General features: G+C 47.0%; 15 protein-coding genes, 1 long non-coding RNA gene, 2 other non-coding genes and 1 pseudogene across 26 annotated transcripts; 10 read left to right on the forward strand and 9 right to left on the reverse strand.

The window, feature by feature from the left end:
- The first annotated feature begins 2,287 nt into the window (after positions 1-2,287).
- Positions 2,288-5,598, forward strand: LOC112896689 (uncharacterized WD repeat-containing protein C2A9.03). Its single transcript, XM_025964767.1, has 9 exons — positions 2,288-2,610; positions 2,932-3,102; positions 3,189-3,275; positions 3,807-3,941; positions 4,034-4,144; positions 4,236-4,327; positions 4,425-4,530; positions 4,722-4,808; positions 4,893-5,598. Exons 1-9 carry the CDS (start codon positions 2,503-2,505, stop codon positions 5,304-5,306), a joined length of 1,311 nt encoding a protein of 436 aa, XP_025820552.1. The 5' UTR covers positions 2,288-2,502; the 3' UTR covers positions 5,307-5,598.
- A 163-nt stretch (positions 5,599-5,761) lies between these two features.
- On the reverse strand, positions 5,762-8,539 carry LOC112896688 (WPP domain-interacting protein 1). The gene is made up of 2 exons (XM_025964766.1): positions 7,329-8,539; positions 5,762-6,506 (listed from the first exon to the last, which is right to left on the reverse strand). The coding sequence occupies exons 1-2, from the start codon at positions 8,329-8,331 to the stop codon at positions 5,893-5,895; spliced, it is 1,617 nt and encodes a 538-aa protein (XP_025820551.1). The 5' UTR covers positions 8,332-8,539; the 3' UTR covers positions 5,762-5,892.
- A 7,291-nt stretch (positions 8,540-15,830) lies between these two features.
- Positions 15,831-17,150, reverse strand: LOC112897774 (tricin synthase 1-like). Its single transcript, XM_025966171.1, has 2 exons — positions 16,849-17,150; positions 15,831-16,729 (listed from the first exon to the last, which is right to left on the reverse strand). The coding sequence occupies exons 1-2, from the start codon at positions 16,936-16,938 to the stop codon at positions 16,079-16,081; spliced, it is 741 nt and encodes a 246-aa protein (XP_025821956.1). The 5' UTR covers positions 16,939-17,150; the 3' UTR covers positions 15,831-16,078.
- Positions 17,151-18,492: 1,342 nt separating this feature from the next.
- Positions 18,493-19,028, forward strand: LOC112896353. Its single transcript, XR_003229431.1, has 2 exons — positions 18,493-18,703; positions 18,776-19,028. It is a non-coding gene; the product is annotated as an uncharacterized LOC112896353 (long non-coding RNA).
- A 9,200-nt stretch (positions 19,029-28,228) lies between these two features.
- LOC112896214 (tricin synthase 1-like) lies at positions 28,229-30,284 on the reverse strand. Its single transcript, XM_025964137.1, has 3 exons — positions 29,235-30,284; positions 29,043-29,122; positions 28,229-28,977 (listed from the first exon to the last, which is right to left on the reverse strand). Exons 1-3 carry the CDS (start codon positions 29,319-29,321, stop codon positions 28,407-28,409), a joined length of 738 nt encoding a protein of 245 aa, XP_025819922.1. The 5' UTR covers positions 29,322-30,284; the 3' UTR covers positions 28,229-28,406.
- Positions 30,285-33,436: 3,152 nt separating this feature from the next.
- Positions 33,437-41,527, reverse strand: LOC112897852 (annotated as a pseudogene).
- LOC112898641 lies at positions 38,353-38,549 on the forward strand. Its single transcript, XR_003229902.1, has one exon. It is a non-coding gene; the product is annotated as a U2 spliceosomal RNA (small nuclear RNA).
- On the forward strand, positions 38,602-38,796 carry LOC112898653. The gene has a single exon (XR_003229913.1). It is a non-coding gene; the product is annotated as a U2 spliceosomal RNA (small nuclear RNA).
- Positions 41,528-49,397: 7,870 nt separating the features above from the next.
- Positions 49,398-52,962, forward strand: LOC112897312. Its single transcript, XM_025965592.1, has 2 exons — positions 49,398-49,584; positions 49,814-52,962. Exon 2 carries the CDS (start codon positions 49,882-49,884, stop codon positions 52,882-52,884), a length of 3,003 nt encoding a protein of 1,000 aa, XP_025821377.1. The 5' UTR covers positions 49,398-49,584; positions 49,814-49,881; the 3' UTR covers positions 52,885-52,962.
- A 1,056-nt stretch (positions 52,963-54,018) lies between these two features.
- LOC112897338 (chloride channel protein CLC-f) lies at positions 54,019-60,185 on the forward strand. Its single transcript, XM_025965615.1, has 9 exons — positions 54,019-54,543; positions 55,535-55,937; positions 56,189-56,383; positions 57,121-57,575; positions 57,648-57,752; positions 57,837-58,067; positions 58,175-58,393; positions 58,489-58,721; positions 59,785-60,185. Exons 1-9 carry the CDS (start codon positions 54,217-54,219, stop codon positions 59,855-59,857), a joined length of 2,241 nt encoding a protein of 746 aa, XP_025821400.1. The 5' UTR covers positions 54,019-54,216; the 3' UTR covers positions 59,858-60,185.
- A 2,372-nt stretch (positions 60,186-62,557) lies between these two features.
- LOC112898322 lies at positions 62,558-66,693 on the reverse strand. Its single transcript, XM_025966667.1, has 4 exons — positions 66,663-66,693; positions 65,710-66,362; positions 65,257-65,647; positions 62,558-62,622 (listed from the first exon to the last, which is right to left on the reverse strand). Exons 1-4 carry the CDS (start codon positions 66,691-66,693, stop codon positions 62,558-62,560), a joined length of 1,140 nt encoding a protein of 379 aa, XP_025822452.1.
- A 1,291-nt stretch (positions 66,694-67,984) lies between these two features.
- Positions 67,985-71,318, forward strand: LOC112897618. Of its 4 annotated transcripts, none has more exons than XR_003229691.1 (3): positions 67,985-69,035; positions 69,810-70,011; positions 70,469-70,602. XR_003229691.1 is itself a non-coding variant. In XM_025965964.1 (3 exons), the coding sequence occupies exons 1-2, from the start codon at positions 68,246-68,248 to the stop codon at positions 70,590-70,592; spliced, it is 912 nt and encodes a 303-aa protein (XP_025821749.1). In that variant the 5' UTR covers positions 67,985-68,245; the 3' UTR covers positions 70,593-70,630; positions 70,773-71,318. The 4 variants fall into 4 exon arrangements, 3 of the variants coding, with proteins under 3 accessions (XP_025821749.1, XP_025821750.1, XP_025821751.1); XM_025965964.1 differs by lacking the exon at positions 69,810-70,011 and adding an exon at positions 70,773-71,318 and having other exon boundaries at positions 70,471-70,630; XM_025965965.1 differs by lacking the exon at positions 69,810-70,011 and adding an exon at positions 70,773-71,318 and having other exon boundaries at positions 70,471-70,606.
- A 9,912-nt stretch (positions 71,319-81,230) lies between these two features.
- LOC112896690 (probable WRKY transcription factor 2) lies at positions 81,231-85,629 on the reverse strand. 4 transcript variants are annotated; one of them, XM_025964771.1, is made up of 6 exons: positions 85,074-85,629; positions 83,794-84,235; positions 83,348-83,518; positions 82,454-83,196; positions 82,187-82,372; positions 81,231-82,019 (listed from the first exon to the last, which is right to left on the reverse strand). In XM_025964771.1, the coding sequence occupies exons 2-6, from the start codon at positions 84,232-84,234 to the stop codon at positions 81,497-81,499; spliced, it is 2,064 nt and encodes a 687-aa protein (XP_025820556.1). In that variant the 5' UTR covers position 84,235; positions 85,074-85,629; the 3' UTR covers positions 81,231-81,496. The 4 variants fall into 4 exon arrangements, with proteins under 4 accessions (XP_025820556.1, XP_025820553.1, XP_025820555.1 ...); XM_025964768.1 differs by having other exon boundaries at positions 83,794-84,257; XM_025964770.1 differs by having other exon boundaries at positions 83,794-84,263.
- Positions 85,630-90,773: 5,144 nt separating this feature from the next.
- On the forward strand, positions 90,774-94,781 carry LOC112898522 (pentatricopeptide repeat-containing protein At1g80150, mitochondrial). 2 transcript variants are annotated; one of them, XM_025966864.1, is made up of 3 exons: positions 90,774-92,326; positions 93,967-94,122; positions 94,491-94,781. In XM_025966864.1, the coding sequence occupies exon 1, from the start codon at positions 90,922-90,924 to the stop codon at positions 92,275-92,277; it is 1,356 nt and encodes a 451-aa protein (XP_025822649.1). In that variant the 5' UTR covers positions 90,774-90,921; the 3' UTR covers positions 92,278-92,326; positions 93,967-94,122; positions 94,491-94,781. The 2 variants fall into 2 exon arrangements, with proteins under 2 accessions (XP_025822649.1, XP_025822648.1); XM_025966863.1 differs by having other exon boundaries at positions 90,774-94,122.
- A 694-nt stretch (positions 94,782-95,475) lies between these two features.
- On the forward strand, positions 95,476-98,252 carry LOC112898018 (F-box protein At-B). Its single transcript, XM_025966432.1, has 4 exons — positions 95,476-95,771; positions 95,874-96,076; positions 96,319-96,409; positions 96,645-98,252. Exons 1-4 carry the CDS (start codon positions 95,496-95,498, stop codon positions 97,962-97,964), a joined length of 1,890 nt encoding a protein of 629 aa, XP_025822217.1. The 5' UTR covers positions 95,476-95,495; the 3' UTR covers positions 97,965-98,252.
- A 5,738-nt stretch (positions 98,253-103,990) lies between these two features.
- On the reverse strand, positions 103,991-107,539 carry LOC112897007 (COP9 signalosome complex subunit 6a). Its single transcript, XM_025965168.1, has 9 exons — positions 107,073-107,539; positions 106,867-106,955; positions 106,047-106,140; positions 105,413-105,474; positions 105,257-105,335; positions 105,019-105,111; positions 104,753-104,853; positions 104,498-104,553; positions 103,991-104,378 (listed from the first exon to the last, which is right to left on the reverse strand). The coding sequence occupies exons 1-9, from the start codon at positions 107,413-107,415 to the stop codon at positions 104,294-104,296; spliced, it is 1,002 nt and encodes a 333-aa protein (XP_025820953.1). The 5' UTR covers positions 107,416-107,539; the 3' UTR covers positions 103,991-104,293.
- Positions 107,540-108,011: 472 nt separating this feature from the next.
- On the forward strand, positions 108,012-115,487 carry LOC112896450 (peroxisome biogenesis protein 5). 2 transcript variants are annotated; one of them, XM_025964417.1, is made up of 15 exons: positions 108,012-108,336; positions 109,026-109,151; positions 109,232-109,385; positions 109,949-110,142; positions 110,301-110,543; positions 110,806-110,925; positions 111,164-111,334; positions 111,716-111,888; positions 112,180-112,426; positions 112,832-112,916; positions 113,305-113,417; positions 113,608-113,832; positions 114,566-114,631; positions 114,912-115,006; positions 115,089-115,487. In XM_025964417.1, the coding sequence occupies exons 1-15, from the start codon at positions 108,220-108,222 to the stop codon at positions 115,165-115,167; spliced, it is 2,208 nt and encodes a 735-aa protein (XP_025820202.1). In that variant the 5' UTR covers positions 108,012-108,219; the 3' UTR covers positions 115,168-115,487. The 2 variants fall into 2 exon arrangements, with proteins under 2 accessions (XP_025820202.1, XP_025820203.1); XM_025964418.1 differs by lacking the exon at positions 111,164-111,334.
- Positions 115,488-115,801: 314 nt separating this feature from the next.
- Positions 115,802-118,890, reverse strand: LOC112896451 (pre-mRNA-splicing factor CWC25 homolog). Its single transcript, XM_025964419.1, has 4 exons — positions 118,526-118,890; positions 118,225-118,369; positions 117,449-117,610; positions 115,802-117,003 (listed from the first exon to the last, which is right to left on the reverse strand). The coding sequence occupies exons 1-4, from the start codon at positions 118,711-118,713 to the stop codon at positions 115,939-115,941; spliced, it is 1,560 nt and encodes a 519-aa protein (XP_025820204.1). The 5' UTR covers positions 118,714-118,890; the 3' UTR covers positions 115,802-115,938.
- A 377-nt stretch (positions 118,891-119,267) lies between these two features.
- Positions 119,268-123,661, reverse strand: LOC112896743 (probable protein phosphatase 2C 66). Its single transcript, XM_025964863.1, has 5 exons — positions 123,295-123,661; positions 121,037-121,417; positions 120,810-120,927; positions 120,419-120,642; positions 119,268-120,231 (listed from the first exon to the last, which is right to left on the reverse strand). The coding sequence occupies exons 1-5, from the start codon at positions 123,562-123,564 to the stop codon at positions 119,668-119,670; spliced, it is 1,557 nt and encodes a 518-aa protein (XP_025820648.1). The 5' UTR covers positions 123,565-123,661; the 3' UTR covers positions 119,268-119,667.
- Between the last annotated feature and the right edge of the window lie 12,490 nt (positions 123,662-136,151).

Below are 136,151 nucleotides of genomic sequence, written 5' to 3' on the forward strand. Positions count from 1 at the left end.
AGAAGAGACCCATGCTGCGGATCACGTGTTTTTCTTTTAAAGCCATGCCGCGATCGCAACTTGGTCCGCCCGCTCTGTGACCCGCGCCCGCTCTCGTCGATGTGTCGCCGTTGCATGAACGCAACTGGAAAGAAAGAAAATTAAAGGCGTCGATGTGACCACGTGGCGGGTTGCGGCCACAAATCCACGGTCCTGCGGGTAGTTGCCGCGAGTGCTCTGCAGTGAACACACGCGCCGCCCGTCCGCGCCTCTCGAAGCTTCCCTTTCTTTTTATTTGGCCTACTGGAGTACGGTAGCTTCTTCTCAGTCAAGTTTTTCTTTTCTTTTAAAACAACATAAAATCTGCAGTTACTAGGATTCTACAGACTGCCAGCCATAAAACCGTGAGCCCTCTCTCTGTCTCTCATGATAGCTCAGGAATCAGACGATACCAGATCATCATGGAAGAACAGAAAGAGCCTGCCATCGTCTCTCCTATGAGCAGCAGATCCAAGCAAAATTTGAGGCCAGGTTCCCCTTTCGAACCGCCGATCTGGGAATCTTCCGAGGCTGCCCCAAATGGCACAGGCAGCACATGCTGTGTCTGCGCAGGTTCAATGTAGTAAACTCCTCTGAACGGTGTAAGATTAGACGCACATGCCGTGTCGCGTCCGCGTGGCATCCCAGGAGTCGACGACACCTCCGCGGATGCCGCTGAGGAACCGACCGTTTGCTCTTTTTTCTCTTCGAGTGGCGTGGCGACCATTATTGTTAGAGAATAATAATAAAAGAAGTGGTAATAATAAAATAGGTGAGCAGAAGACCAACGGAAAAAAATACAAAAAGAAAAGGGAAAAAAGGAAACAGGATGCGGCGGATTCCGGGGGCTGGGCGGCTGGCATCATCCACCTGTCGCAAATCATGGGGCCGGCCGCGCAGACGTTTCGGCGACCCCCGTGTTTTTTTTTTGAGGATTATCGGAACGACGGCACCCCCTGTTAGCGCCAGCTTGTCCGTTGCGATGGGTGGATAAGCATCGGGAGGGTCAAACGTGACTGCTTTCTTGGGGAACCCCGTACATCAAGCTATCTGTGAAGAGGTCCCTGGGTGGCCGACATGCAACTTTCTTGTGATGGATTCCTTTTTTTTCACATGGAAAAGAAGAGCATCGCATGCCATTTGAGTATGGAAACAATATTTTAAACTTTGCAGTTTTAACTTCTTTATTATTTATTTTAAGGATAGATCTTTAGAAGTATTTATAAAAGAAGCACTATGATACAAACAGTCAATCCGCTGCGGTAGCAGCCAGACATCAAATAGTGCGGTGGTGTACTTGAAATAGCCTCCAAATATGCAATCAAGCTGCTGCAGTACAACCGCAACATCAAGTGTATCCAAATCTTCGATCATTTTTGTTCACTTCAAATTTCGTATATTCTTTTTCTATACGAGATTTCATATATACCACGCCATATTATTTTATAAGTGCTTTTGATGTAGGATATATATCAAAAGTTCTCTTTATTACTTTTATGAATCAAAGAGGAAGTAACTTCACAAAAAGAAAAATAATAATAAAAGAAGAAATAATAAGCTCTAACGATGAGCGGTGCTCCGACGATGGGCAGTGTTCCAGCGTATTAGGGCTCGGAATTCGGGGTTTGAGGTTACGTATATGCTTTCAAATTCTGAGGGAGCTTTGGGAAGTGGGCTGGCTAGGTGGAGGAGACGGACGGTGAGGCAAGACGGCGATGGCGCTATCACCCGGGATAGCGGAGGACATCGGATTGGCGGTGGGGGGTAGGGGTGTTAGGCGGATACGAAGAAGATACGCAAAGAGAATTACGAAAGGAAGGGGACGGCAAGGAGACGTAAGGTTGGGGTGGGAATGTGACGGTCCTTGCAGACGTTGGAGGTGACGCCGGCGAGGGGAGGCAAGTGGTGGGGGTATGGACGGAGGCATGATGGTTTGGAGGAAAGGAAAATAGAATAGGGGACGGAAGGGGTAAGAGAAGGCTGGTTCTGATACCGTGGCCGGTGGGATATGCATGTAAGGTGAGCTTTTTTGCAGAAAAGATGAGCAGATGGAAATAATTTTTTTTTTACCCCGAGCAAACGGATAAGGGGCGGAGGGGACGGGGCTCTCGATGAGCCGCAATACGCAGAGCTCTCTCCACCTAGCGCAGCGTATGCTTTTTTACAGGAAAAAGAAAATATCATCCGCATAGGGCTATATCTAACATATCACAAATAAATGCTTTTAGAGGGGTTAAAGTGCTAAATGCCATGGCTCTATTTTTAGCTGGCACCGTACTTCCAGTTGCAGGCACTCCTTTTCAGTTTTGCTTGCTCCAGCCTCCAGAAACCTCCCGACTGCTCGCCAGCAATCCGGCCCCGGTCCCTTCCCCAGACACTGAATCTCAAGGGGAGCGTTGTTGCAGCAGAAATCCCGAAGTTCTCGAGCCAAATTTGGTCTTGTTCCGCTCAAATTGCCTTCCTTTCGCTGTGTTCTTGTGGGCCATGTCTCTGTACGACGGGCTCGCCGGAGTTTATCCGGAAGAGGAGGAAGACCGCCACGCCGTCCAGATGGGTGACTCCGACTACGAGGAAGATGAGTCGGACCAATCTGTAAGTGAAGCTGCTCTCTGCTCAGTTCTTGAGACATAAGATTTTGCTCTCAAATGCTGTTGCTTTGGCTTTTATGCGGTTTATTTCTTCGCTCAATTCACGTATGGCATGCCTATGCCTTGGTTTTACACAAAATTATATGTGAAGTTAGTTTTGCTGATACGCACTTCAACACTTGTCTAGTTCAACGCATAAATTTTCTTTGTTTTTGGGAATTTTTTGTTTAGTTTAGTCCCTACATTAGCTCAGTTTCTAGATTTATTTGAATATGCAGCTAGGAGCATTGGTTTCAGGCTAACTTGGGTAATTTTGTGTTTGTAGACTTGTAAGGCGACAGAAGACACAACCCCTATGGATGTGAAGAAAGGGAAGGATATACAAGGGATCCCTTGGGACAGGATGAACACTACAAGAGACAGGTACAGGCAAGCAAGGTTGCAGCAGTATGCCAATTTTGAGAACATACCTAATTCCGGAAGAACCTCGGAGAAGGTATGGCATAGTTACACATTCAAATTAGCTGGTTCAGTTCTTTCCTAAATAAATTGCGTAATTTTTATGTGGTGATATTGGTTCAGGAATGCACACCTGCAGAGAAAGGCCAAGTGTACTACGAGTTTCAGCACAACACGAGATCGGTGAAATCGACCATTCTTCATTTCCAGGTGGATTTTTAAGTGTTTTTCATTGCAAATGTTAGTCACTTTGCTTGGTTCATGCTATCCACGAGGGTTATTAGACATGATAATCGAGATAGTATATCTGCTCTTTTTTTCTTGAACTTTTGTTGATCGGTGTAATGAATTACTATAGAAGTTTGCTAATTACAGCGCATGTTTGTCATGTCCAACTAAGAAAAGGAGACAACTTATCTTGATGAATAGTGGTAACTAGTGAACTACAAACACTCTACAGTAGTACCACCAAGAGTTTAGCCTTTTCTAATCCCCCTCAATATTTACTTGTCAAAATTGTGGCTGGTCAGTTAAATTGAATTGGTATCCTAGCGCACAAGAATTACCATTTTCGCTGCACCATTTTTAATAGTGAATGCAGATTTCTATATCCTATTGGGCGTCAGGTGTCCAATTTTTTGAAGGCCACCTCAATTTAGTTGCCTTGTATGTTTGTAGAACTAAAGTATCAATTGGCTGCTCAAATTCTTTTGTTAAGCTTGCTCCGTTGCTGTTTTGCAGTTGAGAAATTTAGTATGGGCAACGACAAGGCATGATGTGTATCTTATGTCATACTATTCTGTGCTTCATTGGTCAGCATTGACTCGTGAGAAGCAAGAAATCATTGATCTTCAAGGGCATGTCGCACCATGTGAGGTATAGGGTTTCACGCTTCCAGATATTTATTTCAGAGCCTTGTCTATTTGATGTATGGTAATACCAACCTTGTCTTTGTGCTTTGACTTCAGAAGCACCATGGAAATTTCTCTGAGGGATTTTATCATACTCAAGTCAGTACTTTGGCAGTGAAAAACAACTTGCTTGTTACTGGTGGATTTCATGGCGAAATAATATGCAAGGTATTTCTTTTCCATTCTCACCTCCTTCCCCATTTCTGCCAAGCAATTATAATCAGGGTCTGATGCCTATTTGTTGGCCTGGGGAACACAGTTTTTGGATCGTCGAGGAATAAGCTATTGTTGTAAGTCAACAAATGATGACAATGGTATTACCAATTCTTTGGAGATATACGAGAAACCTAGGTACTTTATTTTCTGCTGGCAAATCATTACTTTGATTCCAAGGAATTGTTAACTGTGAATGTCAACCTAATCATGTATCTTGCTTTCTTCTTTGTAGTGGTTCTCTACACTTCTTGGCCTCAAACAATGATTGCGGAGTTAGAGACTTTGACATGGAGAAGTTTCAAATCTGCAATAACTTCCGATTTGCTTGGCCTGTGAATGTAAAGCCTTCACCAAATTCTTTGATTGTCTATTTTAGTGTTGACTATGTTGCACATTTGTTGGATTTTCATTTTCCTAGTCAAATCTTGGTGTTCAAGTGGATGCTCTTTTTTTTTCTGTCAAAGAGTGCCTTCCATTTTCTGTGGTTGGAAAACTATTATCTTATTTTGCCCCCGTTTAATTTATGCAGCATACATCACTGAGTCCTGATGGCAAACTTGCTGTGATTGTGGGGGACAATCCTGATGGACTTCTGGTTGATCCTAATTCAGGAAAAGTAAGAAGAATGCAATCTCCAGTCACTGACTTCAAATATGGAATCCATAATACATACAAGCTTATGTTTGTTTGTTTCTCGCAGACGGTTCATGATCTCCGTGGCCATTTGGATTACTCCTTCGCATCAGCATGGAACCCAGATGGCCGAACATTCGCCACTGGAAACCAAGACAAGACATGCAGGGTATGGGACATCAGGAATCTCTCCAAATCAATTGCCGTACTGGGTGGCAATATCGGAGCCATCAGGTCAATTCGCTACACATCCGATGGGAAGTTCTTGGCGATGGCAGAGCCTGCAGATTTCATCCACATCTTTGATGTTGATAGTGGGTACAGCAGGAAGCAGGAACTGGATTTCTTTGGTGAGATCGCAGGCATATCATTCAGCCCTGATACTGAAGCTCTTTTTGTCGGTGTGCATGATCGCGCATACAGCAGCCTCCTCCAGTTCAGCCGCCGACGATTCTACTCGTACCTTGATTCAACACTGTGAAGTTGCTACTGGCAGGGATCTGTGAGTGAGATCCAGATCGCAGGTTGTAGAAACTAGAAATGGGTGTATATGTTTGTAGGTGTTGCTCTGAAGAAACCGATGTGCGGTGCGTTTACTTTTGCTGAACAAGGTGTAGATATTCAGCTAGCCATGTTTCTTTTGCTGAAAAAAGCTGTAGATATTCAGCGAGCCATCTTTTTGGAGATTTGTGCTGTTTCAGCTGCTGTAACGTTGTTGTACATAAAGGGCTACTTGATCAACAGTTTCACGCAAGTTGTCATCGATTCAAGCTGATTTTGGCGTCAGAACCTTCTCGTAATCTCTTCTAGACGAATTTGTCAAAACCAGCGGCTAATCTTACAGGTTCAGTGACAAACGAGGCACCAGCAGATTTGAAATGTATGTCAGTTGAGCAGGAAACCTTGACCTGAGAAGTGACAAAAGAATAGGAAGAATAAAGAGGTAGCAGAATATTGATCTTAAGGAAAGGTTTTATGAGCTAACTCATGCCTCAAACGGTAAATTACAAGAGAACAACTGTAAGCATGTTTACACAAGGGGTTTCCCGATATACTCTTCTACAAGCTCAGGTAGGTACAACCTCGGTAGACGAGGTAGAGAGTCGCATAAGATAGGTTCCTATAGCAAAACACAGCAGTAAAAACTGAACGAAACAAAAGATTGAAACCCTACTGGCCTGAGATTGCAGCTGCAGGACTTCAGAACTACTGGACAGCTCTTTGCACTGCACCTGTAGCTTCTCTGCCATCTCCTCTAACACCGTTGCTCTGTTTTCGGTGTGTCGGAGTTTAAGTCCAAGCTGCTTGTATTCTTCAGATAGAGACTTTTGCGCTTTGTATAGAGCCATTTGATCCTCGGCCAGAGTTACTGAGGCTTGATAAGCTCTTGTTAGGATGGTGCACTGAATCTCTGCTTCCATCTTCTCCTGGTACAGTTGATCTAGTTCAGATTGTGACATGAGATCTGTATTCTCGATTGTGGTAGCTTCGAGTTCATGTATTCTTGAAGCCTTCTCCTTAATCAGTGCTGATGCCTCTACCAACCTGGACTCGAGATGTTTTATCCTTTCATTTACCTCTTCAAAAGGTTCCTCAAGATGGACCGATCCACTCCATTCATCATCATGGACATCAAAATCAGCAGTTGGTTCTTTTCCAATTGCCATGATTTTTTCTATCTCTGCAATATGCATAAGGAGAAATGACTATATTAAATAGAGCAATATCAAGAGGATGGTACTATTTCAATCCACTACATGTGAAAATGTAACCATGCTGGTAGTGTTAACAAATGAAGAAAAGAATTTATTCAAGGGGGAAAACATATCAAGAAAATTTATGAATTGTTAGGAAATGCTTCTAGGAGAAGGCGATATAATTCTACTCGCAACGAGGAGCAAAATCCCCAGCAATCATTTATCCCCCTTTTTTTCTTCTGGAGCTCTGCCATTCATCCAAGCAGAACAGAGAATTACAGCAGGTTGTATTGTCGAGTTGAATCAGATGACAGTTTTATTGTTCAATTGCACTGTTCACTGCCAACAAGATGACCTAACATTATGCTAATCGTGAGATAGATACTAAATGCTAGTTGATGGATAAAACCACTTGAAGGCAACAGATGAATAGATTCATCAGACATTTAGTACACAACTTCTTTTAGGCAGCATATAGTTCAGCCATTTACTCAAATATCGACAGTATATAGTGCAGCCAAAGTTAATTTATTTCCAGAAAACTGAGCAAACAACTTTTTAGGTAGCTAAGTAAGCAGCAGCCAAATCCTGAATTCTCACTCTGAAGCATAGATAATTATATGGCAATGTGGACTTCAAATCCTAAGACAGATGCAGCCAGACAATAACTTTGATTAGACAGACAGATCATACAAAGTTAAGGTCGAATAGCAGGATTTGGGAAAGAATCATAATGTTCTGAATAACGTATGTCACATTTAAGCGATCCGATAGTGCATGGAAATAAACTGACAATTTGACCATACCGTTCTCAAGTGCTTCCTGTGTTCTCTGAAGTAGTAACAAAGTTGATTCATTGTAATGGTCAGCACCTGAATGCATCCTTCCATTCTGTCCCTTCCCAACACTCGCCTCATCAAATGTATCCTCGACACCATTGCCAGAATCAACATTTATCTGAACCGATCTACCCACCACACTACTGCCATTATCTTTGCAGTAACCAATCGATCGAACCTCCTCGCTTGGCCGCCCCTCGTCACTGAGCTCGCAGTAATCGGAGAAGACCTTATGAACACCATTGACGCCGGCACCAGATTGCCGGGCCTTCAACTTCAAGGCGTTCGAGCTGCGGAGGTCAGACTCGACGCTGGACCGCGAGTTATCAGCCTCGGTGGACACGGCGGCGCCGTAAACAACCCTCGGCCTGTCGGCGCGCGGGTTCCTGCCATGCAGAGAGGCGGCGGGGGCGCGGGAGCGCGACAGCCTGTCCCGCTCCCGCTGGAAGAGTAAGGCGTGCTCGTGGCGCGGGAGCACGCGCGGCGCGCTCGCGGCGGTGGAGGACTTGCTGCTCCGGTCCTCGCTGTTGTCGGACTCGGCGCCGCCCACGCCGACCGAGAACCCGGCGGGCGCGACGAGGAGGCCGAGGCCGGGGTCCAGCTTCCCCGGCGGGACGAAGCGGGACTCGACCGAGGCGGTGGAGCTCTCCGCCTCGGCTACGGGCGCCTCGTGCTTCCCCTTCGGCCCGCCGGCGGGCAGCGGGAGCCGGCGCTTGTGGAGCTGCGCGGAGTCCTCATCCCCGGCGCCGCCACCACCGACGGCAGCGGCTGCGGAGGCGTAGCCCTCTCGCCGCTGTTCCTGTCCCCGCCTGATACGCCGCCAGCGACGGAGCCCGCGGCCCTTGGTGGCGGCCGCTGCGGGAGAGCTCTTGGGAACAGCCTCCTCCTCGGCCGCCGCCTCCGCCGCCGGCGCCCGGGACTCGGCGGACGACTCGACGGGGCCGCTCGCCACGCTATCCATGCTGCGCATCAGTGGAGGAGCAGAGCAACCGCGACGCTGGGCAGGAGGAACGAGCTCCGCGGAGCGGATGCCATGGCTGGCTGGTTCTCGCCTCGTGGGCTTGGAATTCTCGGCCTCGTGGGCGTGGGTGGAGGGAGATCCGAGGGGCGGCGGCAGCGGAACTGCAAGAGCGAGACGAGGAAAAAGAAAAAAGAAAACAAAGGAGAAAAGTAGGAAAAAGTTTTCTAGCCTTTTCGATTTTCCAACACAATTGCAGAGCGCAGGACACAGATGCTGGGGCAACTCTTGCTAAGGGCCTGTTTACGTTCCCTCCAAATTTCAACTTTTTACACTCTCTCCATCACATCAATTTTGGAACACATGTATCGAGCAGTAAATATATGTAAAAAAATAACTAATTGCACAGTTTAATTGTACATCACGAGACGAATCTTTTGAGCCTAGTTAGTCCACGATTAGATAAAATTTGTCAAATACAAACGAAAGCGTTACAGTACTCCGGTTTATACATTTACAATTTGAAAAGTATCTAAACAAGGCCTAAACCAGGGTCCCGGCTCGTTTGGCCGGTCACCTTCTATTCTTCCAGAAGCCGGGTTTGCCTTGCCACTTTTTTAAAACGCAGCTGAATTCCGAATTTATTAGTTATATACTACGTGTAAATATCATAAACTTGTATCATTAGAGAAGTGATACGAATTCATCTGCATTTATAATGGCCAAACTGGAAGGAACTCGCTGCAAAGTACTACCACACTGGCTTTTGCTCTCGGAGTCGGAGCGCTGCTCTTCAGCTCCGGTGCGCCGCCGCTCCAAACCAGCGATGGCGCTCCGCATCCACGAGCATGCCCAGACCCAGCTGCGCCTGGTCGTGAACTCATGATCGGCCTCAATAATCTTGCCGGCCCCAAAAACAATTGGATCGCAGGTGTCCTCTCCGGCTCCTTGCGTCGTCGTCGATACCCAGCCCGGCAGCCACGTCAGTGAGATAGTCGCCTGCTGCTGTCAAGTTGCCCAACGTTGCCATCCTCGACTAGGTTAGCGTGCTCAGCTTGCTGGTCCTTACCCTGCCGGATCAGCTGCATAAAGGTAACTGGTTCCTCAATCAAATAATCCTTTCCCCACTTCAAATATTTATTGTGCTATACCGTACAGATTCAACTTTTATTTGTTAAATAGGTTCATTCTTCCTCATGTGGCCTTCTTGCATGTGATCTTTTAGTGGTTAGGACCATACCATTAGTCCATTACTACAAGATGGGACATTACTCTCTGGGCCCTGAGGTTGCTCCACGAAGCAGCCAGATCTTAACAGCACCAAAGTAAAAAAAATAATGATTCAAAGGTATGCGTAGATTTCTATTGGTGTTGCCTGAGCTTTTCTTTGAAACAATGGTTCATTATTATTTATCCAATCCTACACGAAAGCAGTACTTTTTATTAGAAGAAAACAGTACTTGAACTAATAGTAGAATGTCTTTATTTTCTCCATTATGGCCTCCTGGAGATCTGGAGTTATAAAATATAGATTGTTTTGATGGCTTTCTTCTAGATTTTTAATTGCCCTTTCAAATTATATGGTTGTCCTTTTATTATCTAAATCCCTTTATAGCTGAATTTTCCAAGTTTTTTTTACCAAAATTTTATTATGTGCATTTGCCAAGCAAAACTCTTTATTCGTTTTTTTCAGCTACATGCTTCCAGATGATTGGAAACTGGTGGCAGCTTTTACAGGAACCAGAACTTTGAAAACTGTCCAATGGATTACAGCACGGAGAATACTGGCTTTGCTCAAAGGAATGCAGTTGCTGGTGTAGGTATGGAGGATGCAAGAATGTACGATGGACTTAACAGGGACAATCATACCCTATCAGAGGTAGCTGCCACTGGTATTCGAGCACAGATAAGAATGTACGGTGGACACACAGGGAATGATCACCCCCAGGCACCCATGAACCCTTATTCGAGCACAGATAAGAATGTACGGACGACAGAACACACAGACAAGCGGACACCCAGGATCTGGAGACACACAGTCGACTTCAACTTCCTCGCATGGAGTTTCGTCTTTGGGTTCAACAGGGAGGTCCATGGTGGACATGTATACTCCCCGCCTTCATCATGAAACAAACTATCCAACAGGCCTGTACAGTGTTCCTGGCAATAGAAGCGATGTGACACCGGATCCTATCAACCTCACCTCTCGGCAGCAGTATCCATACCCACATCCCGGATCTTTCAGTGACTGGCATGGCTAGCGACTGAACTTTTAAAATTCCCATTGGATGCTCTAACTGGCATTTGTGGTTTGTATGTAATATAGCGTGAAGATGAAAGAGAACCCCTAGGATGTTAAAATTAAAAGGTTACTATGTATATAAATGGTGAAGTTGGTTAGTGGTTCCATTTTGCGCTTCGTTACAATCTTGAGCTTCATCTATTGAGTTGCTGATTGTACATGTTTTTTTTCCCTCCTACTATAATTTTGTCGTGAGCAGGTGCATGGGCTATTTTTTGACGCGTTCAAGTTGAAACATGCCCATTGAAGTCCTGCAGTAACTACTCAAGAATGCGTTGATGGTTTCACATCCCATTCCTGTCGAAGTTGTCAGGTCGTTTCTTGTAGTGTCTAAAGTGGGATTTGTACGTGTGCTCCGGTTGAAAGTTTGAATCATATCGAGTTAGTTTCTGTCAATCCTGGTGGAGTCAAAGTTGCTGAAGCAAGATTGTATAAAACTACCTAGATTCGATTCTATCTAAAAGAGGTACCAAGTAAATTTACAATCCTATGCACTGCTTAACAGAGGCTAATTCAACGGATAATATTTTTGGCATGCCGATCGAATACAGTTAACGTAGGATCATAATTCATACATAACCCCATGTTGTAAGGAACAGATCTGAATGTCCCTGCTCCTGTTAATGTAATAATCTATGCATGTCTTTCGGGCTAGCAGATCCACAATCGAACCAGAAGCTTTAGCTTTCTGATCCCGTGACCTCAACATTGTACTTTTATTTCTTACATGCATAATTCTCTCCTTCAGAATAACAATGCAGCATGGCAGCAGACATTTGTCTTCGTTCTTTCAAAAAAAAAACATTTATCTTCGCATTTAACAAGGATATCTATCTTACATTCCGTGTGAATCATATTTAGTTAAATGCTTACTTCTAGGCTTATTGTTGTTTATCATTCTATATTTCAATTTAGAATATCCTTTTGATTTTTTTCAGGCAGTCAGTTATTCCTTCGATTGACGACAGTGAGTTACTTAGTAGCACACATTCTACAAAATTGTTCCAATCTTCATAGGCTCATCACATAGTTGAACTGTCATTGATTACTACGTGTAGTTATATTTATTGTGACATCATACAACTCTACAAACCTCTGTATTAGACAATATTAAAAACTTCCATGCTGAATTCTGTATGAAAGTTGTTCATTGCTGATGTCAACAACGTGAAGGGTGTTTTTTACCCTGGGTTGTTCTCCGGCGCGCGCAGCGAAGCGCGTGGACCATCCTAGTAGAGAGTCATGAGAAAGGGAAACCCTGTGTCAACCAGGCGGACTGACGGAGACCCGCGCTGGCTGCACGGGTGAGACGGGGGGTGCCGAACCGCCGACACGTAGGGAGCGGGTGCGGCGGTGGGCGGACAGGTGGGCCGTCGAACGTGGCCGGCGAAACAGGTGAGCCCATCGCCTGCTTGACCACGAGCGATTATTCTTCAGTGACCGCTGCCAACGATGGTCCAGAGTTGTTTGAATTGATGGGCTAATTTTCAGTCGGATCACATCAATTGTTTAGATCAATTGTTTAGATGCTAATTAGAAAGTTTAGATATGAGCTAATTATAAAACCAATTATTGAAATGGAAACTAATTTACGAGACGAATCTACTAAATCTAATTAATTCATCATCAGTACATGTTCACTATAGCATAACATTATCAAATTATAGACTAATTAGATTTAATAAATTTATCTCGCGAATTAACCTTCATTTATATAATTAATTTTATAATTAGTTTATATTTAATATTTTTAATTAGTGTCAAACGTCATCTTATGTGACAATCCAAATTGGATGAGGCCGCGTGCCCGTCCGGCGTTCGGCGTGCCGCCAGGAGACCCCACGACTGCTGGCTGTCTGGCAGCGCTCGCGCTCATCCGCGGCGCACGCGTGCGCCCCCGGAGCCGCCGTGTTGGTGCCCTCGGTGGTATGTCCGGCGCGGCGCCCGCTGCTGCGTGCGTACGTGGACAATGGCGGCTCGTGGGCTGCTTTCCTTTCCAACGGCGGCGTGGGCTGGGCTGTAACGACGCGCGGAGGAGAGGAGAGGAACGCGCGTGGGCTGAGCTGTAACGGTGTGCGAACGCGGGCAAGCGCGGCCCGCGAGCATTGCCAACTCAGTCCGGTGGCCCGTGAAATCTCATCGAGCCCACGCCACGAAATGGACTCCACTCTACTACCACCAGGCCGGCGGCCTCGCGTTCGCGCACCTTATGACGACCGAGGAAACATGCGGGCGGCTGCGTCTGGACGGGCTCAGCGCGCGACGGACCGGGCGGCGCCGCCGACGCCATGGGCGGAAACGGCCACAGCCAGCGAAGCCATGCGCGCCGACGACCCGCCCATGCGACGCGCTCCCGCCTCTCGAGTCTCGACGCAGGCAGTAGGCAGCAGGCTGATGTCACGACCCCAAAGTTCATAAACATGATTAACAATTAAAACAACATCATCATGAGCATCATGCAAATATAATGAAGCATCATGTGTGTGCATGTGATTAGTTTGAGTTAATTAATTTTTTTGCATTGTGTAAGTGAGTGTTGTGAAGAAAAGTTTAAATTTTTCTAAGTAGCTGTGCTCCCAAAAATTTTATTCAAATACTAGATTTCAAATGGTGAATTTCAAATATTTTTTCGCAATTTTTTGATGATTATCTCGAGCCATAATATTCTTGGAGTCTTTGAAAACTGCACTTTTGTTTGAATTTTTATGAGTAATCCTTAATGGCTTTTTGAGTTTTTGTTGTTGCAATGTGGTCTCGGTGGTTTGATCTTGCTCCAGTAATTTTTTGGTAATTTTGGTGAGCATCCCGCCATGCCAAGCCCCTCATGCGCACCCCGCCCTCGCCCCGCTCGTGCTCTTGGCCGCGTCCCCTTACCGGCCGCCGCGACGCCGCGTCGCGCGCGCTCGTTCACGTGCGGGCCGCATCGTGGGCGTGCTCTGGCCGCACCCCCGCGGCGAGTCAAGGCTAGCGGCCGGCCTTGACTCGGCACGAGCCTGCCTGGCCTCCTGGGCCCACTTGTCGGCGCCAGGGAGTGCCGAATCCAGGTGCCCGTAGCGTTTTTCAGGGTTTTGGATTTGTTTCATTTGAGCTGTGAACTTGTAAATTCCATAGAAATTTGTGTAGGCCTCCAAAAATTATGAAATCTATTTTGTTTGGTTCCTATGTGATAGATCTGCATGGAAAAATTGTTTGGTTCCTGTACACTTAGATATGATTTATCTTTGCCAAAGTGATTTAATTGCTTGATAAATGGTAGGATGCTCTAAAAATGCCAAATTAGATCTTGTTGGAATCCTTGTGAAATGTGCTATCTACTGGTGCAATTGTGCAAATGAATCTATGCCGTTTGATAGGATTTTAGTGTGTTTAATTATTTTCTTCCTGCAAGTTGGTTTAATTCATAACTTTTGTTTGAAAGGTGATGAAATGTAAAAACCACTTCTGTTATCCTTGTTTTCATGTCTATTCTCCTGCAAGGGAGGAAGAAGGCCGGTGAGGGCTTGAATCGGGCAAGGGGGGCGGAAAGAGGTGCCGTGCTTGCGAGGAATTAGGCGGAGGCTCATCGGCGGTGGTGAATCATGCGCGGCCGGCGGAGAGGAGGAAGGAGGCGGTGGCGGGAGGCGAGAGCTAGGGTTTGTGGGAGGAAAAGAACGGCGCCCGAATGAAGTGAGGGGGGAGGGTGAGCGGCCGGGATGGTTTCCCCTCCGCGGCCACGCTGGCCCAGCCAGCGGCCGACGCGCGGTTGGCCAACGGGCGAAGCCGGAGGCGGGGGGAAGGCGAAGGTGGGAGGCTGACGGGTGGGCCCGGGCGAGTGGAAAAAAAAGAAAACGATGATTCAAATTCTAAATTCAAAAACTTGTACTTCCCGAGTTCCAAAATTACCAAAAATTTACTGGAGCAAGATCAACCACCAAGAACACAGTGCAATAATAAAAACTCAAAAAGCCATTAAGGATTGCTCACAAAAATTCAAACAAAACTGCAGTTTTGAAATATTCCAAGAATTTTATGGCTCGAGATAATCATCAAAAAATTGCGAAAAAATATTTTAAATTCACCATTTGAAATCTAGTATTTGAATAAAATTTTTGGGAGCACAGCTACTTAGCAAAATTTCAACTTTTCTTCACAACACTCACTTACACAATGCAAGAAAATTAATTAACTCAAGCCAATCACATGCACATGATGCTTCATATGTTTGGATAATGCTTATGATGATGTTGTTTTAATTATTAATCATGTTTATGAACTTTGGGGTCGTGACAGCTGACATGACAGGCTGCCACGCCCGCGCCATCACGAGCTGCGGTTCCCCAGCATCATTCTGATCCAGAGCACGTTATAGTATTATTAGTAAATGGTAGCACTGAGTATGGGGAGAAAAGGAAGGAAAGAAAGGAAGGCAAGAGCGTTGCAGAACAAAGAAATTCGCGGCGGGGAGTGTCACGTCCTGAATGAGGACAGACCACGCGGCCGACGGGGTCAGGTGGACGCCGCGGATTGGGGCCTACTTTCTTGGCAGAATTTCCGGCTGACGGACCACGTCGCGGACGAGCGCCCAATTTCGACGCTTTTTTGCGCCGCGATCCAGTGGGCTGGGACCGCGGGAACCTGGGACGGGTGCGCGGGGCGCCTCGCCTGTCGCTCCGCCTCGTCCTGCGCGGTTTGCCGCGAGGAGGCGCACGGCGCCACGGCGTCCGGCGCCGCTGTGCCGGAGATAACACGCGGCGCGACCGGTGCCCCCCTGACGGCCTGACCCTGATTCCCTGACGCTTCCGGGGGACACGGGCGCATGGCGATGACCGGCGGTAGCGTGCCCCCGCCGGAGCCACCGAGCCGTACCCAGCGTGCACCGCGCAAGCCCATGCACGCTCCCCCCCCCCCCCCCCACCCACCCACACCAACTCCCGAGGCTTATCCCGACGCAGGAGCACCCCATGCCGCCGGCGGCCGCTGCTCCATCCCCGGATGGGATTGCCCGCACGGTACGCACGTTTGCCGTCGCGATCCCCAACGGCTGGCGTCGCCGGCGCACGTACTGCTTGCCCCATCGATCGGGTGGCGTGCACGGGATGACCTGCTCGACGTTGCGTTCCTCCAAACCGCCTGCGATCGCGACCCGCGTGCGGGAAACAAGCTGTCGCGTCTCGGGACAAAACCAAGCCTAGGAGTAAGAGAGAAGCCTGCTTGCAACTCGCAATCAAGGGGATTTTGAAATTAATGCGCTGTATTTGCTCCAATTCCGGTAACACAAGTACAGTACAGTAGTAGTAAGTGTACACCGCACGATCTGACGCTGTCATCAACTTGCGAAAAAGAGAAAGAAATAGAAAGGAAAAAAAAGTCTTATTGAAAGCACCGGGACGCCGGGACGGCAGCAGCAGCGAGAGCGAGGGGGAGAGGGAGTAACAGATCAACACAGCCACATGCGGATCGTGACGCGAAAGAGGCTCATCAGAAGAGGCGGCGGCAGATGGTGACGCCGTCGGCGATGGCGAGCTGGCAGACCTCGACGCGCTCGTCGGCGGAGAGGCGGGCGTTGAGGTCCCTGATGGCGGCGGAGAACCGGCGGTCCAGGTCCGAGAGCGGCGTGTCGGGGGGCAGCGCCACGGTGCCTGCCCACAGCGTGTTGTCGTACACGATGGTGCCGCCCACGCGCACCAGGCGGAGCAGCTGCTCGTGGTACCGCACGTAGTTGGGCTTGTCGGCGTCGACGAAGGCGAAGTCGAACGCCCCGAGGTTGCGCTCGTCGGCGAGGAGCGCGTCCAGGTGGTCCAGCGCGGGGCCCTCGCGGAAGTCCACCTTGTGCGCGACGCCGGCCTTCTCGATGAAGGGGCGGCCGATCTCGTAGTACTCGCGGTCCACGTCGACGGCGATGACCCGGCCGTCCTCGGGGAGCGCGAGCGCGGTGGCGAGGAGCGAGTAGCCCGTGAACACGCCCACCTCCAGCGTGTTGCGCGCGCCCGTCAGCTTGATGAGCATCCGCAGCAGCTGCGCCTCGTCCGGGGACGACTGCATGAACCCCCACTCGTGCTTGTCCGTCACCAGCCGCAGCTCCCGCATGCACTCCGGCTCGTGCGGCAGCACCGACGTGTCCAGCACGTACTGCAACCAAGCCCCAAACAGATTTGGTTTGGTTTAGTCGCAAGCAATCACCAATCAGGTCAGGAAACGATCGATGCCGGCCGCGGCGTCGATCGATCGGCTGGTAGCTAGGTCGTTACCTTGTAGAGGGCCTCGCTCTTGAGCAGCGTCTTGTTGCTGCTGTCGATGCCGGTGTGGACCTGGGCCATGGTGTCGCCGCCGGCCGCCATGCCTCTCTTCCCTCTCTCTTCTCTCTCGCGCCGCCCTGCTTCCTGCCCGAGGTCTAGCACTCTAGCCGGCGGTTGCAGGTGGTGGTGATTGGTAGCTGAACAGGTCGCCCACTGCCCGGCCTCGCAGCGATACTCTATTTATGAGCTGGGAGTAAGCAGGGGTTGGTGTGATGGTGCCGGTGCCGCCCCTGTTGCCTGATTGCTCCCGCCACCATCGTTAACCTTTATATAAAAGCAAAGGCGAGTCCCTCGGTAGACTTTACACCTCCGGCGCTCACCTACTCGTTCCTTCCTGGAAGCCTAAGAAATTTCACTCCCCTTTAGCCGCTGGTTGACCCACCAAACATGGCGTCGTCTCATGAAACGTTTACCTCTTCAAAATTCTAACCTTTTTTTTCAAATTTTTTTGGAAGAGGAAATCCATGGATGAGGAAGGAACGGAGCACCCGTCGTTGTGGCAGTCCACGAACGCACGATCCGAGCTCATTCCTACCACCGCCGCGCGCGCCACCTGCCGCGACCTACCCCACTCCGCGCTCTCGTGGATGCTATAATTTTTTTTTTTTGAAACAAGTGGCCAATCGCTGCGCGTGCGGTCGGTCGTTCGAGGAAGCGCAGGAGTGGTTCAGCGAAGGCGCTGGGACGAATCCGCCTCGCCGAGACGACGATGGGGTCGATTCGGCACGATTTTGCTGTGACCAACTGACCATGGCCGATGCCCCGCCGGCAGGGATTAATTTTTGTTTAGTCCGTCGAGGGGGTGGGTGTAAAGTCAGTAGAGGACGATTTTTTTTTTTTGAAATAATAATAGGAGACGATTTCTTTACTGTTACGTTAACCATCGCGTTCACGAGGGGATTATGCTAATCGGAACACGAGAACAAGAATACGGGATGTCGGATGGGTCCGGGTGGCGTGGGGCGGCGGATCTCCGAGCGCACGTTGCGTACAAGGGGAGCGCGGACGGAGGAGCTGTCGGGCGGGGTGGCCGCGGCGCGCGCCTCCACTTGGGCGCGGCGCGCGTTCGGCGGCGCCAGGCCAGGCCAGGCCGGCCGAACCCCGCAAGCATCGCCACCCAGCCGCGCGTCGCTCACGCGTCGGTGTCGGAGCTCGGAACGGACTCTGGGAGAGGAACGGAAAAGGAGGAAGCGCCGCGCACGCTTCCATGTGCCGCCACCGCGACGAGCGAGGCGAGGGAATCCGGACGCCCTGGCCTGATCAGCGAAAAAAAAGGAGCGCCATGCGCGCACGACTGCTCCTCTCCTCGGCATCGCTAACGACTCGTCCGGGCAGGGCCGCCCGCGACGGCCGAGCGGGCTTCCCGTCGCCGCCTCCGCGGGGCCAAGGCGCGCACCGGCGGGTCACCCACCCGGCTGCCCACCAGACCCGACGACAGGGACGCGCACCAGCCACCAACCGTCCCACCCTCTCCCCGGCCATAAGCGACGCGACGCAGGTCAATCGCCATACAGCCAGCCAGCCACTCCCGTGCGCGCCTGCCTGCCTGCCCTGCTGTGCGGAACGCGCGGGCGCGTCAGCGTCGTGTGGGGGGGCGCCACGCCGCCGGCAGGCGCGCCAGCACATCGGCGGACGGCGGGGCCGGGGCCAGGTGGGGGTGGCCGCCATTTGGGGTGGTCGACACGGAAGGGGAACCTGGTTCCTCCGGGGGGTTGAGGCTGGGCGACAGGGACAGCCGCGCCACTCGTTTGGATACATGTCCTGTCCATTGCGTTATCGTGTATGCGTATGTGTTTACTCCTGACAGGTACATGTGGTGTTTGCCGACGGAGGAGCAAACCCAATGAGCAGATCTTAATTTTCCTCAAATTCATTGAAGTGCCTTCTGCTGCTGGATGATGGTCTTGCAAGTAAATGATGGGGTCAATGCTCATGCAATCATGCTACCACAACTTATGTACGCCTGCAAAATACCATTTAGGTAATTTGGTATCATCGCAACTAGAGACGCAAGTTATATTTATTTTGGGTCATTGGGTGGATCTAAAAACTTGATAAAATAAATTAGGATGATATTGTGTGTAATTGATTTATGAGGAGAAATGAACTAGGATGGCATGCGATCGTAATTATTTAGTTGACCCATAAAACATAACTGAGTACCCATTTGCACATCTAATTGCAACTTTCAGTTAATTTTTTTTCAAAACAAACTTTAGAATATTAGAACCATGCCACAATGGCATCTGATGCCTCTGATCCCATTTTTTTCTTAGCTCCCGTATTTTTATATGGACCGGAATGCCCCTGCGCTGGCCGGCCATTCTTGCTTGCACATGTGCGCCCGCCGTGGTAGGCGACATTGAAATGAACATGGCCACTAATCGAAAAAATATCTTACTTGTGCTATTAGTGAGCTGGATGGTGTTATAAGCAAAGAACTATATGTTTACCCTAACGAATGGTAATCCTCACACTCAATCATCATAAGTTCATAACACCGGGCGAACCTTTTTTCTCACTATCGGTCAAGTGAAAATCTAATTCATGTCATTAAAAATCCTTGCTTGCTGCCATATATTTTGTGCTGGTATTTGAATGTTTCTCCATATGGATACGAAAAGAAAAGAAAATGTAGTGACGACGACAATGACAATGAAACGGCTAGAGCCCAAAGGAATACTACTCCCTCTATTTCAAAATATATGACTTTGTTAGACTCAGCATGGTCTCCACAACTATACTTTGACACATAATTCACTATGCATTACAGTATTTTTAGCAGCAAAGGCATAATCATCAAAAAATTCTTTCAAGTGTAATCTGATAATACAACTTCTATAGAATAAAACTTATTATATCAACTAGAAATTCATCATGTTTGAATTTAAATTAGGTGCACGTCTTATATACGAAAAATATTGGGGAGACTACTGTACCAACGTCAACGCCTGCACAGCGCGATGGTTGGTTATGGGAGCACGTCCGGGCCAATGCGCTTGCTTGGACATGGGTTGGGTTGGCAGCACAGGAGCGCTGGACGACGGGTGAACCTGTCGACGTCGTGTGCAAGTGGAGGTTGTTGACCGATCCTGACCCTAAAATTTCAGAATGCAGGGCTGTTTCCAGTTATCCAAAAAAAAATGCAAGGCCGAGGCTTGGGCATGGACCAAAACCCACACAAATATCTAACCCGTTCGCCACGCTGGACGAGAAGAGATGCCAGCTGCCGACTCGGGCTCCATGCATATCTCATCTAGGCGTTCGTTGCCGTTTCAACTGGTACGGTCAGATGACCTACCAGCGACGAAGGTTTTGCGGCGACCGGCGACCAGCCGTCCGTCCTCCCACCAGACTCTCGCCGACGGTGACGCGCACCAACCATGTAGCACCGCCCGTCTGGCCGTCTCCCCGGCCGCGACCTAAACTGACTGAGCCCGCCGCGCCGGCGTCGGCGTCGCCGTCACGGACGCGGATAGGCACCGCCGGCTGGCGAGGCCGACACGGATCGGAAGAACGAACCCGGGGGTTATCGCTGGCCACTTGGCCAGTGTTCCCGGTCTGAAACGAGGACCAGTGCATAGATCCGTCTGGGTCTACCTCTCAATCTCTCATACGCACTCGCAGGTTGCAAACTTGCAATCATGCGGCATCCATTCCCGCGAGCGTGCGCGCGCGCGCATTTAATTGGGGCTGCTTGCATTTATTGCCAGCCCCTGTTCCAGCTCGGACCAGTCGGTCAGACAGCCGGAGGTTTGCAGCCCGGCCGGCACGCACGCGTCTGCCCCACCGGCCGGCCACCACCGCCAGACTCGCCGTCGTCGTTTTCGAGCACCAAACCCGCCACTGCCCCACCGGGGTCGGACGGAGGAGCCCAGCCAGGCAGCCACACCACACCCGAAAGGCACTGTGCCGACTGCCGAGGTACGACGCCGGCGTGACGGCGTCGGGTATGGCGGCGCGTGCCCGATCGGTTGGCCCCTGGTTGGGACCGCGCGCCGCCTGCTGGTAGGGGATGCGCCGAGTCGACACCTGACCGGAACGGTGGGTTGGAATAGGATTGGATGGAGAACAAACATAGCGCGTGACGTTGCGGGCCTGCAATCATGCGCGCTCATGCATTTATTTCACATCATTTGGGGAACGCCGGAAGAAGAGAGAAGGGGAGAACCGAGCCGGTGCCTTGTCGCAACTCTCCGGTTCTTTTGAATCGTCTTCGAGTGGTAGTAGTCAGTTGGATAGAATCGGAAGCAAGGGCTCCAAGGAATGAGTCTGTTCCACGCTCGGCTACGATTTTTTTTTAAAAAAGAAGATGCTCCAGACTCTTCCCAATGGAAGATTAATTCAGTTCAAGCTTAGTTTTTGACGTGCTATGGCAGAGACTACTGCACCGTATGGATAAGAAGAAAACCAATCAACGTCATTGAACGCTCGTACCTGTCTAAATTGGACTGTGGACTTCAATACCAACAACCCTTGACACTCGAAACTTGATTGCTCTATTGTCGCACCCGATTTTATAAATAAAATCGAATGCACATCACGTATTTGTTAGAATTTGTTTATTCATATATGTAACATTTACAAAAGTGAATATCATTGTAATGTTATTATCTACCAATAAACATCATTACAGAATGATCCGAGGTTTGAAAGAAAATTACATATATACCGAGTCTTTAGTGGAACGGGCCTCCATCTCCACAAGCAGCTGTCAGATCCGGAGTCACGGGACTGCGTACATAACGTAGTTTAAAGAGGTTTAAGAGATTAAGTCCGCTTTATCTCTTATTTATCTCATTTATCTCTTATTTATCCTGTTTAAATAGGAGACAGAGCTAACCGATACAGAAGGAATCTACCCGAAACGTGTTCTGGTATGATTTCTTAGCTTGTGTTGGTTAGTATCTTTGTAACCCTAACCTCTCGGATATATAAGGGAGGATAGGGACCCCTCTCAAAACACGATCTTTAGGTCATTCTACACCTAAGGCAATACAAACCACCATACAGGACGTAGGGTATTACGCGCTTTGCGGCCCGAACCTGTCTAAGCTTTGTGTTCCTTGCACCTTCGAGTTCCTGATCTTGGCGTCTCCTCACCCAAAACTTACCACCTTGGGTATATCCCTCGGTAGGCAGCCGGTTAAACACCGACAGCTGGCGCGCTAGGTAGGGGAGCGCGTTGAAGATCCACCGGCGAACTCGATAGCATCTTTCTAGTTCACCAGGTGGCGGATTGCTACCTTCACGCATGTGCATCGACGGATCGATTCATCGAGTTCGAGATCGGATCCTTCAGCGAACGGCTACATCGATCTCGACTACTCGGCTCGACTTCACCTCGCGCTGCAACGTCGATGCACCGCGGCCGTCGACCTCGACGACCCGGCTCAACTTCGGCTTGTGCCGCAATATCCGCGCGTGGCAGCAACGAGTTCGACTACTTCGACTTCGCGAGGACGATCGGCAGCTCGCCGACGACTACATCAACTACTCGTCTCGACTTGAAAACTAGTCGGAATCGGTTCCGACTAGTCGAGCTTCATTAACAAATCATTGCAGCTTCATCAACGAGCTCCACGGCTTCGTCGACATTCGTCCACGAATCAAGCTAAGTGATTTATACCTTTTCCGACTTGTTCTTCACAAGATCGGCTAACTTTTTGGGTACGCCTCTCGACGGGCATGAAACCCTCGGGGGCTACACCATGATCGATTATTTGTCCGTGTACGTCTCTCGGTGGGCATGAAACCCTCCAGAGCTACACTTCGCCGACTACTTATCCGTGTACGACTCTCGATGGGCATGAAACCCTCCAGAGCTAAACTTCGCCGACTATCTTTGGCGCACTGCGCATCCTCTTTGTCGCATGACGACTACTTTCTGCTCGTGTCTCCTCTTAACGATCGCTAATCTACTCGGGTAGCACATGCCTTAATCCGTGAAACATCGGCTCTTCTGTCACGCCTAACGCCTCTACGCGTACACGAGATAAAGATCTCATACACGTTATGAGCAACGGCTAAAACAGGACCAGGTGCTTAAACATAACAGGTGGACTGCTCGAGAGATTTAAATGGCCTAAAAAAGAGCTCGACATAGCAATTTTTACACCAAATAAATTTTGGTGTCTTCACATTATTACTGAGTACTACTCGATATCTTCGCATTATGCTACATAATGTGTGCATTGTCTTTTTTCAGGTCAAGCTTCGGCAACAACCCTCCAGGCAGCGCGGCGTGCCATCGTAGTTCCGCTAGTTCCCAGGCTCAGGGGCTGGGCGATGCGCACTACTCGACATGGCTCCTTTGGCTCTCCTGGCTCGTAAGCTCGGGGGCTGGACGCCGCAAAACTACTCGAAGACGATTCATATGAAGACTGAGAGTGCAGAAGAAATCTTAATTCACCGCGCGGTTAAATAAACTAGCGGGAGGCTTAATTTCACTATGCAGAAAACGAAGAGTTTTTCTCGGAATTTCAGAGTAACACCAATGCCACGATTCTTGGATCCTTTTTTCCAAATTTGAGAGATTTGGATTCAATGCTCAGGGGCTACGGGATACGTGACATCGACTACATATTTTTTCGAATTTATTTGAAGAGTAAGTAAGGAAGATTTAAGCTTAATTTGACCCTCAGCCTAATTCTCCGATTCAACCTAAGGCTCGGGGGCTACTCCATATGGAGTGGATTTTCCAATCGCACACCATATTATAAACAAAATTCGGGGCATGAGCACCTCATAGCTTCGATGCAGCCAAGTAAGTACTCGAAGAAGGACTTTAAGACGAACCTTTGAAAGAAGTCGAAAACTATTTCGAAAGTACTCGATAAGCCTGCAGTACTCAGCTACGAAGAGCTGGGGGGCTTGTCAGACCCGGGGCCACGGGACTGTATACATAATGTAGTTTAAAGAGGTTTAAGAGATTAAGTCCGCTTTATCTCTTATTTATCTCATTTATCTCTTATTTATCCTGTTTAAATAGGAGACAGAGCTAACCGATACAGAAGGAATCTACCCGAAACGTGTTCTGGTATGATTTCTTAGCTTGTGTTGGTTAGTATCTTTGTAACCCTAACCTCTCGGATATATAAGGGAGGATAGGGACCCCTCTCAAAACACGATCTTTAGGTCATTCTACACCTAAGGCAATACAAACCACCATACAGGACGTAGGGTATTACGCGCTTTGCGGCCCGAACCTATCTAAGCTTTGTGTTACTTGCACCTTCGAGGTCCTGATCTTGGTGTCTCCTCACCCAAAACTTACCACCTTGGGTATATCCCTCGGTGGGCAGCCGGTTAAACATCGACAGCAGCCGACCGGGGATACACCAGCCTAGATTCTTCTGGACCGAAACATTCATCTTTGGTGAACTTCACATCATCTCTGAGGGATAGCAGGGGGACAAAGAAAGGGTGAGTATAATGAATTCAGATTGCACTCCGCAAGTGTGGGAAAATTATGACATGAGGTTTAAATAGGAGGGTTTTTTAGGTTTAACATGTACTTAAGCAACATATACTAATATCTATCCTAAGTCCTTTGCACCTATTTACAATATGTGAAAGCACCAGAACCAACCGTCGGAAATCCATCTGAGTCCTTGGAAGTCCATCCGAGCAAAACCACCAGTAAGCCAACCAATCACCTCTAGCACCACTAATCACGAAGAAGTCCATCCTCTCTTGGGCGTGAGCATAACTATTATATCAATTTTCACTCTGTAAAGGTTGTACATCGTTACCCACGAGTCGTGCTTCTCGTTACGCTTCACACTTCCGAGGTGATCAATCAGGGTTACACAAGGCCTTTACAAAGCTAGTACTCCCATTCATTCAGCAAGCACTAAGGTTTCACCTCTAACACCTCTGTAGTGTGATAACATCACCACTGTAGCGGGCCCCTCTTGAGCCACACAAACCACCACCATGCATGAGAAATAGGTAGCTAATTAATTAGCCAGGTCCAGATCCATATAGACCTCGTGGCTGCGCGATTAAGCTTGGTTACTTGTCCACAAACCGGTCCTTAGAATCTGAGATAGGAATCCAGCACAAACCTGAAAACACCAAATAAATCCATCAAATCATCATGCCACTCTTTCCGCCCTGCTAAGATTCCCCAACCCAACATCATCACGAGGTTTCCAACCTCCTCACATTTGATCACCAGAATTATTAAGATTATCTTTTCAACCGAGCCTAACCAAGACTGCAAAGCTAAGCTTGATATACCAAACCAACCTAGGCTTCAAGGAATAATAAAGGAATTTCTAGTAAACCCTAGCATGTGATTCATATTAGATTTGACATGCAGCTGAAGGTCTATCTACTCTAAATAAAATAAAATAGATGCTGGGATATGATCAAGGATACTTGCCGTTAGTTTGGGGTTGATCTGAATTCTTGCTCCTTGTATGTTCGTCTTCTCATCTCGATAAGCATCCATCGCAACCAGACAAGCCAAACATACAATAAATAAAAGCAGTACACTATTCATGTAAAACCATTTATGAAAAGCCTACTAAAAGGAAGAATGTTGATGCTGCGATGTACTCACTTTGGTGGGCATCATATAGGGTGGTGACAGCGCGGCTCGAGCAGTGGACAACAAGAGACGACAAGGTCGGGTACTATCGGATGTGGATTTGTTTACCATCCTAGGACCGAGATAAATAGCTAAGAGAGAGTTTTTGGAACAAGCAAAACATGCATAAGAGAGATTGAGTTTGAGAAGGATTGAGTTAACACCGGTCTTTTATACTTACGGTGAGGGAGCTGAGAGGCCATCCGGAGTTAACACAGCTGATGGTGGAGCACATGTTAATGCCACTAGGGCAGCCGTTCCTACATTTGGTGATGGAAATTGATGTGGGGGGGGGGGGGGGGGGGGGGAGCAAGTGTCAATTCCATTTTGCTCAATAGTGGTCACGGTGGAGGTTTTATGGTGCACTTGCATAGCTCGAAAGGACGACACGAGAAGGGATTAAGAGAGAGAGAGAGAGAGATTAGAATCAATTTAGATGCTGACTTGTTGATGTGAATCAACGTGCAGGGTGCGGTTGCTTGTCTGGACTGGTTTTTACGTGGAGGTAAAGAAAGAGAAAAGAACATTGGATTGGCCAGGAAGATAAGAATGGAAAAGGAGAAAAATAAAAGGTGGATTGTATCTGAATTAAAATAAGATCTGAGATAAGAGAGGTTTAGAAATTCAATAAGAGCTTAAGAATTGGATTTGGATGGAACGAAAATCTAATCATATTTAAAATAAATTATCAATTTATTTTCATCAAAAATATTGTGCAGTCAAGATGAGTGCAACATCCGCAACATATTGATTTAAAAATTTTGAAAACAAATTTTCTTTTTCTATCTAAATTGATAACGAACTTAAACGTTGGATCAATTTTAGAAAAATAATAAAAACAGTTAATTTACTTCATTTTATTTATTCACAATCCAAAATAGGAATTTTGGGGCGTGACATCTACACAATTGCATGTAGCACTAAAAACAGCATGTTCATTGACTTGGTGACCCTACATGCAACCACCGAGTTCCCCAGAAATGCAAGTGACTAAATAATGGGCAAAAGGAGAAAAATTATAAAAACGTGATCCCGTAACCAAGCCAGAGAAAAGGAAAACATGGGGTTTGGCCGAAGTAGACTTTTTTCATTCTCGGAGAAGAAGAAAAAAACACAATTTAGTTGGGTGTGCGTGCCATTCTGATTGGCTGACTTGTGGAATAAGAAAAGTGATTAAATAGTAATAACTTTTAATAACTTTTCTACGGCACATTTAGTTACCTTTTGAGAAGGCAGCAGTGGAGGCAAGAGAACATAAGAACGCAAGGAGCTACCGTTGCTCCAGTCAGAGCCGGAAAACAGCGGAAAACGGAGAAGTACAAAAGGCTGTATCATGCTGCTACAAAGAGAGCACTAAGAGACTAAGGGTTGCTTGGATCGGACTATGGAGTGCTAATGTTCAAAAATACAAAACTTTAGCACTAGTTTCTCTAAATAGAAATGCTAATGGATAGGGTAAACTTTAGCCAAGATTTAAAAACTTTAGCAAGGTACAAGTGTGTCGAAGATAGATTCCAGTATCCGCAAAGAAGCTAAAAGGAAGAAGACGGACTCCTACTAGTATTTCTCTGTATTATACTAGGACTCTACCCTATAATTATACTAGCACTCCTACCTGGTAACCGTTATAACCGACTAGCAATCCGTCCCTGTGATATATAAAGGAGGGCTCAACAAGACAACAAAAGAAACCCAACGCCCAAGAGCAGAACACAATATACCGTACTCCTAAAATGATGTAGGATATAACGCTACTCTGCTGGCCGGTTTGAATCTGTATAAATCTGTGTCTTGTATCCTCGATTTTACCGTCAAGCTCCAGGTCCAGCGATCATCCACCGAACAATCTACTACCGAGGGATCTCAGGGTATCCCTCGGTAGGTTGACGGATAAAACACCGATAGAGTGTTAATATATGCTGAAAGCTTTTAGAGCAGTATGTGCTAAAGTTTGGCATCTTTAACACATCCAAACATACTCTAACAGTGCCTATAGCTTTTTGTCATCATTCGCCGTAAAAGGAATGCCTAACTTCACGTCGAAGCAGAAGGGAATTTCCAGTTTGCACTGCAACCGACACAAGGGTTGCATAGCTGCAGGTCAATCACGGGCAGTCGGAAATGTAATTGTAACTGAAATGGAACAGGCAACTTCGAACAGAGCCTGCAGTGACAGAATGATCCTAGACGGGAACTTTCAGAGTCCGCAGCAATCTGTTTTCTCTCTGGAAATTTTAGCCCCACACTGCGATTCGCATTCTGGACGCTATTTTACCCATTTTTTATAGGTTTCAGGATCGAATTATTTCACATGAAATGGATGATGCAGTAATTCGTTTGGCGAGATCAGACGTTCAGTGATTTAGTTGGCACTCGCGCTGTTATTCTCCACCCTGATTCCCAAAACTGACGCCACAACTAGCGTCTCCGCAATCTCCAAACCTTCCGGAGACGGGAGACCTTGTCCGAGCACTGCTCACCTACCGCCGTTTAACCGCCGGCCGCGGCATCCAGTAACCGGAGTAGCCAACCGCGCTGGCACGCCATTGCGGTAGACCACCGCGGCTGCCACGGTCTCCGTGATCCACCTATGCTCAGCTTCTCTGCTCCAACCCTGACGCTGCCTCACTCCGACAGCAGAGTGCTCGCCTTGCATTGTCAGTCCTCACCGCTTTGCCCATCCAAATTCAGACGGCCGATGGCCCTGGCAATTTGGCGCGCTAGATAGTAAAGTAGTAGTGTGCAACTGAACAACATGCTATTGCAAATGATCAAGGGGATGTTGTTATTCGAGTTCAGAGTTCAGGCACCACAGCTACGAGGGCCAACATCTGACGCCCGCGATTAGCAAGACCGACCGAAATCTTACTGAACCTGCCGCCCGCGCGCGGTCGCCGCCGGAGCCGGCCGGCCGTCACACGACGCGGCGGCAGATGGTGACGCCGTCGGCGACGGTGAGCTGGCACACCTCGACGCGCTCGTCGGCGGAGAGCCTGGCGTTTAGGTCCCGCATGGCGGCCGAGATCCGCCGATCGTGGTCCGACAGGGGCGCGTCGTGCGGCAGCGCCACCGTGCCGTCCCACAGCGTGTTGTCGTACACAACGGCGCCGCCGACGCGCACCAGGCGGAGCAGCCGCTCGTGGTACAGCGCGTAGCTGGGCTTGTCCGCGTCCACGAACGCGAAGTCGAACGCGCCCACGTTGCGCGCGTCGGCGAGGAGCGCGTCGAGGTGGTCCAGCGCGGGGCCCTCGCGGAAGTCCACCTTGTGCGCGACGCCGGCCTTCTCGAGGAAGGGCCGGCCGAGCTCGTAGTACTCGCGGTTCACGTCGATGGCGACGACCTTGCCGTCGTCGGGGAGCGCGAGGGCGGTGGCGAGGAGCGAGCAACCGGTGAACACGCCCACCTCGATGGTGTTCCTGGCGCCCATCAGCCTGATCAGCATCCCCAGCAGCTGCGCCTCGTCCGGGGGCGTCGCCATGTTCCTCCTGCACGGGCACACAGCGCACGGCTACTGAACAGAACTTACAGAAGAGCAGCTGCAGCAGCGTACCGCTCGTGCTTGTCGGTGAGGAGGCGCAGCTCGCGCAGGCACTCCGGCTCGTTCGGCAGCACCGTCGTGTCCAGGACGTACTGCACGGCGAGGTGGCCGGCCGCTGCCAGCGCGTCAGTGTTTTCATGATCGGCGAGAATTAACGGAGAATCAACACCGGCACCGTGCTGGTTCGCCGTGTGATCTAGTTACCTTGTACAGGGCTTGGCTCTTGAGCAGCGTCTTGTTGCTGCTGTCGGTGTTGCTGTGGACGTTCGGTACGCCGCCGCCGGTCGCCATGGCCGGATCGCCGCCTCGCCTAGGCGCAGCTGACGGCTTCTTCGCTCGTGGCGTGCTCTGCTAACCTAGTGCCGTGGTGTGCATGTATAAAATGAACCTTATCGTGACCGATAATGTAACTGTTGTGTTGCGATCCCAAGCACCCACCCACTCCGTGGTTAAATCTTAATCTATCTGGGTGCTCGATGGTTAGATTCTAGGCCTACTCCACTACCCACTGCCACTAGTCCTCTCTCTGGACAGATAACGATGCTTTCACCGTCAAAAAAGTTAATAAAGCTTTGAACATATTATTCATTTTAAACGGACACATCTACACAAGGACCCAATCGCCTGCCTCTTAACCTGACGATATCCACGGTCCCCTGCCCCGGCAAGGCCCATCTCTTATTCGGCGTTCTTCCTCCTCCGCTACGAGTCCAGATGCCGATGCCCATCCAACAGCTTTTGTGTCGGTGCGTCACTTGCTCACCTCCCACCGTGCCTTCCAGCCATCACTTGCAATGGGGTTTCATAAGTCATTAAATTTTGCTGACATGGCAGAATTACTATGGAGAATTACTATGAAAGAGAAAAGTGTTTAATGGAATAAGAGAGAGTTTCGTCCCCACGATGCTCCCTCGGTTTCATTACCAAATTTTTGCTGTTGGTAACTGTGCAAAGTTTTATACATTGAGACTGTCCTTAGTTTGTTAAAAAAGATAAATACGGAAAGTGAAGTGCAATATATGTCACACCCGGTTTAGAAAAGGTAACGGAATGCATTCTATATGTGCGCCAGGATCAAGTTCCGCATATACATTAGACGTCACAGGTGAGTACCCGAAATAATGTATTAACGAAATAGAGTATAATAGCACTTTATTACGTGTCTTAATCTTAAATGAATAAATAAACATCGATAACTAGCAACGGACTTCGACTTCATAGGCAGATGACCAGGAGATGTACGCCTAGTACTCTTCGAAATCTTCAGGAAACTCCGGAAAAATATCTTGTTCTGAGCAGCATTATTTTTAATAAAATAAGTGTGAATACACTTATGGTTGGTACTCAGCAAGTGGAGTAAATTATATGACATTCGAGGCTATAATCAAGGAAAAACTAACATGATTTGACTGCGATAAGTATTTTTAGTTGACCAAATTTTATTAAGCAAGCATTAACTACATGTAAGTATATACCAACCCTTAAACAAAATATCAGAGGTAAATAATCCACAACATAAATAAATAAATAAGGAACATCAATTTAGATCATCTTTAAGTTTAATTATCATGTAAGTGTCCAAGCCGCTCTTAACCGTGAGCACGGCTGATACATCAGTTTTCACTCTGCAGAGGTTGTACACTTTACCCACAATTCATATTTCCGTTGATGCCCGGATTTGCAAAGCGCTTAAACACTTCCAACGTGAGTAGTAGGGATTCACTACGAGGCCTTTACAAAAATTCTCTAACTTATGACAATCCGCTAAGGTTTCAATTCAAAACGGTCATAACTCTCGCTAACGAGGCAGACGCCTTACCCAGGACCATATCACACCCTCAAGAGAATCGAGCTATACCCTGACGATGCAACCCCTCTTGCCGGTAAGATCATCATAAGCTAAAGTTTCTAATTAATTATCCAAGACCAGAGCCATATAGTATTGTGGTTGCACGTTTTTCTAGGTGATTTTCCATGTTCCAATTAATGCAATGATCTTAATCATCATCAATAAAGTATTCCACAACATGTGTAAACTAGTGTAACATGATTTCTAGGTTATCCAACCAAAATCTAAGTGAAGGCAACTAACGTAGTTACAACATAAATATAATAACCCAGGTTTAATGAAGAAAGTTCAAAAGAAACTAGGCACATCCTTAATTTGGCATCCATCATATTCTAGGCACATGTATGCATATAAAGTAAATATGTGTATTTATAAAGTTACTAGGACTGAAGTATGATCAAGGATCACTTGCCTTCGTTAAAGCACTGCTGCTGCTCGGGAACGTCTTTAAAGCTTGGCTCTTGCGAACCCTCGAACTGCGTACCGTCTATCGTAACACACAAGTACATACAAACAAACAATATAATAAATAAGAAACAGTGCACCAATCAATATAAACAGAGCAAAATAATGTAATAAATCTACTGTATATGTCGTAAGGATAGCGTGAGCGCAAGAATCGATGAAAACGGAGTTAGAACGGAGAAGTTAGGGCTAAAATATGATTCCAGGGGCTTATTTGTAGAGGATTTGAATCTAAAAGGGCTCTGACCTAAGAAACCGAGTGCTAGATCATAATTAAACCTTAAACCTAGGGGTTAGATTGCAAAATAGAAGGATCTAGGACGGCGGGTTCTATTTTTGAAAAAGATAGGGGTCTAAACAGAAGAAAAAGGATCTATTCGTGAATACTTTTGAACTACCGTGGGCTGCGGGTTGGTTCCTACAAAACTCGAGGGCTTAAGCGCAAATTTGCCACAGGTTGATCGGTACTAGAACGCGGGGGACGGCGTGGGGCGGCAGCGGGTCAGTGCGGCGGCGCGCGGCGGTGAGCGGCGGAGCATCGCCTGGGAAACGCGTAAATGTGCTCCTGACCTCGGTTTCGAGCACGGCTTGCACTGGGAGATAGCGGGCTCAACGGGTAACTCATCTGAGGGCTTTGGGGGCTGTGGAATCGGCCGGAGCGGCGGCACAGCGGCGAGCGACGGCTCGGGATCGACGGCGAGGCCGTGCGGGCGCGGGGAAGCAAGGGAGAGGAAAAGAAGTGGCGGGCGAGTGTTCTCACCCCGATGCGAAGCCCCTGGAGCGTTTGTTCATCGGCGGGGAGCGGTGAAGCGGCGGCGCACGAGCTCCCGAAGCTTGACAATGGCGGCGGCGGTGGGGCTCGGGATGCTAGGGTTTTGCGAGCGGAGGCGGCGGTTGCGGCTTGGGGGCGAGGAGCTAGGGTACGGGCGCTTAAATAGGGGCGGCTGCGGCTCCTGGGCGTGCGGGCCCGAGGCAGCGCACAGTTGAGGCACCACCGGGACGGACTCGGCCTCGAGCCTGGCTCGAGGTCGGGGATGACCCTGGCGGGTGGACCCCGCCCGTCAGCGAGATGAGGAGGGGGAAGAAAGGAAGGCCGGCGCGCGGTGCCGCTGGGCCGGGGGCGTTGCTGGGCCGCGCGGAGGAAAGGAAGGAAAGGGGAGAAAGGCCGCCTGGGTTGGGCCGTGCGGGAGAGAAGAGAGAGCCGATTGGGCTGGGCCGCAAAGAGAAAAAGAAAAAGGGAAAAAGAAAAAGAAGGGTGGGCCGGTCCAACTAGGAAAAGAGAGGGAAAAAGAAATACTTTTCAAATGCATTTAAATTTGAATTTAAAATTTAAATTCAAATGGAAGAAAAGCAATAAAACAATACAACGGGGCATGAAATGCACAAATCCTATAGTTCCTTATATTTCTTTTTATAGTTTATTAAATTGCTTTTATTTTATGATAAATACTCTAAAATTCAAAATGAGGAGATAAAAACCTTAGGGTTCTAAGAGTACTCTAGCAAAATTTAATTAAACTTTATAATTTCAAAATTAGGATGTTACAATACAACATGAGGAAATTCCCAGCACAACGACTTTTAGTCGATCGATGTATCAGAAAGCCTGCCTGGAAGGCTGGGAATGGATTTCAGTTCGTCAGAAAAGAGAGAAATAAACTCACACTTTTAGCTTGCCTCTGGAATTGGTGGTTGGAAAGTAACCGTGTGAGGGAAGGAGATAGCCGTAGAGAGCCAGGTAACGTTGCATTCAATGTTATGATGATGCAGGTGGATGACTGGCTAAAATCCTAAAACTGTGCAGAAATTCCCCAAGCTGAGCAGAAATTCTCGTTGGCGCCGTCAGATTCTGAACAAACTGAAAATGAACTCGGATGGTGCGTTCGACAAAGAATCGTGCTCAGGAGGCCGGCGATTCATTAACAGAGACGAGAGTGAAGGAGCACTCCATGCTGGTGCAGGCAACACCAGGTATCTTCTTGATGCATTGAATGCCGAGCCACTTGCTTGACTGGCAGGAGTCCGAGCAGCCAGCGAGCGGGGAATGCTGAATGCAGCATGCGGAGTTGGAGACTGGAGATTGACTCTATGATGGACAAATCAGCCTTGGAGAGAGCAAATCCTAGCTTGGCACCAACGCGAGGAGGAGGAGGAGGAGGAGGAGGAGGAGGAGAAGAAGAAGAAGAAGAAGAAGCACTTGAGGTTTAAGCAAAGACAAGGACCGCAAGGTTTATTCTTTCGTAATACACTAATAGTAGTAATGTACTCTACTCGCTGAAGCGCGCATCTAGAACCCTACAATAATACAGGCTCGCTCAGACGACGCGGCGGCATAGCGTGATGCCGTCGGCGACGGGGAGTTGCACGGCCTCGACGCGCGCGTCGCCGGCGACCCTCGCGTTGAACGCCCTGACGGCCGCCCGCATCTCCCGGTCGCCCTCCGTCAGCGGCGCGTCATCCGGCAGCGCGACGGAGCCGCCCCAGAGCGTGTTGTCGTAGGCGAGCACGCCGCCGACGCGCACCAGCCGCAGCAGCTGCTCGTGGTAGTTGCCGTAGTTCTCCTTGTCCGCGTCCACGAACGCGAAGTCGAACGCGCCCTCGTTCCCCTCCTGCACGCACGCACGCAGGGTCGAGTTGATCAACGCACAGATCGATCGCGGATCAAGAGCAGAGAGAGGCTAGCGAAGCGGCGGTTGATGGCGTACGTCGGCGAGCAGGTCGGCGAGGATGTGCAGCGCGGGGCCCTCGCGGAAGTCGACCTTGTGCGCGACGCCGGCCTTCTCGATGACGGGCCGGCCGAGGTCGAAGTACTCGCGGCTGACGTCGATCGCCACGATCCTACCGTCGTCGGGGATGGCGAGCGCCGTGGCGAGCACGGAGCCGCCGGTGAAGACGCCGACCTCGATGGTGTTCCGGGCGCCCATCACCTTGAGCAGAAGCGACAGCAGCTGCTCCTCGTCCGGCGGCGACAGCATGAACCCGCTGAAAAAGCAACGAAACCCCCAATCCCACAGTGATCATCAAAGGATGTGTCAGACTTGAACAAATCAGGCCAGATTTTATCCTTTTCTTAGAGAGAGAGAGAGAGAGAGAGAGAGAGAGAGAGAGAGAGAGAGAGAGAGAGAGGATGTACTAGGTGTGCTGCTCGGTGATGAGGCGGAGCTCGCGCAGGTGCTCGTTCTCCCGCGGGTACACCATCGTGTTGAGCATGTACTGGATCCGATCGATGATCGATCACATGTTCACAACAGCATCAGATCATCAGGCGTCCAGGAGGATAAAATTCTCGACAGGTAAGCAACTGCGAGTACGGACGCACCTCGTAGAGGGCTTCGCTCTTGAGGAGCGTCTTGGTGCTCTCCTTGCTGTGGATGTCCTTCACCTCGCCGCCGGCAGCCATGGCGGCCGTGCTCCTCGCCGGCGAGCCGCCCTGCGCAAGCACCGTAGCCCGCGTCACGATCGAGGTGGCGGCGTGCTAGTGCGCTACTGCTACTCCATCAACGCCACTGGGAGCTCCGTTCCAATTTTTTATTCAAAAAAAAAGTTCCGTTCCAAACGGGTGGCGCTGGCATCACGCGCAGGTGCAGGCCAAGTGGTGGCTGATCCGCTCGCTGCTCGCTGCTCACGTCTCTGCTTGTTCCGTCGCGCCTCCTCCATCCGAAGGGCACGATGCCTCTTGTCGGGCTCGGCCGCCTTTGACGCTTGCGTGGCGTGGCCGCCGTGCGTGCTTCCCGGCGCACTCGCGCGGTGCGCGACGGGAATCAGCTGCGCTTTCGGTTTCCCCGGCGCATTTGTTTAAAGAGTTTCTTCGGAAAAAGAATCAAATTGATTCTCCATAAGTTTCTTTAAAAAAGCATCTCGAAAATTTAAAATGGAAGAGGGGCATAGCCCTCGCCGTAATAAGCTCTGCCCTGTCGCCCACACTGCCCCTCCGTCCACACCTACGAAGTTGCGGCCCTGGTACGCTTCACAGTGAAATACTCGCGAACATGTTTGAGTATGTATTTTATTAAAAAAAGCAATATGACTAACACAAATCTTAATAGGTAGAACCTATCGACGGATACACAGCACTACCAAACAAGTGGCAGACAATCTCAACACCAAAGAACACAGCATGAACAATAAAGGAGGAGACACACCCGAACCTACAAACCTTAACTATGACCATACAACTGAATCTGCTAAAGAATCAAATGGCTGAGAAATACCATTCGATGGTGGGATTCGTTTGGGGCATGACAAACATTCATTTGAGATAGTATAGACGGAAGGAGGTTAGGGTTGCAAACTACCGCAAGGTGTTCACAGTAATCGTTAAGTGTTTTTTTAGCTGTTCTAACTTGCTTAGACCGATTCTAGTGAGGAAACATGAGGGGTGTTTGCACCAATCCCATTTTACCTTTGTCCTCAACTGCAGGAATGCCATTTATGCATTTTTCTAGTGGCAGTTTTGCAATGACAAACAATCAGGTGTGTGTGATGTGCGCACTTTCATTCGGAGCAGAGTACCGACAAAATGGACCGCGGTCCTTATGGGCCTCCACCACCGCGTGGGCCGTATCAGATCCTTATGGGCCTCCACCATCGCGTGGGCCGTGTCAAAGGTTTCTCCCGCGCGCGGCGTCGAGTCGCCAAAATTCGCGCGGGTTTGTCGGTGGTGTCCGATTCCTCTACCGACAACAAACCCCTCTACTGGCTCAGGTCCGGCTACTGGACGGGAACAGAACATGGATGGCCCATTAGCATCCCGTGACTCTGGGCAGGTCAGCTGGCAGCTGCCTGCCAAGGCAATAATCGGCAAAAAAAAAAAGAATCCGAAGCCGGGAGCAAGACAGCAAGTGCATGGAGCCATGAACATTGCTAGGGATCCCTAGGCGTTACCCAATGGCCGGCATCGTGGAGCTAACTGTCTGTCAACGGTAGCCGTTCGCCCTGTCAGCGACTCCACGCATGCGGTATGCTAATTCTAGAGCGAGCGGCCAAGGATCGCCGAGCAGTAGGCGACTGACCGCACAAGCAATCAAAGCAAAGGGCAAAGTTCGAGGCGCTAACCTTGCGCGCGCCATGGACTTGGACGGGGCCTCGCGCCGGCGGCTCAGGCCACCAGCTGCTGCCGCGCCGCCGGCCGTCGGACCGCCTCGCCGCCGTCGCCGCGCGCGGGCCGGTCCTGAGGCGTCGGGCGTCCGCGCGCACCCAGCTGACCGGTGGTGCCGAGCAGACAGTGGCGCCGGCCGTGTACATGCTGCCCGGCGGCGGCGGCGGCTGATGACTGGTGTTGCCAACGGAAGGCGGCTAGCTCCCTACGCCGGCGGGCTTCCGGCACGCCGCGGAGCTGCTTCTACTTCTCCGCTCTCTCCCTCCTCTGGACTCTGGTCTCTCGGTCACACTCGCACCACCATCCTTTGAGTTGGGCCGAATCGAATGAACTCTGCCGCCGTCTGTAACGTTGAGAAAAGCTTGAGGAATTGGGACACTGGCCGGACAAGGAAGTCCCCCGTCCCCACCACGCCCACCACGAGAAAAACGAGCCACTGAGCCAGAGCTAAGGCTGCCAGCTACTAGGACTTGCTTTTCCTTTCGTCCTTTTTCCTAATCCTATTATACCTTTTTTATCTCGATCTATTATGATTTTCTTCTTGGGTCCGGTTGATTTTGTTTTAAATTATCAACCACTTTTTGACCAATTAGATAATGACACATCAAATAAAGAAGTAAAATAAAACCTGAGTGACAAAGACATCTTTTTCAACCAAAAAAGCAAGCAAAAAGACAACATTAAAAAACGAGTGATAGCAAGAAATAAATCACTCAAAATTTCTATTTACTTGGATGTCATCTGATTAGAAGTCATGTACAAACTCGACCGTGGAATGGCACGCCAGCAAAGGGGTTTTTTTTTCTTTTTTGCACGAAACAGGAGTCGAACTCCCGAGCGGTGGGTTCACAGCTAAACGTCCCACCACTGGGCTATCAGCCCCTTCGCGTCCTCGCAAAAACGAGCGAGCAAAGACAAACAGAATTACTGATTCTATTCACCTTTTTTTAAGTGTTAACGACAAGATCATAGGGATTGTGGTTGGTGAAATAAGGACGACAAACCGGATCACAGTGAGAAAAACAACCGCATCATAGCTCGGTTCCAGGGAAAGCATGACACCAAAAGGTATGCGGCAAGGAGCGAGCAAAGGAGTGACTATTGACAACACCAAACATCAGGCCATAATATTGGCGAGCAGTGATGGACTGACTAATGACAATCACGAAGGCAAGAGTAGCATGCATGCGCATGATCGGTCTGCGTGCGCATGCATCTGTGCCTGAAGTTCTGTTAGAATGACACTTGTTAGGCCCATAAATCCTTTCAGGTGCCCACCGTTGGGTGCATGCTTTTTGGGAAATTCTGGACCGACTGGACGCCTGTCGTGATCTGCCCATTTTGTCCAGCAAAGAAGATCGGCACTGGCGCACTGCAAACAAACAATAGAATGGATTTGACGGGCTAACGATCATAAACGGGCCAACAAATAGAACACTCAATGGGCCCACCTAAACAGAATCGCTTGCTCATCTCACACAAGTACACAACATGTCCATGAATCTTGATAAAATCACAGCCGCAGAAATCTGAGTGAAGAAGGAATAGAAAAAGCACCCAAGAGATGAATAGAAATTCTGTTCTTTTATACTGTGGAAACTAAAGAGTAATCGAGTGATCTGGAGAGGACAAGAACACATTAGGCCTAGGCCGCATAGAGAGAGGACGCCGGCCCGCAAAGTAGCTGGGCTCTCGCCGCGTACTTGCCGTTGTCAGGTATGTGGGCCGTATGTGGCCCACAACGGCCCGTGTTGGTTCCATCGGTACGGCAGAGCCCACCTGTTCGGCCATGTTCGAGGCGGTCAGGGACAGTACAAAATCCTGTTTAGTTTTGTACCATACTGCCGCGCAGAGAAGAGTCTTAACACAAAGGAGGCAATAAAACAAACGGGCAGCGCACAATGCAGCTCATACCTTTCTCGGCCTTTTGGCTAAGATCAAGTGTAGTATCTGTTCTTATCAGTTTAATATCTGATATGTGGGTCATGTGCCCACTTCGATATTAAATTTATTTTTTGTGGGGGAGGGTCCACCACAGTGGCTTGCCATTGGGGCCCTCGAGTGTCGCCCAGCCGTTGCACTGTTGGCAGGGCCTGGCGCACCCCAACCAAATTTGAATTGAAAATTTGTTTATGGTCAACCAGTTTGTTGAAATTTCCATGAGATTTTGAACTTTTGGCTAAAATCAAATATAGTATCTGTTCTTATCAATTTAATATCTGATATGTGGGTCTTGTGCCCACTTGGATATTAAATTTATTTTTTATGAGGGAGGATCTCCATAATAGCTTGCCATTAGGGTTCTCAATCGTCGCTCTAGTATTGCGCTACAGCCTGAGCTTGGCGTACCCCAACCAAATCTGTTCGCAAATATTTTGCCTTGCCAATCCTTTGGTACTCAATATTGCACTACAGGTTCATCCTCCTCTGATGCCAGCCAATTCATCTTCTTTGGTTCCCCATTCTTCCATCTCCTCCTGCTAACGTGGCTGGTCAAGCCTTGTTGATCAAAACCTTATGCAATATGCGTGCCAGCGCCGGTGGCGGGCGGCGGCTCCGCCGGCGCCGTGGAAGAGGACAAGACCTACATCGTCGGGCGCCCTCTGTTCAAGGTTCCGCCGCCGAGCAGCCCCTGCCGGGTCAAGGCCATGCGCTGCTGAGAAGACCTCCGAGCTCGACTGCTGTTACTCGCCTCCTTGCTGAATGCTGAGCTAGCTTCCAGCTGAGCACATCCATCTGCCCCGGTGAAAATTTGACCAATAAATAAATAGTACATAGTATGTGTGCAGATGCTGCCACTTTTATCAGTGAACCTTTTTTTATTGGGGTATACCCAGTGATGAGCAGCTTGCCTGAGTAGAGTGAGGGATTTGAGAGTTGAGACTTGGGCTCCGTTTAGATTGCAAGTTTTTATAACTTTTGGAACTTTTTGATACTGTAGCACTTTCGTTTGTATTTGACAAATTTTATCTAATTATGGACTAACTAGGCTTAAAAGATTCGTCTCGTGATGTACAATTAAACTGTGCAATTAGTTATTTTTTTTACATACATTTACTGCTCCATGCATATGTCCCAAAATTGATGTGATGGAGAGAGAGTGTAAAAATTTGGAATTTGGAAGCGATCTAAACAAGGCCTTGGTAATTGCTCAATAAGAACTAGAGCCTTGTTTAGATCGCTTCCAAATTCCAAATTTTTACACTCTCTCCATCACATCAATTTTGGGACACATGCATGGAGCAGTAAATGTATGTAAAAAAATAACTAATTGCACAGTTTAATTGTACATCACGAGACGAATCTTTTAAACCTAGTTAGTCCATAATTAGATAAAATTTGTCAAATACAAACGAAAGTGCTACAGTATCAAAAAGTTCCAAAAGTTATAAAAACTTGCAATCTAAACGGGGCCTAGTATTCTCCATGCAGGCCTGGCAGGTGGTATTTGATGAAATAAAGCATATGCTCACAAGTAAACGATTGAACGTCTGTGTCATCTTTTCCACACATTTGCCGCTGAACAAGACTCATGTTCACTACTTCCATATAACTCTACAAAGCATATGCTCACAAGTAAACAATTGAAGAAGCAGCCATTGCTGAACACCTCGTAATTACAGTTTTACAGTCGCATCCGAAGAACCCAAAAACCTCTGACAACAGCTAACTCTAGCCCACCCGTCACCGGCTAGACCTGCTGGGCTGCCACGGCGGCCGGCTGACCGTTGCCCGCCCTCCCGAACTCCAGTGCCGCCGTGCCGTCCTTCTCCCCGGCCTCCAGCTCCAGCGCCTCCAGAATCTCGTCGAGGACGCGGCCCTCGTCCTCGGACAGCTGCTCCATGGCGCGCTCGAACTGCGCGACCAGCTCCGGGTCGAACAGCGCGTGTTCCTGCGGCGGCGGCGGCTCGTTGCCGGCCTTCCCGCCTCCTCCGTGCTCGGCGGGCGCCGCCGGCGCCGCTCCGAACTTGGGCGTGACGTAGGAGCCCGGCGAGAAGGTCTGCCCGCTCTGGCGCAGCCAGTCCCGCAGGCTGCCGGACTTGGAGAAGTCGAACGCCGCCGGCACCTTCATCTCGCCTAGCTGCCGCGCCCTCGCCCGCCTCCTCGCGCCGGCGGCCTCGGCCTCCCCGCCCGCCCCCGCGGGGACGTCTCGCCGTGACCCGCCGCCGCCGCTCTTCGGGGCCTCGGCAGTAGCTGCCGCCGCGGTTCTCGGCTCCTCTCGCTCGGCCGCGCGCTCCGACGAGCCGCCCTGCGTCAGCAGCGCGTCGAAGTCTTCCACCGTGCGGAAGCTCCTCGCCCTCCCGGCGGCGCCGCCATCCCTAACGCACCGCGCCGGCGGCCTGTCGCCATCCTCGCGACCGCCCTGCTCCACAACGTTCTCCTCCTCCAGGCCAGCGAGCAGTTCGGACACGTTGATCGTCTCGATCTTGGCAGCCGGCTCGCTGATCGCCACCGCCGCCGCCTCCGCCGGGCTCTGGTCGGGCTCCTTGGCCTTCCTGGCCGTCGAGGTGGACGCGCAGAGGAGGGCCAGGAACTGGTCGCCGTTGCTCTTGGAGCTGGACAGGATGATCTCCTCGATCACGTTGCTCCTCTGGAAGCTGTGGCCCAGGGTCGCCTTCTCCTGGAAGCTCCCTGATTTCGCCAGGACCTTGGAAGAGACGCACCCCATCTCTGCTCTGAATCTCTGATTCTCTTCCTGTCAGCTCCCTCGCTCCAAAAGTATCTGAAACAGAGGACAAGCTTGTCAAAACTCAGGCCTCTACAAAATCACAATCTCTGCATCGTCTCGCTAAGAAGCAACTGAAATTCTGAAACCATCTGAACTAAACAAAAATAGGAGAGAAGAAAACTTTTTTCCGAAGCTTGCCTGATGATATGGCTGTCTGTCAGAACTGAGAACCTCGGCGCCTTCCTCCTCGGTTCTCGAACTGACACCGGGCAGTGTGCGATTCGTACAAGAAGCAGCACTTGGGGTGGCAATTAGACCATCGATTGGCAGCAAGACTAGCACAACAACACATGCAGAGATCCAGTCATGGGTGGCTGATGGCTAGAATACTCGAGGTGCCAATGGGACGGAGAGTCAACAAGTGATTTTCTATGGATCGGAAAGAATGGTGGCCTTCTTACCAGGTGCACCCACCAACCCCATGTTTGAACGCCTGGGCGTTGTTTAGTGGGCGCCGGGAGTAGCCTCGGCGTTGGATGGTTATTGCATCGCTGCCATGGAAATGTGGGGTTTCCGATCCTGTAGATTGTGATCGTATTTGCGTCCAATTTTGGAAGAATTAAGACGGTCCACAGAGCTCACGGTCCGTTTGTATGAAATTGAAACAGTCAATGGTCGTCGTTCTTGATTGTGAGCCTCCACGATGTTTCAGTTTTTGGGGCCAAGTTGGTGGATGACTTACCTGAAGTGACTTTCGCTTGGAATTCACTGCCAGCAAGCTTAGGGTTCCTTTGGAGCAAAGGAACGTTGAAGACAACAAACAGAGTAATAAAATCATATAATTGCCTTTTGGATGGCAGGATTGGTGCAAATGAATTCCATATGATAGAATTAGCTCTTATCTTATGTTTGGGTGAGTTATAACATGAGCTTCGACTCATGTTTTCAATTTCTTTGCATGTTGTTCGAACACATCTTCACTCTGATCCTCTCCTTTCTCTCCGCTGTTCATGAATGTATAAGACGCTAAAACTCATTTACCTATGAAACTTGCAAACACTTAACCTAAGTAACTCATGGGTTGGAGAATTCATGCAACTCCATTCCTTTTTTTGTTGACAACAACATTTCGAGAATCCTACGCTTGAAGGAAAACCTAAAATTTGTTCGTGGAAGCCCCGTAAAATCAAAAGTGGTTACTCAAAAGATTTCAGCCTATGGCAGTGGTTCCAGAGAAAAATTAGCTCCGCTGGATCTTTCATATGATAAAAAGCATCCACCTCACACATACATCTTCATTTTAACATAACACTTTTCTTGGTAAAACTGTGTTTGAAAAGGACAGTATCATACTAATTCTTCAGAAACAGCTAAGCAAAGGTACTCGATACAATATGCAGTGCGTCGCAACTCGGTAATCTCTATTTGACCGGATGGATTACCATGCAAGAAGATCTATCCGCGGTGTTTGACCGGGAGACATCACTCTCCTGCGTCAGTTATCAAAGCTGATCGCCAGTACAACCTGTGAGTGTCATTCTTGGGGTTTCTGCCTGAAACGTGGGTGGTGTGCATCCGTTGCACGTGCCGGCATTGCGGCCGGCGCCGAGTCACCCCGTGGGCTCCGCGAGAAGAAAAGCATGGCGGGCCGCGAGAGGACGGGAGGCCGCACTTGGGCCTTGTTGGCCCTGTCGACGGGGCCGGTACCCGCGCCCATCCACCGTGTCCGTGACCGCTCCAACGGCCAAGGATCTCCCGAGGTTGTTGGAAGCCGTCACCCTCCTACGTGGAAACCTTTGACTCTACTTTTATTCCGTCGCCGACGCAGCGCGTCAATTTTTTTACGTGTAGCATTTTCAACTCTCCTACGAATTTTTTTCCGGGTATCCTACGAAATTTCACGCGGAAGTTTAACAAGAAGCTACCAAAAATCGATCGAAGTTGGAGCTGGCAATGGAAAAACGAACTGTTCTGGCCTTCTTCTTTTTTTTGAAAAAAGGAACTGTTCTACGGTACATGGCCTCGAACCAATCACGAAAACTAGTGCAGGGAGCTTGGATTTGCTCGCGCGGAAGCTGACAAATCCCGCGGCCCACGAGACGCAGACACCGAGAAATTTCGAAAACGCGAGGATCGGAGAATGTTAAGCTAAGATTAATCATTGGCTTAGGCTAATGAACCACGGGCTAGCCACGTCTGGACGAGCAGAAGCAACCTCCCAGACGGAGCTGCGCCGAGCCGCCTCGAGCTCAGACGTGGCGACCCCTTTCCGCGCATTCCGAGGCGCGCGAGCCTGTTGTTCGAGGCGATTCCCAATCCACCTCGGGTTCCCTAATCTTGGCTCTCAAAGGTTCCAAATGTTTGTAGCGTGCGGTGTGGTGCTTTGTTCAAGGAGCATGCTCTGTTTTTCTTTTTGGGCGGGAGTTGATCGGATTATCTCTGGTCTGGTCTGGTAAAGCCCATCATCTACTCGTTTCCCATGGACTTTTCAGCCCATCTGTCTGTAAGGCCCAGCCAGCCGCTACGGCGGCGCTCGTTTGAGGCCCATGGACTGGATGTGCATGGCAAACGGCCACCGCCGTCAACGACGGGAGGAAGGGGAGCCGCGGCGACGTTGCGGAACCCTGTGCACCGATTGAATCCGCAACAGTGCCGGATTGATGATCGGATCCGTAAAAACCTGAGCGCGTTACGCGGCGGAGTTCGAACTTCAAATCCGTCGCCGCCGGCGCGCCGCATCAGGCAACGGATCCTCCTTGTACAGCTCGGCTCTTTAACTCGCGGCAACGGACTTACTGTACGATTTTTTTCTTTTTTACGGAGCAGGTTAAGGCAGTGGATCGCACGGTATCAAAGTGCTCGCGCGCCATGAGAAGATGCACGGGAGCTAGGTGGCACGGAGCGCTGCTGGCCTGGTGCTGCAGGTTGCAGCCGCCTGCCGCAGGGGCGCAGGGAAGGCACGGGCACCGGCAAGAGGACACCCGGCGCGCCCCGTCGTCGGCCATCCGCCCTGGTCCCCAGGCGACCACAGGCGGCCAGTGCTCGGCTGCTCGCCGGATCCCACCCGTCCGCTCCGCTCCCTCCCTGCCGCCGTCCGTGCGTTCCCAGCCTGAGCGGCGGCGGCATTGACGCGCAGAAAGCAGCGCGCGCGGCCGGTTCTTGTTCTCCGGCGCCGCCCCGTACAGCCCCGGGAACCTCAAAAAGAGGTCCATGCGGCCGGCGGTGTGCCCTGATCTACTGATCTGGTTGGTTGGTTTGGTTGGCATGTCGGCAGCTTGACCGGCAGGGTGCTGCTACTGCTGCAACGGTGCCGCTGGATCTCTCGTGAACTTGATTGAGATGGTGTCCAAAGCGATCGGCCGGGGAGTTGGAATTGGAACCAAACCCATCCGGCCGGCAACCGGCATCCGAGTGGAGTCGTTGGACTTGCAAAGGGCTGACCGCCCGTGGCCCTCTCCTCCTCCATGGGCTTACCCTTTCCCTTCTCGTCTACTGCTGCTTTTGGTTGCCTTGCCTTGCCTTGTTATGGGATGGGATGGGAGCAGTCCAGCTCTGGATTACTACGGTTATGCTTGGTTGGTTGCATTAGTTTCTGGCTAGTTCTAACCTAAGCTAATTTTAATCAGGCTAAATCAATACAATGTGCTCGTGTTTGGTCGTGTTTGGTTTGGTGGTTTAAGATAGGCAAGTATATCTTTTTAGCTTGTGCAACCTGCATAGTGCGGAACGGAATTCCAGGAAACCAGATTATAGGGCTACTTTTACATTTTTGGAGCTTTAGCTAAAGAGCAGATCAGACAATCAAACGTACCTAACCTGCACTCTACAAGCCTCGCTAGAGATTTATGCACCCAACCGATCACAAGCTAGGAGATTAGGAGGAGCTGCTGCGTTTTCGTTTTGATGGCCTACTCTAGCTGACTAGCTGGGACTTTGGGAGTAGCTGGTTGTGTCACCTGTGATGGACGATGCTGTGAGTGTGTGATGGGACTCCCTCCCCCCTGCATGTGCGATGGGACGCGCGCAGTTTCATTACTAGCATCAGAAGAGATTTCTAGATTTTCTTTGTCAGTTCAAAAAGAAAGGAAGAAGAAAAATACTAGATACTATTTCAGTTGCGTCCGGCTGATCGATCCGAATAATGCTAGATTCCCGTATGCTTCTGCCATCGGATGGCAGCGCGGCCATGCACACATGGTGTGCTCCCATGCCGGTCTGCCTCTATCGTCATGCACAGGAGCAACAAGCCATGTCAACCACAACTCCACAATTGGACAACAGCTAGTGCCCCCCTTCAGAGATGAAGGCATGGACGCGTTGTGTGATTGTGGAGCTGCAGGTTCCAATCAGTGATGCTGAAATTAGTGTTTCCGTCCTATAAAAAAGAAGAAATTAGTGTTTCCGTTAAGAGATGGGAGCTGATATGTTGTCAGGCGGTATTTACTTTTCAATAAACACATTACCTTTTGGCCCTTTCATTTAAACACGTCCACGAAGAGCCTTTTGCGGTGTGGTACGTTGCAGCTGTTCCGATTTACCAGTGCTCGGACAGTAATTTGAAATTGCTTTGCAAGATTTGACGGTTAATAATGTACTAGCATGCCCCCTGTCCTTGATTTGGATCCACTCCCTGTCAGTTTCTTCGGTGTTCCTACCCGGGGGTACCATCTTGTACCGGGAAGCAATTTATGTGGCAGGTAAATAATCATGCCGTATGTTCTTGAGCGGATAGGACAAGAATGCAGTAATTGTTTTTACTATTGAGTGACTGTAAATTTCCATGCGCACCCTTGCAGAGTTTTGGTCACCTGTTATACATTAAAAAAGAATAGCCACCAGCATACTCTAAAGGTTGGTCCAATGACCACACCGGATTCTCAAAAAAAATACAACGCATTCTGAAAAAGAAAATCATAGAAGGGGAAATGCAAGAATCAAATGCCATAGGTAGTCTATCTGCAAACAAATGAAGTATAGGCATTTCCCTAAGAGAGGTGGTTGATTATTATATGATGAAAACACAAGTGTAAAATTAGAAGTGAACCTATTTATTGAGTAAAAGCCAATTTGGCGTTGAAGGGTTTTTTTGCAATAAACTATGTATGACCTATGTAAACAAGAATACGCACTCATGAATGGCACGAGACCTATGCTTATGTACTTCTTGAAATGCAGAGCGGAGTATACGAACTTTATCCATGTTTGATTTACTCCCTGAGAGTGAACAAAAGAGAATTGTTCGCTAAGTGCTAAACAGTCCTGTCATGTGTTCAGAGTGTGTTTGGCTTAGCTGTGGGCTGTGAAAAAGCTGTTGTCAACTTTTTGCTGTACAAAAAGCTGCTGTGAGCTGATAGCTGTGAAAAAACCGAAAGTCGTTTGGTTCATCCTGCTTTGAGAAAGCTGTTGTAATACCTTTGAAACCCTGATATACTATATTTATACTCAAAATAATCACAGTACATAGGTTGTTCGATTTACATGACTTGTCAGTGACTAATTTAAAGTTCAAATAAAATAACTAAAATATGAGACATACCTCTATGCTACTTATTGACTGACCAAACCATCAGCTATCATCTCACGGATACTGTTCATGGTAACCTCATTATGTCCCTCTACCTCATCACCTTGTTGTGCTGCTGCTGCTGTTGCATGTGCCGCTCGAAGCATGTACTCCTCATTTGCATCACATCTATCAAACTTTTTATCGCTCAAATGGTTATCACGAATGAAATTGTGCAATGCAATACAAGCTATGATGATTTTTGCTTGTTTTTGAGTTGAGAAACGTGGCATAGCTTTTAATATAAGCTATTTTTGCTTTAGAACTCCAAATGATGCTCAATTACATTACGAAGGGACGAGTGCAAGTAGTTGAATATCTCGTACTTTCCTTGCGGTGGACGACCACGACGATGATGAAATTCCGGTAGATGGTACGTGCTCCCCTTGAACGGAGCAAGATATCCAATTTTGTTGGGATAGCCAGAGTCCACAAGATAATACTTATCTGTAAAAAAAATATAATTAGTATTAATATAGAAAGTGTTATGTATAGAAGAAAATTTTCTCATATTTGTACCTTTTGGTGGGACAGAAAAGGAATCAAAATTTGACAATGCATGATTAAGGATTCTTGTGTCATGTGCTGAACCCGACCATCCGGCAACTGCAAATGTGAATCTCATATCAAAGTCACATATTGCAAGTATGTTCTGTGATGTATATCCATGTCGACATGTGTGGTTAACCACCTCATCATTGGGAACTACGACCTGAACATGAGAACCATCTATAGCACCAATAACACCTTTGAAATGAGGCCAAAAACGATCTTCTCTGAGGCCAATAGCGCCGGGGGGGGGGCGCCGGGGGGTGCCGCGCGGGGGAGAGGGCGGCGCCTGGGGCGGAGCCGCGCCGGGGGGGGGGGAGGGCGGCGCCGGGGGCGGGGCAGCGCCGAGGGGGGGGCGCCGGGGGCGGGGCCGCGCGGGGGAGAGGACGGCGCCTGGGGCGGGGCCGCGGCCGTGGGGAGGGCGGCGCCGGGGGCGGGGCAGCGCGGGAGGGAGGGTGGCGCCGGGGCGGGACCACGCCGGGGGAGGGGGGCGCCGCCTGGGGAAGGGGCAGCACCGGGCAGTGGCGGCGTCGGGGTGGAGAAGGGGAAAAGAATGAAGGGATAAGGAAAAAGAAACAAATCGGTACGTTTGTAACGAGTGGCAATGGGTAATTTTAGCAGCTTCCGATCGTCCCCAACGCAGCAGAAGCAGGTCGGCGGCTGCTTCGCGATTTCCACCTGTGGAAGCAGGTTGCGGTGGGAAAAGCTGTTACAGAATCACGTTGTTTGGTCTGACTTCTACTTTTTCACAGCAGAAGCAGGGTACAGAAGCAGAATCAAACACACCCTCAGTGATCCACACAAACTTTTGTCTCAACTTCGAGCTTTGAAGCTCAGTTTAAATCCGAGTCCAGCCCGCTAGAGCCATGAAACCATTAACCATCATCTTTGTTTACTGGAGAAAAAGGAAAACCCTGAACTACCCCCCCCCCCCCCCCTCTCTCTCTCATCACTACTTGGTCAACATGTGAGTCATCCTCCCCAGGAAAGGCCACGAGAGAATCGAATCATCAATGTCTCCACCTAGTCGCCAGTCCCTGCCACGTCTGCTGCGCAACACGTGCTAGAGAGAGAGAGAGAATCAGTGTACACCCAGTCACCCACTAGTGTGTGAGGAGAGAGAGAGAGTATCACTTGTGTCTAGGGGGGGGGGGAGAGAGAGGTCTTGTTTCAGTGCTTGCCGAGAAGGTAGTACACACCAGCATTGGATTTGAATGCAAGCGCAGAGGCCAGTGGCCAGAGAGCAGCATGTAGCGCAGGCCGCTGTTGGACGGGTCTACTACCCCATCTGGTCATCTGCCCCGGGAGCACGGATTTCCAGGCAAAACAAGGCCATGCTCTGCCTCAGTGGCTCTGCCCCTCTCACCAGCATTATTATCTCGTGTCCTCTTCCGGTCTACCGCTGCCTGCCTGCAAGATCTCCTCTCGCCGTCGCTCGGTGTTTGCCCTAGAAAGACCTGCTCGGTGTCCCAATGGTTTTTAGGGTTCTACTTACCCAACGGCATGGCTTTGCAATATTGCATTGCAGATTTGCATCAGCAGTAGTAGTAGTAGTTTAGTACTGCTGCATTGGCTAAGCTTAGGGCGCCGTAAAGTAAACAGTGGGGAGGCACCACCCCAGAGCACATAAAACAAGGGCCTAATCGGTCAGATGACGGGCATTATTCAATGGCCCCAACCCGACCTTTCCACGCACTGTTCCAGATGAGAATCACAGCCGCATCAAGATTCGAAACACACAGGCTTGGTCCGATCCTGGCGAGGTTTGAGTTGCAAATTTTTGCAAACAGTTTTGATCTTCAGAATTGGACGGACAGGATGGTTCTTCCTGGGGCGTGAAGCCACTGCTTTGGCCTTGCTGCATTTGGGCTCTACTGTTGGTGGGTAGATTTTGGCCTTTCCCTGCTTGCTTGCCTGCTTGCCTCCGTCCATTGGGAATGGTGCTGGTCTTCTCGCAGTGGTGGTGTGTGACACTAGCCCTAGCAGCAGGAGTAGTAGCTTCACATTTCCTTTGCACCTTTTGATGCCACATATGGTTTCCAATTTTTTTCTGCTAATATTTTAAGGGGCTGGCTGGTGGTCATCTCAAGAGACCTTGAACTGAAGCTGTACTTTGCTTGACATGAATGGGCCTCCACCCTTCATTTGCTCCTAGGACAGGGGAGGGTCACAGTCGCCCGCAGGAGGATAGTTACGCCCATCCCATTCAATGGCTTGAGTGGGAAAGGCAGCGTGCCCGTTTTTAAATCCAAATCCAGCTCCAGCCTCCAAGCTCTCCTGCCATTTTTCTGTTCTTGAAGCATCAGGGGAAACACCATCGGCTCTGATGTGGCTGGATTCTTGAAGGCTGCATTTGTCTCGGTAAGTTTCCCCTTTTGACCTGTTTCTTGAAGGTTCAGTTTCCTTTGCGCATTTTTTGATTTCTTAGTCAAGAGCAGTATCTGCAGATTGCTGCGGATTATTGCTATGTTCTTTTGTGGTATCTTTCTGAATGAGATGCAGTATATTCTCTACTTTTCTTGATTTGATGTTTTTTTTGGTTCTAATATAACTCTGCTATTTTCTTCCCCTTCTGCTCGATCTTTGATAGGGAAATGAGGTGCGCCAGATCGTGCGGCTCTTTCCAGCAAGCTTCCAGAGCTTTGTGATTTGGTAGCCATGGAGGACGAGCAAAAAGCTGCGAGCTTCCTTGATGTGCCCAAGGATATCCCCATTGCCACCAAGTCCCTCACCATCCGGACCAGCGCCGCCGGATGCGGCAGCGGCTCCGACCGGTCCTGCCCCATCTCGCCGGCCATCTCCATCACGCCGCACCTCTACTCGCCGTCACCGCCGTCGTCCGCGTTCGTGTCCGCGCTGCAGTCCCCGTACATCTCGCCTCGAGTTCTTGAGCCGCCGCCGGCGCCGGCGCCTCAGCCGCGCCAAGAAACCAAGGCCGCCGGCGCCAGTGTTGTCACCACCTCGGCGCCGTCACCGGCGTCATGCTCCAACGGGTCCCACTCGGAGGATATCGACGCTCCCAGCGCGCCCAGTGCGCCGCGCACGCCACCGTCGGAGCGCTACGACTCCAGCGGCATCGACGCGGCCAAGATTTCCGACGGCGGCGGCGGGGCCCTTCCCCCGCGCGTATCGTTCTCGTTCCCCGTGCCGCGAGTGTCCTTCACCAGGGGCTCCGTGGCATCGCCGTCCTCCAACGCCAAGCTCCGGAGCTGCGACGTGTACATTGGCTACCACGGCAATGGCGGTCTCGGCAGGTTCTGCAAGTGGCTCAAATCAGAGCTTGAGCTGCAGGGCATTGCGTCTTTCATTGCTGACCGTGCAAAGTACTCGGACCCGCAGAACCATGAGGTTGCAGATCGGATTATTTGCTCGGTTGCATTCGGTGTTGTGGTTGTCACCATGTCAAGTTTCCTCAATCCATTTAGCCTTGAGGAGATCAGATTCTTTGCTCAGAAGAAGAATCTGGTACCTATATTGTTCGATACTGAGCCTTCAGAGATTGCGGGGCTTTTTGATGGTAAATTGGAGGATAAGGAGGGGAAGGAAGCATTTGAAGGACTGATGCGGTGCCATGAATTCAAACTTGAGGCAAATGAGAGCAATTCAAGAAGCTGCGTGTTGAGGACAGTTACTCTGCTGCGGTCCAAGCTTGGCCGGAAGAATATAGCTGAAAAGGAGAATGAAACATCTGAAGGCCTGCCTTTTCCACGCAACCGGCATTTTGTTGGAAGGGAGAAGGAGCTGAGCGAAATCGAAGGCATGCTCTTTGGGTCGACCGTGGATATCCAAGAAGATTGCCCAAGGGCTTCCAGTACAAATGAAAGATCAAGTGGTGTATCTGATGGATTTGCTGACGAGGATAGTGATACTGCGAGGAAATCTAATGCCAGGTACATCAGTCTGGAGATGCGCAAATGCAAAGAACCGACATTGGAGGCTTGGATTGACCCAGTGATTGAGTTGTCATCAGGTAAAAGCAGAAGCCTCCAAAAGCAAAGGTCAAAGCACAGGAGGTCAAGGTTTCGGTGCAACAGCAAGGGCTATAACAGTTCCAATGTAATCTGCATCAATGGTTCTTCAGGCATCGGCAAGACTGAACTGGCGTTGGAGTTTGCTTACAGGTACTCACAGCGGTACAAGATGGTACTGTGGATTGGAGGTGAAGCTCGGTATTTGAGGCAGAATATACTTAATTTATCCATGAATTTGGGATTGGATATCAGTGCTGAGGCTGAGAAGGATAGGGGTAGGATTAGGAGCTTTGAGGAGCAAGAATTTGATGCTTTCCAGCGGGTGAAGCGGGAGCTTTTCCGTGATGTGCCCTATTTGCTTGTAATCGACAACCTTGAGAGTGAGAGGGATTGGTGGGAAGGCAAAGATCTACATGATTTCATTCCAAGGAATACTGGAGCAACGCATGTGATTGTGACCACACATTTGCCACGTGTGATGAACCTTGAGCCAATGCAGCTACCACAGCTCTCGTACATTGATGCAATGGCCTTGATACAGGGGAAGAGGAAGAAGGACTACCCGCCTGAGGAAACTGAAGTTCTCAGGAAGTTTGATGAGCGTTTAGGCAGGCTGAGCTTTGGTCTGTGGGTTGTCGGTTCACTGCTCTCTGAGCTTATGATTGCTCCTTCCACTCTATTTGAGGCTGTTGAGAGAATATCGCTCAGCGAGAATTTGTTCCCCATTGGTGCCAATGACGATGGCTTCTGCCGTAATAATTCTTTCTTGATAAAGGTCTTGGTCTTCTGTTTCGCATTGATGGACCGAGCAAAAGGAGGAAGCCTTACCTCAAGGATGGTAATTGCTGGTTCTTGGTTAGCTCCTGCTCCTGTATCATCCACACTATTAGCTGCAACAGCGAGCAAGCTACCAATGAAAGGCAGTGGTATGCACCTGTTTGGGGAGTCCCTCAAGACTGCATTTCTATGTGGCACACATTGCTTCCTAGCTCCAAATGGGCGGAAGGCTGAGGTGGAGTCGGCGCTCTTGCTTGTTAATCTTGGGTTGGCAAGAAGGGCAAATCGACATCCTGGTTGTTGGATCCAATTCCATCCGATCACACAACTCTTTGGTAAGATCAGGGGAGGTTTGGCGCCTACAACTGCAGCAGTGAATGGAGTGATGAGAGCTGGAAACCCCTCAGTATACTCTGACCACCTGTGGGCTAGTGCATTCCTTGTGTTTGGTTTCAAGTCTGAACCACCTGCCGTTCAGCTCAAAGCAGTCGACATGGTCCTCTTCATCAAGAAGACGGCGCTGCCCCTGGCAATCGACTCCTTCATGTCGTTCTCAAGATGTGGTTCAGCTCTGGAGCTGCTCAAGGTGTGCACCAACGTCCTCGAGGAGGTGGAGAAGTCCTATGCGTCGCGGATGCAGGACTGGAACCGCGGGTCGCTGTGCTGGAGGAAGAAGCTGCAGCCGAACCACCGCATTGACGAGTTTGTCTGGCAGGAGGTGACGCTGCTCAAGGCAACACTGCTGGAGACGAGGGCCAAGCTGCTCCTCCGAGGCGGGCTGTTCGACACCGGCGAGGAGCTGTGCAGGACCTGCATCAGCATCCGGACCGTCATGCTCGGCCACGGCCATGCCCAGACGCTAGCTGCCCAGGAGACACTGGCGAAGCTGGTCAGATACAGGAGTAAGATATGAGATGATGTCCAAGACACATGTAAGCTCCTTGTAATGTGACATTCCTCTGTTGTATTATAAAGGGTTCAGAATTTTTCACGTCCCAGTACTTCTGAATCTGTGACACCAGCTACAGTTTTGTTAGCCATCATCAGTATAATAGCAAAGCTTCATGATGCCATGTGTAACTTATTTTAGCGCAGGTGCCATATGTAAGTGGAGGCGTTATGTACAGTACAGTCCATTTGCTATTTGGTAGGACTTCATTTTCATCTTACCATTGAGCTCGCCAGATGAAACTTTCAGAAATGGAGATGGCCTTCTTTCTGTCATCTTGAGTACAGTTTTGGTGAACAAAGAGCTTCGTCATACTATAAAGTTGCTGGAAAGTGAACACTTTCTCCTATGAACTAGCATTTATGGGCAAATCTGTATGTTAAACAGCCAAATCTTTCGTCTTTCTGCAAGATTTTCTTTGTAACTGCACCATCAGTGGCTAGTGGGTGAAACTGAACATTGAACCATCCTGTTGGCTTGTTGCTTGATGCTAGCTTTGTTGTGTTAACAAGCTCAGCTTTTGAGGCAAGGTTTGCCGGGGAAAATGGCGACGTCTGATCGCGCAACGCAGAGAAGACATTTCACCCAACGATTCTTTCGCCGAAAGGAATACGAAGGAGAAAGAAAAGGCGACGGCTTTGACTGAGAAAGCAGAAGCTATTTGCAACAGGCCATCCTCTTTTGTTCGTCGTCCAGTCCAAAGGATCTTTTCATGCCTACTGCTTTGTGAGCTTCGACTGTAGGTACCAGACGACATGCCTGCTCTTCACGCACCACGACAATGGCTTTGCTGCCGTATGCTACGTTGATTTGGCGATCCGCCACTGCGATTCTGACATGCCCTGATCCTGAGTTCCATTCTGAATCCCAATCGCATGTGCTGTGTGCTAGTGCGTGTCGCTGTATACTCCCAAATCCCAGTGGGCTGTGGTGGAGACCTGCCCAACTCGGGTCAACGGGCCGCGCGTCTTGTCGGCCCAACCCAATCGGCGACCAGAACCAGAAACCAGAACCGAGGAGGGGCATATATTTTGGAATACGAACATACACGGGGGCCAATCTGCAAAACACGCGCGCACCCAGCTTTGCTTTCCTCGTCCGCTTCCTACCGCCCGCCCACCTCCCCCGCCCCGCTCCGCGTCCCTCCCGCCCATCGCCAACCGCCGACGAGATCCGGCGCGGGAAACATCCCCCCCAGATCCGCCGCGAGATCACGGGCTCGGGAGGCCCCGAACCCAGTCTCATGCGATCCCGTTAGCCCGGCCTCCTCCTGCTCCACCTCCCGCTCCAGTCGCCATGGCGGGGAGCGACCTCGAGCCGCTGCGCGCCGGCGCGGCCGCGCTGCCGTCCTCGTCGGACCCGGACTCGCCCGCGACCCCGCGGCGGAGCCGCATGCGGGACCTCCTGCGGAACCTGGACCGCCGGCTCTCGAACCGGAGCCGAGGCGGCGAGGGCGCCGCGGCCGCGGGGCACAGCGGCGGGGAGGCGGGGGCTTCGCCGAGGAGGGGCGAGGAGGACAGCGACGAGCTCGGGGACGGCGCGCCGCCCGAGTGGGCGCTGCTGCTCGTCGGGTGCCTCCTCGGGCTCGCCACCGGCATCTGCGTCGCGGCGTTCAATCGCGGGGTGAGTACGAGATCCCCGTGGGGAATTGCCTAGTTTTTTTTTTACGAAATCATCTGGTGCTATACGTGAATTGCCTCCTTTTTTTTATGGTTATAGTATCATGTGGTGCCATTTTTCAGTGAGATGTATGTATATATAAGAAATCCTACTGGTATGCTGATGTCAGTTAGTTTTCCGGCTGGGTTCGTGAGAATTCGTTAGTTATGAGACGTCTATGTGCTGTTTAGGGTGCTTCATTAGAAACTTCAGTGTATTTTTGTGTCTCCTGAATGTGAAATTTGATGCTATGGGATGGTAGCATGCTTTTCAGAATTTTGATCGCTTGTTGAGTGGTGCATTGCTGCATGACCTCTGATGCTAAGAGTTTGCGGGCAGAGTTGCATTGTATTTTTGTCTGATGAGTGATTGTTTTGAGCTACTGACTACCTAGTGTCTTCTTGCTGCTGATTTTTGTGAACGTCTTGTGTTTCCTGTGTATTGTTTTTTGCTGTGATGGATCATATAGATCTTAGTTTTACTGGATTGATTAGGTGGATACCTGGTTGAAATTAAGCTAACTCTATGGAAAGGTGGCTCGTTCTGTTGTTTTTTTACTAGTGAGTGCTACCAGTGTCTTAGTTAACATGATTCTCATTTTTGGGTCACTTCTGTTATTTGGGGTGTTATCTTGGTGATAACATTCCATTTTGTGTTGCTTTATTATTATACAAAATCAAGGTCATTCTACTCAGTTGTTTACTCTCTTACTGTGATCTTTGATCCACTGACTGTCAGCAATCGATTTTCACATCAGTTGCGCCATGTGTTTTATTCAACTATATCCAAATGAAAAGGGAAATATTATATATTTGCTTTGCAAGAAGGCATAGTCATTATTGAGAGGAATTAAATCTAGTTTGCCTATGCATTTTTTAATTAATCCAAAGTTCTTATTTGAACCGTTCTGAATGTTTGCCACTCTGTCTCAGAAGTGCCTGCTTGACTTTTTCAGGTACATGTTATACATGAATGGGCATGGGCAGGCACACCCACAGAGGGTGCTGCTTGGCTCCGTCTTCAGAGGCTGGCCGATACTTGGCATAGGATTTTGTTGATTCCAGTGACTGGTGGAGTAGTTGTTGGGATGATGCATGGATTATTGGAGATCTTTGAGCAGATAAAGCAATCATTATCATCTCAAAGGGAAGGTATTGATCCTATGGCCGCGATCTTTCCCACAATCAAGGCCATCCAAGCCGCCATTACTTTAGGAACGGGGTGTTCACTGGGGCCAGAAGGACCTAGTGTTGATATTGGCAAATCTTGTGCAAATGGGTGTGCTGAAATGATGGAGAACAACAGGGAACGGAGGATTGCTCTTGTCGCAGCTGGATCGGCTGCTGGAATCGCTTCAGGTATTTTGATTAATTATCTATTCAATTCGCGATACAGATTTGTTGAATTAAAAATTGAATGGGTGCATTTTCAGTTTTCTTTCAGCTTGCCAAGATACTGCCCAATTTGTCTGACAAGAAACATGAAATATTTTTATGATATTAAAATCTTTTATTTAATCAGAATAGAACCATAATTTTTGTAACCGTCATGCTACTGAGTTTCCTGTCTTATATCCTCCCCTGACTTTCGTTACTATGTCTTCCTTTAGGTTTTAATGCAGCAGTTGCTGGATGCTTTTTTGCTATCGAAACAGTATTGAGGCCACTTCAAGCAGAGAACTCACCACCATTTACTACTGCCATGATTATATTGGCATCAGTTATATCATCAACTGTGTCCAATGTTTTGCTAGGGGAAAAGGCAGCGTTTATTGTCCCGACGTATGAACTAAAATCTGCTGCTGGTATTTTACCTTATTCTGACCATTTTTGGTGTTAATAAGGTAGTTGTTTTTTAGTTACTTCCAAAATTTAGGGAAGCATGCATTGCATTTTGGTTTCACCTGACTTTTGGTTACAATTTCCATCTTCTATATTTTTGTGATGCACAGCACATACATCTATGTGAGTGAATATCTGCAATCAATTTTTTTTTGTTCCGATTTTAAATCATCATATGACCTTTTATTGTTTGTTGGTATGGCATCTTATGTTTCCGTTGGCAGATTTATTATATTCTCCCATGTGTAGTCTGCAACTTTTATATTTTCCTCGAGTAGCCTGTCTAGAATTCAATATTCCCTCTTTTAAAACCTGGGAATCCAAATAAAGCTTTTACTTCCTCATCTAGGCCTTAGTGTCCCATCCAGCTTTATCTGAGCCTTTAATCTTCCTATATGCTTATGGTTTGAACTGGAACGGGTCTTCTTTCTCTTGTTGGTGTTAATTGCTTTCCCAGGAGAAAAACAGATAGATGCAATGCCCTTATGTAGTCTTTTAATAATAATCAAATGTGACAGGTTCATGGTAATGCAGCTCATCTCCTTGTTAGAACTATCTACAATTCTATTGTTAGGAGCTGTCATTATTTTTACCATTTAGGGCTCGGTATTTGCAGTACTTTGTGGCAATATTTCCAACATTTTTAACTGTTAATTTTCCTTTGTTTAAACATAAAGCTGACTAAGATTATATTCTGCAGAGTTGCCACTGTACCTTATTCTAGGCATGCTTTGTGGAGTTGTGAGTGTGGCATTCAGGCAGTTGGTTGTTTGGTTCACCAAGACTTTTGACTTGATAAGGAAAAAGTTTGGCCTCCCTGCTGTAGTATGTCCTGCTTTAGGTGGTCTTGGAGCAGGTTTAATAGCACTAAGGTACCCTGGAATTTTGTATTGGGGTTTCACTAATGTTGATGAGATTTTACATACTGGTAAAAGTGCTTCTGCCCCTGGAATCTGGCTCTTAGCTCAATTAGCTGCTGCAAAAGTTGTAGCAACTGCACTTTGCAAAGGTTCTGGTCTTGTTGGTGGCCTTTATGCTCCAAGTTTGATGATTGGCGCTGCTGTTGGTGCTGTGTTTGGAGGCTCAGCAGCAGAATTAATAAACTCTGCCATTCCGGGTAACACTGCTGTTGCACATCCTCAAGCTTATGCGCTAGTAAGTTTTCTATTTTAGTCACACTTTAAAGTTTGTGAATTCCAAGGGTGTACTAACTTCAACTCGATTTAGGTGGGAATGGCTGCTACGCTGGCTTCAGTTTGTTCCGTCCCATTGACATCTGTGCTACTGCTCTTTGAATTGACCAAGGATTACAGAATTCTACTTCCTCTGATGGTAGTATCAAATGCATTTTCTGTTTTGCTATATTTCATATAATTTAATTAACATGTCCAATGTAATTGTTGCATTGATTGACAGGGAGCTGTTGGTTTAGCAATATGGGTCCCCTCTGTTGTAAATCAATCTGGTAGCAAAGATAGTGAGGCAACATCTCCTCGACATGGTTATTCTTCACTATTACCTCCTGCTGATAGGAATGAGACAGATTGGAGGCGACAAGATAGGGATGATGTTGAACTCGCAATTCTTGATGTGGATCCGTACAACTATGGTAGTAACAATGAGGAGATGCTTCTAGATGACTTAAAGGTTGATGATAATTGAAGTTATTTTTTCATGAAAGTTGTTTGTAGAAAGTTAAATTTAATACATCTGCAATACTCACAATTTGTTTTTACTAACAATCACTCTTCCAGGTATCGCAAGCAATGTCAAAGCATTATGTGAAGGTCACGTCTGCATTCACCATCAAGGAGACAACAAGGCTTATGCAAGAGAAGCAGCAAAGTTGTGTTCTTGTTGTAGATAATGAAGATTTTCTCGAGGGAATTGTAACATTAGGTGATATTCGTCGTAAAGGATATGAACCAAGCGAAAATTCTCATAGTACTGGGGAAAATTCATCTACCTTGGATGTATGTGAACTGCCCATATCAAGTCCACAGTCTGAGTCCTAGCTGCTATTACTCTCTAAGTTGATAATATATGCATTTACTTGGCAACTTCGCAGGAAAATTCTTCTCCTGTCTCGTCATGTCTCACTCGAGGTTTTCAGTTCCATGGCAACGAAAGAGGACTAGTAACCTGCTTTCCTGATACAGACCTGAGCACTGCTAAGGTGCTAATGGAAGTTAAAGGAATTAAGCAACTTCCAGTGGTCAAACGGGGTGCTGGTCGAAGAAATGATGGAAGGCGTAAGGTCCTTGGTCTTCTTCATTATGATTCAATAGGATGGTGCTTGAGGTGATCCTTTTCCCCACTTATGTTTCTTCTTTGAGTATCTGAGTTACTCCTGTGATTGTATCTTCCTTTGAGATCTTATAAGATGTGATTGAGACTATACCTAATATGAGTAGCTTAACTGCTTTAGGACAAAATTCCCACAAAAGTACTGTATGAGTCCTTTTTCATCTTATACCATCCAGGAACCCACATAGCTCAGCTGCTGCCAATATGAGTGCAAATATTTACTTCTCTCAACACCTATTGCACAACATATTCTTATCCATAGAGAGATGATATGTGTCCTCGATACTGTTGCATCATGTTCTTTAGGACATTGTATTATAACCCTTTCTATTTTAAGCTTTGTGATAAAAAATTCCTTAGGAAATTGCATTTGCCCCTTGCTAGTTCTAAATGGAGTTTAGTCATAGAACCAGCAAACTGTAATCACATAAATTAAAATACTAACAGATTAATTTTTGGTCAAAGCTTTATTCTAACGAAACAAAATACACTTTGTAATTAAAAACGGAGGGAGTATATGTAATCTTGTCATATTTTTTATGCCTTGGGGTTTATGTTGTGTTTTTACAGAACCTGCGGTAAAAAAACACGTTTTGGGGGTATTTGGACATTTCCTGTTTGCTTTTATTACTGTGATATAACAATAATAATTGACATCGCTGAACCAGCGCTTGGAAAACTGCCAGCGACTGGATGAGAAACCGGAACCAGTCGGGTTTTGGTTTTCCCACACCCATTTTTCAAGGCCCCAATGTAACCCCTAGACCACATCACTTATCACTAGATGCACCAAAATTCTTAGAAATGCTTGCAGTTTGTTTTCTTCAATTAAAACTTGAGATGCAGAAGCTAGAGTTGCTCACGCTCAATTTTCTAGACCCAAAAGTTTCTAGAACTCTAGTGTGAACAGTCATCTCGAGCTCTCAAGAGCCTAATTGTAGAAACATTTTACCATAACTGGTGGCTTCTGTGAGAGGGAAACTGAATTTACTGACATTCTTCCTGCTACTGAAGAAAATAGTCTGATGCAAATGTTTGTGCTGTTATCCATTTTCAGGGAAGAGCTTGAGCGGTGGAAGGCAATATACCAGAGAGAGAATTTCCAGCAGACAACAGTCAATGGGCACTGAGCACGTGGAACTGAAGTTTTGATTGTACCTTGTAGCGAAGGAAATACGAGATACGTAAAGTGACACTCCAACAAAACTAGGGTTTAACTTAGAAACACTTCCATTAAGGAGTCCCCTCGTCAAGTGTAAAGTCTCATGGAGTCTGCCAAGGGCATGCTTCTTGTATCAAACACATATATAAGAGGCTAAAAGGCGATTCATCATATATATATATATAAGAGGTGATGTGTGCGATGTGCTGTTTTCAGCTTGCGTTGTGTGGTGCTGAAGTTCTGACATGGTAAATGTACCGGAACCGCTGTCACATCTATGTAACACAATCGAATGACCTTATACTGTCCTTGAACTGTCACATCTGTAGCAAAAATCTGCACATTTTAAGCTGGTTTTAGTTCCAGACTCTAGACTTTTAGGTGTCGTTCGGTTTTTTCGGAACGGGCCGTTTTCGGGGCCGTTCCGGGTGGAACGGAGCAGCCTGTATTGAAAACCGGAGTGTTCTGGCCAGGATCGAAACCTGGTCTGGCCGCTGCCGAACGAAGCCTTAGTTGGATCAACGCAACAGCAAAGCTTAATCCATGTTCAGAGTTCAAACTGAAGCGCTGGGCCATGGCAGCGCTGCAGGCGGTGCAATTTGACAGGTCCACAAGGGCCATGTTAGCAGCCCTGAATTAACGCTCGGTAATCGCCAGTAGATACAATAGATTTTGAGTGGAGCTGAGGTGTGAACGTGAAGGAATCGTATGGTCCAAGAGTAGCAGCAGCCAGCAGGAACAAGGGAGGAAGAAGGGAGAAGCTCCAAATGAATTTACACCATTTCTTCCAAAAAGAAACAAAAACACGACCAAGTGCAACTGCACTAAGGGAAGGGAGAAGCTCCATGAAGTTCTGCTCTTGTCTAGTTAAGGCATAGAACAATAAATTATAGTTGAAGAGAAGGCATTGTGTTTTTGTTATAAGAGTATAAACATGTTATTTTTTCCCAATCAGTATCAGTTCTACAAGCCTCATTTCCTAGTGTTCAGCAGTCGATTGAACAGTATAATGAACTAGGTGTACTCATCCGGATTTGTATGGCTTCTGATAAGAGGAACATCATCTTCACGCCACAAAAGTTGGTCATCACACAAGGGAAGAAACTGCCTCAACATAAACATGATGCTCCTGAAATGTTCAATTCAGATATTAGTCTATAGAATATAGATAACACCAACCTCTGTTAAGTACTAAGCAATCAGGATATCCATCATCATGCACCATATAAATGTTCTATATTACCTCATAGGCTAACATAGGCACAAATTCTTTGGGTTAGAGGTTAGAGTTCTCCCTGTGTCATTATGCTCATCAACAAAGTGCACAGTAGGTACTGAGTGCTTACAAATTTTATTAGGGAATTATGATCAAATTAAAAGAATAAATTCTTCTACAAGTTAAATAGAATAAGTGATTTAGTATCAATGCACAATAAAAAGCCCCAGCTTAATCATACGTTGTATAACATTTACACAAATATTCCATTAAAGTGTGAAACATATAAATTGGACTATTGGAGGTAACTTGAAGATGTCACTTTACTCTAAAATAATAACGGCCATTTACAGATTGTAATGTACCTTGCTCCAGATGCACTAGCTGCTGGTGTTCGAGGAAAAAAAGGTGTTTGAGAAAAATATGCAATGACTGTTTTATGCATCTTCATAATAAACCTTGCCTCTGAATTCTTTGAGTAAAGAAGGGTGGATATTCAGGATTGATCTTTGATACGCCTGAACCAGCTCAATAAGAAAAAAGTTTAAGAATCTACCCTCTGAGTTCCTTATAAAAATCTAGACATAAACAGGAGTTCAGATTGATTGCATATGTCAAGAAATACAATCTTGATACTAGACAGGGCTTTCTTGCAGAAGAGAAAATTGGTACATTCGGAGTAGCAAAGTATAAAATAAACAGGTACAGTATACAGTGGCTTTTGGTCAGAAGTCAAACGCGAACCTTAATCACATTCACATACACCAGGATAGCAAAAACGAACAACCCTGTGTGTTGCTGTTAACTAGTAGTTAAACTCAGTATGGTGCAATCCTGTGTTAGTAGTACCCAGTTGGTTGAACCCCAAATTATTAGTTGTACTCTTACTCGGTGGTGTTAAAACTTTGTAACTTCGCTGCTTCGGTGATGAAATTTGAGATATCCCATTATGGGATAAGAAAACAAAAACCAATAACCGGTCATCCAAACATCGCAGCAATATTTGCCAAGTTTACATATAGAAATGGGTGAGAACAAGTTGTATAGAGCTCTGAAAAAACTTGACACTGAAGCATAACAAAAGTTCTCAGAAGTTCATAAACTGTTAAATGCTGTGAAGTACCTTACCAGTCAACTTCACTGACAGCTTCAGAACATGGTATGCAAGGTAAACAAGAAGTTTAGACCATTCTCAACCAGGAGTGCTTGTGCATATAGTTTGCAAACACAACTGAAACTGAAAGAATGAAAGGTCACCACTGAAACTCTGAAAGGATGAACTGATGAAGGGCCCAAATTGTGACCTTTTTCTCAGTAAGAATTTCAGAAATGCAACACCAACACACAACATACATGAAACATGAACCTGCAAGATGGAAAACCCAGCCTCAGGTCAAAACAACCAACCTCAGAGCACTCATCAGCGGCCGTCGACAGCCTCTCCAGCACGGCCTATAACTCACGGAGCACAACCACCTGCACGCCATTTCCCCTTGCAAACTCTGTGCCGCCACATCCTGCAACACACCAGCACATAAGAAAATCCCAATTGTTCAATCCGAACCAGGCAATCTCACTGTCCTCGCAACCTAGAGAGCAAAAGACGAAGCAAGCAAGCATCAATGCATCACCACCTGTTTATCGGAGACTAGCCCAATCACCTCGTCCGTCGCTGCAGAAGCACGCGAAAGGGGATGAATGCGTAGCGCGCGTTCCGATGACGGCGAACAAGTATCTCCAACAAACTGGATTGCTCGAGATACTTACGGTTGCCGAATCGCCGTGAGAGAGTAGGGTGTTGATGGAGCACGGAGGAGGCGATGAAACCGGCAATGGAGGGGGAATGGAGTCGATGCGGTGTTGCCTCAACGGACGGGTGTGGTTGACCGGCGCCGGCGCCGGTGAGACGGACCCGGCGGGGTGCAGATTATTTTGCAAAATGACCCCTATTCTTGATCCAAATATTTACATGAAACCCACTAATTTGGATCGCGATTATTAAACGTGATCCAAACATTTGCAAAAAACTCCCTAAATCGGATCGCGACTATTAATCGCGATCCGATGTTTTTCACATAACCCCCTATCTCGGGTCCTAATTATTTGCAAAATGGTCCATCTTTTGCGTGCGCACTATCTATTCTCCCGGGCTCCCCGTAGGATCTCCCCGCCGCGCCCCCTCCTCCTCCGTCTTCGACGACTCGGAGGTAGCGTGTCGGGGGATGTCGCGGGTCGCGTGGGGGAGGCGATGACGGTCGGACTGCTCAGCCTCGATGGCTCGATTCAACAGCGGCAAAGGGAGCTGGCCCCTTCACGCGACGTTGCGGCCGCGTCCGCGGCGAGTGCAGCCGAGGCGAGAAGGGTGTTGGTCGAGCGCCGCGGCGGCGGCGGATTGGCGGAGCCGCGGAGGCGAGGCAATGCAGGTGGCGGCGCGCAGCTCGCAGTGGGGTGAGGCAATGGCGGGGGTCGGCCTGGGTTTCGATTCAGTTGTCAGCGACAGCAGATCATCCAAGGCTCCGAGCCAACCCCCTCGCTCCACAACCGGCCGATGCTCATCACTTCACAAAACAAGATCTAGCAAGCCGGTTGAAGGACCAAGCACACTGGCAACTGCTCAACATTGGACATTCAAACCGAATAATGGGCTTCCATCTCATTCTAGTTAGTTCAGCTCGGGCCAAAAAAAATAGAAGCATGAAACAACAAATGCAATTAGGCACAAGCATAGCATTGTGGTTTAAGTCACTGAGATCAAAGCATAAATCCAGGTCACACAAACTGATGATCGAGCAGTGCTCCACCAAACAAGGGATCGATCATACCATACATCATATAGTCACACAGATAGTGTTCCAACAGCATGCCATCCGATGAACATACAGCAACGAGCATGCCTGCCCGTCACCCAAAACATGCCACCAGCACAGAGCATACCATATCCCCCACAAAATGTGTCACCTCATACCATGGCTTGATTCCAGTGTTAGTATGTGGAGCAACTGAAATCAAGCATGTGTGAGTCAAGATGAGATCGCCTAGGGAATCATACTGCAGGCCCTTGCTCCTCGATCAGCCGGTCCAACGAACCATGAATGCCTCCCTGGACAGCCTGATGTTGCCAACCAAGTCGTAATCCCCAGGCATTGGCTGGGATTGCGGTGTTTCGGTTGTTCAGACGGGCTGATGTCGGTCGGCCAATTCCCCAGCTCTTCAAGGAAAATCAAACAATAATTGTCAATACTTGTCAGAGCACAACACAAGCCACATTTTGCACATCTGGGTTTCTGGTGCGCCAATCATAATGATTAGACATTATATAAATAACAGTGATTTACTACATGTGCAAGATATGTCACTGCTAGCAACATAAAAAAGTTCAGAGCAAATGTGTGTAGGAAGATGCATTGGCTGTCTAATGAACTAGGATGTTAACTCATATAAGTAGGAGTTAAACATTACTAGTTTTACATGCATAACACAGTGGTAGACTATAATACACGTATTCTACACTAATCAAGTCTCAACTTGTGACCAAGAAATTAGTCTAGATCAAATATGTTCACATGCAAAGCACATAGCGAAAGTATGTATGCATATCCTACAAACAATTATACTAAGCATCAAATTTCGAAAGAAAATATGCCAGCACAGTTTATACACAAAACCATACAGGGCAGCACAATAAATCGAGTAATCGACATCTGCCTCAGCTCTTCAAGGAAAATCAATCAATAATTGTCAGAACACAACACAAGCCACATTTTGCAGATCTGGGGTTCTGGTGTGTCAATCATAATGATTAACATTATATGGATAGCCATGATTAACTACTGTGTGTGCAAGATATATAACTGGCTAACTGCTAGCAACAAAAAACAAGTTCAGACTTCAGAGCAAATGTAGGTATGAAACATCTACAACGAAACTGGCGAGGGCATCAATCAAGTCATGCATAGTAAAAGAATATATGTGAGATCAATAAGTGAATGCAGCAGCAGTGAGAGGCTAGCGGTCCATCAAGTGCACAACAACTGAACTTCCACACGCACGAATGCAAAGAGAATTTTGCAGACATGTAAATTTTAAGCATGAAGCTATGAACGTCGACTGCATCGATCAAGCTATGAACTTGGCATGGTACTGATACGTACCAGAGGAGATCGATGGCGGCAGCTCCCAAGCGCGGACGAATCGGTTGGCGATGCCGTAGTCGCGGGGAGGTGCCACCACATGGTAGCGGTCGCACTCGACAACCTTGCGGGCGGGCACGTCGACGGCGAAGAGGTGGCCCTCCAGGAAGAAGTAGACGACGGCGGGGTTATAGGGGTGGATGAGCGCGAGCACGGGGACCTTCTTGGGGAGGCCAGTGGCCTCGTAGGTGTCGTCGGCCCAGATGTCGGCGAAGGTGGCCTCGTGCTCCAGCGTCCACTCCGTGGCGTACGGGTCGGGCAGGGTCCAGACGGTGACCTTGGTGGGGTCGCCGCCGAGGCGGTAGGTGTCGACGAAGCACATGTTGCCGGCGCTGACCCCGACGTAGCGGAACTAGTCGAGCACACCACAGGCCTCCCTGTCCTTGAGCACGCAGCCCCGGGGGGGAGCGGGACGAAGCCGAGCACGGGGTGGTCGGCGAAGGGGTTGGCGGTGATGATTCCCCAGGAGTAGTCGGCCCACCAGAGCCTGCCGAGGTGTGCGAGCGTGCGGAGCGGAGCCAGCGGGCGCGGCGGGAGCGGGTAGTGCAGGCACTTGTTGACCCACTCGCCGGCGTCGGAGTAGTAGCAGCGGAGCTCGGCGTGGTGGCTGCCGATGATGGGCAGGAGCTCGGAGACCACGTAGCGGCCGCCGCCGCCGGGGCAGGCGAGGACGCCGAGGAGCCCCTGGTGCTCGATGGGCTCCTCGGGGCCCGGGTCCGGGAGGCGGAGCGCGGTCCCCGTGGCGGCGTCGAGGACGAAGTAGCGCGGGTCGGAGTCCACCCAGCGGAGCGACTCGCGGTCGGGGCTCTCGACGCGGGTGAGCGGGGCGTCGAGGATGGCCGAGAGGAGGAGCAGCCCCGTGGCGTCCTCGGCGGGTACGAACGGGAAGCTCTGCGGCGTGGGGCGGTCCGGGAACACCCGCGGGGAGACGGCCAGGCGCGAGACGCGCGGGGGCGCGGCGAGCGCCAGCGACACGTCGGCACCGCCCTGGACGACGCGCGGGATGCTGCCGAGGATGACCCACGGCGACGTCGGCGGGGGTGGCGGGGTGGGGCCGGCGGCGGCGTCTGCGGTGGTGTGTGGCGCCGCGTGGGGAGAAAGTGGGCTTTGGTCGGGCTAGCGGCGAGTGGCGGCGAAGCGGTGAGCGCCCCGGCAGCGGCGGCGGCGGCGCGAGGGTTTTGCTGGTGCCTCCGCTGGAGGCAGAGTCCCATCAAGCTCCTCGGCGTGGCTGGGGTTCCGGTTCCATTTCGTCCCGGTGTCTGCGTGTGGGGGCTGGTGGCCGTCGGCCCGGTGAGGAACTTTTTGTCAGGGCTCTGGAACTGGGAGGCAGGCAGGTTTGAATTCCTTCCTCTTCCCGGTATAGCAACGGTGCCCGGCGAGCTGCGGCCAATTGGCCATTGCTATACCGGATCATTCGCCGTCCACCGCACCCGACCGGGCCGGCGGAGGAGGAGAGACCGAGAGAGGACACACTTCAAAGGCTGGCCGAACCGGCTCAGACGGCAGCTGGTGCGTTACACGGGAGCAGCCGGTCGGTACGCGACAAAGCACGGGAAGAGGAAGGAATTCAAACCTGACTGCCTTCCGGTTATTACTCACTCCATTGCAAAAAGCAGTTGTTTTGATAAATCTAAATATATAGATTTTACTATGCACCTGGATAATATCTAGATGCATAGAAAAAATTATATATGTAAATTTACCAAAACAATCTATATTTTGGAACAGAGCGAGTTGACATTTAGGCTTTGGCCTCCCTGAGTTTTCAAAACTCATTTGTATTTCGAAATTGCTTTTGTACTTGTATATAACGGGAAGAGGAAGGGATTCAAACCTGACTCCCTCCCAGTTATTACTCCCTCCATTGCAAAACGTAGGTCGTTTTGACAAATCTAGATATATAAATTTTGCTGTACACCTAGATAATATCTAGATGTATAGAAAAAATTATACATCTAGATTTACCAAAATAATCTACTTTTAAAACGGAGCGAGTAGGCATTTAGGCTTTAGCCTCCCTGAGTTTTCGAAACTCATTTGTGTTTCGAAATTGCTTCTGTACTTGTATTCGGATCAAATCGTGTGAGTTTTCTCCATTTTCGTGTTCTTCAAAGTTTAACTATTCGTTTTAAAGAAAAGTTTAACTAGACTTGCGTCAACTTCTTGATATACGCTCACGGTGAAAACAGCGGGTCAGTACACATTACTACATTATTAGGGGCAGAGAAAGAAGCTACCATTTGGCACTAGCTCTCTCGCTCTTCTTAAAAAAGCATTAGATCCAAACCCAAACAAAGGCAAGGGATTCCTTTGGTAAAAAAGCAAGAAATTCGATGAGATCCCCTGCTCGTTGTTGCTGCATTGCCGCAGCCACCTCCAACAGACGAATGAAACAACGAAATCCTAGCAACCGCCACGCTAATCTCTTTGCTGCTTACAACTACACCGCCGCCACCACCACTTCCGTAGATCTTCTTCCTACACGGCATCCCTTGCACTTTTCCTCCACCCCCGGCGCTAGCTATGTTGATGCGTGTCATCCTCGGTAGCGTTCCGTTCCGCTAATTCCGTACCGTGCTGGGCCTGTGCCGGGCCAAAAAAGTCGGGCCGGCCCACGGGCCTCTGGCCGGATGGAAAAGTATAGCTAGTAGAGCAGCGAATCATCGTCCAGTTGCTTGCCGGAGCGCGAATGCCGCCGGCTGGCCGGCCGGCCGGCCAATCCGGCGGCGATCCATGTTGGGCGAGCGAAAAAAAATCTGGGTGCCGGTAGCAGGGGCGAGCAGCGCCGGCAGATTGGCCGGCTGGGGCTGTCGACCACCGCGGGCTCGGGCAGTAGGCTAGGCCAAGTGTGCGGACGCCGCCTCGTCCGGTCGCCCCAATCTCTGTACTCGGACCCGCCGGGCCAGTCACTGCAGAGGAACCGGTTCCCGTTTCAGTGTCTCAAAAGATCATGCGTGCAATCACGGGCTCCGCGTTCCGCCTCCCGGACCCCAGCCCCGGGGAGTCCATCATGCACCAGGCGCTCGTCGGCGTCATCGCCTCTCCCAGCGGCGGCGACCGCTACATGGTCGCCGAGCTCGTGCCCTCCTTCGGCAGCGAGAGGGCAGACCTCCGCTGCTTCTCCTCCGACCTCGGCGAGTGGGTCAACAAGCGCGTGCACTACCCGCTGCCACCGTGGATCCCGTCGCCGCTCTGCACGCTCGCTCACCACGGCAGGCTCTGGTGGGCCGACTACTCCTGGGGCATAATCACCGCCGACCCCTTCGCCGACGACCCCGTGCTCGGCTTCGTCCCGCTCCCCCGGCCTTGCGTGCTCGAGTGCAGGGAGGTCCACGGGGTGCTCGACAAGTTCCGCTACACTGGGGTCAGCGCCGGCAGCCTGCGCTTCGTCGACACCTACCGCCGCGGAGGCGCCCCCAACAAGGTGACCGTCTGGACTCTGCCCAACCCCGACGCTACAGAGTGGACGCTGGAGCACGAGGCCACCTTCGTCGACATCTGGGCCGACGACACCTACAAGGCCACTGGCCTCTCCAAGAAGGTCCCCGTGCTCGCGCTCATCCACCCCTACAACCCCGCCGTCGTCTACTTCTTCCTGGAGGACCACCTCTTCGGCGTCGACGTGCGGGCCCGCAAGGTTGTCGAGTGCTACCGCTACCATCTGGTGGCGCCTCCCCGCGCCTACCCCATCGCCAACCGATTCATCCGCGCTTGGGAGCTGCCGCGTGCTGTCTCCTCAGGTACATGTCACAGTACCATGCCTCAATGCCTCTTCTCATCTCTGGCTCTGCCGCTTCAGAATTATAACAGGATATCCGTGCCCTGCGTAAATGTGTTGGCTTGATTGATATTATCAATCAATAATCTTCTAGTTCATGCATGGCTTGATCCTTGCTCTCAGCTAGTTGTAGATGCCATCGTTACAACTTACATGTCTGCAAAATTCTCTTTTGTGCTTAGTTCAGTACCTATTACATGTCAATTACTGTACTGTATGCTTCATATGGTTGGTGTGTATATGTTCCGACACATTTTCTTTCTAGAATTGGTGCTGAGATACTGGTATTCCCCTCGCTGGTGTACTATTAGACTACTATATCTTGTTGATATTTATTTACACATGTTGAGACTTGCTACTTGTAGGATAAGAAATTTTTGCTTTGGGCTTCATACCTGACTAAAAATGTTTACCCAATGTAGTCACATATGGTTCTGTCAAGTTACACAGCCAATGCCTTTTCCTGCACATGTGTGGTAGACTAATTCTTGATCACAGCCTCAAAGGTTGGGATCACTATAGTTATTTGTAGAACATATTTCATCTCACTGTGCTAAATTCGTATGTGACTATTGTAATGTTAACTTCTTTCTTATATCATTTAAGTGTGTTGAGTTTTGATTGAACCTCTGCATGCCGCCTTCACTGAGTTGTAGATGTTTCATAATTATAACTTATATATGTGAAATTCTCTTTCATGTGCTCGTGTTCAGGATCTGTGCTAATGTCTTGACAGGGATCCGAAAGACCGAAAGTATTGCACTTGATGATTGGCAGTACTCATTATACGTTGGTTTGTTGTACTTTACGACCTGTATGGTTGGAGTGCATATATACTGCGGTGACCATTCTTTCAAATATTGATGCTGAGATACTAGTATTCTCCAGTTGGGTCTGCTTTTAGACTAGTACCTTAGTGCTGATGTCTACACAAGCTGAGACAAGTTATTTTAGGACATGGACTTTTGCTTTGTGCTTCCTATATATGACTAAAATGTTTAATGTTTATACCACAGTCGTATATATGGTCATGGTGAATGGTGAATGCCTTTCCCTAAATATCTGATCTAAACTAATTTCAGGATCACAAGTTGAGATCACTAGTTATTTGTATAATATATGTACACTCACTGTGCTTAGTTCGAATGTGATTATTGTAATGTTTAATTCTTACCTGTGTAGCACTGAGCATCTTAGTTAGTGAGGCAGCCATTACAGCTTCCTGCACACATTGGCTTTGAACTTGTTTCCTGTCTCCAGCAGATATATATCTTGCACAAATAATAGTTAATTAGGGCTATCCAAATTATGATTTATGATTGACACACCAGAAATCCAGATTTGCATAATGCATTGTTGTGTTCTGACAAGTAAGTGATGACTGGTTTTCCTTGAAGGGCTGAGGAATCGGTCGAGTGACATCAGCTCTCCTGAACCAACTGCAACACCACCTTACCGGCCAATGCCTGGAGACTACCACTTGTTTGGCATCTCCAGTATGGTGGCACCCAAAGAATGAGCTGAGGAGCAACGGTATGCAGCTGTTTAATGTTCTAGGTAAACTCATCTCCCCATACATAAACATAAGTGATCTCAGTTGCTCTTTGTACCCTCCCACATCATGCATGAAGGAGTACTACTGTACCAACTAATGTCAACTCTCCTGAACCAACTAATATAGTTTTGTCCTTTGATCCAGGTTTAGCTAGCAGTGCTGAACTCAAGCTATGGCATGATGGCGTGTTTTTGGGTGGGATATTACATGCTTTTGAAGCATTATATGATACTTAGCTGTATGGTATGATGGATCGCTGCTATGGACCTATGGTGGAGCACTGCACTCGATGATCAGGGTGCATGTGACCTGGATCATGCTTGATTTCAGTGACTTGAACCGCAATGCTATGCTATTTGCTCTTGACCGACTCACTGGTCCACGCAATTGCTGTTTCATGCTTTTATGTTGATCTTGTGGTGTGAGCTAGCTCGAAGAAGTTCATTATTGATCGTGGCCAGTGGCCTGAGTGGAAGTAGTTAGAATCTGGGATGAAGTTCCATTCATTTCGGTGTTCAGCACCGAGCAAACTGTCAGTCTGCAATGATCCATGTGAGCAATGGTGCTTGGTTTCTAACCGGTTGGCTGGTTCCGGCTGACAAGATTGATGCTTGCCGGTTGTGGAGTCAGGGATTCACCCGTTGTGGTTGGCTACTTGCTGCTGCTCTGAATTAAAATTGGTTGTCGTTACTGGGGTTGGGACGTGTCAAACCTTGCCCATTGATGCAGACTGTTCGCTTATTTATGCCTCTGGTTCTCAGTAAAATTCGATTCGCTTTCAGCAATTCGGAACTGTATTCCTTTGCGATTGAATCGCCTGTAGGATTGCCCGGACGGGGACAGGTTGGTCTCGTTGGCATTCAAGTGCTCCTCCCCTCTTGTAGCTGCAGTTCTCTGTTGATCTGGCTTCCTTCCGCAGGATGGGTTCGGTCGAAAGGCTGCGCCGCCGCGCCACCCTTTGCACGATCCATCGCGAAGCAGCTGCCAGGCGAATAGGCGATGGCCAGATCGGTGGGTCAAGTCATTTTCAAATCTCCTCTTCTCTCTGCGCTCGCACAGCAGCCCGAAGCCCCAAACGGTGACGAGCGCACACACAGGGCTTCGATCCCCGGAGCCGGAGGTCACGCGGCATCGCCGTATTTTATCCGTGGACCTGCACGCAAGCCTCCCTGCCAAGGCCGTCGGCCCATGGTGACGCGTCGTCTCGCTGGGTCGTCGCTGGTCACGATCTCGCAGGCGCAGAGGAGCTGTTCTTCCAACTCCGTCTGATCACGCCGGCGAGTGGCCAGCGGGAGCGCTACATGGCAAGCATCCTGAGAACAGCTTTGATCAGTTGGCTTCTTCTCAGCTCCGATCAACCACAACGATGTCGTATGCGTGCTGGGGGGGATCGTGGCGCTCGTCGGCGGCACGACGCCGTTGGCCGGCCGGCGGCCGCAGTGGAGATGAGGAGAAGCTCGCGGCATGGACGTCGGAGCCTATCTTGACCCTGATCTGAACCGCCCAATCCAGATCGAATGGCTACAAGTGTCCCGTACAAACGTACTGCGGTCAACCTAATATTATGCAAAAGGAACCCCAAATATTTTCATAACCCCCCTTGAAGTGAAATGGATCGCGATTAAATAATCGCGATCCAAATATTTACACAAAACTCCCTTACTTGGATCGTATTGAATCACGATCCGAATATTTGCATAATACCCCCTAAAATTGATGGAATATTTCCATAAAACCCTCTTTCGTACCTGCCATCTTCCTCGTTCCCTTGCACATGGCCCATGGCACCCCTTCCCGTCAAGCGACGGACGGCGACGGTGACACCTGCCTCTTCCTCACGTATGAATTCCCGCTCCTCCTCCATCTTCCCCATGATTTGCGCCTGGATTGCCTCCTTCACTTCCGCCTCCAACTCAAACATGGGACGAGGTCAGTGGAGGACGATGAGCAGGAAAGGAATACGAACTGAACTTCGGCGGCGGGCGCGATGGCACCGCCGGATACATGGACTTGCCGCTGCCTCCTTCTGGTCATGAGATAATGGATTTCGCGGACTCTTCCACGGTCACGGCGGCGGCTGAATTGCGGATGCGCGCGCGATGAATTTTTCCGCAAACCTTTAGCTTCTTATGATTAATTTGATCTTCCTTTCGTCAAGATGGTTTGCCATCAGCGTTGATGGAAGTGGTGGGGGATATTTAATTTTTTGCCATCTTTACGAAGTGTCAGCACTCAAATATCAGCTTCATAAATACTTTTACATATTTGCCATAGGAGAGAGAAGGATTCTTATATTTTTGCCAAATTTGCGGACGTGGCGGGCCACATTGGACCTCCAGCGTGGATATGCCAGGTAAAATGACCCATATACCCACACGAGCCCACACTAAGACACCTTCCTTTCCTATGACAGCTAGGCCCCACACGTCATCCCTGGCCTCCGTCCACATCTGCCGAAGGTTCTTAAGAAGCTGTACCACTTCGGTTTTACCCTCCCCCTCTTGAACCTGCTCCTGCTGCTCTCCATCGTCGCCGCATCGGCGCGCAACGAGGAGAAAGGCCGTGCGCTCGCGGTGCACAGGCGGGCACTTGACCCTGCCGGCCGAGTCCTGGGCACCTAGAACCCCTCCGGCGGTTCCTTCGTCGGCATCATGACCGTCTCACTGTAGGGCCCGGGCTCTCCGGCAGCTTGCCACCAGCGGTCGCTGGGCTCCGGCACCTCAGGGGCTGTACCTGCACTATACGGCATCAAGGGGCCAATACCCGCTGGCACAATCAGAGGGCAGCAGAAGTAGGCGCTCGGCACGGGGCAGGAACCCGTCGCGATTGGCCCGTCGCCCGTGGCGCGGCTGCGTCGCGTGTGGCGCGCCACGCGCGTCCCGACCGGCCCGCTGCGGCTCCGCCTCGTCGTCACGGCCGGCTTCGGTGGCAAGTGGCTGCGGAGCCAGGAAGCGGTGCTGCCGGCCCGGGCAGGCGTATGACACGGGGCTCCGGGTCACCGAAGTCGCCCTGCGCACCTGCAACCGCTCATGCCGCGCGCGCGCCGTCGCCGGCGACGAGGAGCTCAGATAGCCAGATGACATGTTGGCACGCGCGCTTGTACATATTTAGTTGATTCCGTCCATGATTCGCCGGCCGCCATTTTTTCTTTTGGCGTGCGGTTGCATGTAATTTGCTCCGTGATCCCAGTTGGTCGCTTATGTGATGATGAAGAGTTGGTTCTTGAAGACAATTGAAGAGAGAAACAGAACAGAAAACCTTGTGGCTGATGATCCAAGGCTGCACGAACCAATGCAAGCAAGTATGCTAGGTGCGCTGCGCCTGCACTACTGCAGTGATAGATGATTGTTAACTTGATCTCGACCCCGGATCGGTCCAACGACCGATCTGGAGTCCGTTACGCGCCCCGATCGGGGGCGCACAGCCAAGTCTATGGCATGTGGGCCCCCGTCGCGCAGCGCCACAATAAATAGAAGGTGGGGGCCGGGGCACGCGGTACGAGGTTCGCCGCCGTTCCTATTGCCCACCTAAAAACCCTAGCGATCCGATCCAAAGGGGGGCGCTGAAGCGACGGGAAGTCCGCCGCCTCTGCGTCACGCGCCGCCGCCTCTGCACAGCATCACTGCCGCAAGCGCTTCCTCGTCCTCGACTCCGGCTCGACTTCTTCATCGCCATGGCCAACAACGGCGAAGCCGGGTCGTCCACCGGGGGTACGGCATCTTCTCCATCTCTCTCTCTCTCTCTCTCTCTCTCTCTCTCTCTCTGTTTCTATCTAGATTAGTCACCAATGCTGTCTTATTGGCTAATCCCCGAGCTAATTGTCTCTTAGTCGATCACCTAGACCTAACAATGGTATCAGTTAGCCTAACTAAGCGCAGTTAGCCTCGGGTAAGAGAGAAAAGCAATTAGAAGGAGGGGATTTCAATTTAACCCGAGAGAAATGCAAGGCAAGTAAGAAAGATCGATTCCAACCCTTCGGGGTGAAAGAACCCACGCACCCGAGCCCAAACCCGCAACCCTAACCCTAACCCTAACCCTAACCCTAGCACTAGCACCAAATCGAGCAAAACAGAACGCTTACCTCACCACCGGGAGCTACCTGCTCCACGGGACAGCACCGCCGAGGCCCAGGAGCTCCGGCGCACCTCCGCCGTCGATGGTTTGCGGGGAACACGCGGCGGGCCGGGGTTTTGACCCGGCCGCACCAGCCGGACGGCCGTCGGATCTGATCCGACGGCCACAGAGAGGTAAGGGGCGCGCGGGCCGCTTACGGCCCAGGCGGGGCGCCACTTTCCCGGCCCAGGCCCAGGTTGCGGCCTGGTGCGCGGGTAAGCGCCCCGCGCGTGCGGGAGGCCGCGCTGGGCCGGGCCGCAGTGGGCTGCTTTGGGCCATTTTGGGCCGTATGAACAGTAAAATTCAGTATTTCTCTCAGAAACTTTTACACATTTCTTGTATAGTTTTGTCTCTAATTTATTTTTCACCAACGTGATAAATTTAATAGAGAGATAGCCAGTTAGAAAGTTTTTGAAAGTAAGCATATTTCATCTTTTCTGCTGCAAATTTAATTAAGTTATATCCTTTAATTATTTTAGAACCAACGAGATATTATAATTAAAGGAGTCAGTTTTAAGTTATTTCTTCCGTTATAATATTATTATTTTCTGACCAACGTTGATAATAACAGTATTATAATTTTTCAGTAAGTTTTCATGCATTTGTTCTAATTCTGCCCAACGGTGATTTAGAATTAATGCAGCTAGCTACTTGTACATCTTATTTGACCAACGTTAAATTGTGATATACAATTATTATTCTATAAAACAGTTCTCACTTTTCTTGATTTAAATTTCAGGATCTAATGCAATGACTTTCATTAATGCTATACCGCCGTTGGATGGTTCTAACTACGGGATATGGGCACAAAAGCTAGAAGTGGCTCTCGCACTGTCAGACATCGACTTAGCCATCACCTCACTGTTTCCTGTTGGTCCCGAGGAACTGGTGAGGGACCCAGAAGAGACATCTACTGTTTGGCAAGCTCGTCAGAGAGAACATGCAAATGTTCAAATGAAGTACGATCTTGAGAGAGCAAAATGGAACTCTTCCAACAGAAAGTGCTTGGTGGTTATCAAGAGTTCCATTATAGACAGTATCAGGGGAGCAATCCCAGATTGCGCCACCGCAGTTAAGTACTTAAAGAAAGTTGAGAGTCAATTTGTTGGCTCTTCAAAAGCTTATGCACAAACTCTGATTCAGAGGTTAGTAAATGACAAGTACACTGGCGGTGGTGTGAGAGAGCACATACTAAAGATGAGCAACATGGCATCCAAGCTCAAACCTATGGACATGGAGCTTTCTCATGCTTTCGTTGTCCATCTGGTTCTGGCTTCTCTGCCAAAAGAGTTTAAGACTTTTGTTGTTAACTACAACATCAGCCCAAAGACATGGGATCTAGAGAAACTCATTGCGATGTGTGTGCAAGAAGAGGAAAGACTTAAAGCCTCGCATGGTGACATGCTCAACTATGTTAGGCACAACAAAAGAAATAACTCTTCTGACAAATACACGAGGCCACAAGGGAAACCTCAGTTTAAACGAGGTTCCACTTCTTCTTCTTCTTCGACTCACCCAGGCAAGGGTGCAAAGAAAGATCAACCACACATTGAAAAAGATCAATGCATGTGGTGTCACAAGACAGGACACTACAAGAAAGATTGCCCAGATTTTTTAAGGCATTTACTTAAGAAAGGTGAGGATGTTATCACATTTATAGATGAGACCCTGTACGTAAGTTATTCTAAATCTACTTGGTGGATTGACTCAGGTGCAACTGTTCATGTTGCTAATTCTTTGCAGGGTATAAGTACAAGGACGATGCTACAAAGAGGGGATAGATGGCTGAAAGTCGCCAATGGAGTTAGAGCCGACGTTGAAGCAGTTTGTCAACTCACGTTAGAATTAGAGAATGGCTTCAAACTCCAGTTACATAATATTCTTTATGTACCCTCTTTATCTAGAAATTTAATTTCAGTATCATGTCTGGCAGATGATGGTTATAAGTGTCATTTTGGCAAAGAACAATGTGAGATTATATTTGAAAGTCAGTGTGTTGGTCTTGCCATCCGACAAGACAAACTTTATATGTTGCCTATGCATGAGACTGTGAATTCTGTTAGCAATGCTACGAGTATTGAACGCACGACTAATGACGCAAGTCATAAGCGCAAACGATGCGATAACGAAAATTCAGCGAAATTATGGCACTGTCGTTTAGGCCATATTTCGAGGGGGAGAATTGAGAGATTAATTAAAGAAAATATTCTCCATCCGTTGGATTTTTCAAATGAAGAATATTGCATCGATTGCGTTAAAGGAAAGTACGTTAAGAAAATAAAGAAAGGAGCCAAACGCAGTTCAGGAGTTTTGGAGATAGTGCACACAGATATCTGTGGTCCATTTCCCATAAAATCTGTGGACGGTTATGATTCGTTCATAACGTTTACGGATGATTATTCACGTTATGGCTATATTTATCCAATTAAAGAAAGATCAGAAGCGTTAGATAAATTTAAGATTTTCAAGGCTGAAGTAGAAAATCAGCAAAATCTTAAAATAAAAATAGTAAGATCTGACCGTGGAGGCGAGTACTACGGTCATCACACCCCGTATGGCCAAATTCCTGAACCCTTTGCAAGGTTTCTACAGAAAAATGGAATAGTAGCTCAGTACTATACACCAGGTGAGCCTAAGCAAAATGGAGTCGCTGAAAGACGTAACCGTACCTTGATGGATATGGTGAGAAGCATGCTAAGTTACTCCACGTTACCGATTAATTTATGGATGGAGGCATTAAAAACCGCTATTCATATTCTTAATCGCGTACCGAGTAAGTCGGTGCCTAAAACACCGTATGAGTTATGGACAGGGAGAAAACCTACACTAAATTATTTACATGTGTGGGGCTGTCCAGCTGAGGCGAAAGTATTTAATCCAAATATCGGAAAGTTAGACCCTAAGACAGTAAGTTGCCATTTTATTGGCTACCCAGAAAAGTCGAAGGGTTATCGTTTCTACTGTCCTAACGGATATACAAAGTTCGTAGAAACAAGACACGCTGTCTTTTTGGAGGATCAGATGATGAGGGGGAGCACGGTAGCTTGAAAGATTGACCTTGAGGAGAAGCGGGTTTTCGTACCTACTCCAATGATCCAAGATCCATTTTTCGTGTTGCTTGTTGCTGCTTCACCTATGGTGTCAGCACCTGTTGTTAGTTCTTCACCAGTTGCTGCTCCACCTACGGTGACAGCACCTGTTGTTAGTTCTCCAGCTGCGGCCACGAGTCAGAATCAGGAACCTATCCTTCAGGATCCGACAGAACTGGTAGCCGCACATCAGGGGGAGCAACAGCAGCCCCAAGTAGAAGAAGTGCCAATAGCCGAGACACCGAGAAGGTCTCAAAGAACAAGAAAGCTCGCTATTTCGAGCGATTATCAAATCTATAATAGCGAGGAAATTCAGATGGAGGGTGACCCCACTTCATTTGAAGATGCCATGAGAAGCGTTCATTCGTCTGAATGGTTGGAAGTCATGAAAGATGAAATGAAATCGATGAGTACCAACGATGTTTGGGATCTAGAAGAAATTTCTAAAGGAGCCAAAACAGTAAGCTGTAAATGGGTCTACAAGACTAAATGTGACTCCAAAGGGAATATAGAAAGATATAAAGCGCGACTTGTGGCAAAAGATTTCACACAAAGAGAAGGGATAGATTATAATGAGACATTTTCTCCTGTTTCATGCAAGAATTCCTTCAGGATTATAATGGCGCTAGTGGCACATTATAACTTAGAGTTACATCAGATGGATGTAAAGACGGCGTTCCTCAACGGGGATCTGTATGAGAATGTTTACATGGCACAGCCAAAAGGTTTTGTCATGGAAGGAAAAGAAAAGATGGGATGTTGTCTAAAGAAATTCATTTATGGATTAAAGCAAGCCTCCAGACAGTGGTATTTGAAATTCGATGAAACCGTAAGAAAGTTTGGTTTCAAAGAAAATGAGGAGGACAACTGCATTTACGCAAAATTTAAGAGTGGAAAATTCGTTTTCCTTATTCTGTATGTGGATGATATTCTGCTTGCTAGCAGTGATATTGATCTACTATTGGAGACAAAGAAATTCTTATCATCAAAGTTCGATATGAAAGATTTAGGTGAAGCCTCATTCGTCTTAGGAATTGAGATTCACCGAGATAGAAACAAGGGGGTTTTAGGATTATCGCAGAAAGCATACCTAGAAAAGGTACTAAAGAAGTACGGTATGCATGCGAGTAAGCCAACACCTGCTCCTATAGTCAAGGGCGATAGTTATGGGAAATTTCAGTGTCCTAGAAATCAGTACGAAATCGATCAGATGAAAGCGGTACCATATGCTTCAGCTGTCGGAAGCCTACAGTATGCTCAAGTATGTACGCGCCCTGACTTAGCTTTTGTCACCGGGATACTTGGCAGATTCCAGAGTAATCCAGGGATAGAACACTGGAAAATGGTTAAGAAAGCTTTGCGTTATGTGCAAGGAACGAAAGACCTCATGCTAACATACAGGAGATCTGAATCTCTAGTGATAGAGGGTTATTCAGACTCAGACTTTGCGGGAGATAAGGATGACAGAAAATCCACGTCAGGCTATGTGTTTACTCTCGCAGGTGGAGCTATATCGTGGAAAAGCTCCAAACAGATAGTCACTGCATCATCTACGATGTATGCGGAATTTATAGCTTGTTACGAGGCATCGGGGCAGGTTAAATGGCTAAAGAAATTTATACCCGGATTAAGAGTGGTTGACAGCATAGAAAAACCACTAAAGATGTACTGCGACAATGAGCCTGCAGTATTTTACGCTCACAACAACAAGTCAAGTGGAGCTGCCAAACACATTGACATAAAGTTTTATGTTGTTAAAGAGCAAATCCAGGATCATACAATTAGTCTTGAGTATTTGAGCACAAAGAAGATGTTAGCGGATCCGCTCAAAAAAACTTACCACCCAATGTGTTCAGAGAACACTTAGCCGGCATGGGTTTACGGGAAAGCCTATGATTCCTGGATAGTAAGGGCCCAAAAGTAGGGTTCTGTTTCAAACGGAAAAGTATGCTGTGGCTGTTAATCCAACAGTAATAACTGTTGAGACGAGGCATGCTCAATGTACTAATCTGAATGAAATCGGACGTAAGAAGTGAGTACGTTAGTAGAGATCAAAGGGGAGAATGTTAGCTTGATCTCGACTCCGGATCGGTCCAACGACCGATCCGGAGTCCGTTACGCGCCCCGATCGGGGGCGCACAGCCAAGTCTATGGCATGTGGGCCCCCGTCGCGCAGCGCCACAATAAATAGAAGGTGGGGGCCGAGGCACGCGGTACAAGGTTCGCCGCCGTGCCTATTGCCCACCTAAAAACCCTAGCGATCCGATCCAAAGGGGGGCGCTGAAGCGACGGGAAGTCCGCCGCCTCTGCGTCACGCGCTGCCGCCTCTGCACAGCATCACTGCCGCAAGCGCTTCCTCGTCCTCGACTCCGGCTCGACTTCTTCATCGCCATGGCCAACAACGGCGAAGCCGGGTCGTCCACCGGGGGTACGGCATCTTCTCCATCTCTCTCTCTCTCTCTGTTTCTATCTAGATTAGTCACCAATGCTGTCTTATTGGCTAATCCCCGAGCTAATTGTTTCTTAGTCGATCACCTAGACCTAACAATGATATCCATGAAGTGGTCCATCTGGCAATGAACTGGTCGCGGGCCTCGTGCTCATGGTGGATCTAACGCCGCCAGCGAGGAGCTCATCGTGGTCCGTGCGCTGCTACCCAAAGTAGATGGGAGGGAGGGAGGTTAGGGATGACAAGTGGGACCAGTTATCAGAGAGTGAGGGATTTGGAAGGAAGTAGACTAGCTGGGGCAAATAGGTCATTTTGCGTGATCTGTCTAAGTTGGCCATCCAATGTGGCCTGTCATGTCTGTGAATTTGATAAAAATATAAGAATCCTTCTCTCTCCCATAGCAAATATATAAGAGCATTTGTAAAGCTGGCATTGGCATTTGAATGCTAGCACTCCGTAAGGATGGTAAAAAATTAAATATCCCAAGTGGTGGGATCGATGCCGGAGTGGCTTTTGGCTTCGTTGCTTGCTTGCGAGTAGAAACTCCAATTTGCAGCTCAAGGTAATTTCATTCTTCTGTTGATGATTACAGTCTTGACGAAGGTGAATTGGTGATGATTTACTTTTGACTGTTTACTCGTCGCTTGATGAATTAGCAGCTCAAATTGAGATGTCTGTTTGCTGGGAATGGAAACAACGAAATGCATATCTGGTAGTAGAATTAAGATGGCATGCTATGTATTCTGCGGTGCCCATGTACCCAGATCTGAGCTCTGAAGTCTGAACTATGAACTGATAAACAAATTCAGGATTCAGAAAAGAAAGGGAAAATCACATAACAGAAATTTTCTTCAAAACCAAAAGGAATAAACCGGTCAGAAAAACTCTGGCCAGAGTCTGGGGTGACCTCAATCTTTGAACAGTTACAACACTACCAGAAAACAAATATTATGGACCTGTCTGAATAATTCGATTAATATAACAGCAAAACCAAGGTTTGCTCACCCCAAGTTCAGATGTTGTCCCCTTCCCCCTTTTCCTCTTTCTGCTTACCACTACTTTCAGAATCATCTGCACTAAAGGCTGAAAGCAAATATTCAACAAAAAAAAGGCTGAAAGCAAACGAAGGAATTACAATAGAAGAATCCACAGAACGTTCACATTGTCTATGTGCACAAGAAGAAACACACCTATCTCACCATCTTTGCTATTTACATCTAAGGACCCTGAGGCAACCTGCCCATGAACTGCTGGTAAGCTGCCAAAGCATTCCTGTTTGCCACCTGCAATTGGGACTGCTCCTCTGGGTTCACCTTCACCTCACCTCTTGGCAGGACAAGCCCTGCACAACCCTGCATTTTTGGAGGATGGCCAGGTACCGATGCTGGCATGAAGGTTCTCAGAGATGGTACTGGTACCGCCATGCCAGGCGGGAACATTCCGAAGGAGAAACAACCTGAAGCTGCGTTGAGTTGCGGTGGGAGACAAAGTGAGCCGTAGGCAGCAGCAGCACTCAACTGTGGGATGCTGGATTGTGCTGGTTCTGGCCTCCGGTGAAGGTTGCTACCCTGTGGCGCAGCACCGGAACTGGAGTTTGGTTGCCCACTGCTGTTTCTGGCAGCTGGAACTTCATGGTTGTGCTTGCCCTCATAGGTGGTGATCACGGACTTGAGATCATTTGAGGCTCTCTCCACATGCTTGCGCACTGAGCAGCCTGCGTAAGTGCATTTGTAGTAGCTCCTGCAGACACATAGATGGACGTTTCTTTGTTAGTGGTGAACTATTGAAAAGCTAAGATCTCCAAATTTTTTTGAAATGTAATTTTTTCCTTTCAAAGGTTAAGGTTTCCAATCCATTTGGTTTCTTAATAAACTAAGTAAGAGATGGAAATGCCACTACAAGCTGACCTCGGGTTTGGATTTCCTTTGACAACTTTTTGCCCATACTTGCGCCAGCGGTAACCATCATCAAGGATGTCAACCTCACTTGTGGTCTGCACAACAATCCGAGGTTCCCGGACAGCTCTTGATGCCATAGCTGCCATGTCAAAGGCATTGGTGGTAGCGTTAGTAGTGGCAGAAACCTCCATCTTCCTGAAAGAAATTCAAAGGAACACATGAGCACTGGTTTAACTGGATTGCATGCTCATATTATAGTTGGTCACAAGACCCAACCTTCTTTTAGATTCAGTCTCATCTTCATCCCCACCATAGGTCGAGGGAATGGTACCATGGGTTGCCCTGTCATCTTTCTCATTGGATGAGACTGTTGACGAGACATCTACAGCTTCTTGGGACTCCATAATACATGTATCAGCAATCTCTGTTGTGGTAAGAGAACCGGACAGATTTCTTTCAAGACCTCCACTGTGCACATCTTGGAAGTGGTCATTTGGAGCCATTCCCCGTGAGGTTTCTGTGTTATGACCAGGTTTGGAACCAAAGTTCTCAGAGCCATCAGCTTGCAAATCATTGACGTGTGACGACGGGACACTTGGCCGGCGGTTGGGAGGTGGCAAAGGGTGACTGTGGGAACCTTTGTAGACTATCTCCGTTATATGACCCTCTTGAGAACGCTCCACCTTTTTCTTGACAGGGCAATTTGGGTGAGTGCATTTGTAGTAGCTCCTTGGGTGCTCACTGTTCTTCACTTGCTTTTGTCCATATTTTCTCCAGTTATATCCATCCTCAGCAGGTGCTATAACTGGAACGTAAGAATCTTCTCCATTTTGGTTTTCCTCACTCTCTACCTGTTCATCGGCAGGGGATGGATGATCGTTGTCTAACATGGAATCACATGTGCTAGGTTTAACAAGATTTTCCTCAGTTTCATCCTTGGTTGCAGTTGTGCTAGCCTGGAGACTTAACTCCTGCTGACTATCATTTAAGGACTGGTTTTGGTGAAATGCACTTAAACCCTGGAAAGTGCAAACTTTGTCAGGCCAGTGCGTTACAGATAAGTAGATGTGTTCGTACATGTCAAGTTTACAAGACAAAGAAAATGCAGTAGTAAGTAACGGACGCAGCAGAATGTAGGTGATGGGGGCAATAACATTTCAGCAATCGTACCTTGTCCACAGTTGAAAAACTTGGGGGCTTAGACCTCAAAATAGGCTGAAAGGAAAATGCACAATCATCATGCGATTGATCTTCAGCCTTCTTGGGTACCGAGGATATCATTGATTTAAAGTTTTTAGGCATCAGAAAAGGCAACTTGCCGGTCGTAGGAGAAGGTTGCGCCTACAGAGATCATAAACAATTACAGGTTCACATCACAAACAGTATAAGGAAACTAGGAAAGAGTGGACCATCTTCTCTATTTTATCTTGTCTTTAAATTCACTTGTGCATTAATAATTTCAGAAGTCGTAAAAGAAATAAATGTCCTGGTGGTTAGAAGATAGTCAAAATATGCTTTGATCTAAAAAAGGGAAATAGTCATAGAAGTTGCACTTTATATCTGACTTCACCAAGAGCGACAATCATCTCTATAGGTATTATTACATAGATACTTACAATGGCATTGGGTAGAAAGACTGGTGACTCCAGAAGCTCCCTTGGACTCACACCTGGTGGTATGGTCACAGGAGACCGAATTGGCGCAGGAGAACTGACACGAGATGTGTCAATTTTCAGGACTCCAAAACCGGCCCTGGCAGCCATCCTCTCTGCAAGACCTCCATGTGAGATTGATTTCTGATTTGCGATAAAAAGGTTTGATTCAAGCTGCAGAGGGGCTTTTGTATCTTGAACAGTTTCTTCCACGCTCGGATAACCAAAAGTTTTGCTCTTCTCAATTCCATCCTGTGGTTTGTTACTGCTATTGTCACCAAAGATGCTGGAGAATGGACCAGAGCTGTATTCTTCGTTCAAGAAGCTTGACATCAGTGTTCTTGGGCTGGGTGAAGGAAGCATCCAATCCTCCATCAATGCTCTGCGGTTGTCGGTCCCGGCCATGCTGGTGGTAATTCTAATTCAGACTGAAATTTTTAAAGTAAAGTAGCAAACCCAGTATTTTAGTTGAAACACTGAACAGTCTTGTTAATAAAATCAAACAGGCGCAATATTTCTTATCAGCTGTGCAAAGGAAAAGCAGATTGCTAGACATGGAACATGATAGCATAGCTGGAAACAAAAACAGACTTAACTGAAGATCCTAGCACTCATTTAACATATAAACATATGAACTCAGGATACGGACAGGTGCAGATATGACTCAGGAAATGGGGCAACCTTTGCACAAAGATACTCTATAACAACAGTAAAGACACAATGAAAGAGGAATTCACTGCTTAACCCAGGAGATTATAAGAAGGCGTGGAATTCATACTCACCAAATTACAGAATACATAGAAACACACTAAAGATCCCATGTAGATGTTCTTTAATCTTTTATGCCTAGTGAAGAATTCATAGTCCTATGTGCAAACAAATGACAACCAAACGAACTGAACTTGACCCAAGCATTTTAACTGAATCCAAGCTCAACACTGCAAGGATAGTTTGATGAGATGGATAGACTCAAGCAGCCAAATAACCACTATGCAGAAATCACAGGTCATGCCTTGAATTCCGGCAAAATGACCCCCAGGCATAGTTTTCTGACACAACCTACAATCTACAGGTAATCCCCATCAGAATTTTGCAAACTACCAACCAAACCTCAGACTTCATACACAATTCAAGTAAACAAGAACCCATAAAGCCTCCCCTTTGATGAGCAAGGAGCCGCCTTTACCAAAAGAACTCATCAAAACATCGCGAAATTAAACGCAGCAAGGCATTCAAATAGGCACCTGAAGCGGCTGGGGCGGTCGGCAGCAACGATACGCCGCCTCCTTGAGAAGGCAAACCGGCCTTTCTATGGGCGCCTGAAGGATGTGCAAATGGGCTGCGGCAGAGACGACAAGTTGGTCAAATCCTGCGCCCGTGGGGATAAGAACAATCAAGCCTCTGACTATGGACAAAAATCCGTGTCTTTCCTCGCTCTTTTTTCTTTTTGTTCCCTTTCCTCTCGTAATTCTCTCTCACCGGAACAAGAACCTATCAACTACGGCGGCAAAAACCTTGCAAGCAGCAGTGGAAATCAGATTCTTGCTCCACGAAGAAGAATCTGTTCCAAGACGACTGAATTGGATTCTCTCTCTCTCTCTCTCTCTCTCTCTCTCTCCCCCCCCTTGATATTTATGGGGGAGCTGGTTTTTGCGAGGTGGTGGAAGAGGGGGAGAGAAGGGCTGTTGGCCGAGAGGAGGGAGGCGAAGGGAACGGCGGCAGAGAAGCTGGAGGCGATTCGTTGCAGTTGCAGGCGATAGGCTCCTACTAATTTTGAGCACCGAGTTGCAGAGCTGTCGCCTTCCCCGCTCACTTTTCCCCATCTTTTATGGAAGCGGTTGCTCTTTAACCGTCTGACGGTTTTACCTTTAACCATCTTTACATGCGTCATTATCTGCACTATTCTATCAAAATGGTGCCCCTTTTTTACAGCTAAGAAAATCATGGTATTTTTGTAGATTAGTACTGCACTACGCACTAGAGTAGTTAAAAGCACAAATTCAGCATCCACTAACATCACATCTATTTTTTAGCAGATCAAATCGAGTTGAAAACAAAAACCATGTTATGCCAAGTTGGACATGTCAAAGATAATTTACTACTTTCTTTTCAAAAAAACAAAGATAATTTACTCGTATTTCTTTTCCCTGTTCGAAGGATCTTCGTACAGATCAAAGTACTCCAGTAAAGAGGACAGAGATGCCGCTAGCCTGCAAGCTGCAGCTGAGCTGACAGCACCACTCCTTGGGCTCTAGCAGCAAGTGGCGCCGTGCTGAAACACTGAACAGAGGTGTTGTGCTGTGACAGTCTGACAGAGGAGTAGTGAGGTTCATCTTCTCTTCTCAGGCTCGGTGGTCTCATCCCATGGCAAAGCCATCTCCTCGGATGGACCAGCAGTTTTGGCACCATGCAAGTGCAACGCATATGGCGTTCTTGCTCCATGCCCCATGGGATGGTCCCATGGATGCTTTCAGGTGGCTCACCAGACCTCATGTAAAACAAGCACAGCTGCCATGAACAGAAGCTCTGAATTCTGGATCAGCATGTAAACAAGCACAGCTGCCATGAACAGGAGCACAGATCATCTGAATTCTGAATCAACATGTAAACAAGCACAGCTGCCATGAACAGAGCATATCAGTGAACTGAATTCTGTCAGACTAGAACCGGGGGGATTTGTGCACTGTTGCCATGAACTAATAAACAGCGGCGGCAGCTGAATTACTGAACCAGACTCTGCATTGAACTGTTGGCTGCTTGCTTGAGGCTTGAGCACCTGCGGTCAGTGAACGCTGCACAGAACCGACAGGTGCACGCATACTCATGCAGTATGCAACAAGATTGCTGAGATCGTGTGGCTTCAGGACTCAAATGCAAGGGCATTATGAACTGTGATCTGTAGAATGGAGCCGATCGTCCTTCAGAGCTGACGTCTGACTGGAAACAGGGTCTTTATTCTTCTTATGCAGTTCGTACAAACTTTAGTGACTGGTCAAGGAACCATTATAAACTCTAGGCAGATTTGGTTACTGAGCTATGACTTTGAGCACAGGACCTGCTTGGCACATCAAAATCAATCAGCAGCGCCTAATAACATGATTGTCTTTCTTAACCCATGTTTCTTACTGAACTAGATGACCTGCTTGGTCGGTCCAACTAAGGATCTCCGCGTGGCGATGATAACAGGAGAAAGAAAAAGCTTACGGAGCCTTAGCTCCAAAAAAAAATGAAAAAACTAACATTGCAACATGACTGAACGTTGCGATTCAGGTGTAACTTGTAGCACAGTCTTCAGTTCTACAACAGTTAGCATTGCTTGCAACCTCGGAGCAGATCCATAAACAGCATGATCGGCATCCTCAGCTTATCTCCTGATCTTTCTTTAAGAAATAGTACAGCACTTGTTCTGCACTCTCATGGTCTCATTATAGAAGAGTTATCTCCTAATCTCCATAAGTGTAATGATGTACTACATGATTAGCATCCAACAAAGGCCAAAGCAGAGAGCTTATCTGCGGCAAAGGCATAGTTGTGTGCTGCCGTGTAGCTCCGTGTGTTCCTCTTCCAATGTGAGTTGATCTTCAGATCGTGTGAGTTCTAACAATTGGTATCTAGAGCCAGTTTATGCCTAAGTATCTGCAGTTCAAGGAGATGTCGATCGTCTCGGCTCACGCGGTGAAGGAGGGTGGCGTGTCACTCTCGTACCCGATGCTCACCACCACCAACTACTCCACCTAGGCAATCAAGGTGGAGGCCAACATGGATGCGCAAGGTCTGTGGGACGCCATCGAGCCCGCTGACGGGGAGGCCGTGGACACGAAGAAGGACAAGCTCGCACGAGCATGTCTCTTCGGGGCTGTCCCTGACGATGTGCTGCAGCAGATCGCGAAGAAGAAGACTGCCAAGGAGGCTTGGGAGAGCCTGAAGACGAGGTGCCTTGGTGTTGATCGAGTGAAGAAGGCACGGGTGCAGACCTTGAAGTGTGACTTCAAGGACCTGCACATGAAGGACACCGAGTCACGAGTTTGCGGGCAAAATCAGCAGCCTAGCAAACAAGTTGAATGACCTCGGCGCAACCATGAAGGATGCTGAGCTCGTCAAGAAGCTGCTTGACTCGGTGCCGGACAAGTTTTTGCAGGTGATCACTGCGATCGAGCAGTTCTCTAACTTGGACGACATGCCGTTTGATGAGGCGATTGGCCGACTCAAAGCGTACGAGGAAAGGATACGGAAGCGCGACGACAAGATGGAGGAGCGTTTGCTTCTCACCTCCGGCGGCTCAACAGCAGGTGGTGCTCCATCACGTGGCAAGAAGAATCGCACCTTTGACAGGGCGAAGGTACGCTGCTACAACTGCCAAGGGTACGGACATTACTCTTGGGAGAACAAGTGCAATGAGCTGAAGAAGGAAGAGGCGCATCTCCTCTTGGCAGATGCCGACGACGAGCCGGCGCTGCTCTGAAGCCCGACAGCTAGTTGTTTTTTAAATAATAATGACAACAAGATTAGGGAGGTGATTGTTAGCTTAATCTTGTTGAGCTTTTGCATTAGCAGCAGTATGTAATAGGCTAGTCCATGTGAAGAGTGCGTGCTGCATGGCATTGTGGGCAAATCATAAGTGAGTAGTGAGCTGATTGCCTGGCCAGGAGACGAGTGCATGCAGGAGTCAATGGGTCAGCCATGCATGGAATTGCGGCCAGGATGTTGGCCAAGTCGTGAAGCATATCCAGGAGGAAGAAGAGGTCCAGCCATGCAAAGATGTGTGGCCTGCACTCCCGGAGAGATGGGCGAGTCAAGTGGTGGCCGTTGTGGCTTGCATCCAGATGCGTTAGTTTAGGCATTATCTGATCATGCGTCCGGCTCCTGCGGCAAGTAGTGCACGTCGCAAGGAACGACCAGGCAAGTGATTAGCTAGTGTGCGTCTTTAAATACGTGTATGTGTAATCAGTTTCAGTTAAGTTTAACAAGAGAAAAAGGCATAGTTGTGTGCTGCCGTGTAGCTCTATGTGTTCCTCTTCCGGTGTGAGTTGATCTTCACATCGTGTGAGTTCTATCACAAACAGCTCTGTCCAGCTACTTGATTGCGCTCCTGATTTTTTCTTCTTCTCCTCTTTTGGCTTTGTTACGTACGTGGCATCGGATCCTTGCTTTCTGGCCGGCAAAAATGGGATTAGATTAATGGCACGGATAATCTGGAGGAGAACAAGTAGCCATCACGCAGAGAGCTGAGATCAAGGATGTGGATATGGTTTGCAAGAGAGAGATTGGCTCGGAAGCAAAACAGCAACCCTCACTCGTAGATTGAGGCGATTCTTTATTTGCCGCTGCAAAATTTTGCATTCCCGTTTTTGCCATCAGTGTATGAATAACATATAGAGTCCATCCGTGTCACTGACAGTGACAAATAAGAGACCATGCAAAATTGTGGAACTGTGAAGGAAGAATTCCAAAATCAGAATTGGACTAGAGGCCTATGGAGAATGCAAACAGTTAGTGAAATGGCTAGCTTTGTCGAATTGTGGGATTCTATCCAAGGGTGTGTTCATTTTCTGGGGTCTAAAGTTTATAGGGGTCACATCAAAGAGAATCTTGTCATTTAGAAGTATTAAATAAAGTCTAATTACAAAACTAATTGCAGAACCCCAGGGCTAATTCGCGAAACGAATCTAATGAGGTATATTAGTCCATGATTAGCGGATGATTACTGTAGCATCACTGTGGCAAATTATGGATTAATTAGGCTCATTAAATTTGTCTCGCGAATTAGCATCCATCTGTGCAAAAAGTTTTGTAATTAGACTTTATTTAATACTTCTAAATGATAAGATTCTCTTTAATGTGATGGGTCTAAAATTTAGAGGGTAGGAAACTAACACACCCCAGGAGACACAGTTGAATGATGAGCAAGATAGCATCAGTCGGCGTTGGACGGCAGATGGGGTTTACATAACACAGCCAAATCGGCTTATAATGCACAGTTCCACGGATTCTACAGTATTAAATCGGCTTATAATCCCCCGACAGGATGCTAGTTAGGCATTGGCCATGCAACCCAATTCCCCATGTGCAACCAAGAATCCGAGACAGCGGCACACTTGATACTTCATTGCAATTTTGCTAGGCAAGTGTGGGACAAGATGGAGAACTGGACACAACATTTGGTTCAGTTACCGGGATATGGACTTGAAGTCATGGAGTGGTGGGAGAAAGGTTTAGCGCATCTACCTAAGAAAACTCGTCGACTGAAGGCTGCGTTGATGATCTACTGCGCTTGGAATATTTGGAAGGCAAGAAACAGAAAGGTGTTCGATAATAAGAGCTTGACACCGGCGGAGGTCCTTCAGGAGATCAAAGCTGAGGTGCATTGCAGAACTTTGGCCTGCGGAAGATCTGAGTTATCGTCTTTTAATGTTTAAGTTAGCTGCTAGAGTGTTTGAGTTTAGCATTATTTATGTAATATCGAGACTGTGAGAACCCTGAACTTTGCTTCTGTCCTTCTTAAATGACAGTGCGGTGCTCCCGCAAGCTTTTCAAAAAAAAAGAAATTGTAATGGCAGTAAAAGAAATTTATCCTTTAGTTTTTGTGAGTAGACGGTGCAGGACAGCTAGAGCTTTATTACTATTTTAATTCATATAATCACACATCTTGCTACAATATTTATTTTTCGAGGTGTTCTTAGTTTTCTTTATGTAAAAAAAAAACTATGAAAGAGACGTACTGTTATGTTAAGAAAAAGAAAAGAAACTGTAGGCCTGTACGCTGTAGCTGATGCACCACAGAGAGCCCATCAAGAAACTCCCGGCTGAGAGATTGCTGGGCTCGAGGCCCATACAAGACCTCGGCCCCCACTATGGTTCAGCCAGCCTTCTGGTTCGGAAAACCGTGGGCTCTCGCCCACCGCTCGCGAGTCCGCTGGACGGAACGGTGCGTCGCGCCTCCACGCACGCAGCAGCTCAGCCGCCGCCGCGCACACCTCCCTCCCTTCTCCCTCACCTCGCCGCCCCCACGGACCACGTCAATGGCCGCCGCCGCTTCCGCGCCCTAGAATCGCGTCGCCCGCCGCTCCTTGCCCCGGGATCGAGCGAGACCAGATGCTCTCTCTGGGCGCCATCCGCAAGCTCTGCGCCGCATTCGACGCCGTCGCGCTCACCGTCATCGCCGCGGGGCTCTCCCGGCCACCCACAGGCCGCCACCCCTTCTCCTCCGCGCACGCGCACTCCCCACATCCCGCGGATTTCCCCACCATCGCTGCCTGCCGCGCCGCGGTCTCTGCCTCCAAGGGTAGCCGTCGCCGCTGCCGCAGGCAGCCCTCCCCCTCCCCCGCCGCCGCCGCCAAGGAGGAGCAGCAGCCGGTGCTGCTCAGGATCAAGCACGAGCTGGACCCGGAGCGTCTGTACGAGCTGTTCAGGGCTAATGCGCACAACCGCCTGCTGGTGGAGAACCGCTTCGCGTTCGAGGACACGGTGGCGCGCCTGGCAGCTGCTCGACGGAATGACCTCGTGGAGGAGATCCTCGAGCAGCACAAGGCGCTGCCCCAGGGGAGGCGCGAAGGGTTCGTGGTCAGGATCATCGGCCTCTACGGGAAGGCCAGGATGCCGGACCACGCTCTGCGGACTTTCCAGGAGATGGAAATGTACGGGTGCCGGCGCACAGCCAAGTCGCTCAATGCTGCCATGAAGGTTCTGCTACGAGCAAGGCTCTTTGATGAGGCCCTGAGTCTTTTTGAGGAGGGATCACAGAAGTATGGCGTTGAGCTGGATGACATCTCGTATAACACGGTGGTGAAGATGTTGTGTGACATGGGGAAGTTGCGTGCGGCTTACAGGGCTATGCAGAAGATGGAGGAGGCAGGCGTGCGACCAGATGTCATCACATACACGACGCTCATGGCCGCATTCTATAAGTGTGGCCAGCGTGAGATTGGGGATGGTTTGTGGAATCTCATGAGGTTGAGGGGTTGCAATCCGACACTTGCCAGCTACAATGTGAGGATCCAATTCCTGATTAACAGGAGAAGAGGGTGGCAGGCAAATGATTTGGTGCGGAAAATGTATGCAGCGGGGATCAAACCAGATGAGATCACATACAATCTAATTATCAAGGGTTTCTTCATGATGGGTGAGCATGAGATGGCCAAGACGGTGTTTGGCACGATGCATGGAAGTGGATGCAAGCCAAACAGTAAGGTTTACCAGACAATGGTCCATTACCTCTGTGAGCAAAGGGACTTTGATTTGGCATTCAGGTTGTGCAAGGATAGCATGGAGAAGAACTGGTTTCCCAGTGCCGCTACTATTGGCCAACTGTTGAAAGGCCTCATGGCAATCTCAAAGGATAGGAATGCAATAGAGACAATGAAGTTGGTTACTGGGAAAAAACCTTCGTATTCAGATGATGAAATGAAGGTCTTCAAAGACATATTGTCTCATGGGAAGACTGGAAGATAAGTTGATGACTGGATTGGAAAATTTTGCTGTAAATCCACCACATGTAACTGTAAGGCTGTTGTTGACATTCTTTTATCACTTTGTTTTCACAATCAAGTTGAAATGAGGTAGATGAAGGGGTTTTGAATAATGATACATCCTCCTCAGATAGCAATTGTTCTGCTTAAAAAAAGTTAGTATAAGTTATAGAGAGCCCTTAGCTCTAGTAGAAATATCATGAATGGCAAAGATTTTAAGAGATGAAGATTCTGTACTATACTTTCAATTGTCTAATGTTTTGAAATTTTATGAAAAAGTTTATGTTCAAAATAATTGAACATAACTACATAAGAATGTTTCAAAATCCAGCTGTGCTGAATGTTGATGAAGTAATGAAGTATTCTGTGCAGTATACCAAACTATGTTTGGGAAAATCTGATCTTGTTATATCTTTTCCCACAATGTTATTCAGTCGTCCGACTAATCGCAATTAATCTCGATTAGTCGTCCTAGTCGGTACTGAGGCGACTAGGTAAAACCCCGATTTGTTGGACTTATCGCCCGATTAATCGCGATTAATCGTCCGATCAGGACCTTATCGGTGCCATGGCGACTAGGTTCGATTAGACGACCGTATAACATTGTTTTCCCATTTTGTCATCTCATCAAAGTAGAAGTTTGTCTACTCGTTAGAACAAGACATATTTTTACTATGCCTCAAAGTTTTTCTACTGTAAATAGATAATTCTTTTGACTTCGTTGAAAAGGCATGTGATGTAAACCAAGTCATTTGAATTTATTTCCTTTTTTTAGGAGCCACATATTTCCTGTTAAAAAATATCTTCTTGACAACACTATTCGAATTTGTAACTGGTCATACCAGTTTTCAGTTACCAGAGTTACTACTCGTCACTGAATGACTTAAATGTAGCTGATGTGGCATGGTACTTGATACATCCACCTCTTCAGCGCATCAGTTCAGATTAGTTATTAATGTGCATTGCTAAAAGTAAAGTAGACTAATCTAGCTAGGATTATTTATTATTATGGTTCTTAGATCTGTGAAGTTTTTGCACTTAGGAGATGCGATATGATGTGAATATTGAGATTCTTAATATGATTGAAATGATAGACATGTCATGGGAAATTCTACATTACTTTTCTGATTATTTTGGTGGGTTAGAATATGGCGTAGCAGTTTATCACCTATCTTTCTGTCATCATCACTTTGAAATCCACAATTCTACATTGTACATTTTATCATATTTTTGCCATTATGGGGGCAGCTCTTTATCCCTTAACCGTGTAGCTTGAAGTTTTACTACCTGCTATACATTATCTTTTAGATTTTTTTGGAAGGTTTCACATAAGTAACCTCAGCCTCTCAGGACAGAATCCTGCATTCTGGTGAAATGTGAAATACCAGCGAATAACTGAAAGTAAAAAAAAAGAAATAAACTTAGGTTATCTATACGAAACCCTTGTCTTAAAACATTACATAGTGCTTGTCTTAAAAATCCCAAATGGTTTTCACTGTTCTTGAAACAAACTATGATATACATGGATCCTGCCATCCTGGAAATCCCATTATAACATGTTGATAATCCTTATAGAAAACATTGCTGATAAACAAGCCCTTTTAAGACCCTTTCATTTCAATGTTAATTGATACTAGCGCTAGTACTACCTTAGGTTCTTCTTTCTTTTCAGCTTGCAGTCTCTGACAGTATTTGACATGCTTGACTGGATGGGGACAAGATCAAGGAAACAAATAAAGAAAGCATATGACAGTGGAAATTGCGGGATGGGATTGTACACGTTCGAGCAACATCGACATCGGAATTCAGAATGGCTGGATGTCCTGAGGTAGGAGAAAGGTGGTTTTTAGTAGTTAGTCAACTTGAGATAGACAGCTCAACTGGGTATCACAACAAACATGTCATATCTAGTTATTTACATCCACTGGTCAGCAATTACTCACTATACACAGGCAGTGAAATGCCAATGATGCTCTAGTGTTCTAGTGATATTCTCTGTAGCTTTATTTCAACACAGCTATTCTGCATGTGAATTTCCTAGTTCACTGAAACACACTTCTTACAGAAAAAGAGAGTATGGTTTCATTTCTTAGTCTTCATGTTCAACGGTCCATTTAAAGTACAATGGCACACATTAATTTGCAGGGTAACAACTTTGCTTTGATTGATTTAGTTATCCTTCCCACTTTTCTGCAGGTGGGCATTCGGAAAACCCCATCTGTTCTGTTGTTTGGAAGCCTTGAAGGGAAGGGCGCATATGGAATGGACACCTTGTAGCGTAGCTGTATACTGCTAGCTCTGGTACTGTGACCATTTACTGCTAAGCTCTGAGGCAGTGTAGCTGCGTAGCAGTGCTATCATCTCGGTGCACCTGTAAATTTCCAGGATCACTCTTTAGGCTCTTTCTGGTTTGTGTTTGTTGTGGAATAAAAATTGCATCATCTAAAGTTTCTATTGATCTGTGGTCATGCCCTTGTTTATGCTTGATTACTTTAGCACTGTGTCGTTGTTGACATTATATGAAAAGTTAAGATACTGTATTAATACAATGCCAAGAACATTTTGATAACTGAAGCATTTACCTTATCCCCTTGCAGTTTTGCAAAGATCCTTTTTATTACAAAGATGGCGTACGCTTACGCCACCCCATCACTCACATAACACACGCCTACAAATATTATGGTATTATTACTGCCGGAGAAACATGCGTTATATGTACTCACTTAAGTCATAAATAAGTGATGTTTTGGAAATCAACACAATCGACCAACCACATTGAATTATTACTTTGTTAATTGTTAAAAATGTTCATAACATATAGGATTATACTTTTATAGAATTGGATTTCAAGAAAAATCTACTTTTCTTATGTTTAAATATCTAAACTCATAAAAAATATACAAACAAAATTTAAAATGATAACTTAGACGGTTATACAACCCCCAAATCGGCCGGGTCCAGCTCCATCCCAAATAGAAATAGCCAATCCTCCGGATTCCTGAACCACGGAATGAACACACTCATCCCATTCCCGGTTTTCCAACTCGCCATCAACCATTCCCTATCCCAAATCCCAACCAGATGGCCCACATGTCATAGGCTCGTGCTTTGTGGGCTCCAGTTGTCGGTCGCAAATCCTGGGAATCTCTCTCTGTCACAAATCCGCAAGACCGCAATTCTCCTATCCAGAGTCCACACTCCATGCCCGAAAGCAAACGGGGACGAGCAGTGGAGCACGCCATGGAGAAAAAACCTCGAGCAGCCGCCGCCGCCGTCGGCGACGGAGGCGGCAGCCGCGGCGAGGCCTCTGGGAGCTCTGAAGGTGGAGGTCTGGTTGAGAGGCTCCCCGAGGCGCTCCTGGTGGAGGTGCTCGGCCGGCTCGAGGTGGATGACGCCTGCTCCGCCGCCGCGTCCTGCCGGGCGCTCCACGGCGCCGCCGCAGCCGCCATCTCCGCCATCACAACCATCGACCTCTCCGTGAGAATCCCCTCCCTGCCCCGCCCTCCGCGCCCCCCGTCCCGCCGTACCCTCCCAAACGGTTCCACCTGACCGCTGGGGTTTGCTCGCTTGCTATCGCAGGCGTTTGCTCCGTCGAACGCGATCCTAAGCAGGATTCTCGAGGGGAATGGCGCGGTCCGCAGCCTTACCGTCAATTGCAGCCTCCTCGATGACTCCGCTGCCTCTGTCATCGCGAAGGGTAGCCTCGGCGAGCTCTCGCTGCTGAAGTGCTCGTTCAGGATGAGCTTCTTTATGGCTATCGGTGAGAGATGCCGCAATTTAAGGTATGGTTATTGTCTATGCCCTTGTATGCAAGCGAATGCATTTTTTTCAGAAGATTGCATCAGGAACTATGCCCTGCCCAGTTTATTCTCGTTGGTTGTTGTGGTGAAATGGCAATCATAAAAGTTATGAGTTAGTTTTGGGCCATTGTTTTCAAGTCAATAGAGAGTAAATGTTATGCTAATACATGTTGTTGAGACGTGATGAGAAGTTCGTGCATGCTTTAACCTGTATTTAAATTCAGATCACTGAAGCTGGAGGTGGCAGATGCTTCAGGTCATCCTGGATTCAGTACTTGCCTAGCACCTATCTATGCGGGATGCATTTACTTGGAGGTGAGAAATATTTGTCTTATACGAATATGATAATCTTCCTTACATAAAAACATGGCCATTTTGTAGCAATATCGTATATTCAAAAATTTGTTTGGTTTCAGTATCTTCTGGTGACTAAGTATAGAATAAATTGCATAAGATTAACCACAGCCTTTGAATAATGATATTGAGCTTTTGCAAGAAGTTCATTTAATTTGGCTGCTGGGTCTAAGAAGTCTTTTTCAATCTTTAATAGACTCTTTGGATGAAGTCCCCTCTGCTAGATCCACATGCTGCTTATTACGAGACTGGATTGCCTTTTCTTCCTAGTAACCTCAAGGAACTGCTGCTGCAACCTGTGTCTCATTCGCGGGCAAAGACGGTCTTCCCTAGAACCACATCTCTGACAAAACATATCAGTGACAGTTTGGAATCACTCTCTTTAGTTCTTGACACAATAACAGATGAACTTGTTATGTTGATCACCGGTAACGTTCGTAACTTAGTTGAACTCTGCCTGGAAGATGAACCTGTTGCCCAACCAAATTTGCCTGAAGATTTGACCAATGTCGGGCTTCAAGCACTTGGCTTGTGCCACAACTTGAGACATTTATCTCTGACACGTCGTTACTGTGACTTCAGACGGGTGAACGACTTTGGGATACTGATGCTTGCTGAAGGATGCAAGCAACTCAGAGCTATTAGATTGAGTGGGTTTTCTAAAGTAAGCGATGCAGGGTATGCAGCCCTTCTCCACTCTGGCAAGGACCTGAAAAAATTTGAGGTTAGTAACGGCTTGTGCTTGTCAGACTTGGCGTGCCTTGATCTTGATAAGGCAGCCCCAAATATCACAGAAGTGAGGTTGCTTAATTGTGCTCTCCTAACAAGTGATACAGCAATATCTCTTGCACCTTGCACTAACTTAAAGGTTCTTGATCTTTCGGGTTGCAAGAGCATTGCAGACTCTGGCTTGGTTTCCATCTCACAGCTTCCCAAGCTAACTCTCCTGGATCTTGCTGGAGCTGACATCACTGATGCTGGTTTATCAGCACTCGGGAATGGGAGGTGCCTGATATCTTCTATGTGCTTGAGAGGGTGCAGAAGGATCAGCAGTAATGGAATAGCTTCACTGTTGTGTGGGACTGGCACCATCAACAAAACTTTAGTCTCACTTGACATTGGGAATGTACCAAGAATATCATGTCGAGCTGTGACAGTGATTGCCAAGAACTGCGAGCAGATAAACAGCCTGTGTCTGCGGAACTGCCTCCTAATAACTGATTCATCTCTCGAGGTGCTAGGTTCTATGGGCCGTGACTCCAATAAATGTTCCCTGAGAATGCTTGATCTCGCCTACTGCAGTAAGCTGTCTCGTAACTTCCTGAGACTCTTCGAGCCACCATTGTTTCGAGGCCTGCGGTGGCTTGGCGTCGGGAAGAATGTGGTTCAACGTCGTGGCTGCAGTCCAACGGTTGCAGAGCTTCTGGAGCGGAAGCCAGGATTGACAATCTGTGGCAACGCGTGCGACATGGGCTGCAGGAACAAGTGCCATCCTGATATTCGTTTTCTTCAGTAGATGTGTTGTTATTGCCATTCGAGTCAATGTTGTAATGCTCTGTCCATTCTTTAACAAAACTAACCTAGGATTAACAATCTGTGGCAACGTGTCACAAATCCGTGGCAACGTGTGTGACATGGGCTGCAGGAACAAGTGCCATCCCGATATTTGTTTTCTTCAGTAGATGTGGTGTTAGTCATTCGAGTTTATATTGTAATTGTTCTGTTCATTCTTTAACAAAACTAAACTAGTATTTGTTGTGTGTTATTGCTTGCAATGAGAAACCATTCATTATGTACCTGATAAGTTTCGTTTGTGTGATTGTTTACAATGAAGATCAGTTTGTTTACATTTTTTTGGAAGGAAGTGATTGTTTACAATGAAAGATCAATTCATTGCGTACTTGCTAAGGTTTATTGGACAATTCTGGGTTGTGTTGGGTCACCCCCCCCCCCCCCCCCCCCCCCCGCGAACAATAATTCAAGTTGTCACCAGCAGCTGGTTGATTACAACAATGCCTCCTTTTGCCTTTGTTTAGAACATTAGATGTAACCTCTAGTCTTCAAAATGTCACAAGATCACTGAGATCCAACGGATAAGTTCATAGGATGAAGATCCATTCATTGCGTACTTGCTAAGTTTTATTGGAAATTCTGGGTTGTGTGTGTTCTCCCCCTGTGCACTATAATTTAAGTTGTTAACACTAGCAGCTGACCGATTAGGCAATTACAACAAAGCCTCCTTAAGTGTTGTTTATAACATTCAGCTGTAACATCTAGTTTTCAAAAAGTCACGGGATCATTGAGATCACATCAAGCTGCGTTCTGCCATGCTCATCGATCATAGGAACACATCAAACTGCACACAGCAACAGGCTAACAGCACGGCAAGAAATGATTTCAAGTTTTGCTATGCACAGTGAAATCGCAAACCAGCATCAATATCCATTTGCGAGTCAAATAGAATAACTACGGAGAGGATGAACTTTACAGACCAACTTCAGCACAAGTGGGATTTTGCACAGAATGGAGCAACTTTTGCCAAGAAAGTTTGAAGTAACTCTAGAGCTGCCGTATAACCGATAGCGCATAACAGATTGCATGCAAAAAATTGCCTCAGGATACAAGAAGCTATTTCCAAAAATCTCCACAGATGAGAGCAGCAATAGCTGATTGGTAGGTGAGCTACTGGTAAAACTATTCTCTGATCTCTAGTTAGATAATTCTGCCTTGTAGTTAGGCTTTGAAAAATGTAAGTGATGTGACATCTTCAGAGTTGTTAATCTTGCAGCAGTACACTGTTTAATTTTGAACGTGAAACTTCAAGAGTGCCTTATTAGAAGCATAAATAGGTTACATTATCAGGTTATCAGCAGTAGCAGTAACTAACGACCTGCTTCAGCACCAATTACAATACTACAGTGAGAGAATTCCCGGATTCCACAAGCATCAAGCCTGTTTGTTCTGTTGCTTTACTAGTTGGCACCTGAAAATAGGCCTACCACGTAGACGTAGTAATTCGTGGGCGTGGAATCTGTTTTGAGACAGGTCCATCAACATGAAGTCAGTCTTGATTCTTGATTTCAGACACATCAATGTACAGCTCTTTCATTTCAATGTCAACCACCAGCAGGTATGGACGGAACCACTCTTCACTCAGAAGGACTTGCAGCATAAACCCCACCACCACTTCCTGCTGGATGGGTCATGAACTTTGTTCGAGATCTGAAACAAATTCGTGGGCAAAGCACCATTGAACCTGTTGTTTGCGATATCGGTGATATGCAGATCCTGGAAATACTCCAAGCTCGAGTTCTTTTCAAGACTTGGCAATGAACCATAGAATTGGTTTGACCTCAAGACTGTGAAGGTGAGGTAGCTCTCCTACCCAAACCCAAGATAGAAAAGAATCTGTAATAAGATTTCCACCAACATCCAGGAATATTAGTTCTTGGCAGCGACCTCGGCAGATGCCATGTGATCTGATTTCTATTCAAATCGATCAAGTGCAAAGAACACCCCTCCTCAACATTGTCAGGCCATGCTCCAGTAAGCTGATTTCCCCTCAATCTTAGGACATCCAAGCTTTTGCAATTCAGAAGATATGACGGAACTGCACTACTAAAACTGCTATTAGACAAGTCGATGATCCTAAGACTGCAGATTGTGAAAGACCGGAGCAAGTTTCAACGCTCTCGGCCATCCCTTCTAACTTCTACCTGGCGATGTAGACCCAGCGATTGCGATACAGACACGACCATCTGAAGTCATCTCTTCGGCCCCATCTGTTAAACTTTGTGATCACAACATCCTGCTGACACCGTGGTTGAGACGGCATCATTGGCGTTCAATCCTCGGGTCAGTTTACTAATTCATAGTCATAGGATCATAGCTAGGAGGAGTAAACGAGTAGTCTATTGGCCAATTGCCAGTCATCTTTGTAGCTCAAGAGAGAGAGAGAGAGAGAGAGAGAGAGAGAGAGAGAGGCTGACGGCAATTACAACAGCATCGTGCTCGAAAAACTAGGCAAGAATTCTTTTCAAGCCTGTCGCTTTTTCCTTATGAAATACTAATGTACTATTGAGCTACCGCGACCGCCAAAATTTCACTATGATTGGGTAAGTTTGACCCACTACGACTGGGTTTTAAGGTACTGGATTTTCTGTGCCTGCCCCCTGCTTTTCGTCTAAGAAATTACACTGATTTGTGGCAGGTGAACGAAGTCACAAGAAGGACCAGTCATCTCTTCGGCCCCATCTGTCCAACCTATTGCCCTTGCCTGAGGTAACCATGCTACCTCATGTTTGAATTTTATTTGTGAAGCTGTAACATTTGCAAGACAAAAGTACCTTGAACATGACTTCTCGCTGGTCAATACATCATGAAAGTTCAGACAAAACAATATACCCTCATATACAAAGGAAAATGATTTGTAACCTTCTATAAATTACTTTGCAGTAAGCTCAGCATGTGTTTGTGACATGGTATAACCTGATCTAACTATATTTCTCACCATATTACCATGACTTTCTTGGCAAAGGTAGACACCACAACCATTTGATAAGGGCAGTTCACCACATCTTTGCAACTCGCAAGTGTTGTCCACAGGACCAGTACTGCGCTTCTTGGTCACCGGAACACTGACATGCTCAGCATCCTTTTTTTTATAATATTTGCAGGCACAAGGAAATTCAGATTGATATAGTTGATCTGTGGATTTTGGCATAGATATCATTGCATTACACAATTGATTAACAGACATCTAATGAACTACATTGACAAATCATGCTGCAAATGTCTTGTAGATCTATGCAGTGGAAAGGCCTGCAACAGACACATCATGAAAACACACGCAGGGGCACACGCCAAACACTACTTGACAGTTTGATACTATCTGAACCACAGCTGTGCTGAGTATCATGGTGGTCAATGGCATTCAACTTGGATATTACCTACCGATGCTATGTAATCAACCTAGATTAGCTTTCTTATTGTTTTTGCGTTAAGCATTATGTCTTAGTGATCTGTTTTCGATCCATGATGGTTATGGCTACTCTACAAGATCAAAATCCTAAAAATGATGGCATTACACTGGATGCTTCTATAGAAACATTGAATTAGCAAGACATCAAAAGACAGATTTTATCACCCAGTAAAAACACTCAAATACCAAAATAAATGAACTGATCCCATTAAATTTCACTAACAGTAAAAAAGGACTAGTCCCAATCACAATGGCAGAAATTGTCATTCTTTTGGCAATTTCTATAAATAAGGAGATCTACTATGAGAATACATGCAAGGGGGACAACCCTAGCATTTGAGCTAAACCTTGAATGGTTTGACCTGTCATTTTCTTTCACTCTCCTGTTATGCCCTTTGTGTTGTGCTTGGTGTGTTCCTACTTGTGCATGTGGCCATATCCTGCAAATTTGAATCTTAATGCATTTCCTGCTCCATCAACTAAAGCACATATATGCCTGATGCAGCAGCCAACAAATTCATGCTATTGCTGCCCCCCCACCCCCCTCCTCTCCCAGATTACCAACCTTAATATATAGGCTGGCATTTGTTTCGCTTTTCTTTATGATCTCGTATGTTACATGCTTAAGTGCTGGGTACAAATAAGTCTATCAACCTTTGAGGTATCTATGGACCTCTGTATGCGTATGGAGCTACACGAGTGTACCAATTACTTGAAATTACATTATAACTATATTTACAATCTTCAGATTGATCTACTCCATTTTTTCAGCCATATACACAGCAAATATAACACACACCATCATTTCAATTTGAATAATAGTACCCAAACAGAAGCCATCCAACACATAGATTATCTAAGATCAAAACAAGATAACAACAGTGATCACACGAGAAAAGCAACACGAGTTTTCTAGTAACATAATGTCGGATCACGATACGAGTCCTCCGAATCACACAAAGGTCACATGTAGTAAATTATTTAGCCAGCCTTATAATCCCTTACCAGCAAAGCAAACATCTCTGGTGCTCACCCTGCGAACCCCTCGTCCTCTTCGTCGTCGGTGACCTCGATTTCCACATAAGCGTACCCGTACTCAGCGTATTGCTTGAGGATGTTGTCGCGTTCTTCACGATCAGCAGTTTGTTTAGCGATAAGGCTTTCTTGCATCTCGATGAATCGCGGATCCAAACTAGGGAGGGGTTGATAGTGGCTGTAAGCATTCAACCTGTGAATGCAGAGGCCGGAACTATCCTTAATCTAAAAAGGGAGGGGTTGATAGGGCGGGCGAAGGGGGAGGGGTTTCCGCGAGGAAGCCTTTCCCAACCGTAGCACCTTCTTCCTCCTCTTCCCGGCCCCCGCCTTGGACTCGCCGCCCTCCACCTGCCCGATCGATAACCGAAAGCCGAAGGGCACGGGGGTCGGCAGCACCTCCTTCACCATCTTCTGCTTCGATCCGGCGTCCACCTTCATCTTCTGCTTCGATCCGGCGCGCGCCTTCTCCTCGTCGAGCTTGAGATTCTTCTCCGCCTTCTTTGATCCGGCATACGCCTTCATGTCACGGAACCAGCCAAGCTCTAGATCTGATTTGGGAGGTGGTGGCGGCGGCGGCTATAGCCTTCCCTTGAAACGAGGAATGCTCCCCGAGAATGCTAGGTTCTATGGGCCGCGACTCCAGTAAATGTTCCCTGAGAATGCTTGATCTCGCCTGCTGCAGTAAGCTGTCTCGTAACTTCGACTCTCTGAGCCACCATTGTTTCAAGGCCTGCGGTGGCTTGGCGTCGGGAAGAATGTGGTTCAACGTCGCGGTTTGCAGAGCTTCTGGAGTGGAAGCCAGGATTGACACTCTCTGGCAACGCGTGCGACATGGGCTGCAGGAACAAATGCCATCCTGATATTCTTTTCCGTCAGTAGATGTGCTGCTGTTGCCGTTCGAGTCAATGTTGTAATGTTCTATCCATTCTTTAACAAAACTAACCTAGCGTTAGCAAATTACAAAACCATCCCGATACTTGTTTTCTTCAGTAGATGTAGTGTCATTGCTTGCAACGAGAAACCATTCATTATGTACTCGCTAAGTTTCGTTTGTGTGATTGTTTACAATGAAGAACAATTCATTGCGTACTTGCTAAGGTTTATTGGACAATTCTGGGTCGTGTCATTTTACAATTTCCCCCCTTATGAACAATAATTCAAGTTGTTTTTTGAAACAAACAATAATTCAAGTTGTCACCAGCGGCTGGATGTAACATCTAGTCTTCAAAATGTCACAAGATCACTGAGATCCTACAGGTAAGTTTATAAGATGAAGACCCATTCACTAAGCTAAGTTTTATCGGAAAATTCTGGTTTTTGTTTTGCCCCCTTATGCACTATAATTTAGGTTGTTAACAGTAGCGGCTTGCCAATTAGGCAATTACAACAAATCTTCCTTAAGCCTTGTATCATAGGAACACATCACATCACAACAAATCACATCAAGCCGCGCTCTGCAGTGCTCATCTATCATAGGAACACATCAAACTGTTCTGACACAACAACAGGCTAACAGCACGGCAAGATATGGTTTCGAATTTTGCTAAGCATAGTGAAATCGCAAACCAGCATCAATATCCATTAGCGAGCCAAATAGAATAACTACGGAGAGGATGAGCTTTACAGACCAACATCAGCACAAGTGGGATTTGGCACAGAATCGAGCAAATCATCATTTTTGCCAATAAAGTTTTAAGTAACTCTAGAACTGCCGTATAACCGATAGCACATAACAGATTGCATGCAAAAAAAAAAATGCCTCGGGATACAAGAAGCTATTTCCAAAAATCTCCACAGATGAGAGCAGCAGTAGCTGATTGGCAGGTGAGCTACATGAAAGCACCTCGCCCTCCTCTCCTGGTTGCAGGTCTCTCATAGCTTGTGTTGATCTTCTCAACTAACTCGTTCATTGTGCTGCAAATTAAAAAAAATGACAACATGAGTGAAAGTTCAAGCGAAGAATGGTCTAGGGTATAGAAGAATTTATGTATTAACAAAAACAAACTTAATCTGGCAAAGAAGTGACAGCATACCTTGAACAGTTAGTGAACATAGCAAGGTAAGTCATGAGGAGAGTGTCGTTATATTCCTGGAAAGAATGAATTATATCATCATAATTGCACATGCAGTGTTAGTTATTGTGATGAAAACATATAAAAAATTAAATATAACCGATTTTTGCTGGAAAGGATTAGCTATTCTAAATAACGGTATTCATGAGGAAATGTCTTTAATATAGAAAGAGAAAGGACCTTTGTGTAAGATGAGTACCAATAAACTTAGCATACCATTAAGAAGTCATCTTGGAATTTCTGTGACTCCATAGCTGGTAGCCTTCTTACGAGGCTTGAGACTTGCCTAAGCAGCGAATTATCCACTGGAATATCACCTGCAGCCGAAGAAAAGGATTAAAGTTTCAACAGGGCCATTAATAAATTTGGGCAATTAAACTTCTGAAGGATAGGTTTAAAGACGAAAGGAAACATGAGAAAGACTAAAACATTATTTCAGTGGTGAAAGGTAAAGCACCATTGAACTTCATATATGTACAGACCTTTTTGCATGGCAACAAGATACTGATGGATAACACGGACCCTGCTATTGAGCATCTTGATGGCACTGTGTATTCCTGTAAGATGAGCAGCCACTGCAGAAAGCATCCATCAGTATAATTCTGTCCAGAAATATTACCTTGGGCAGTATGACTCAAAGGTTAAAATAACACTAGACCAAGGGGAGGAGGACATCCCCTGGGCTGTCTTAAGACATGGGCTTAAAAGAAGAATCATTACACTGAGTTGCTGCTGAGCCGCCATCAGATGGTTTGAGATGGGCCACATGGTCTACAGATATCCTCTCAGCCTCCACAGTCTTTGATCAAGCATACTAGTAATGTTAAAAAAGAACATTTATAGCTAAACAAACACAAGGGGAGAGCTCAAACACACCTCAATTGTATAGTTTGATCTGACAAAGATGAGCTGAGGACTCCCATCGATGACATGCAACTCTTAAAATTACAGAAAATAAAGAGGGATTAGCAGCCAAATAGACAAAAAAAGGGGCAGCGAGACAAGAGCTTTGTACATTGAAAAGATTCTAAGTCATTTTAAGTATATAGTGAGAAGAGTTGAACGGCTATCCATGTTATACCAGTACGGTAGTACCTAATACTAATGTAGCTAAATATTGGCACATGGGGAAGGAACTTTAGGATAACTGGATAGAAAATAAATAAATGAACATTTTTACAAAAAAAAGGAAAAAGCAATGTGCCATAATGACAAGGCAGAAAGAAGATTTAATTTATATTTACATCTACATCTCAATTCATAAATATGCTTTGCGGCTCTAAACTACGAAGTTAAAGAGCAATACTAGGATGCCAGAGTGACTTCGTGATATAAGATGCTCAGATTCGGAGTTACATGTGGGCATAACTGATGTGAACCAAGAATCAAGCGCCAGTAGTCAATGCAGCACATATAAAATCCTTGCATAAACGGATTTATGGTCCAAAGATCAGGAGAAGCAAGTTGCAATACATTCAATGGTTCCACACTTTCGATTATATTAGCTTACCACTCTCATAGATAGTCACAGGGAGATCCTTCTGGGAAAGGTTGATTGCAGGATTTAATAGTAGATAAACAGGGCTTTCGTTAACGTCCATCAACTGGATAATAATACATGTAAAAGAAGGTTATGCAGAGGCAACTGAATATATACAAAACAGATCAAATGAATATCTATGCTGACAAGCAATTCCTCAACTATCCTCAAGTCAAAACCAATATCCCCCATTTCATTCAGTCATACAAACTCAGGTCATGTTTTATAGCAGTAAGTAATATATATTTTTGCTGCCACTAGATAAGCAATACATAATTTTTTTTCATAAGTGGGAAACCTAGGATTAAGGAAATTCTCAAATATCCAAGCTACTGGTAGAACTATTCTCTGATTTCTAGTTAGATAATTCTGCCTTGTAGTTAGGCTTTGAAGAATGTAAGTGATGTGACATGTTCAGTTGTTAATCTTGCAGCAGTATTCAAGAGCGCCTTATTAGAAGCATAAATAGGTTACAGTATTAGGTTACAGCTGTAATAGTTACTAACCATCTGCTTCAGCACCAATTATAATACTACAGTGAGAGAATTCCCAGATTCCACATGCATCAAGCCAGTTTGTTGTCTTGTTTTAGTAGGCACCTGAAAATAGGCCTACCATGTACTAATAAAAATTCCTAGGTGCTATTTGCCATTAGCAGCAATAAGTACACTAAGAGTAAATTACATCTGAAACCCACATTTTCTTCATAACACGAGCAAACACTAATGCCAAAGCTCAATGTCGCAGTTTCTCAGATTAAGCACTTGAATAAAAGGTTCTAAAAACTCACGGCTTTGTGGATTTGCATGTCAGTGTCCTGCACATCGCTTCCAGTGGAGTACCAGCCCAGAACATAGAAATCGGGGAACACCTTCTTATCTGCACAGCCACAATCGTAACAAGAACTCATCAAACCACCCAGAAAACCCTATCATTCCCTAGAATTCCGAGCGTCATCAAACCCTAGAAAATCCCAAGATACAAGTAGGAGCTTACAGAGCTCCTGCTTCTTCTCGAGGAAGGCACGGTCGAGGGTGCCCGTGACGGGGTCGAGCACGAGCTCGAAGCTGTTGAAGATCTCCACCGTCCGCCCGCGCTGCACCCCGATCACGCACCCGAACACCCTCGGGGGCTGCCCCGCCGCCGCCCCGGACGAGGAGGAGCTGTCCCCGGAGCAGGCAGCCTGGGCCTTGACGCGGGTGTGGTGGTCCGAGACGTTCACGATGACGAGGGGGTGGAGCTTGAAGGTGAGGCCGCTGCTGGAGGAGGCGGCGGCGGACGCGGCCGCGGGGGCGGGCGCCTGGCCGGCGGCCGTCGCGGGGTCGGAGGGCGCCGACATCGTCGGAGCCGGGGGAGAGGGAGCGGAGGCGTGACCTAGGTTGCGCCGGCGTGGATTGCGACGGCGACGGGCAGGATGCGAGGTGGGGTTGGGGGGTTTAGCGCTGTGGGCGTCGTGGCTTTTGGCGTGCTCAGGTTTCGGGCTTTCGTGCAATCGTGCGTGAGAGGCCGAGCCGGGTTTCGTCTCGTCTTGGGCTGGAGAGGTTATTTGGGCTTTGTGAGCTGGGCTGAACGCAACTACGCGTTCTGGCCCGTCCGATGAGCTCAGAGATGGAGACGAAGCCTATGAGGAGGGGCTGGTGCCAATAGCACATCTGAATTTTATTTTATCTATTTCATCTTAATTTGATGGTTAATGATTTCTTTTAAACACTTGATGTTCAGGGATTATCTGAAAACTTTCTAAATTCATGTGAAAATCATGGCAACTCTTGCTCACTGGAAAGGAAATTTCGTGGTAACTTACAAACTCAATTGCTTTTCACATCGAAAGCAAAAAAAAAAGAAAAAAAAAGAAATTTCCCCCAACTAACCGCGAAACTTAAAGACGAAAAAAAATTGTGTTCACAACCACCCATACGTACGCAGGCCAATCTCTCACGTGTCCGGTGCGGTATCTGGGCTTATCGGGTCTTACAGCTTTCCGCCCTCCACACCCGTAAAGCCGCCGCCGCACGGCGACTCCTCCTCACCGGCCCCTCCCCATCTCTCACCTAGAGGCGGACGGCGACGACCGAAGCGGCGCCCGTAGCATCGCACCTCCGGCGTCGGCGAGCGTGCCCGTCGGGCGGAGGCGGCGGCCGAGATGGCGATGCGACACCTCATCACGGGCCAGAACAGCTGCGCCCCGGACGGCGCCTCGTCGTCCAACCCCCTCAACGCCTTCGCCAACGCCGTCCTTGGCCAGTCCTCCAAGACGCAGGTGAGCCTCCATAGCCTTAGCTCTGCCGGTGTAGTCTGGAGCTCGGAGGCTTAGTCGACGCCGCAGTGATGGCTAGGCTTGGATCAACGATTCGTGCCGCTTTGGTTGCATAGTTTATCAATTGCGCCGATTGTTCCGAAAGCGGAACTAATCCTGTTATTCTAGGTTGTTGGTAGTTTGATCGTCCCGTGATTATTTAGGTTGGTATCCTGTCACGTGTATTGTTTGTACGGTAACTATGCGAGTCCCAATTGGCTAGTTTATAACCACCACACTCTACTAGATGTGCCCAACTCTGAGTAGAATTACTGATCTATGTGTTCCAGTGCTACTTGGCTCTGATTGAGTGGTGATTTTTTTTTAGCTCGAACTGAAATTGTCAGTACACCTCGGTGAGATCATGTATCAAGTATGATGTAGTTTTCTACTGTGATGTTTTTCTGTTGCCAAGTGATGAAACAGCTCAGTTTTGATTCAGTTGACAGGATGTTCAATTTCCCAATTGAAATACTCAGTAAACAATACTATGTGAGAATTTCTGATTGACCTACTAATGGTATCATGTTTCTTGATATATGAATAAAGAGTGGATCTATAATATTCTGCAGTGGTTAACATCCGAATGCATTAATAAGTTATATTTAACATCAACACAACTTTCTCCATAAAAACACCCTGTACTTTTGCAGTCCATTAAGGAACTTCCTGGCTCAGTCAGTGTTCCATCTACATCTGATTTTGGCACAGCTCCTCCCTTGTCAACCATCCCTGGTTCAGAGAATGAGTTCAAACAAGATCAGCGACCCCTTGCACGGGTAAGAGTTATTCCGAATGCTGCCCTTTTTATTCCCCTTACAGGCAATCCTAGGTCCTAACTGTAATTGAGAACCTGCAGGGTGCCGACTTCATCCGTGGGGGTCCTGCTAATGATTGGATTGAATCTTTTCGCCCTCCAGGGGTTCCTGAATTTGGAGGAGCAGAATCACAATATGCAGAATTTGACCAAATCTATAACAATGCAGGGACAACCATCAGACCACCCTTGGATGGTAGATGTCCAGATTTTTCTTTCTTGTTTTTCTTTTTTGACTTGATGTTTGTCTGTGTACTACATTGCACAAATACAAATCTGATACTTTATATAATACACCCAACTTGTCGAATAAATGATGCAATCGTATACAGCTTAATAATTATTATTTTGTCTGTGAGATATTACCGCTTATATATATTACAATCCTTTTTTGCTTTGTGTGGCTCTTACTGTTTTACATCTGGCATACTTCCTACCCAATTTGCTTGAGACAAAAGGTTTGGTTGTATCAACAGTAGGCACTAGATCCTGCTTTAAGATATAGTGCTTGCAATCTCCAGAATAGTTAAATCTTAAATGTCTCGGTTCTTGACTCTTTGTGATGCAAATTGTGTTTGACTGTGAGGATTGAAGTTTAATATATTGAGAACAAGCCTTTGATAAATAGATGCATTGTTCTTCCAACATACTATATGAAAATGGAGTTTACCTTAGACTCAACAGTATTTTCCAGTTTAGAGTTGACAAAGATGCCAAAATACAACACACTATTGTGACTCTCAACATACTTCATTTCAGGTCCACCACAAAGGGTGTTGTCTGGTGTCTTGCATTCTTTTCTTGCAAGTGGCAGAGCTGGTGTGCCGTTTCAACCTGTTCCAGTACCAGCTCTTGGTTTATCTGAAAGCGACAAACAATGCATACGTGATCGTAGCTGCATAATGGCACGGCATATTCTGGCTGACCAACCAGAGGAATATATACAGGCTCAGGTTAACTTGTTTTTGTAAACTATCTGGATCTGAAAATGACCTAGGATTATATGTGGTTTGCTCAAAATATTTCTGTTTTCCATTCGCTTATATAGCTATAATTGTACAGTACCTTCAGTTTTGCATGCACCTTTATCTTACTTATTTATGTTTGTTAGGTCAATACTTTGTTGCATTCGCTTGATATTGACAACCGAATGAGAGGCCCTATGCATGGACAGTACCCAGAGCTGGAGCAGTACTGGAATCAGTCCCAAAGTTCTATGGGACCTGCCTCGATGCATAATGCTGCAGATAAATGGATTACCGAGTTTGGCAATCAAAATAATAACCCAGAAAGCTGGGCGAATTCTTTCGAGCAGCAATATGGCCCAAATGGTTGGGCCTCTGAGTTTGAACAGGTAAGAGTCTTTAGCATGCTTGTTTAGGATTTCTGCAAGTATCAGTTCTGAAAGATGCTTTTTTGCTGGTCAAGGCTTCTTAGAAATAGACAGGATGTGGAGTTGATATGAATTTATTTGCTCAGTTTTTTTACCCTCAATCCAATTGTATGCCCAATTTGGATGCTTAAAATTGCTTTGCCTTCTTGCAATATCATTGTGCATGACATGCTCATTTTTATTACCTTTGGTTTAAATCGCATTTTTTTTTATATTGTTGCAGCATCAATCTCAGATGGCCATGGGTCAGATGGGAGGAGCGAACATGGCTAACCTGGCTGCTATGGAGCAATCCCGTATGCTTGCACAAACATTAGCAAGTAATAACGACCCCAAGTTTCAGGTACATGATGACCTGATTACTTTGCTTTCTGGAGTGAGTGAAGGGGGGGAGGACCTCATTGGATATGCTGAGAAAGCATAGTGTGCATTACATTTTTATGACTGTTCACATTGTACTGAACTATTACTTGTCATATCTGAACCATTGTTGTTCAGTACTGACTTCAGTTTTTCCTAGACCGTGTATCAAACGACAGTCTTAGACCTGACAGTATCCTTTTTTTTCTCATTTTCGGAAGAATTCTAAGTTCTTCCAGTTTGTTTCAAAGATGAGCCGTGGTGAACTTATTATAGAAGATAATCAAGTAAAACAAGGTTCAGCATCCCAATCCAATGGCTGGGCTGATGAATTTCAAACACAGTACAATGCTAATGCAAACTCATGGGCGGATCAGTTTGCACATGAAGAGGTAATAACAGAGAGATGGGTGTATTGCATGCTTAATGAGGATTCAACTTTCCCTTGTCAGATTTTTTTTTTGACAAATCACTGGTGCATCATGGCGCTTTATAGCATGCGACTTTTGAGCTTTTGTGCCTATGAGCATGTGCGAGACTAGAAGTCGTTAGGATGCATTCGTTCAGTACATACTTGCACAACTGCTGAAACTTCTGATTAGATATCCCAAAACCATGGTGTCTGGATTTTCTCTCTAGGACCTGCATATAAAAAAATAATGATCATCCTTTAGTTCAAAGTAAAAACCATGGTGTTGTCAGCCTTTTGTTTCGTTCACACTTGTATCAGCTGTGCTCTGATTATTTTCTTCCCACTATTCTTTATCCTGCAGCTTTCACAAGGGGCGGATAAGTGGGCTAGCGAGTTCGCTAGTGAACATAATCAGGGCGCGTTAAATGATAACTGGGTTGACGAGTTTTCGAAATTAAATGTTACTGACGAATGGGCAGAAGAATTCAGTGGTGGTGGTTTTGGCGAAAGCTCTGCTGATCCATGGGCAGATGAGTAAGTACATTTGCCTCTGTACATTTGCTTTGTCATAGGAATAGCTTTCAATTTGAGTCAACGTCTATTGCTTCTTTCTTGATGTGTTGTCAGACCTATCTTTATATCTAGATATTGAAATAACTTTGGGCTTTTTATTCCAACATCCCATCTAGTTTGGAAAATTATTAATAAAATTGTCTAATTAGTTTATAGTGCCATGTGAATTATGTTGTGTTTATAGGAAACCCTTTCATATAGCTGTTACATTGTGGTATCATACCACTAATTGTTATCATGCTTTGTTTGTAGGTTCCAAGAACAATTGTCATCCTTCAAACAAAGCTCGGGTGCTTCTCGAGGGGTTTACGTTTTTTCTGAGATGAACCCGTATGTTGGTCACCCTAATCCAATGCAAGAAGGACAAGAGCTCTTCCGCAAGGGCCTCTTAAGTGAAGCTGTTCTTGCTTTAGAGGCTGAAGTTTTGAAGAATCCTGATAATGCTGAAGGTTGGAGGTTGCTTGGAGTAACACATGCAGAAAATGATGATGACCAACAGGTGATATATCTCCCTTTAATGTTTATATTTTTTCTATATGTGAATTATGATACTATCAATTATGTGTATATAGTCCAACATGTATCCACTGGAGTATGAGTCCTGTTTGTTATGACTTTTGAATAGATCAATTTCAAAGAACTGTTTAACAAAATCTGAGGGGTGAAAGAATTGAGTTTGGTACAGGGTGGCTGAGCTTGATTGTTTGTAGCTGGTCCTGCATGCAGCATACAAATTGTCATGAGGAATAATTTCAACAATGTTCCATTGCAGTTTTGTATACCTATCAGGAAAAATGTACATCTGTCTTTGGCATGATAAACTATGATGTTATGACCTAGGGGTTCCATGGTTCTCCTTTTCATTAAGGTGAAATTTGTTTCTAATTTATTGCTTTGAATTCAGGCCATTGCAGCAATGATGCGTGCGCAGGAAGCTAATCCGACAAACCTTGAAGTTCTTCTCGCTCTAGGTGTCAGTCACACAAACGGTTAGTGCCTGGAATTGTGAGAGTAATTTAATATCCTGCTCAATCTGCTCTGAAGCTCTTCGAGATATTTTTCTGACAGAAGTTGTGATTGGAAGTAATCTTATTTCCACAATGATGCAAAGCTAAATCACCAGGAACAGTGAACAATGGAGCACAACTTATTGAACTACTTCATGTTTGAGGGAAAACACATCTATTTCCTTTTGTAGATTCAAAAAAAGAAAAACTTTTCCATCCTCCTCCAAGCTTCATCTCCAATAATGAAATGCTTTGCTAATATCATTTTTATAATTGAAAATTCTTTAATTTAGTTCAAGTAGGAAATAATCAAAATAACAAATTATATGCTATCTTGAAAGGTTTTAATTCTTCTACACAATTGCTGCAGAATTGGAGCAGGGAGAAGCATTAACATATCTTTATAGGTGGCTTCAGAATCATCCAAAATATGGGGGCCTTGCCCCCCCTCCACAGGCGACTGGTTCACCTTATGGTCCAGATGTAAGTGCATGTCTTTTACTCTTTTAGTGTGGATGTTTCAGTTTAGTCACTCATTGAATTCTGTTAACTTCAGATTTCAGATGGGTATCCTGTGTCACTCATATACTTTTTCCAATTTCTAATATGTTTCCATATATTTGTTTCTCAAAATATTTTCATTCTGACATACTAAATGCTTACATTTCATCAGGTTGTTAGATTGTTTAATGAAGCTGCTCAGATGTCACCTGAAGATGCAGACGTCCATATAGTTCTGGGAGTCTTATACAACCTATCAAGAGAGTATGATAAAGCTATAGCTTCATTTAAGACAGCACTACAGCTCAAACCTCAGGACTATTCACTCTGGAATAAGCTTGGTGCAACCCAAGCAAACAGCATCCAGAGTGCTGATGCTATATTGGCGTATCAGAAGGTAATTAGTTCAAATACGTATTTAAATTTCCAATTTGGCCTTTTTCCCAGTCGACAACCCAGATTTATATATATGCTTGTTTAAAGAACTATGACACTTTGTTTCTATCGTCTTTGATGCTTAAATGGCCGCTTATCCTGTCTTTTGTTGGTCTTTGGTTATTCCTTTTGGTGGAATATTTGTGGCTATTATATCCTGTTTAAGCTTCAGAACTAACAGGAAAAAACTATATGGTTGTTGTCTTAACATAAATTCCTAAATAATGCATCACTGGTCCTGTAGGACTTGTTATTGAAACTTGGAAATGACTATTCTATAGACTGACTCAGACATGGCAGAAATGTTGCCATGTTGCAACTTCAGTGGCCTCATGCCCTCTATGGGAAAAGTTTTTGTTTAATAAAGTTATGGCTACATCGCAGGCTTCTAGCATTATTAACGTCCAAAATACTTATCAAATTATTTGAAATACAATGTAGATTTGTTTGACCAAATTCTTTAAAGATATCTGAGGTAAAAATTTACACCTTCACTTATTTGGTTAACATAATAATTTTTGTATTATCTCCTCTATCTGTTATTATACAATGGATAAATAAATAGTTGTTATTCAAACTTATCTTTGGCTTATTATACAATGGATAATATTGCGGCTCCTGGACTCCTGGTACGACAACCCTTGTTTATGGATTTGAAACACAACTAATCACAATAAGTTGCTTGTTGGTTTCAGGCTCTAGACTTGAAACCAAACTATGTCCGTGCATGGGCTAATATGGGAATCAGCTATGCCAACCAGGTAATTCTTCTCTTGTAGAATGGTATCATTTGATTATGTTATCGGCTGTGTCATCACATTCTTTAATACCACCTTCTGATGCGAAATAAGAGGCCATATTTTGACTTTGCTTACCTTGGTTTCTCAACACTACTACACTAACATGCAACCATGGTGGAACTTATATTTTTGTTATTTATGTGAACTGTTGTAATCTTTGTATTGCAACGGTTATCTAGACAACCTAGTAAGCAAAGTTTCTTCTATGTTGACACACCTTTCTTCTATGTTGCTGATGCAGGGTTTGTATGAAGATTCTATTCGATACTATGTAAGGGCAGTTGCGATGAATCCAAAAGCTGACAACGCCTGGCAGTACTTGAGGATTTCTCTTAGGTATGTCCTGTATACTTGCTGTTCCTACATGTGAACCTCGATGCTGGTTTTACTAACCATATGCTGTTCCATTTTAAACCAGCAATGCGTCACGAGCCGACATGATTGCTGCATGCGATGCCCGCAACCTGGATGCTCTTCAGAAAGAGTTTCCTCTGTGAGTCCCTGTCCTGAACATCAGCTATTGAGCAGATCTCATCCAGCAAGGAAGCAGATTAGCAAGGCATGCTATCATTGGCTGCACAGTAATTGAATCGAATCCAGTAGCCTTTTGTTTTTCTGATTCTTGTTTGATGTATGTTAATTCTTCTATTTAACAAGCAAGTGTGGAATGTACAGTGGGAACAACACCCAATTGTAGATGTGAAATACCATGGCTAAAGGCAACGGTAGCAAAGGGGAGAACATTTGTAGTTACATGCTCACGAGAGGCACAGCAGGAATAAAAGAATGATTTGAATAGAAGTCTTTATTTCGAGGATGGCACCCTGTGCTTGTTCAATGGAAATGCCGTGTGGAGCCTCTAGTGATTCCGATGTACTTGAGATTACTGGTCCAGTGCAGGGAAAGTGTAAAAGAGGCCCAGATTTAGATCCACCTCGTACATCTTCAGACCCAGAATGTCATCTTTTTGAGAAAAACAATGCATAAATTACGTATAATTAGTTCTTTACTATCACCATCCGTACCAGTAGCAGCGGTCTGACCATTCTGACCCAAGCTAACGTCCGCGTAATCTTACCAAGGTGGTAATTCCATCGAAATTTCTAGTCTCACTAACGGGAAAATAAATCATGGAGCGAAATTGTATATGACATTGCAGCAAATTTTGCGTATTCAAAACAACAGTATTATCGTACATAATGCTCAAAAATCTTAGTACAGTACTGAGGGCACATGTGTCAAGCAACAGCAACCGTACAGCAGAAGATTCACCGCCTGAACGCATTGCCCTCAGCATCACGGCCACCTTGAGAGTAAAAAGCGCGGCGCCTGATGCTCTCTTCGATTGTGGCGCTGCCACCCTTCTCCGTTCCGAATATGCTCTTCTTTTCATCTTCCAAGAAGTTCTTTCCTTTGAACTGGTTTACGTTCACAGTTGCTGCCTCTTTGGCATCGTCATCTGCAGCTTTTTTCAACCTCTTCCATCTCTGCTCCTCATGGACCTCAGCGTCAGCCTCCATCTGGCGCAGACGAGCTAACCTCTCCTCTTCCGACATATGGTGAACACCACCTCGTCGACGGTTGAACGAAGGACCATTGTTCCTGCCATGTTCACTTTCTTGCCTTGTCTGCTCTCCTGAGCCTTGTTCAGCACGGGAACGGTGTTCAGAAGTGGAATTTCCAGTTTTGTGGCCATCCTCCACTCTTTTGGACCTAGAGCCTGGACCGTCATGCTTTGAGTATGCATGATGACGGTCTGGCGGCGATTGCTGTCTCATCTTCCTATCATCAGCATCCAAGCGATCATATCGTGGAGGGTCATCATGCCGTCTTCCCCTTGGTTCCTCATCGCCCTGCTGTCTTCTCCTTGGTTCCTCATCATCCTGCCATCTTCTCCTTGGTTCTAAATCTTCCTGCCGTCTTCTCGGTTCATTGTCACCTTGCTGTCTTCTCCTAGGTTCATTGTCATCATGCCGTCTTCTCCTCGGTTCATCATCATCATGACGTCTTCTCCTTGGTTCATCATCATCATGACGTCTTCTCCTTGGCTCATCGTCTTCTGACAAATCCTGTCTTCTAGGTGGTCCATCGTTGTCTGAATCTGATGAATCATGTCTGCGGTGCTTCTTCTCATGCCTGGACCTTTTCTCTTCTTTCTTATGGTCAGGGGAAGAATGAACTCTCTTCCTTCTCTCATCCTTTCCATCACTTATTTCATCTGAATCTGAGTTCTCATCTGAGTGACGCCTCTTACTCTTTGACTTATGGTGGCGATGCTTCTTGTGCTTTTTCTTCTCTTTCTTCTCTTCTTTTTGCTTTTTCTCAGCTTCAACCTACACGTAAGAGTAAGATTTCATCAGGGTCTCAGGAAGCGTGTTCAAAGGAAAATGCTTGAGAATGGATATTGAGCTTTAGAAAAGGACATTTCCTAGAACCAAATTCAGCCCAACCACGAAACGCTGTTTGGATACTGCGAAGTAATTTTTGAACAATTTAACTTATTTTTCAAAAAAATCAGAAAATTCATGTTTTTACCAAACGCAATTATTTGCATTTTTCGATAAAACTGGTTTTGGATATCCACCTACTCAGCAAACTAACATAGCATTTTCTGCCATTGCATTAAACAAATCAAATATCACTCAAGATGTTACTACAGTTGTTTTCTGAAAACTTTTTTACGTTGTGATCTCAAACCAACAATTTGAAACCATATTAAAATTTTGGATACAGTTAAGCTACTCAGAACCCAGATTAAGAAAGTAAAGTAGAACTTACAGATTTCTTTATCTCAGCCATCTTGATTGGATTGTTTTTAATCCTTGCAATTGCATCCTGCTCCCGCTGCCTTATTAGGAGTAGAGGATCAGAGTGGAGTTTTCTCCATGTATCATTTGCAGATTGAGGTTTATCCTCAAATAAAGCTCCTGGTGCAGCTGCCTGAGTCAAGCAAATTGAAAAAAAAAATATGACTCTTAAATCATTAAGTTTAAACAAGAAACTGAGTGAAAAACTTCAAACCATGTTGCTTCAAAAAACAAAGAACTGTTGTTAGGATGCAAGTTTAGTGTGTGCAATTCAGTTTTCTGTTCAGGGACTACTAGGAGACCACTTCTGTGCTGTACTACCACTTAATTCTGTAGATATGATTTTTAAAAGCGATATATGCAAGGAAACCACTACTAGGGACTGCATATATACAAAGATCAACATATTCTGTGATATGTTCTAAAGACTAAAGAATAATGCAAAATAAAATTGTTTTGAGTGGCTACAACCGTGAATGCATGGTATCATGATATAAGGTAACAATATTCTACCATGACAACCTTCCAACATCAATAATCAAAGCATCACTCTAATTTATCTTGGCGTTTCTTACTTAATAGCCTTTTGTAAGATCAAACCTGCCACTGCATTAGCAATACCAGAACTCTTTTTTATCGATTCCCAGCTTTGAATTACACTCAACCATTAACTGCTCGGCTAATTGGCATGTGCCTAAAGGAACTACAATCAGAGAGGAGGTAAGAATTACATGCAGGCATAAGTACCTTGGAAGAATCAGCCACACTCGCTTGCGCAGAAGAGGATGCAGCAGCAGCGCCAGGTGCAGATTGTTGCAGCGCCTGGAACCCTTCGGAGCTCTTGCCGACGGCCAACCCCGACTCGTACAGGAAGTCCAATCTCTCCTGCGCCCTGTAGCAACCATCACGCTTAGAACACCGGACGAAGCACCAGAAATGGCACCGCCCAACCCCCCAGGCATTCAACCGAAATGAAACCCTAGCCGGACGACTACCCGCTCAGATCCAATCAAGCGAAGCGGAAAAAAGAGAAGGACGAGACACTTACGGCCTGAGGCCGGCGCGCTCCTGCATGGCCCGGAACTCGGCCTTCTCCTTCTCGGCGGCGACCTGCTTCTTGAGCTCCTCCGTCTTGCGCTTCTCCGCCTCCTCCGCCTGCTCCGCCTTCCATACCCGCTCGATGTTGCGGAGGGACCCCGTGTGCCACCCCTTCTTGTTCAGGAACTTGAGCGCCATGGTTGAAGCCCGTCTCCCGCCCTCGTAAACCCTAACCCTAGCGGCGGCCTGACCTGGTCTCCCTCTTCTTCCTCCTCCCGAGTCGCGTCCGCTGCGAGACAGGGGACAGACGACGCGAGAGAAAGAAGGTGAGATCGGGAGGTAGCCGCCGCCTCGGCCACGAGTTGTCTTTGCGTCGGGAGGCGGGGGGGTGGGCCCGGTCCACCACCTCAGCCGCGGCGATAGAACTAGTAGAGGAGTACGCTTCCCGCGAAGGAAAGCGAATCCGACGTGGCAACCGCCTAGAGGATTGGGCCTGTTATCGTGATTGGGCCGAACAAGCACCCATCTTTTTTTTTGGGGTCGATTCTGTAAATGGGCCTTTACCTAGCAAGCTAAAGCCCATTATGAGCACAGAAGTGCCTGGCACTATGAGCAATTGAGCACTGCCTGGCACAGATTTCAGGGAAGATGAGACAACAAACAATAATACAAGAAGATTGTTACAAAAAAAAGGCTTGAACAAAACAAAATCTTGATCGGTCAATTCACAGGTGAAGCCAAGCCAAAGTAGGTGAACCAAATCACGACCTAATATAACACATATAGTACTGAATCCGTCTTTGTTTGAATAGTCACGGACAGCACAGCAGGCGAGCATCCATCCAATGTCAGAAGGTATCGCATGATTTACAAAAAGAAGCTTCTTACATAACAAAAACTTTCTTATGCACAAACGGAGCAAAGAAGCCCAAGCATGGCACAACCTCCTGGCAAAGCATAAGCAATCTGGAATGTACACGCCTGCCGGTCAAAACAATCTGGGGGAAGCCTAAAAATCAGCTAGAACAAATCCCAGAGACCGAAGAATTTACACGGCCTGAATGAAAATGCCCACGCTGGTTTGAAATGTGCCTCTCTGCAAGCACCCAACCTGAATCCAGCTAAGAATTCTAGGGAGATTCCTTTTGCTGTTTACCGCCGCTTCCTCCAGCTGGTCGATCTCTTATCACCTGACAGTATTCTAGGGAGATTCAGGAGGGAATTCACCCGGGTCACGCCTTCGAGCGCGGACCATTCCTCTTCCTCGTTTGTTGATATGCAATCTGCCAGGCTGCGAGCAGATCCACACCTTTCTGGCTCCTTCAAGATGGGAGGTTCATCAACCGGTACAATCTCATCTACCTCCCTTAATGTGTTGGAGTGTTGCAATGTGGCCGTGGTGATGTGCTCTTCACTGGATATATGTACATTTACATCTGAAATGTCTTCATCAACCTCAGCACTGGCATCTTGTGTTGAAACCTCCCCGGTGGTTTCTACCATCTCCTCATTGGGTTCGCCCTCCTCAACAGACTCAGGTGACTTCTCATGATCCAAGAATAAGCAGACAACAGCACAGTCATCACTCTTGGATGTCGGGAACTTCAATCTCCAAGATCTGACAGCACAATCAACAAGAGCCCTGGCTGCTGTTGCCCGAGATGGTGCTGATGCTACTATGTCAACAGCCTCCTTGTTTGAGAGGACGTCCCAAACCTGCAGGCATTGAACTTTTCAAATATGAGAAAGTTGATGCAGCTGGAAGTTGTAAACCTTTCTGTGCAAAGGTGCTAAAAGGATAACTACTCCAAACAGGGATTGGAAAATTAAGATACAGTGCATTGGCAAGCGAATTTCTTGATCACAACACCTAAGTAAGAATAATAGATGATTAGAAACATACCCCATCAGTGGCCAATATTATAAATTCGTCCTTTTCAGTAAGACGGCGATATGATATCTCAGGAACAGATATTAAGCCATAATCTTTAAGGCAGAAATCTCCAAAAGCTCTTGCCATTGCCAATCCAGGAGAGTCGTTATTTGGCAACCATACTCTAGCAACATCTGGTTCATCCTGAAGAGCAAAAACTCTTCCTTTACATTGCTGGATCCTTGCAGCTTCCCCTGAAGAACACGGAATGAAATTTAAATATTTACATCATAGTCCGATCAAAGACACCTTAAGGGCAAAAAGGAAAAGAAAGATACTACATGCAGATTAAGATGGGCTTAAGTTTGGAAGCCATGGGCATGATACCCAACGAAATTATCAAAGTGAGAAATGAACATACTAGGAAGGTTAGGCTTCAAATCAACAGTGAGTTGTACAGCAGTTAGATTGTTGGAGGCATCTCTTGTCCCCATTATTGCTCTTGAATCCCCAAGATTTCCAATAACAAGGTCCAATCCCTAAAAAAGAGGCATATCTGAATTCAGAAATTTAAGTTGTATTTCTACCACTTCTCACAAAAGCTTCAGTATCTGCAAACACCAGGGCAAGTTTAGAAGTATGCATCACCTGTTTCACCAATGTTACTGCCGTAGATCCACTGCAGAAACAATCAACTGTGGGATGCAGCTTGAGTTCCTTATCCATCAATTTGAAAGCTTTAAAGTAGGATTGCTTAAGTGGAAGAAACATCTCAGGAAGCTTGTCACCCTCATCGCCATTAATGGATTCACTCCATTCATCATCAACAACAGAACCTGTTTCTTCAGAGTTGATACTTCCAGAGATGCTTCCATTTTGATGAGGACTAGAGGCCCCATTAGCACTGGTTTGCCATTGTGTGCGCAGCTTGACAGGAAGTGAATCTCTAACTTTCTTGGCAACAAAATGACCATAAGGCCCATGGCCATCAAACACACCACAGAAGATACTATCACTTGAATTAAAACTCTGCAGTAACAGAAAAAAACACACACGGTAGTCAAAGTAATAGCATTTACTGCAATGTAGGCTGATAATTTTCCTTGTGTGTATCCAAAAGTCCCATCGGGTAGTAATGTCTGTAATTTTCTAAAGAAGCAGTTATGTATTCTACTGTTCAGTGAAAAGTCTCAGTAGATAGGCTCGTTGACCAGGTTTCAACAAACTATGAAACCAGTTAGTAGCTAGACAAGGAGAAAGTAAAAAACAACAACTATCATTTGGATACCCAATCATCCATGCATAGAGCTAGCAAACTTAGAGAACTTAACATGCAATAATATAGACCGAGTAGGCCTGTTTCACAACAATTTGGACCGACCATATTTAAACTATGGGAGTATTCCTACACTGACATTAAGAGAAAGTCCTATCAGCAGTCATCAAATAGCTCCTGCAACACTGTGGTGCACTCACAGTGAAATGTACAAAGATGAACAGAAAATATGTGAACTCCGGTATATAATGGAAATTTAAAAGTATAATAAAATATGAGAAAATATTATCAAAGAGTAAAACAAAAACCTCAAAGATGGAACCACAAGCCCATAATTCAGTTCCAGGTTTTAACAAAATTTAAAATGTTTGTGAAGGAAATACCTCACCCTAATTAATTAAGTACCTTTCTAGCCTTGAATATTAGCAATCAATAGCACTGTTCTGAGAATCTATAGGCATAAAGTCTTTTTGTTGTCCTCTGTAGAACATGATCCGCAATGCAACTTTGAAAGTGGCTGCCTTTACTTCTTTGACTTTCTAAACTAATGCGTACAGATATTCTTAAATACCTACAAGACAGCAACCTATGTCTACACTTAGCTAGGCCTAAAAATAGTGAGAGATCATCCTTAAGTACACTTCATTCTCTCCTTCTCCTAAACTCCACTTATGAGATAAGGATCACAAACAACCTATTGTGTAGTGGAACTGATTTTTAGTACCAGTTGCTTGTTCATGAAACTAAAGAGCAATTCACGAATTGATAATGATGGGTCATAAATGGAATAAGACAGCTACCAATAGGCCCAACCAAGCACATCCGGTTCAAGAAAGCAGCAACATTACACCATTCTTTGGAACAAAAAGATATCAAAACAAAGAAAGGTAGAAAAGGTTGCCAAAGTACCACAGGAAAGAATCTTGCCTGAAGTCCTGAACTACAATCAAAGATTATAACCAAAAGCAAAGACGAGAAATGAACATTGCTCCTATACCTCAACCAACTAATGCGCCATCTATCAGCTTCTTTTTGTTTTTGAGAAATCATCGGACAAAATTATGCTGGCACTTTCCGATTCCACTCTGAAAACTTCTCACTTTCACATTAATAAAGCCCGAATAATCTACAGCACAACACCGCGCATTTTGAATCAAGCCTTCACGTGGACTAAAAGGGTTGCCAACCAAAACCAAACCATAAAAAAGCACACGTTCCAACTCTAACTACAAATCCGAATCTATCTAAATCATTGCAAGGAACACCTCAGAGAAGAGCGTATTCTCCATCCAGAAGCTAAACACCTCTTAACATAAAAAAATCACAAATTTTTTATATACAAACGCTTCTTCTATCAAATCAAAACAAAATCCGAAATCAAATATACCCCTAACCGGAACCCAACCAAGCCAAGCCATTACCACCAACAGGCAACAGCTAAGGAACACTTCGATTTTGGACGAGTAAACGCAATCATTTCGATGCTCTAAACCATGCGAAAGAAGGACATAAAGGCGGCCGTTTGGGGACCAAGATCGCGCACGGACCGAACATCGCCACTGATGAGGGCTCAGAACCCACCGGCCACCGGAGCGAATCACCAGACAAGAAGCGGCGGTTACGAGCTCACCTCCCACACGACCATGGCGTCCTGGTTCGTGCCCTTCCGCCCCTGCTGCGTGTGGAGGCACGCCACGGCGCTCGCGCCGTTGCCGTACATCCTCCCGGAGACCCGCGCGAGCTCGTCCTCCGTCATCTCTCCCCCGCCTCCAGGCAGCCTCTTGCCGCCGCTGGAGAAGGGACCGCCGCCGGCCAAGCCCTCCCGGCTCCCGCGGCGCCTCTTCCGCCACGCTGGCCCGTCGCCGGCGGCGGGGGCCTCGGAGGAGAGGCAGGAGCCCATGGCGGCCAATGGGAGGGAGGCAACAGGGTGGAGCACAGGGTGGGGGTGGTAACTGCTGGCTGTGGTGTGTTGCTGCAAACTGTGGTGTGGCTGTAGGGTTTTGATGCTTTGCAGGTCTTGTGGAGTTGAGCCTTTTGTATCGTCTGGATTGTATGGTCTTCTTACTTGGAGGTTCGTGCTAAAAATTGTTATTTTAATTTTTGACTAGGGTTTGGTTGGGTGTTGGTTTAATTGATTATCATGATGGTGTCCTCATGGGTGATGGAATCCAATGATGGGGAAATGGGGAAAATTTTACTCCAAGATAAGGTCACTTTGAAGATACAAATGCTTTGCCACGTGGGATAATGTTGCCTGACTCATAAAAGATATATTTTGAATTCGATACTTTCTAATTTAATGTAAGTTTTTTAGTTATGCTTATCTTGGAAATTGTAAACACTCTCCATCTAATCTTAGTTTTAGATAGTATAATTTGGCTTTATAAGTTTGAATAGCATCATGATTTTTAACAGTGCAAAACTGCAAATGGAGCAGGAAACCAAAGTATTACCACTGACATAATATGGGATAAAGGGAGGGCACAAGAAGCATGTGCCCTCTGTCTTAAAACACACTGATGGGCACAGCCGTACAAAAATGCATCTTTTTCTTTTTTTATTTGCAAGTGTCAAAGAATCTTAAAACCTGAGATGGCTATCTTGTGTAACAATCAGATCCATTTGATAGCACTAATCCAACCTGCCACGTGATGATACATTGGATCCTGACGGCTGTATTAACGACGCAGTTCTAAATTGCCCTTACATGAGAAATTATAGGAAGGGATACAATTATAATAATCCAGTTTCATTTAAAAACGTAGTATAATAACCCATAAAGTGCTTCCATTTCTTTGTTAATTTTTCAACATTTTATGAACTACTAAAAATACATTAAAAGTTTTTTGGTATTTGGCACCTACCAGAAGTAGTACCAATATAGTCCAATCCACTCATCTTTTCAAACCACTTTGTTGACATAAGGAAAACTTTTTGGTGCATCTCCTCTTTGGATTCTAGATTGAGATTTTTCAACTATGCATATATAGTATACTCTTTGGCATAGCCTTATTGTCTGCAACAGGGACAAAGTGATTACCTTATGGGTCTCTAGCTCTTTGTCCTCATCACCACAACTGCATGCAATAGATTACTCATAGTGCTCCTCTAAATAATTGTTTATCATCTTGCTGAGCATCACACTGTCGTTCACTAATCTGCATGACATGGACACTGGTGACATATAGACGGTAACACTTATCTTGAAAGCAACGCACTTGTATATATCACCTAAAAAGCACGGCTGTGTGTACCCATGAATGTTACTTTTTTTTAACTGAAACTGATCGAAGCCAAGTCAAAGCACTTGTGAGATGTGTAATTTAAAAGTCAGAAAATCGAGCTGTTGAACGGATCTATGGGCGTGTGTCCAGATCAAGTTTAGCTCAGTTTTTTCAGACCTGGACTGTCAAACTTAGGAATAAGTGGCGGTGGTTGAGTTGACTTGGCCACTCAAAGTGCAGTAGGACAAGTGGCAATGGCATTGATAATAGCACTCCGGTTTTCAGTTAAACCACACAAACAGAGTAGGTTTGTTGTGGTTGGCCAAGAAGATCTCCCGATGCCTAATAATAAACACTTGTGATCCTGGAGAACTCGGTCTGCAAAATGGCATTGCCCCTTCTAGGAAAGTCTATCAAGAACTCCTAGCAACTTTATCTTAGTTGAATACATGGAATGGTTTCGGATGATGCATACATGTTGCTGATACCATGTCTGAGGATTAAGATCCACAAACTAATATAGCTCGAAAATCTACGTAACACCATCAAATCAGTGAGTATCGTACCTGCATTTCTGTAGTTTTTCATGCTGGATGCACTGTTGCAATGTTAAATAGTATTTCCTCCATTTTAAATTATAGATGGTTTTTACATTTCTAGATGTATTGTTTTCTATATCTGTACACAGCGAAAATTATGCAACTAGATCTATAATTTGGAACGATCAACCGCGTTCATGGAACGTTCCGTCACATCTCGGATCAACCTGGGTGATCCTGCCGGCCGTTGCAGGCGACGCCGCCAGCGCGAGCAGCTACCATCGCATGTGGCAGCAACGTGCGTGCGGGAGAGATCGAGAAGGGGAGGGAGGGTAGCCTGAAACCGCGGCTCCACGGTGGCAGGCGGAGGCGGCACGGCGGCGGGTAATAATGCCGGCGATCGAGGCTCGTGCCCTGCTGTCCCGGGTTGTCCGTGCCCGCGGCGGCTTCTCACCGGCTGGGGTGGATCCGCGTGGCCGTCTCCCCTCGATCTCCCGCCTGCCGCCGCGCTGTGCACATGAATGTTGGCAGCCAACTGTGCAAGGGTCCCCGTCCAGCGGGGGAGCGAGGGCAATTAGTTGCGGTGGATGGCCGGCCGGCCGGGGACGTACGCTCACCTCCGGCAGTAACGCCGGCCGTGTGCTACAACACAGCCTTCACTGTTCCCGTGCGTGCAAGGCAGGGCAGGTCGTCTCTGCAATTCTGCCTGAGATTGAGCTAGATTGCTTCATGTTTTTTTCAAGATAAATAAATAGAATTAGCTGATTCAATGTCCATGGTACCTGAAATCATCCACGTAGGCCACTCGTGTCGAATCTTGAGTTCTGCTGCGCACAACAGTAGCGTGGTATACCACTCCAGCTTACAAGTTTGCATAGTCACTTCGTCAGTACAGCAGCTATAGCTTCGATGGGACTCATTCGAGTACTACACTGCTTGTGATTTCTTCTAAACCTGTCTCGTTTAAGTTTCATTGGCTCTCCTAACCCCAGAGCTTACTGAATCAAAGCACGTGTGTGCTCAGAACCAGGCACACCGGTCAACAACCCAATTGCTTGCCTGGCACATCAGACGTGGGCGCATCCGGGGCCAAGAACACCAAGAGCTGCCTGGCCTGGTCGGCAGGGGAATTGCTTGCTGCATCTCCAAGCCAATCTCACCGCCAAGATTCTGTCGCAGATCGATCGGGCTGCTCGTCGTCGTCGTCGTCATCCGGGACCGGGAGGAGGAGCAGCTCATCCCAAGCCACCAAACGCACCGAACCGGTGAGCCTTGCAGTTAATGGGCGCCGCCCAAGGCCCATCCGCAACGTCACCGGCGCCGATCGAGGAGGCTGCGTGGCTCGCGGCGGCCTCACTAAATCTTTAGCGGACGGCGACGCGGGTAACTCAACCACCCCCACACGCCGGGCAACCTTCAAGCGCAGATTATTGTTACCAATGGCGACGCCGCCGGCTCTTGCGTGTGCGGAGTGCAGTTTCTGCTCTTGTGTGTGGTTGATGCTCGCAGCATTCATCTTGAGATCTGCCTGGCCTTTTCAGCGGATTTGGGAGGCAGTCCTATAGCCCTTGCCTGCAGCAGGGAGGACCTAGCACAGTTAGAAGGATGATCAGACCTCCATCAGGCCTGGGCCATCAGTGTGTACTGCTGCAATCATGAGAGTTTGCAACAGTAGCGTCAACACTGATATGATTGTCGGGCTTGCAATTGCATGAAGGAAACACTATGATTAAGTGCCAAAAAGACGGCCATTATTGTGTACTACCTGACCGGTCATACTCACCCCTCTAATGGAATGGAGCCAATCAGACAGTTCTGATAATATGCATAAATTTGCTGTGTCATGCAACGCATGGTGATTTGAATCTTGAGCATACGAGTCTTACCAAAAACAAGAATTGTGTACTATGAAAAGGGATGCAAAGGGATGTAAGTGGGTAACTGGGTATCCAATGGTGTTTTATGGATCAACTAAATAATTACGATTGCATGCCATCCTAGTTCATTTCTCCTCCTAAATTAATTACGCACAATACCATCCTAATTTATTTTATCAAGTTTTAGGATTGATCCAATGATCCAAAATAAATATAACTTGCATCCCTAACTATGAACGAGTCGGTATTCGAGCCATGAATCAGGCAAAGACATCATAATCTCTTGTCATGAACTAAAAAAAAACATATGATGCTATTATTTTTTTGCATACTACTACATATTATGCAGCATATTAATAGTCAATCCGTTGTACAACCATGTCCTTTGGCTAAGATCAACAGTACACTGTACACAAGCGTGCAGCAATTCAAGAAGCCACTTAAAAAAATCCAGAATAACATTTTGCCTGTCTGTAACTGCATCATGGAGCTGCCCTGAAGTGAGATGGGTTGCCATGACAGCAGAAACGGTGAGCAAATCAAGGCGGGCAAAGATACGCTGCTTTAGGTTAGGTCACACTACATGTGTCCTGCACGCATGAATGAATTCCATGGCTCCGTTTTCTGCATCGCAACCTGTCGCCACGCTTCTGCTTGCTTTCTTTTCAACAGTTTCATCTTTCAAACCACTTTTTGGAGTCTTCTGGTGGTGTCATTGTGGATGAAAAGAAAGTGAGAGCTGCCGAATCGGGCGTGTTCATATTTTGTGGAAAGTGGTGACAAGTGGTGAGTAGCTTTTGCGGATCTTTTTGTTTGACTTGCTCTGCTTGTGGACGGATACTAGGATATGTTGTGGAGAGGATTCCGTTGAGGTGTTGGGTGTATCATGTATGGGTGTGTCTTTTTTTCTCTTCTATTTGTCAATGGTGAGATTGCAGTGGCAGTCAGCCCACTCGTCTCAATATAAACTGTGGTAGGAAAAACAACGGTTTATATGAAATCTAGCATGTGGCCTATCTCAACAGATGACCCAACTTGCATTATACTTTCTAAAAAATTACTTGGGCTTTTCATGTTGTAAAAAAAATAGAGAGTGGCTTTTAATGAGGCATTCCAAAGAGAATCATACTCATACAGAATCTCTATGTCCATTTGCACCTGTTAAAGGTAACACATACATGGAGTACTGACCACTTTGTAGATAATAAGTTAGAGATTTTTCCTACTTTTCAGCAAAAGGCATGGAAGAATAACCTAGTGGCTTGGTTTGAATCGATGACAATTCCTCATACCTGAATGTACGGTACAGCTCCATTGACATTTCCAAGTGTAAAAGTTCCTCCCATTGTCAAAGACTATGAACTCAAATGCATGCTTAACATCTGCTTGCATTTCGACCACCAGCCAAAGAAAAACTACTAGTCATGAATAGTCATGAATAGAGAAAAGGTGAGACACAAGCCATCGAACAAAGAGGAAGGATTCACGGCTATTCCCTAGACTGTTCGTTTAAAAAATTTCAGACATATTACTAGTAGCGGAAAATAACCATGTTACCCCTAATTAACTGTAGAGGTTGTGATTGAAGATCGTGCTGTTTATTTGATTTCTTAGATCCACAAAATTTAAAAGGTAAAAGAAGAGTCTTTGTGAGACGGAGGGAGTACTATATATCGACCTTGCATCTTCCATCAATCTGAAAAAGCAGGGCATAGATTTATTGCTGATCGCATCCTTTTCATTTCATATGGCACCATTCTATTCAACCCTAAAAAGGGTGTCATTTTTTGCATTTGTGCAGGCAATAAGCTTAATTATTTTATCACTAATATTTCACTAAAACTTATATTTATATCATCATTCTTTATTATATTTTATATATTCCATACTAATAATTAGTGTCCATAACAAGGAAAATTACAATTTATATTCGGATGGAGAGTGCGGGTTCGCTCAACAGATCAACAATTTACCACTTCCCTATCACAACCGACAATGGATTTCATTGTAATACTAGAAAACGCGCCGCACCATCTGAGCTAGCCACCTAGGGAACAATTGCAGAGTGTAAAAGCATGTATGTTCACTAAAATTATGGTGGGTTTAGGTACCAACAATGGTTGCAATATGTAACATAACTTTATATAGAGGTACCTATCTCAAAAGGATTCATGTCTCCATATCATTCTTGAATTGAATACGTAGATTGAACTCTCTTTTCATCATCCTTTTTTATCTTTTAAAATGGCGGTGCTTTAATGCCTAGGCCTAAGCCACATTGTTCATATAGGAGGTCAAAAGCAAAGCTTGTTATTTCAGTGCCGCTCTCCAGTTTTATTCTACTCAAGCACATAATCAGAGAAGTTCATGGCTATAGTTAAAATAAATGAAATACATTTGAACTGTAACCATTATATATGGACGAAATAAGATGAATATCAGAACCTCTAAAGTACTTCTGGATGTCTAGTATTTGTGAGTTCTAATAGATATGATGTCGTCAGTTTATTCTGTCAGAAATCTGAATGGTATCACACAACACAACTTATGTTAATCTATATTACTATATATATTATAATAATTCCATCATAAAAAATAATAAGAACAGAAAGATTTCATATCAGCGTTCGACAATAAGAGCTTGAACTCTTGTTACTAACAAGTGCATCAGAAATGGATTTTGCACATAATAAAAGAGTAATGTAATTGCACAACATTTGTTTTGGATGAGCATTGAATATGCAGTACCATGTTAAGCTCGACAGGCAACATTTCTCACTGGTTACCATATGATTCTACCTTTTCTAACATCAAACTTATTATATTGTCGCACATAATTAGGAATATGCATTCGGGCCTACAACTGACTCAACACCTATATAGCTGATATACATGTTCTTGGCTTTTACCTACAAGAATTGTCATCGGCCTACTCATTGATCTCCCTGCAAGCAGGGACTCCAGGACAACATTGTTCTACTTTCGCAGTGATCATCATCAAGTATTTATTAGACAACCCAAGCAAGACAAATAGTCAAGCTTTTTAGTGTTTCATATGCAATCAAAGAAAGAGCAGTGCAATCACTATTTATAATATTAAGCTGCTTCAACAATCTCCATGTGTAGTTATCGGAAGCATAATATAGCGACAACATGGATCTTGTAAATTATCAGAATTGGCTGTTTATAAATATGTAGTTCAATATGAAACGTTGCACAGCTCCAATAAGAGTTGTCTGCACTACTAAATTGCATCCCTTGCAATTTGATTTAATCTCACTAATCTGACAACCAATTTGTATGTTTATTGTTCATATAGTTTAATCAAACAATCTAATCTTGTCTTTTTTTTTGTCAAATTCAAAATTGGTATCATACATATTTCAGATTTTTTTCTCCCTAAATACTTTACTGGATTATAAACATATAAAGGATCAGAACACATGCTACTTAATAAATACTTTATTTAGCATTGTATGAATAGAACTATAATTCAATACTTCACACATGGGAGATACATTTCACCCTTGATCTAATAACTATAAAAATGTAAATGCTTCTATTAAACCATAAATACTGAAACCTCACATTTCAACAGTTGACACTGTAAAGGGCACATCAAAATTTCCAAGATCAAAATGTTTCATCAGTTTTGGCTGAGAGGCCGGAGAGTGTCCAGTTATGAGAGACATACCATAATTAAGGTCTTCATGGACCATGGGCAAGGCATTTGGTCGACAACTTATGGGTCCACAACGGGTATCGTCCTGCAGCCTGCACGAGGAGCTACAACATGTGCGACGCTGGCTGCCTGCTCGTTTTAGCATCTGCTGTCCGTGTTGATACACACGCTGATCATGGCGATGCAACTTGTGCGGCCGCACCGGCACATCGCTGTTGCCGGTGCTCGCATCCACACTCCGGCAAGTGTGCGACTGATCAGGTTGAGAGGAGACACTGGTAAATCGCTAGAGCCATGTCAGGACTCACTGTCCTCATCACCGTCGTGGATGCCAAGATCATGGACTCAGCCGGAATAGGAAGCCGGAGCTGTCTGTCTCATGGGTCCGCACAGCTGTGCTCTCTTCTCAAACCCATGGTCTCTTCCTCCGGCTACCGCTGTTACTATGAGCTAGTTCTCATCGCCGCCTCTGCCGCATTCGCCGATACAACGCAGCGAGCTTGGCGATTTGTGCCATCCCCGGCAGGCGTAGCGGTGGCCTCTCCTTGAGCCCCGACAGCCGGATGAGGCATAGGTGAGTGGCGCAATATGTCGCGACTCGCGAGGGGAGGAGGGGCGGTGGGGAAGAACGACCTCGCGCAGCTGCCTGCTGGCGGCCCACGACGGGAACGCGAAGCGTCAAAAGGGCGCGAGGCCACGCGACTCTTTTTCTTCACTGTAGATGGAAGATCAAACGGCCGAAAATTTCACACGACATGGCCCAATCCCTAGCCAGGGTTTGGACCCAGGAGATTAAAGATGGCAACGGGTACAAAATACGGATAGCAAACCCGACGGGCGCGGATATGGGTTTGTACTTATGCCCGCGGGCGTGGGCGCGGGTACAACCTTGAACCCGACGGATATCTGCTAACGGGTTTGAAAAAATAATATCCGCATCCGCAAACCCACCAAACCTGATTTAGCGGCTGACATGTGGGTTCTAAACCGACTTCATTTAGTGTTTTGAACATTGACTCTTGTATGGTTGTATGATTTTATTTATGTTAATGTGTGATGTACCATGTATTCATGTATGAGACTAGTTTATTTGTTTGCTCAGATTTATTTGTTTTCTTAAATAAATGGTGTTTATCTGCTGTTGAAATATAATATGTGCTTGATTTCCTAAAGCTTGCGGGTACACGGGCGTGCCCGCGGGTATGTGGATATCCGCGGATAGCGGTTACGGGCATCGTTTCGTGCCTGTGGCGGGTTGCGGGCGCAGGTGCGGGCACGGATTTTAGTACGCGGGCACGGGTTTACAAAGTTATTATCCGCGCGGATTTTATCCGTTGCCATCTATACAGGAGATCACAAAAATTGCATTATATTTTTAAAAAACTTACAAGTGTTTTCATTTTACAAACAAACTATAGAACACTATCACTTTAATGAAAACTCAAAAGACGATGACAGATAATATCGAAGTCCATTTGCATTTGTTAATGGCAATATACATGCCACACCGATGACTTTGTAGATAATAAGTTTATGTTTCTCCCGCTTTTACAATGAAAGACTTGGAAGAACTGACTTGACTTGCTCGAAGGACAATTCGTACTAACTGAATGTATGGTACAGCTCCATTGATATTTCCAAGTTCAAAAGCTCCGTTCATCGTCAAAGCTCTAGGACTAAAGTGCAGGCTTTCATTAATACCATGTCCGCATATTTTAAGCATCAGCCAAATAAGTAAAAAAAAAAAGACCGTGAAATGATCTCTAGCCTAGTGGTTAGAGTACCTGAGTACATCCAATGGAACGGCTTTGACTTTTCATGGAGCGAATTAAAAATAAATCTAAATTAAATAAAATTTTATATAAAAATAGGTAGGGGCCTCCTGCTGACTTCGGTCAAAAAAGCAAAATGAAAGTCATAAGTAAAGAGAGTAAAGGTGAAGTAGCCATCAAACAATGGTGAAGAAAATTCGCAAATGAAGTTACCCTGCATCTTAAATTAATGCAACAACATGTTGGCAACTTATACAATTCATATTGCACCACTCTCTCATATTGTAAAAGAGTGTTGTGTTTAGGATGCATGTAATTATCAAGTTTAAAATATTTCAATATATTTGGTAAAATGTTGAAAATGGTATAGCTAGATTTGCTTGAAAAGTTATTTATAACATTTAAATTTTATTATATTCTTCACATATTTCACACAATCTTCATATACTAAACAGTGTATAGTCAACATGTTTCATATATCAAATAATTTATCCATTGGTTAAATATTTTGGAAATGGTATAGTTTGATTTACCATGGAAACTGTCGGTACATACAGACAGGGGTACCTCCTGCTAGGGTGTCCAGGCCCTTGGCGTCTACAATCCGTAATCTCCCCCTCGCCCTCCGGGTGACGTGGCATACGGCCCGGGCCTGACAGCTGGGACCACGGTCTCCGGACCTTCCCCGAGCTTTAAGAGGTCCGGGGCCTCCGCACACCGAGGAGGGCAGGCGGGCTCTCGGGTAGCCCCCGCGGACCCGGACTCCCCAGGGGGTCCGGGGCCGCCGCGTGTGATGGCCGGACCATCACGGGCCTGACCGTTCCAACCGGCCACGGGGGCCCGGACCTCCCTCCCTCCGGAGAGGGGTCCGGTGCCGCCGCGTGCCGCCCCTGCAGAGGGGCGGGGCAGGCCCTGCCGAATGCCTGCGGCTGGAGGCCCTTCGTGTGTCTCCAACCCACCTACCAGCATTCAATGCGGTAGCTGGGCCGGGCGCACCCAAGTCAAAAAGAGCGGCCTGCCACTGACACACAGGGCAGATATGCTGACACCTCGGTAAGCCTGCCTGATCTGAAGGCGGCGCGTCGTATCACCGTGCACAGTGCGCGGGCGGCGTGCAGTCCCGTCACGGCGCTGCGCGCGAGCGTGATGATGGCCTGTAATGGACGAACCAAGGCGTGCGCTGTAACAGTACGCACGCAACGGGTCAGCGCTCTACCATCGCCTGACAGAAGGTTCCATCCCAACAGTGACAGCACGGCTTCACTGTTGGGCAATGCTGACACCAGACGCTGTGCAAGACAAGGCTGTACACGGCCGTATCCTGGCTGTGGATACGCACATCAATTTTCCGATCGAGAGGACTACGGAGAGGAGATGGAGATGAAGATCTCCATATCTCTCATAGAAAAAGCTCCTGTTGGCCGGACCCACATGTCGGGGTCCCGCTCAGTGTAAGCACTCCCCTTGGACTATAAAAGGGAGAGTGCACTCGTTAGAACACACGAACAAAAACACTCACGCCAGAAGTTCCAGATTGCACGCATACAAGCTTATGCTGCTTTCCATTCAGGCTCACGCAGCCAATACAACTCCCCAGTGGACATAGGGTGTTACGCTCCAGCGGCACGAACCACTCTAAAATCCTTGTGTCCTTTCTGTGTTCATCGGCACATAGTTCAAGCGCTCCTAAGTCTCCTCCAAACCCATCCTTAACTAGGATTAGGCGGGTGCTTTCCGCCACCTGGCTGGAGAATTCCTCCGACATTTGGCGCGCCAGGTAGGGGGCTAGGTTTGTTTTGCGCTCGGTCGACCTTTACGACCTTCATGGCGCAGGAAGATGGTCACAACGACCTCCTGTTGGGCGAGGAGGTGGCGTCCACGACGCCACATGATTCCCGTCGTCCAACGTCCAGGGCGGCGCGAGCAGCTCCGCAACGCGCTCCGGCGCGGGCCTCGGTAGCCCAATCGGTGCCCGCACTGAATGGGCCACTCATGGCAGCCAGGAAGTTGCTCCGCAATCCCCCTGGTGAAGCGGCCTCGCCTGACGCACTGAGGCAATGGCGTGACGACGTCGACCGCCTCCTAAACCTGGCACAGGCTTCCCCGTGTTCCGCGGGGGGGTCTGCCCCCAGGCAACGCCGTCATCAGGGTGGCGCATCCGGCTCTGTGCACTCACCATCAGTGAGGAGTGCACGGACCGAAGATCTCCAGGCGGAGCTCAACCGCAGATGTGCGGGAGAGGATGCCCGAGTGTCCATCAAGCGGGCGCGTGGTCGCCGGCTCAGTATCGAGGGTCGCGACCTCGATGCCGAATTCGCTGCGGTGGTTCCGGCCCCGCAGGCACCTGCCCAGACGCCGGTGTCTGGGGTGGGCTGCGCCGCGCTCGCAGACCACCTTCGCGCGGTTGCCTGGCCGTCCAAGTTTCGGCCACACCTGCCGGAGAAGTACGACGGGTCCTCCAACCCGTCAGAATTCCTGCAGGTCTACATCACCGCCATCACGGCGGTTGGAGGTAATAACGCTGTCATGGCAAGTTACTTCCATGTAGCCTTGACCGGGCCAGCCCGGACCTGGCTCATAAACCTTACCCCGGGATCTATCCGATCCTGGGGTGAGCTATGCGCACAGTTCACGGCAAACTTTACCAGTGCGTATCAGCAGCACGGTGTGGAGGCCCACCTCCATGCTGTGAGGCAGCAACCCGGAGAAACCCTCCGGGCCTTCATCTTCCGCTTCACCAAGGTACGTGGAACGATTCCGCGTATCTCCGACGCGTCTATTATCATGGCTTTCCGACAGGGGATCCGTGATGAGAAGATGCTGGAGAAGCTGGCGACCCACCAGGTGGAAACCGTCACCACCTTGTTCGCTTTGGCGGACAAATGTGACAGGGCTGCAGAGGGCAGTGCATGGCACTCTGCAACCCAAGCAGGGCCCGCCCAGACGAGTGGGCCCAGTGTCGCTGCTCCTGGCAGCGGCAAGAAAAAGAACAAGAAGAACCGTGGCTTTGACAAGTCACGGATCGGGGGCCCGGCTGTTGCAGCAGCAACGACCGGGGGCTAGAACCCCCGCGGCAAGCGCCCATGACAACAGCGCACCGACCCCGGGTCGTGCCCTGTCCATCCTGGGGCTCGCCACAGCGCCACTGAGTGCCACGAGATCCAGAAGCTCGCGGAGCGCCTCAGCAAGAGGCGTGACCAGGCCTCCAGGGAAGGCTCCTCCCCTCCGCGGCGGTCTGGCAAGGAGAAGGTCTCCGACACCGACGCAGCCGCGACGGAGAGGGAACTGGGGTATTAAACCCCCAACAAAGACCTTAAGGGTCTTTTCCACCAGTCCGACTCCGAGTCCGGTGGTGACGAGCGTCGTAAGAAACTGTACGTAATGTACGACGGC

This window comes from Panicum hallii, chromosome 6 (genome assembly GCF_002211085.1).
Source record: "Panicum hallii strain FIL2 chromosome 6, PHallii_v3.1, whole genome shotgun sequence".
NCBI classification, from domain to species: Eukaryota; Viridiplantae; Streptophyta; class Magnoliopsida; order Poales; family Poaceae; genus Panicum; species Panicum hallii.

What these genes read in the sequence shown, in the direction of transcription:
- LOC112897312 (XM_025965592.1), top strand. Translation starts at nt 49,882, where the DNA reads ATGGAGGACGAGCAAAAAGCTGCGAGCTTCCTTGATGTGCCCAAGGAT.
- LOC112898322 (XM_025966667.1), bottom strand. Translation starts at nt 66,693, where the DNA reads ATGGCCAATTGGCCGCAGCTCGCCGGGCACC. An exon ending in ACCACCCCGTGCTCGGCTTC is followed by an intron (nt 65,648 to 65,709) that starts GTCCCGCTCCCC and finishes GTGCTCGACTAG; the next exon opens with TTCCGCTACGTCGGGGTCAG. An exon ending in GCCGCCATCGATCTCCTCTG is followed by an intron (nt 62,623 to 65,256) that starts GTACGTATCAGT and finishes GGTGTGTTGCAG; the next exon opens with GATGTGGCGGCACAGAGTTT.
- LOC112897774 (XM_025966171.1), bottom strand. Translation starts at nt 16,938, where the DNA reads ATGGCGGCCGGCGGCGACACCATGGCCCAGGTCCACACCGGCATCGAC. An exon ending in AGAGCGAGGCCCTCTACAAG is followed by an intron (nt 16,730 to 16,848) that starts GTAACGACCTAG and finishes GCTTGGTTGCAG; the next exon opens with TACGTGCTGGACACGTCGGT.
- LOC112896450 (XM_025964417.1), top strand. Translation starts at nt 108,220, where the DNA reads ATGGCGATGCGACACCTCATCACGGGCCAGAACAGCTGCGCCCCGGAC. An exon ending in ATCAGCGACCCCTTGCACGG is followed by an intron (nt 109,152 to 109,231) that starts GTAAGAGTTATT and finishes GAGAACCTGCAG; the next exon opens with GGTGCCGACTTCATCCGTGG. An exon ending in ATCAGTTTGCACATGAAGAG is followed by an intron (nt 111,335 to 111,715) that starts GTAATAACAGAG and finishes TTTATCCTGCAG; the next exon opens with CTTTCACAAGGGGCGGATAA.
- LOC112896743 (XM_025964863.1), bottom strand. Translation starts at nt 123,564, where the DNA reads ATGGGCTCCTGCCTCTCCTCCGAGGCCCCCGCCGCCGGCGACGGGCCA. An exon ending in ACGCCATGGTCGTGTGGGAG is followed by an intron (nt 121,418 to 123,294) that starts GTGAGCTCGTAA and finishes CTGTTACTGCAG; the next exon opens with AGTTTTAATTCAAGTGATAG. An exon ending in TTTGAAGCCTAACCTTCCTA is followed by an intron (nt 120,643 to 120,809) that starts GTATGTTCATTT and finishes CGTGTTCTTCAG; the next exon opens with GGGAAGCTGCAAGGATCCAG.
- LOC112896690 (XM_025964771.1), bottom strand. Translation starts at nt 84,234, where the DNA reads ATGGCCGGGACCGACAACCGCAGAGCATTGATGGAGGATTGGATGCTT. An exon ending in TCTTTCTACCCAATGCCATT is followed by an intron (nt 83,519 to 83,793) that starts GTAAGTATCTAT and finishes TGATCTCTGTAG; the next exon opens with GCGCAACCTTCTCCTACGAC. An exon ending in AAAGGAAATCCAAACCCGAG is followed by an intron (nt 82,020 to 82,186) that starts GTCAGCTTGTAG and finishes ATGTGTCTGCAG; the next exon opens with GAGCTACTACAAATGCACTT.
- LOC112897007 (XM_025965168.1), bottom strand. Translation starts at nt 107,415, where the DNA reads ATGTCGGCGCCCTCCGACCCCGCGACGGCCGCCGGCCAGGCGCCCGCC. An exon ending in GATCAAACTATACAATTGAG is followed by an intron (nt 105,336 to 105,412) that starts GTGTGTTTGAGC and finishes GCTTGATCAAAG; the next exon opens with ACTGTGGAGGCTGAGAGGAT. An exon ending in TCTTGTTGCCATGCAAAAAG is followed by an intron (nt 104,854 to 105,018) that starts GTCTGTACATAT and finishes CTTCGGCTGCAG; the next exon opens with GTGATATTCCAGTGGATAAT.
- LOC112896451 (XM_025964419.1), bottom strand. Translation starts at nt 118,713, where the DNA reads ATGGCGCTCAAGTTCCTGAACAAGAAGGGGTGGCACACGGGGTCCCTC. An exon ending in GTGTGGCTGATTCTTCCAAG is followed by an intron (nt 117,611 to 118,224) that starts GTACTTATGCCT and finishes TGCTTGACTCAG; the next exon opens with GCAGCTGCACCAGGAGCTTT. An exon ending in TGGCTGAGATAAAGAAATCT is followed by an intron (nt 117,004 to 117,448) that starts GTAAGTTCTACT and finishes TCTTACGTGTAG; the next exon opens with GTTGAAGCTGAGAAAAAGCA.
- LOC112898522 (XM_025966863.1), top strand. Translation starts at nt 90,922, where the DNA reads ATGCTCTCTCTGGGCGCCATCCGCAAGCTCTGCGCCGCATTCGACGCC.
- LOC112896214 (XM_025964137.1), bottom strand. Translation starts at nt 29,321, where the DNA reads ATGGCGACCGGCGGCGGCGTACCGAACGTCCACAGCAACACCGACAGC. An exon ending in AGAGCCAAGCCCTGTACAAG is followed by an intron (nt 29,123 to 29,234) that starts GTAACTAGATCA and finishes CTCGCCGTGCAG; the next exon opens with TACGTCCTGGACACGACGGT. An exon ending in CTCACCGACAAGCACGAGCG is followed by an intron (nt 28,978 to 29,042) that starts GTACGCTGCTGC and finishes GTGCCCGTGCAG; the next exon opens with GAGGAACATGGCGACGCCCC.
- LOC112896688 (XM_025964766.1), bottom strand. Translation starts at nt 8,331, where the DNA reads ATGCGCAGCATGGATAGCGTGGCGAGCGGCCCCGTCGAGTCGTCCGCC. An exon ending in ACAGGAAGCACTTGAGAACG is followed by an intron (nt 6,507 to 7,328) that starts GTATGGTCAAAT and finishes TGCATATTGCAG; the next exon opens with AGATAGAAAAAATCATGGCA.
- LOC112897618 (XM_025965964.1), top strand. Translation starts at nt 68,246, where the DNA reads ATGCGTGCAATCACGGGCTCCGCGTTCCGCCTCCCGGACCCCAGCCCC. An exon ending in GCCGCGTGCTGTCTCCTCAG is followed by an intron (nt 69,036 to 70,470) that starts GTACATGTCACA and finishes TTTTCCTTGAAG; the next exon opens with GGCTGAGGAATCGGTCGAGT.
- LOC112897338 (XM_025965615.1), top strand. Translation starts at nt 54,217, where the DNA reads ATGGCGGGGAGCGACCTCGAGCCGCTGCGCGCCGGCGCGGCCGCGCTG. An exon ending in TGAACTAAAATCTGCTGCTG is followed by an intron (nt 56,384 to 57,120) that starts GTATTTTACCTT and finishes TATATTCTGCAG; the next exon opens with AGTTGCCACTGTACCTTATT. An exon ending in GAATTCTACTTCCTCTGATG is followed by an intron (nt 57,753 to 57,836) that starts GTAGTATCAAAT and finishes ATTGATTGACAG; the next exon opens with GGAGCTGTTGGTTTAGCAAT.
- LOC112898018 (XM_025966432.1), top strand. Translation starts at nt 95,496, where the DNA reads ATGCCCGAAAGCAAACGGGGACGAGCAGTGGAGCACGCCATGGAGAAA. An exon ending in TCACAACCATCGACCTCTCC is followed by an intron (nt 95,772 to 95,873) that starts GTGAGAATCCCC and finishes TTGCTATCGCAG; the next exon opens with GCGTTTGCTCCGTCGAACGC. An exon ending in CGGGATGCATTTACTTGGAG is followed by an intron (nt 96,410 to 96,644) that starts GTGAGAAATATT and finishes AATCTTTAATAG; the next exon opens with ACTCTTTGGATGAAGTCCCC.
- LOC112896689 (XM_025964767.1), top strand. Translation starts at nt 2,503, where the DNA reads ATGTCTCTGTACGACGGGCTCGCCGGAGTTTATCCGGAAGAGGAGGAA. An exon ending in AAGATGAGTCGGACCAATCT is followed by an intron (nt 2,611 to 2,931) that starts GTAAGTGAAGCT and finishes TTGTGTTTGTAG; the next exon opens with ACTTGTAAGGCGACAGAAGA. An exon ending in GAGATATACGAGAAACCTAG is followed by an intron (nt 4,328 to 4,424) that starts GTACTTTATTTT and finishes TCTTCTTTGTAG; the next exon opens with TGGTTCTCTACACTTCTTGG.